Below are 136,059 nucleotides of genomic sequence, written 5' to 3'. Positions count from 1 at the left end.
TGGGGCTGCAAGAATCGGGGATCCTCAGTTCCAGGCCAGTTGTCTGTAGGCACGACTTCAGTCTGAGCTTGGGGACACAGCTGGCTCCGCTCTGTGCATACAGGCACCTGCACATGCTGCATGCTCACCCAGGCGCCAACTCCCCCCTTTCCTTGATGGTGCAGCAGGGCACAGGAGACGTTCAATCTGCTTCTCCCCGGGCGTGAACCAGAGATACAACATGTGCCCTCACGCTGGCTGACCCATCACCCCCCAGCCCAGCCCACCACATGCCCTCCTTGTCTCCAGAGGCAACTCCATCACCACACCCAATCTCACCCTTTCCCCGACGGGGCAGAGCCCCATGGTTACAGCAAGTCTGGAGAAGAGCAATCGCCGTAGGTGCAGCACCTAGGACCAGATGGATGACACCCAGAGCTGGGGCCAGCTCCCGTGCTCACTCACACGCCAGGCTCATGCCCCATGCCTTCTCCCTGCCGCTTTCTGTCATAAGCTATACAAAGATTCACGTGGCTTTAAAAGGGGTTAAGATTTTAGATGGCACCCATCGACCTCAAAGGACATTTTGTATTACAGAAGGGGAAACTGAGGCTACCTTGCCCATATCACACCGTAGGTCAGCAGCATCTCCGTGTCCCAGGTAAGCCCCATAGCCCCTGCACCACACAGCCTCTCACAGGAAAATAAAAGCAGTTAAACGTAAGCCCCTAAATCTGTGTGCTGCCGAGCTGAAGGAACTTGTCTTTGGAAAGCTCCAACTGGGAGCCACCCTGAACCCGCTTGGTAGGTGCCCACTTCACAGCCAAACAACCCTCAGCAAGCGGGACGTGTGCAGGGCAAGCAGCAGGAACGGGACCAGCACAGGTGACTCACCACTTAAAGACCAGGTTGAGCCAGTCCCCGATCACAGCCACCCAGATCAGCTTGATGCCCACGGCCTCGCAGAGGTGGAACCAGATAGGGAAGAGGATGAAGAAGGTGTTTCTGAGGTCGGCAGCGAAGGAGATGAAGAGGAACCAGTCCTGGGAGCCCTGGTAATGCTCCTGCAGGTAGCGAGTCGCCTGGATCCCCATGTCATGCAGGACGTTCATGCCGGCCTCCATTCTCCTTTTCTCTCAACACTTCAGTCTCAGCTGAGAGTGCCGCGTGATTTCGGTCTCTGATGAGACTGCACTGCTCTGGGCTGCTCACTGCCTGGCTTTATACCCTGCCAGGCTCCTGTTTGCAGCCTGTAAGTTGCTGGCTCCCACACTGATCTTTGGACCCAAAACACTTTTGCCAAAACCCCCATTGATCAAAGGTGCATCACCGGGGGGGTTGATCCAAACATGTTTAGAGCAATTTACGTAAAAGAGGCTGACAAAACAGCCTGCTGTTTGCCATCCACTGACCTGAGGGCACCGTTAACCCTTTGCAGCACCAGGCTACTGGCCACGGTACAAAAATACCCTAGGAAAAATCACTCGGGTTTGTTTTAAACTGAACCCAGCCTGTGCTGTGCACAATTCCTGCTGCCTCCTGATGGTCGCTTGCAAACCACAATAGTACCGTTCATTTTTTAAATTACTAGTGTCAAGAACACTATTTGAACAGAGCCCGAAGGACTGATAGTCTTGCGGGTGGCACAACGCACAGCGCGTTCAGAGCTCCAGTGGGGTCACTTTGGCATTTACTGGAGTGTAGCGGGGTCACGCAGGCCCTTGGTTGGGCTCCGCACTTTGGAGAGAGGTGTCACCGTAGCGTGGGCTTGATTCTCAGCCGCATTTGTGGGAGCAGGATGAAAGCCAAGAGCTGGGTAAGGATAGATGGGCACCTTTAGGGCATTTGCACTACCCTGTAATTTAACTGGGAACTGAGCCAGACTCTGCTTACTGGGCCAGTATCCCCCTAAACTCCAGAAGGACCTGCCAATGGTGCTAGACAGTCAGGCTTCCCCAGTGATTGGCCTGCGGTCGTGCTTTTCTAGAGACACTTTGCTGGGCTTTCTGTGACCTCAAAGGAACTTCGGCGTCCAGCTACCCTAGACCCCAGACACTCTTGGCTCAGTAAGTCCCTCGCTTCCCGCTTGCCCAGCGCACAACGGAGGAGGAGGAGGACACAGGGCTGCACTCGCACAGGAGGGTGCGCCTTGCGTAGGGCCCGATCCTGCTCCCACTGCAGGCGGTGGTAAAACTCCCATGCGCCGCTGTGGGGTCGCCCTTGCTGACACCAGCTCTGAATCTGGCCTCACTCTCTAGCTTGCTACATTCAGAGCTGAACTTCCCAGGGTACAAGAGACGCCCAGAGAAACAACCAATTCAATTCTACTCCTAATCACAAATCCCATGCCGCCAGCTCTGCATCTGCCCTGGGCCTTGGCATCCTGCAAAAACGCCCGGTCTGCCCCACTTGATGCAGCGACAAAGAATATGAGACATGCAGCCCTTGAAATGGGTCTCAGGCAAAGGTGGAACCTGTTTATACTAGAAAATAAAACCCTGAGGGATCATTGGGATCTGAAGCAAAGGGAATATACTCAATTCTTGACACCTTTGTCCCTAAGTTTGGCCTCTCCTCCCCTGCAGCCATGCTGCCCCCGCGCTGTCAAGGAAGGGCAGCCCTGCCCGATAGCATTATCAGCACCTCTCCTGATAAGCATGAATTATGGATTTGGTATCTGCCTGGCGTGCCAGCCACCTGGAACCACATGCCATTAGCATGCACAGGACTCAACCGCGTGGCTTCGCTGTCACGTAATGAAGAAGAAGAGCCTGCTTTTCTATCTGGTGACGCGGGTCCCTTCTGACTCTCAGGAGCAGAAATCAGAACGTGTGCCAACACCGGGGCAGCTTGTGCGCTCGCTGAGATTCCCGGCTTTTAACGGCAGCGTGGGGTGCACGAGGCTGCACACAGATGATCATGCGTGGCTCACACAGGCTGTGGGGCAGGATCCTCTCTTTAGCGGGAAGGCAGGGGGGTGGCTGGGCCCCTGGGTCTGGGACGCAGCCATTACGGGGGGCAGAGGCGCAGGCAGGAGCCGAGCGATGGAGAGCCTGGAAGCCAAGGACCCGACCTGATGCACAGAGCAATGGGAAGCTGATGGCCCTTCGAAAGGGGGGTGCTGGGTCAGAGCCAGGAGGGGGGGAAACCATTTCAACAGCAGCATTTCAGCGGGGTGGGGGGCATGAAGAACAGCGCGACGGGGGCTGAGCACTCAAGGCAGGAGATGATTAGGGAGCTGAGCTGTAGTGTGTGTGTGTCCCCACAGCACAGAGAGCAATGGGGCTATTGTTAGGGCGGGTCTGGCCCCAGGAGGGGAGGGAGAGATGGCCCCTGGGCTCTGGGTTTCAGGCGGAAGAGGCTCTGGGAAGTAGGGCAGTGGCTCAGTGTTAACCATCCTGGGGTGACTGGCGCCACGGGGACAGTGAGAACTGCAGGGCTGCAGCCAGGGGACAGGCCCCGGGTGGAAGCAGTTGTCACAGGCATCAGCCCCACTGCACAAGACACAGCGTTGCCCAGCATCTCTGCTCTGTGCCTGTAACGCAGAGCTCGCACGGATGCCTCCCGTCCACCTGCCTGCAGGCTCCAGCCGGCTATCGCCGCTGTTGAAACTGAGTGGGGAGATGCTAACCAAACAGCTGTGACGTTAGCTAACCAAACAGCAGGCAGGCAAACTCCTCTGCACCAAAACACGCTGGCGTACGCAAGTAGGGGAAACAGCGCGAGGGTTTCATGTTTGCCAGCCAGTGAAACGCAGCCCTTATCTCCGCTCAGTGAGAAAGTTCAGGTCAAGAGCCTTGAACCACGCAGCTGTGAGCAGCTTGTCCCAGGCTGGGGTCACATCCCCAAGAGCTGGGCCCTGCTGATAAATAATGGACACTGTGCGGCTGGACACCCGCTAAACCTCTCAATTCACCATCAGCTAAACCCCACCCACCCTGCTCCCAGCGGCTGGCTGCTTGTGTGAGCTGTGGTACCGACTCTTGCAATAGTTGGGGATTTTCTTAAAGCCCCAGCTCCTGGAGTCAGAGGATCATGAGAGAATCTCAGCTTTTGTTAAAATATAATGCAAGGTTCTAGGCCTCCTGGTTACAGAGAAAAGCCGGGAAACGTGATCCCCAAAGGCAAAGTGTCAAAAGGAGTTATTTAAAAAAACCAAAATCTCATCATTTGTAAGCCAGGCTCATGATTTGGGGTCCTGGCTCGGGATATTTTAACAGGCGAATTCTGTGGCTCACAAGGGAATAATGCAAGCAGGAGCACCGTTTACAGTTCCCCTCTCCCCGACTTTGATTTGCCCCCCTGACTTTCCATAGGTCAACTTGCTCCACTTTTGCCCTCCTCCCACCGTTGCAGGAGATACCTACATGGTTCTAGAGGCTAACACTCGGCTTTCTCCCCACATCTTTTCTGCAATGGTGCCGAGAACAGAAGGATTCCCGCAGCAGCTTCTCCTCAGCTACCAGGTGCTGGGGGCAGGGCCCCCATGGACAGAGAGGAGATTTGCAGAGCACTTTGAAGGGATGTTTGGAAAAATAAATCATCCCGTGGTATTGGTCAGGGGAACAGGCCCCAGAGCTCAGCGCAGGGCAGCCATGAGGAGCCATAACTGAACCCCTGCTCCACGAACGCAGCCCAGCCCAGCCCAGCCCACAGCCGAGCATGGATCCAGCACAGCCGCAGGGCCTCTCCAAGCCACGTCAGGGTCTGAATGAGCCTGTGCCTGGCCCTAGAAACCCGGACTGCCAAGGTGATGGAAAGCCGCCCACAATCCCAGGCCCTCCGCACAGACCAGCCAGACCCGAGATTAGCGCCTGTGTTTGTAAAGCTTGTACTGTGACGATCCTAGGGGCCGAGGCCTCTTGTTCTCCAGTAACTGCCACTTTTCAAACCCCTCCTCATGTTAACTACGGAATGCAGAGAACACACGTGTGTCCTGTGTCCCTCCCCGTGCTCACCACGGAATGCAGAGAACATGCATCTGTCCCGTGTGCCTCCCCGTGCTCACCACGGAATGCAGAGAACACACGTGTGTCCTGTGTCCCTCCCCGTGCTCACCACAGAATGCAGAGAACACATGTGTGTCCCTCCTCCTGCTCACCACAGAACACGTGTGTCCCATGTCCCTCCAACTAGCACAAGAGCCCACCCGTTGCGCAGACGGAGGAATCCCAGCTCCACCATGGTGCTCTCTGGCCACCCATGGCTCCGCACACAGAGGGAGTGCAGGGACATCGTGCGGGTGGGTCTGACAGGGCAATTTTGGCTTCCACATTCCCATCAGACAGTTTTAAGTCCCAGAGCCCATGGGCCTGTGCAACTCCTGTGATCCTGCCACACCTTGAGCCTCAGGCCGACCGGGCCAGAAACAATGGGAGCAGAGCTGGGGTGGCCGCCTGGTTTGAATGGGGATGCTGAGCCCGGGGGCCCTGTCTGAATGCATTTACACGGGGCTGTTTGTCCCTATTCTGTCGCCATTTCCAGAGTGTCCCCCACAGCCTGGGGCCCCGCTGCACCCCTGCATCGGGTCTGTTCGCAGGGCTCCTCGATAACCCCGCACCAGGACCATGTGTCAAACAGCCGCTCCCACGTCTCAGGCTCCGCTTTATTAACAGGGAGCCCAAATGAAACCCAGGCGTCTTGCACCCCAGACGGGCACGGCCCTTGCTCCCCAAGGTCCACCTGGCTTCCAGCTTCCGCACAGCTCTGCTCAGCCTCTCCCCTCAGCCCAGCCTCGCCTGGGCTCCGTCTGGTCACTCCAGTCCCAGGCCTGCTCTGTCTCCGCAGGAACTCCCAGGCCTTTCTACCTGCCGCCGGCCTCCCAGCCCTCAGCCCATTTCAGCCACCCAGGCCTGGCTCTCCCACTCATCCCCATTCCTCTTCAGGAGCACCAGCCCCAGGGCAGGCTGCCTCCCCGGAGCCAGCTCCACTCCTGCCGCTGCCCTTTCTCACCCCCAGGCCCGTCTCCCCTGTCAAAGTTGCCTTCCTCTATTTATTAGTCCCAGCTGCTGCCCTGCCCTCTTCATCAGCTCAACCGGGGATGCACCTGTGCAGGCCGAGGGGAGCTGGGCCTGCTTCAGTTAAAGGGACCGGCCACGCTGTGACAGTCCCCCGGGAACGATGGGCCCTGGGGCGCCTCATGGCCAGCAGCCCCACAGCAGTCAGAATGTGAAACTGACGGCCTGAGAGGAGAAGCAGACCCCGTCCTCCAGCTGTACCCAACATCTCCCCCCTTCACTGCAGAGAACAGCTTCTGAGCTCCTTGGGTCACGACAGTCTCTGTGCGGTGACTGGCGCTGATCCGTCTTGCGTCTCAAGCCGCTAGCCCAGCACAAAGCCAAAATAATCCGCAGCATCGGCCTGGCGAGGAGCCTTTGAGGATGCAGATGCTTTCCTCCGCCCAGGCCCCTCGCTCTCTGGCCCTGCGTTCAGAGCCCCGGCTTGCTGCCTGCTCCCACCGAGGAGCAGAGTTTGAGGGGCGTCCTGGCCTTGGGGCCTTGTGAGAGCTGCTCCAAAGGGGAATGAACATGTGCACAGAAACGGGGCTTAGGAAACGACTTTGCTAAACACTCCTGGTCCAGAGTCCCTTGTGCGAGAGCCTTTCTGGACCACGCCAGGGAATCTGGCTTCAGCTTCAAAAATGTCTTTTCTTGGAAACGTCCCAGTAAGAGTTCTGCCCTGGGAAGTTTCCACATGGAAAACAGGAGGGGGAAGGGAGGCCCTGAGAGTCACTGGGCAGCAGCTTCTTCCAGTCTTATTGAAGAGACCTCCCCAGATGTCCTTCCCGGCCAAGCTGCAGGAGGTGGGGGGGTGCGGTGTGGTGGGGGCGCTCCTCTCTCCTCCGAGAAATTCTGATCAGAAAACAACCAACTGCTGCCAGGAAAAGGAGCTGATGTCCAGAAATGCCTCCTGCTCTCCCCGCAGCCAGTCCCCAAAGCGCCTCTCCCACTCCACCACCACGCCGCCCTGTCCCCATCCCCAGCTGGCACCACCACACCACCCAAGGCACCAGCTTTGCCCATACACCCCAGCCACTGAGCACCCAGCATGGTACCCCCCCAGAATGTCTGTCTACTTCCCAGCCCTGAGCCCGGCCTCTAGCTTCCTACCCCTCTCAGACCCATACGGCCTGGCCTGGATCCGTTGGGCACAGCGGGGGGAAGCGAGTGACTAGGGAACCGACCCAGTGATGGACGGGGCCTGGGTTTCATCCAAAGAAAATGACCCGTTGGAACTTTTCGTTCTGCTCAAACACCCCCATGATGGAGAGTGCGCTGTGCCCAGGCCTTCCTTCGGCCCGGCCATGGGGCGTGGCTCTGCCCACGTCCCCAGGAGCCTGGCGTGTGTGCCAGAGGGCTGCAATGTCTGTACGTGCAGCTGCTCCACGGTCACGACCCAGCACTGCGAGGGCCAAGGGAGAAAAGCCAGAGATCCTGAAATCCAGCAGGTGCTTCGCCACTGCCCTGTGTAAGGTGTTCAGATTCCCCGCGTGTCCTCCAGCTGCATCCTGACGGCATGCAGACCCTTCCCTCCAGGAAGCCCCTGCCCAGAGGGGGTCACCAATCACCCCGGGGTCACTCTGATCCCAACACAGCTCCCCCCAAAGAACCCCTGTCTCCCTGGTGGCTGAGTCCAAGCCCCACACAGACCCGCAGGGCGAAATGCTGCATTTCCGGGGTTGTCTGTTCAGAGTGAGGAGCATCGTCTGGCCCCACCCACAGCGCTGGCAACCCCCATGCCCCACCCTGCGGGGCACCCATGGGCAGAGCAGCACCCCGCCTGGGAGGCAATGCCACGCTCTGGCCTAGCCCTGTCCCCCTCAGCAGGTATGGGACAGGCGCCTCCTCCAGAGGAGAGATGGAGTCTGTGCCACGTGGGCCCAGAGCCGACGCCCAGGCCCCACGTCCTGCTGGGAGCTCGAGTGGAGTTTCTCGGCATTGAGGAACATTTGTCTGGGGCTAGGAACAGCTGCAACCCATCCAGCCTCTGAGAGAGCAACACAGCTTCTTGCCAGGATAACACAAGATTCCTCCTGGCCCTCCAGGGTGCTGTAATATCTGCCAAATCCGGCCTGGTCTTGGTCCAAGTTTCCTTCTGAGATAGCGCTTTGGGAGTGGACTGCCTGGGATTCCTTGTGTGCTACAGATCACCCCTCACAGCCTGCCAGAGCCGAATTCCTCCTTCACATGCCTGCAGAGATCCCCTGGCCTTCCCGTCGCTGGCCTGAGTCGTTTGAGCATTGGTCTGCTAAACCCAGGGTTGTGAGTTCAATCCTTGAGGGGGCCACTTAGGGATCTGGGGCAAAATCAGTACTTGGTCCTGCTAGTGAAGGCAGGGGGCTGGACTCAATGACCTTTCAGGGTCCCTTCCAGTTCTAGGAGATATTTATATCTCCATATATTTATATTTTTAACCTATGGCACGCGTGCCGAAGGTGGCATGCAAGCTGCTTCTGAGTGGCACTCACACTGCCCGGGTACTGGCCAACGGCCCGGGGGGGCTCTGCATTTTAATTTAATTTTAAATAAAGCTTTTTAAACATTTTAAAAACCTTATTTACTTTACATACAATAGTTTAGTTATATATTACAGACTTATAGAGAGAGACCTTCTAAAAACGTTAAAATGTATGACTGGCCTTACGTTAGAGTGACTAAATGAAGACTCGGCCCAGCACTGCTGAAAGGTTGCCGACCCCTGGGCTAGCCCCCCTCTCTCCATTGTGGCTGGTTATGTTGTGTGCCCTGCCCAGGAGTCAGACGCTATATTGCAGCAGGTTATGGGCCTCATCGTCTTTCATGAGACAAGGTGGCTGACAAACGTTGGCGCACTCATCGCAGGCAAACGCTGCCCCTGGGCCACTGACCCCAAACCTCCCAGCACCCAATGCGAAATCATCACAGGGAGAAAATCCCTTGCTCCTCGTCACTACGACTGTTCTCCGGGGGGTTCAAACTCGGCCTTTCAGAGGTTCCAGGAGCAGGGGAGCTTTGGGTGAGTCACATCCCTGAGCGATGCTTCAGTGTCACCCTCTGTGCAGTGGGAGTGACGCTAGACCTTCCTTTGCAAGGTGCTCTGCGATCCGACGGACGTGTTCTGGGGCCAGGACCCCCCGTCTTTCTGAACCAGGGCAGGGCCCCTTCTGCTGGATGTTTCACAGGAGCTGCATTCCCAGTCCCAGTTTTGTTTCCTCTGTCCTGAGTGGATTCTCCAGACATGAGAGATCCTGGAGGGGCAGCGGCAGCACAAGTTTCTTCTCCCCGTCCGCTCCTCGCTCCACCAACTGGCCTCATCCTTGACCTGGAGCAAGACAGGCCCCGTGGCCGGTTCAACCTGTCGCCTCTCTGCTGAGGCTGCCACTGGTGCGCGTGGTTTTACTGGTGTGGACGCCTCTCCAGTAGGAACTGGGCTGAGACCCTTCCCCTCAGTTCACACAGGCCCAGCATACACTAGGCCATGGCTGGAGGGGGTGCACTCTAGGGGGTGAGGGCAGAGCAGGATCTGGAGAAGTTTCGCCTGGGTTAGCTCTGCGCTCCCAGCTGCTGGGAGCTCCTCTCTCCTTGCACCTAAGGAAACTGGTCTTGGCTCAATGGTATTGCAAGTCTGGCCCATGCCCCCGAGGCAGGAAAGGACACGGTAGGAATCAGCCCAGGGCTCTGGGGAAGGAGCAGGGGCTTTCATGCTTTGTTTTACCATCTGAGGAGTGAACGTGAACTTCCACCTGCCCCAGGTTCTTCTCTGCGTGCTGGGCACCATGGCTGGGACGCAGCCCAGACCTGAACTCCACAGCCGCTGGGCTGCTGGGGGGGAGAGGGGGCTTCCCCTAACATGCAGAAGGGAGTCAGGAGAGGCCACAGGGTGGGGACCACTCTTCAGGTAAGCACAGCAACAGGAAGGAAGGGGGCATCTGTGTGGCCATGTTTGATGCACCTTAACTTCTGCAAGCTGGGCCGTGCAGGTCCCTACGTGAGGAAGCTTGCAGTACCTCTGTGTGTGTAGCACTGGAGAAAGAGGAGACGTGTCCCCGGCTGTAGACTCCTTTGGTGTGGGATGGATGTGCATCGGGGTGAGATTGATTTCATCAGTACTAAACTACCACTGGTGGGTGGGCGCTGCCTTGTCCCAGCTCTGAGCATCTCCAGTGATGCCGGGTCCTCAGCGTCTGGCTCCATCCTCAGCAGCTCTACAGTGTTTATAGGCCGCTGCGCAGGGCTCGTGGGCCAAGGAGCGATGGCTGCAGGAGGCTGTGATGCAGCCTTCGGGCGGCGGATGCAGACGTAGGCCAGGAAAGCAGGACTAACCTTCAGTCTATTTATAAAGCACCCACAGTTCCCAATCCATGCCATCTGAAACAATAATAAACAGGGAGAAAAAAAACCAACCACATCAGAACCGCCAGCTCCTCTTGATCCCGAGAGTTTCAATACGTAACAAGTTACGACAAAACCTCAGTGCAGCCCCAGTGCCTCTCGCCAACCTTTGATCCACTAAGCACAACAGCCGGATCGCTGGCTTTGGGACAGCGTGTTCCCTGAGATTCCCAGGGCTCTGGTTAGCGTCCAGTCACACAATCAGCGATGTGGGCTCTGGGAAACGCTCCCAGCTTCTGCACTTCCTGCAACATCCCCTCCGTCAGAGAGCCTGTCCGTGTCCTCTGGGCAAATATTTAATCTAAAGTGCTCCCGGCCAGCCAGGAACTTTTGGGGGACTAAGTCCTGGGGAGCGAGGAGCTAGTCTTGGCTGGCAGCAGTTAGCGCGGTGCCCTCCCAGCCTTCACCTGCGTCAGCGCAGCGAGCAGAGTCCAGGCAGGTCAATCCGGTAAACACACTGGGCAGACAGTGATGGATTTCTGAGAACTTGGCCTCCCCAGGGACTGGCTCGCCGTGTGCGGAAGGCAGGGAACATTCAGAGAATAGCATCCCATTTATGGCTGTCACTGACCCCTCCATACCTCTGCTTTCCCAGCTCATGGGGCCTGATTCTGTTTTCGCCTGATCTGGCATAAATCCAGAGGGACCTGCACCGTCACAGATGGTGTGAAGATGGTGGCAGCATGAGAGACAAGGCCCATGGACATGAAGGTCAGAATGGACCATTGTGCCACGCTTGCCCCACCCAGGGACCCTTGTAGTAGAGGCAACTATACTTCCCTCCTGTGGGACATGACTGAGCCCAGTAACCGGTGGTCCAACCAGAGCACAGCTGTTAGAGCAACCCCCTCTTGCTCTAAAGACTCCCAGGGGCTCGTGAGTTCAGTACTTCCCCTGGCAACAGGACCTCAGGGACGAGGATGGGGGCAGGAGGGAGAGCGCAATGTTTGTAAAGCCCGTTGAGATTCTCAGAGGGCAGAGATGGGGCAAAGGATGCTGCTGCTAATGCCCCCCATGTGTGAGCGGTGTACAACAGCCGAACCACAGACACAGGAGATGGAAAAGCCATAACCAGCTAGTCCACCACCTACCCTGGGGTCGGAGGCAGGATCGTTCCCTCCTGTGCAGGGAGAAGCCAAACAGCAAGGACTTTTCTAACACGTCTCCTCCACTCCCAGGCAGGTATTTTCCACCCCTTCCGTTTGCCGTTGTCTGGGCAGCTACTCTGGCCCACTCATCTCCTGGGCATTGGCCCTTACGTGGGAACCAATTCCTGGACTGTCCACCTGGATAATCTCTGCAGACCCACTGTCAGCTGGCAAAGCGCCGGGAGGAAGTGGCGTCTCTCCCAGCCAGTTGGGAGTCTGCAAAGTAAACTGCTTTCCATACGGCTTTCCGTCTGTTCTTCTATTAAAAGAGGAACCATCCTAATACATTGAGGTTTCTGGGGAGCCCTCCGACAGGGCATAGACTGGGGATAGACTCTTGCCACTGAAATGCAACCACCTCTGGGGTGGGACGTAGGAGCAAGCAGCATGACACCGTCCTGAGCCTAGAGCTTGGGGAGACCCAGGTAACGTCGCCGAGGGGCACTTTGGCCAGGAGAACTGACCAGACCTTGCTGCTCCTGGGGAAAGGGAATCCTGCCTGGGCCGTCAGGGCTTTGGGGTTGAAGTAGCCCCCAGGAGAGAGGAGTCGATACTAGAGCAGGAAGGAGCAGCCCTTGTGGTAAAGCAAAGAGCACAGAACCCTGCATGTGTCCCTGAGCGAGCACAAAGGAGCCTGAGAGAGGAGCCCATCACTGCGGGCCCCGTGCGCCAGGCCTGGCCCAGGCAGGGATCCCCTGAATGCAGCAGCCATAAAACATCTCTCAGCCAAGAGCAGGCAGCTCCCAGGGCTCGTTTTTATAGAAAGCCTCCAGCTCTGATCCCACAAAACCCACCTCACAAACGCCGCTGTCAGCCCAGGGACAGGGACATCACGGCCTCCAGCAGCTGGAGATGCTCTGCGGCTCAGTGGGCTCTGTTCTTGTTCAGCCCACAGCACCATACACCCTCCTACCAATCCTGACCTTCGACATCTGTGATCAGTCCCATCACCGCGTCCCTTCCTGCCCTGGGCACCAAACTGCCCCGACCCAGCCCCTGGGTTCCATGACATACACTCACACGGCCACTGTGCTGCGCACACATACCGGTGCTCCACCGGCCCGTCACACCAGCCCCCCAGAGTCCAGTGCTGCCGTTTGACAGATGGGGAAAGCTTCGCAGCTCCTTATGCAGACCACCAGGTCTCAAGCCAGGCCTGCTGCCCCAGCGAATGTCCCAGCCCCTGAGAGGTCAAGGCAGGTGCTGCATGAGGCAGACTCCCCTGCTTCTCCCATGGGACTGCCCAACCTAAGGTGCATGTGCGGTTTGACCAATGTCTCGAAAGCAAGGCCAAGCCCTGACCTTGGTAAAGCGTCTGTGCCTTGGGGCAGACATGGGCCTTCCCCACCCTCAGACACACAAACCCACCGGACTCTGGGGCCTCGCCTTCCAGTTTGGTGCATGTTCCCTGGGACAAGCCCCACTACGAAGAAGCGGGCGCCGGGGCACATGGGACTTGCTCAGATGTTCTGTGCCCCCGGGCGGCGCTGGGCTGCGCGAGCGCTGAGGCCCTGCAAGTGTCTGGCGGGGCTGTGGGGCCATTGGACAAGGGTCCGGGTCTCTGATTCAGAGCTAGGAGGATTGCTCTCCACAAGAGCCAAGGCCGAGGCTGATTAATCCCTGCTTGGTACAATTGTTACACATTAACTCACTTGTTTGTCCCTTATTTTCCAACTAGTGCTTTGCTGTCAATGGACTGGGTCCACAGAGCATTCCCAGCACGCGTCGTGTGCGTGGAACGGTAGCAAAGGTATTGCACAGCTAGGGAACACCTGGAGAACTCCTGCCGCTGGAACCCTGGCAGTGCTGCTCCCAGAGTCCTTCCACGTGCCCCTTGCCCTGTGTACGACTGGGCTCCTTACAAATCACAATCAACGATTGAACGAATATTCCTCAGGGAACAACAGGCAACCCAAGGGCGGGGGAGCTGAGCCTCCCACAGGCTGCCCCACAGCGCTCTAGCCCTGCGCCGGAGAGCTCAGAAGCGGCGGGGTTGTCACCTGCTGGGAAAGGGGTGAAAGCAGGAGAGCAGAGGTGGCATCCTCACGCTGGGAGCTAAGCCAGCCCCACTTCTCGGTCAGCCGTGAGTCTCCTCCCCCTCCTCCTCGGCTGCTGGGTTCTCCCGCGCCTGGACACCACGCCAGCAGTGCCATGCACAATGGCCGCTTCCGCCTCTGTTAGTGATGTCACGACTGGTTAGTGTGGTGACAGCTGTGATGTCACAAGCAAATAGGGCCTGGAAGAAGCAGCCAGAGTAAGGGAATTTCGAAGGTGGCTGATGACCTGTTCTCAGGCCAACCCCCTCCCTGACCCCAGAGCCCCGGAGAGTGGGGCAGAGGAACACGGAGAGTTCCCTTCATTAAAGGGAAGGCACCACTCTTCCTTGGGCCTGTGCTGCTCTCAGACCCTCTCCCCATCCTGCACCAAGGGCCCCCTCCCCCCAGCCCTGCGGTTGCCGGCAAGAAAAGCCGTCATCACAACAACCCGCAATAGCTGGCACTTAGCTCCCCCGCTCCTGAGTGCAGGGGCCTGTTCCTTTGTGCAGTGCCCAGCACAACTCTCAGCAGTACGCTCCAGCCCCAATGCCGCAGCACGTCCCGCCCCAAGCCAGCTGCTCTGCCTGGCCCTCAGCCTCTGACCCCTCGTGCCAGGACTGTTTGTGCTAGAGAGACAATGAAGCAGCCCACAAGTGTCCTAAGGGAGTGAAACTTTCTCATCACAGACAGAGGGGATCTGAGAACCAAGAGCAGAACCTAGCATTTATTTCCTGTCACTGCGCTGAATGCTGCAAAGAGAATCTTGCAACCCCCGCACAGCAGGCCAGGCCAGGCCAGGCCTTTCCTCCACCTCCCCGCCTTCCAGTGTGTTGCAATGCCCTTGTAATGACAATCAGCGTCTCTGAGCCCCCATCTCCCACAACCAGCCAGCACTGCAGCACCCCTGACAGGCTCCAGAGTCAGAACTGATGGCCAGGGCCTGGGGAGGGGGGGGAGGGAGGAGAAATGAAGGCCAACTTACAGGAGCACGTCTTCCCACTGCCCCCCAGATCATCATGTCCTATTCCTAGCAAACAGGCAGCACAATCCCCATGTGTTAGGAGTTGGAGTCAGGGAGTAAAGTTTAGGCCCGAATCAGAACTTTCCCAGAGTGTTTGGAACTGGGGTTCTGGTTCCAGCCCGTCTCTAGGAAATGGATCACACACAAGTCTGGGTTTGAAAAGCACTTGAGTGCTAGTGTATTAGGCAGGGAATGCCATTTCGAGCACCAGCTCCCTTGACCCAACAGAGACTGCAAATCCCCGAGCCCCCTCAGCAAATGCCTCCTGACCAGCTAGCAGACAGATGCAAAACCAACCCCAAGAGCCTGGAGAAAGGGTTACCAACGTTGTATTTCAAAAATAAGGGACTGTTTTCTTAGCACCCCTGCCCTTTCTCTCCTCTGATATTATTGTTATAATTAATTATTAACAGGACTCACCTCCATTCACTATCACCAGGGGTGTTTCTTGCTGCTTTTTGCAGCACTCAGCAACTCCCAGTCTTGTTGTACCAAGATGAAAAAATAAGGGACTGTTATCAGCCCTTATTGCATGGATCCACCTAGCAAAGGTCTGCTGCCACCCAAGGCCGCCGGGGGGGGACGACAAGTGGGGCAATTTGCCCCAGGCCCCACAGGGGCCCCCATGAGAATATAGTATTTTATAGTATTGCAACTTTTTTTTATGGAAGAGGCTCCCACAATTGCTTTGCCCCGGGTCCCCTGAATCCTCTGGGTGGTCCTGCTGCCACCCTGTTCTGGTGGGGAGAGACCCCTATGTCCCCTTAAGCAACGGGAATGCAGAAATTCAGCTTTTAAACAAACACCCAAAGCCTGAGCGAACAAGACACCCTGTGTCAAACACAGCTTCCTGGTCACTGGGACCCCTTCCCCGGCCAGCCTTGACAGCTGCAGGGTCACACAACCGTCCTGTAAACCCAGACTTGAGGCCTGGCCACAGTTACTCAAACCATCCAGGCTGTTCTCCCACGAGCTGTGCAGTGAAATAACAAGGGGCATTATGGGCAATTCCATGCAAATGAGCATGCCAGCCAATGCCCTACCATCTCCCCAACTCTCCATGGAACTGGCAGTCCCCAAACTGCACCAGCCCTGGAGGCCCATCTTGAACATCCGTCCGCCATCCGCAGTCTGCTGCAACATATCCTGAGCTTTCTGATAGTCTGCCAGGTGCATTCCCGCCTCCTGCCCCGTCCTACACCCTCCTGATGAGTCTCTGCAGAAATCCTTCCGGGTCTGTTTCAGCCCTGCCTCCCTCCAGTGGGAGCACTCATCACCTTCATCCACTGAGCTCAAAGCATTTTACAACACAGAGTCATTCGTGCCCCTTTTACAGCTGAGAAAACCATGGCACCAGGAGGTCAAGTGACATCTCCCAGGTTACACACACTGAATCATAAGCAGAATTGGGAACAGGACCCATATCTTCTGCCTCCCACCCAGTGCCCTGGAACTTCCACCCAACGGTGCCTTCGCTCCCTTACAGCAGTGGTTCACAACCAGGGGTACACCCCCCCCGGGGATACACACAGGTCTTCAAGGGGGTACATCAACTCAACTAGCTATTTGCCTAGTTTTAGCACAGACGACATAACAAGCACTAGCAAAGTCAATACAAACTAAACTATCATCAGCCAATGACTTGTTTATACTGCTCTATATGCTAGCCACTGAAACGTCTAAGTACAATATTTATATTCCAATTGATCTGGTTTATAATTGTACGGTAAAAATGAGAAAGTCAGCCGTTTGTCAGGACTAGTGTGCTGGGACACTTTTGTACTTTTATGTCTGATTTTGTAAGCAAGTAGTTTTTAAGTGAGGTGAAACTTGGGGTACCTAAGACAAATCAGACTCCTGAATGGGGTACAGTCGTCTGGAAAGGTGGAGAGCCCCTGTCTTACAGCAACAGAAAACGGGAGACAAAAGCAGGACATTTCTAAAGCCATTCGCACTTTTAAAAACCAGGCTTTTCCAAATGACACTGCTGTCACTTACCTTTTATTAGGTTCAGTATTAATAGCACATCTTTTCCTGTGTTTTATAACGTGACATATGTGTAACTATTGAATACACCTCAACCCCGATACAACACGAATTCGGATAGAATACGGTAAAGCAGGGCTCCCAGGGGGGCGGGGCTGCGCACTCCGGTGGGTCAAAGCAAGTTCGATATAACGCAGTTTCACCTATAATGCGGTAAGATTTTTTGGCTCCCGAGGACAGCGGTCTATTGAGGTAGAGGTGTAGATGTGAATGTACTAACAGCTGTAATATTTTGACTGACATACATCTAAGCCAATGAGGATTCAGAGCTTGTGGCAATACAGAAATGTTACAGGAAATAAAAATTGGTCTTGAATGCACATCCACCCTGAGCTCCTTGGTAGGCCTGTGAGAAGACGACAGACGCTTGCTAGTGAATGTTTTACTTGAAGCTACGTCAGGTCACGTCTAGTGAGTGTGCAGAGCTTCTGTGTCTAATTTTCTTATATACACTCTTAGATAAACTGCAACTCTGCACCAGGTCACTAGGTATCTGCTGAATCAAAAGGGACCTGGGAAAACTTTAATTAAACATGAGGTATTTCAAACTTTGTCCAATTGAGGGCCCTGCTGACAACACGCCAGGAACCTGACCGATGCACCTACTTGGCATTCAATGGAGCAGACTGCAGCCACCTCTCCTCTTTCATACAGAGGTACAACTTGTTTTGCTGACAGATTCCAGCGTGCACTGCGCCATCTCAATCCCCGTGGCCTTAGAGATGAGACCAGCCATGTGCCGCCCTGCACAATTCTGTGGGCTGCATTATACAGGATTTGCAGCAGCTTCAGTCACCTGCATGTTGAGAAATCCCAGGCTGCCATCTAGCTAGAATCACTTTGCAGAACTGCACTTGAAGGGCCAAATTCTCAAAGGAATTCAGCTCCCACCTACAAAACTTCTGACTGGCCCATTTAAGTGCCTAAATTGGAGCTGAGCTCCTTTGAAAATCCAGCCCGAAATGTACTTAGTGACCAGGGGATCACAGGAAAAAAGGGAGGCGAAATAAGACATGCTGCAGGGGTCTCATCTATTCAGCGCTGGGTAGTGCAAGATTTCTCCTTGTCTGATCTCAGTGCTTTGCCTAGGACTTGCGCATTTTTTTGATTTCAGTCCAGCACCAGAGTACACCAATGATGTTTGATCAGAGAGAGAGCACCCTCTTTCACTGTAAGCAGTGTGACTGTTCAGCTAAATATAAACCCAGGGCCGTCCCTAGCCATTTGGGTGCCCTACATAGCCACCCCGCAGAGGGTGGGGGGGACTGTGTGGGGCCCCAGGCCTCCCCCCCCCACCAGAGTCTGGGAGGCAGGAGCTGTGGGGGGCCACTTTTGGGGGCCCCACAGGCCCAGAGTGGTCCGGGGGATTAGCAGGGGGCTGGGAGCAGCCCGGTCCGCTTCCCTCGTCTTGGCCCCAGCCGTGTCGCTTGAGGGAGGGGGCTTGGGAGAAGGGATCCCCCCACTCACCAGCAGCGGCGGGAAGTGGAGCGCCGCGGCTGGGAGCTGGTGGAGTAGAGCGGGCTGGGGCCAGTGAGTGCGGGGTCGCTGGGCGAAGAGGTGGAATGGGGGCGTGCCCGGAGCAGGGGGAAGGGTAAGAGGCAGGGCAGAGGGAGTTGTCGGGGCCCCACACCCGCCTAGGGACGGCCCTGCCCCTTGCAGGGGGTCCGGCCGAGGGACAGGGCTGGTCACCAGGGCTAGTGCTGTCGCGTATGCAGCACCCAGCTGCCGAAGGCACCATGAAATTTGGGGCAATTTGGTGCCCCACATTCCCTGGTGCCCTAGGCAGCCGCGTATGCTGCGTATGGCTAAGGATGGCCCTGTATAAACCATCTACAGGGATCGGTGAGCCAGGGCTGACGGCTGCGTTCGATGGACACCTGAGCACGTGGCCCAACGAACAGTCGATCACCAGCACGCTTACAAGGCCCTGCAGTCAGCGGCTCAGGGACCTGTCTGGTTCTGGAAGCCGTTGTAGGTGAATGGGGGGAGGGATGGTGAGCACGAGGCGGTCTTTGACAGGCAGGCAATATGGTTCACTTCACACATGCTGGGGTCCTGGTCACTTCTGAAATAGATGCCGTCAGGTGAGTGAACAGAGGGGTCTTCATCGAAATAGTTGTAGGGTCTCAGGAAAAAGCCGACTCCGTTCCCCACAGTCACTGTGTTAGGAATATCCTCAGTATGCGGGATGTGCAGGAAGCCAACAGAAATCCAGGCAACCAGGTCCTGGAAGAGGAAGAGACGCGTCATTGGGCTATTTCAGGAGAACACACCTGGGGCAGACCCTCTGTAAACACCACTGAGCACTGACCATTGGTCCAGCAGACACTTCAACACACACAGGGAATGAGGGAATACCCTGCTGGCTGTGACATGACCTGTTCTAGCCAGCACTGTGTCTGCCCACCCGGGGGTTAGACTCCCCATCTGCTTGCTGTGTGTGTCTGTCTGACTGTCCTGCACACTCCCATGGAAGGCGCTGCAGCCCTCAGTGGAAGGAGAACCCAGCACACCTCATTTACGATGGTCTCATTGTCTATGAAGTCAGCGAAGGCCACGGTGGGCGTCCAGGGGTCGTTCTGGTTGTAGATGCTGGTGCTGGTCGGCTCCTCCTCTTTCCGTTTGGTGACGGCCAGTTTGTACCTAACGAGCAGAGAGAAGAGATTGATTTGCTCTCCCCATGCAGACTGAGCCTGAGTGACAACATCCGTGCTGGGAGCCTGGACTCCTGGGTTCTCTTCCCTGCTGCGTGAGCCTGGGCAAGTCACTTCTCCTCTCTGTCCCTGTTTCCCCAGCGGCAGAATGGCAATAATAATCCCTGCTCCGAGAGCGTGTGACGATTAGAGAGTGGGTGTTTGTTGTGCATTTGTCGGGGCGGCGTGGTAGCGGCACACCCTCTCTGCAAATCAGCAGCGCTCACACAGCCTCTGTCAATGGGGAGCGCCCCGGGAGAGGACCCACCCACACTTGCAAATGCTGACAAGGGGCAGGGGAGAGGATATGAAACGGAAGGGCCATGAAACTATCAGCACCACATGGTCAGACAGATGCGTCCTGTCCCCACACAGGCTGTGTGGTGGAGAGATAGTCTGGGACATGACAGCAAGGGCTGGAGAGATTACCCTAGAGCTCCGGCTACAGGGACCTTGTGAGCCCCCAGTTGCTCCCTCGCAGTGGGCATCATAATACAGTTAAAGGGACACTGCTCAAGATGACAAGACTCAACATGTAGGTGGTGTTAAATAACAATCTAGATTCACATAGAGACAGGGGGGGCCATAATATCTTTTATTGGACCTCACCCACCTTGTCTCCCTAATATCCTGGGACCAACACTGCATACAACAATCGAGATTCACAGCATTTCAGGCCAGAAGGGACCATAAGATAGGGTTACCATATTTTGTGCCTCCAAATGGAGGACACCCCCAGGGACCCCGCCCCCGCCCCCAGCCCCGCCCATGCCCCCGCCCCAACTCCGCCCCCTCCCAAAGTCTCCGCCCCCTCCCCTGCTTCCCGCGAACATTTGAGTCGCGGGAAGCCTGTAGCAGGTAAGGGGCGGTGTGGGGGGAGGAGGCGCGGCCCAGGCTAGCCCCCCCGGCGGCTCCAGCCTGGGTCGGCTCGGGCCCTGGGGTGCCGGCCCCGGCCCACCACCCCTGGCCCGCCCAGCACTGCCGGCCCCGCGGCCCCCCCGGCTCGCGGCCCAGCGGCCCCCCCGGCCCCTCCGGCTCGCGGCCCCGCGGACCCCTCCGGCTCCTGGCCCCGCGGCCCAGCGGCCCCCCCGGCCCAGCGGACCCCACGGCCCCTCCGGCTCGCGGCCCCGCGGCCCCTCCGGCTCGCGGCCCCGCGGACCTCCCGGCCCAGCGGACCCCGCGGCCCAGCGGACCCCCCCGGCTCCTGGCCCCGCGGCCCAGCGGACCCCCCCGGCTCGCGGCCCAGCGGACCCGCCGGCCCAGCGGACCCCCCGGCTCCTGGCCCCGCGGACCTCCCGGCCCAGCGGACCCCCCCGGCTCGCGGCCCAGCGGACCCGCCGGCCCAGCGGACCCCGCGGACCCCCCGGCTTGCGGACCTCGCGGCCCAGCGGACCCCGCGGCCCAGCGGACCCCCCGGCTCCCGGCCCAGCGGACACCCCGGCTCGCAGCCCCGCAGACCCCGCGGACCCCCCGGCCCTCGCGGCCCCGCAGACCCCGCGGACCCCGCGGCTCCCCGCCTGGCCCCGCACCCACCCCGGACCGGCACTGCGACCCCGGCCCGGCACCGCGCGCCCGGCCGGGCTCGGCACCATGCCCCCGGCCCCGCGGCCCCGGCCAAAGAGCCCTCCTGATTTTCCCGGACATGCCCGGCTTTGGGGGATTTCCCCCCGGACGGGGATTTGAGCCCCCAAAAGCCGGACATGTCCGGGAAAATCCGGACGTATGGTAACCCTACCATAAGATCTATCATATCCCTCCTGTATATGATAGGTAGGCCGTTAAATTTCACCCTGTTACTCTTGTATTGAGCCCCAGAACTTCAGAAATGGACCCAGGCCTGATCTGAAGACATCACGAGACAGAGAACCAACACTTACCCTGGGACTTCATTCTAATGGCTAATCGCCCTCACTGCAGAAAACTGGGGCCTAATTTCTGATTTGAATTTGTCTGGCTCCAGTTTCTAGTCAATGAACGACTGTGGAGAGAAGCAATTCTGCCCCTTTTCTCTTGCATTTTAAAGGCCAAGAACATTTATTTTAATTGTTTAACCTGTCCCCTGTAGGGCAGGAAGCTCCAGCCCCCAGCCCAGGGCTATGGCATGACCCTTTCTGATTTCCCTCTCCAAACAGAGCAAGGACAAAGTTAACAAAGAGCCATGGCCCAGGGGAAAGAGAATTGGGGTTTGAAATACTTTGGGGTTTGTGTCATCAGCAAAATAGCGTGGAGCATCTCTGGGGCTGAGCCCACGGTGAGTTCCCCTCCTCCCCCCAGACAGGGGCCCCCCATCTCTGGGGCTGAGCCCACGGTGAGTTCCCCTCCTTCCCCCAGACAGGGGCCCCCCATCTCTGGGGCTGAGCCCACGGTGAGTTCCCCTCCTTCCCCCAGACAGGGGCCCCCCATCTCTGGGGCTGAGCCCACAGTGAGTCCCCCCCCCCCTCAGACAGGGGCCCCTATCTCTGGGGCTGAGCCCACGGTGAGTCCCCCCCTCAGACAGGGGCCCCCATCTCTGGGGCTGAGCCCACGGTGACCATGGGAGCTGTGCCTGGATGCTTTTAAAATCTATTTTTATCTTCACTCACAGCTCCCCAGACTCCAGCAGCTGGGCAGGAGGAGCGAGCGCCTCCGTACTCCCGGCCACTTTCCCTCCACTTTGTCCCAGCCCTGGATGCTATTTCAGTGCAGGGATTTTACATCATTTCCCCTGTGTGTGGGGGGGGGGCTCGCTAGCAGTGATGGGGCCCCCAGAGCCTGAGCAATGGCAGAGAGGGAAAGCGCATCTGCAGAGCTTGCACCAGGTCAGTTTCTGCTTTGGATCCATCTCTCCGGGTCTCACATCCCTGCTGCCCCAGAGTGACCCCAGCAGGACAGGGTGGGAGAGCCGGGGTCAGAGGCATAACCCAGCCGGTATATCAATCCGAACACAGCATTACTGCTGCTCCCAAGCAAGGCTGGATGGAAACAGGCCAGCATTGAATTCCCTCCTTGATCTTGGCATCAGACTGGAGAGTCCATCCAAGCCAGTGTCCCGTTTCTGAAAGGTTCCACCATTTCAGAGGAAGGTGCAAGGAACCCCATAGGGGGACTTGTGGAATAACTGGTTCCCGTAGTGCCAGGCAAGCAGTGCTTGGCTCAGGCCCTGAAGCAGGAGGCTGTTGGCCCATTGCTGTACCATTGGGGGCTGCTCCCCACAGCCCCGGTTTTGCAGCCACTGGTCCCAGCATGGCACCAACCCAGAGAGGGATGGCAATTCTTTAAGCGCAAGCAGGAATTGCTTAATTTCTAAATGTAAACACTTACCTCCCCCAGCTGATGGACCGCTCCATGGAACTGGCTTCTGGCAGATGGTCCCCAGCAAAGCTGACTATCTGGATCCTGTAGCCACGCTGGTGGCCCCACCTATTTTCAGCATTGGTGGTGAAGTGGATGTATCTGGGAATCTTGGAGTGAAGTGGGAACACGGCCTTGTCCTCAGTGCCCAGGACTTTCCTGGTGAGCCGTGGCCTCTGTATCTGGTGCTCTGGACTCCAAGGAGCCTGCACGGTATCGAATGTCATGTCATGAGCCACCAGAGAATTCTTTGTTCCTACAAGGCAAAGAGAAAACCTCTGAGAAATTGCACCCTTGACCTCCTGGGGTTCCTGACAGGTTGTAAGAGTCGGGCCTTGGCTCATTCCAAGCTGCAGGCTACAGAGGCAGGCCCTGCAGCTCACTCAGGAGGACGAAGAACTGTGTGAAAGCTCTTGAACAGAACCAATCTATTGCAGAGGAAACACCATGCCCTCCAAAAGGAGCAGCTGACAATACTACAGAACAAGGAACTTCCTACTCACTTAGCATGTTGGGACATGAAAAATTCTAGCGTTCTCTGCGGGATCGACTCATCAGAGTGAGGATCCCCAGCCCACCCTGCTGTGCACCCGAACTACTTGTGTCCTCTTGGAAACTCCTCCTTGCTCCACTGCTTTCCATTCTTCAGCCATGTGGGAAATGGGGAAAGGTCATTTCCCCCCATAACTCCTGGGAAAAAGGGTGTTCTCCTCTCTCAACACTTAGAGCTGGCATGGGGAACTGAGATTTATTGCACAGGGCTTACTATACAGTGCATGTGTTTCAAAATCACCTGCTATATTTCTATGATGTCTCTTCAGGCAGCTCCACCACTAAACGATGTATCTGCCACCCTCTGTCTGTGACAGGAGTATAGAGGTAGTTCTTTAATAGGTGCATCTTTTTTCATAGGTATCACCAGTCCATATTTAGATCGTTCAGCCATCTAACTCCTTGAGGGTAGCAAGATGTCCTCTAATTGTGCAACCTTCAATAGTCTGTCGTCCAGTCTTCTAAGAGGTGCTGGTCCCATGGGACTCATGACCTGGGTGGATTAGGGGCAAGGCCCAGCCCATCTTTGTTGAGAGGACTAATGTTTAATTTTAGTTATAAAATACCTTGTGCTTGGCTCAAGAGAGTTTAAAAGTCCAGAAGGGGGAAGAAAATGAACAGCTGAATATAGCGAGGAGCTAGAGCTCTGCGCCTGCAGCTCTCCAGGAGGACGCCAAGTGCTTTCAGCCAACGCAACACAAGTTAGAAGCATTATAGCATCACAAGAGAGTCTTGCTGGCTGATGATGCCAAGAGGGCAGAAACGGTCCCCAAAAGCTTCCAACAGCTGCTGCCTTTTCACAAGTTAACTCTTCCGTGGGTGTGAAACTAGTCACAGGAGTCACATGACACAGGGGTATTTGCCGTTGAACCCTTCCTGCCCCAGGTCATGCCATGGCAGTCAGGAAGGAACTGAAGTTTCAGCTTCTTGCCAGCTGTCCTGCGTGTCTGACACTCCTTGTGGCGGCTGTCCCATGTGTGCTGAGAATGCCTCTGGGACGGGACTTGCTCAGTGGATGCTCCACTGCTCAGGCTCACACCTATTGGGATGCTGATAATCACCACCTAGTGGTTAATTGGACGCTTTACTGGTATGTGGCTAAGGTATGGTTGGTATTTTGTCACGTGACACTGTTCATGCAGAAAGTCACTAGCAAGAGTAATCTGTTTTCCATGCTATATCCTAGTCTAATAGCTGGGTTTGATTCCTGCAAGCATCCCCTTTGGGGCTAAGTAGGTCTGTTACATAAAGTGGCCTCTTACCTGTGCAGAATGAATGCATGCCCCCACAGGTGGATTGGAGTGAATTCGTCCTAGCTTCTTATTCCCACGGGCAGTTAAGTTATACTCTTCCATGTTCAATGCTGAATCCTTTCTTCTCCCCCCATGGAGGCGGTTGCATCCAAGATCTATGGCATGCAGTCAGCAAAGTTTGTGTCTACAGTTCCTAAACCTGCCAAATTTGATGTTTTTCCTATGGAAGTTGATCCAGAAAGTTTTCTCATTTAATCTGGCTGCTCCACTTTATCCGCTGCTCTGGTGAGTTTCTGTGCCACTTTTAGTTACACTGGTCTCCGGCTCGCTTCATGGGGAGGGGACCTGCCAGCTCCCGGAATGGCAACCTATAGAATGCAGAGCTTATATCTGGTGGCCCCAATTCTTGCTGCATTCCTGCCCCTTTACATCATTTCAGAACAGGGCAGATCCCAGAGCAAGCCAGGGCTGGTGTAATGACACCCCGACACACTCAGCTCCTGGCAGGGGAGTGAGCCAGGGGGTGGGGAAGGATGCGGCTGCCTCATCCCTTTGGGTTGCAGCTGTTCTGGGCTGTGGGAATCTGCCTTCAATTAGGTTCTAATTTACACTGGGGGATGGGCAGGCCCTGGCCAAGCCCAGAACGCAGAAGCCCCCTTTGCGCCACCTTGGGCTGCTCTTCCCAGAATGTGGTTCCCCATAGCTACAAAGAGCATCGCAGTGCTGGGTGTCCTTCACAATGCACAGGCACGAGAGAGAGAGAAAACACATGCAAAGAGACCTACCTCCAACATCCAAGTCCACTTTATAATTGATGAGATGGTTGTGCATTGTCCCTAGGGTGTGTTCCCCAACCCGATTGCCATGTTCGGTGCCTGTGCCATAGCGAAAGGACGAGCTAATATAGCCAGTGGCGTGGATTTTTACTTCAATAGCTCCGTTCTGGTAGAAGATGAAGTCCCAGACGTAGTCATAGTTTATGAGAGTTGAAATGGCCCTAAGAACAAGGGCATATTTAGTCAGCCCGCCATAGTACAGGGACTGCAAGTTGGAGTAATGGCGCCTCAGTGGGACTGAAGTGTCCTGCTCGAAAATACATAAGGAGTTTTTATTAACTTTAGGGGTCTCTGATTCAGCTAGATAGTGTCTATCCACATAGGTGGCTGTGTAGGGGCAATCAACACCTCTGACCAGCTCAAAAGCAAACTTGCCGATGCCAAAGCTCCCATCCATATATCTAGTCACCATCCCGCCGGGACAATTAGAGCCGTAGACAGCAAGGGCTTCTTGGAGACTCAGCTCATAGACAATCCTCTCTCCATTGAACTTGATGTCAAAGAGACGTGGTCCTGTGTTCACATCCATCCCAAAGGCGAAACTCCAGGACTGGAAGATGACGTGATTGTTTTGGATGCTGTAGCGGGGCTCACAGGCCTCATATTGCAAAGGGCCTGGTGCCATGTGGGCTGCTCTGGGCCTCATGGAGCCAAATTCCTCGTCAGGTCGGACTTTCTTAACTTTTACATCTTCCACGCGGCCTTGTATGAACTCGGTCTCCAGCTGCTCCATGTCTCCATAGTACTGGCCATTATAGAACACTTGGCTTATCCTCCACTGGGAGACGTTCAGGCTGCTGTGATTAACCAGCACCTCCAGCCCCACTGGGTGCAGATAGTAGCCGCTGCCATGCACGTTCTGGAACAGAACAAACCAGGTGGCACGATCTCCTGACTGGAACCCCCGAGGAACTGTGGTGAGGGTAGCAAAATTGGTCTCATCATAATCACAGCACTCTCTGAGCAAGCTGGGTGCTTTGGCGAACTCCTGGTAGACAAAGCGGTCAATATCCTTGTATTCCTTCTCAGTCACCGGTCTGCGGTGATACGGCAGCTTCCCTCCGTACTTCCGCACTGTGACATCCCTGTGAGTCGTCGGCTTGGGCAGGGGACCCACCACGTACTCCGTGACATTCGGATCTGGTTGGTTTCCAAAATACACCACAGCCAGCGCCTGCCGTAGGGGTCGCCTGCCCCCACGATCCAAGAACCCCAGCACCTCTGCCTTGGTGGGGAGCTGCACATCAATGTAATAAATGCAGTTATCAGAAGGGTTTGCTTGAGAGGCATCTACCAATGGCACCCCAAGGTTTTCCTGAAGATACATCACCACTTGCTTCATTTCTTCCGGCGTCAGATCAGCGAAGACCAGGCTCTGATCACTGTGCTTTCCCCCCTGGCTGCTCAGGGGCTGCGGCTCACAGCTGGCTGGTTTCACTCCTCTCGTCAGCAACACACAAACCAAAGCGAAGATCGTGGCTAGCGCCAGGACTAGGAGGATGAGGACAGTTCTCAGGTTCATGTTGCTGCCGCTGCAGAGCTGGCTCCTGAAGCCTCACAGAATGGGGGCGCCTGCTGCAGTCAGTTTGCTGCTGGACGCGTTATTCCAGGAGAGCTGGGTCTGTTTGTGGGGAGGTGCAGGGCTAGAGGAGGGAGATGTGGTGGGAAGACGCTTGAGGTTTGCCATCAACCATAAAAGGCTTCTTCTCCGTCTCCAGACCATTCACAGGCTCCGCTTCTTAAGCGGCGCTTTAGGTCTCCACACAGCACTCACTTCCTGGCCAGCTCTTCGGGAGGCGGGTTACAGAGGCTGCTCCCAGCTCCATGGTCCTTGGGGCTTTGGAGTGGTTTTAGAAAACACAAGCATAGACTCCAAACAACAGGGAAAGCAAAATGCTCTGGACAACAAAGCAGAGACGTTGCAGACGAGAGATGGTCTGCTAGGGGCTTCTTGCCAGATGCTGTAACCCAATCCCTCCCTGGCTACAGTCCACTTCTCTGCTGCCGTGTCCCAGACGTCCCCCCTTCGGGCTTCCCACGATTCCCCTGCATGGTGATTTACTTGGTTACATCCCAAGAGCTGTTGTTTGGGCTGATCAGTCTGGATTTGTCTCTCACACCTGCTTTGCTGACTCCTTCATTCAGTGTTTGACGGCTCTGGTGCTGGGTCCCCAAAGCTATTCCCTATTCCAGCCTCTCAACACAGCAGGGAGTTCCCCCACTGGGTGTGTGGCACCCTACTGTGCGAAAAGCCCTCTTGGAATGAACTCCTCACTGGTGGTACAACCCAGCGGGAAGAAGACTGGGCCCATGGGGGCTAGGGACTCTGTCTTTGCTCGTTTGTTTGTCAAGCACCATGCTGAGGCGATCTGCAATAAACAGGGGCTGCTGGGAGGGGCATGGGGCCGCAGGAGGCCTTTAGAAATAGGGTTTATATCCTGTAGCGGCACCCAGGTGACGGGCACTGAACAAACATACATGGAGAGACAGCGCTTTCCCTCCAGAGCTCACGCATGTTCTGAAATGAGCCCAGAGCAAATCAGCAAATCCCACTCCCCTTCACCACATTCTGAGGGTTGGATGCACCAGTCACAGATGTGCTGTAGGCAGGTTCTGATGATGGCCAGACCGGGTCAGAGACCAACAGTGTCTCATCCCCTCAAAAACCTCCTTCCCCCGGGCATACCCCTCCGCCCGGGGTCTGAGCTGGATTTGGTGCAGAAAGATAGGGAAGCCCAGGCTTCTCTGACTCCACTCACAGGCTCAGGTGCAAACCCAAGCTCAGCTAAAAGAACAGGAGTACTTGTGGCACCTTAGAGACTAAACACATTTATTTGGGCATAAGCTTTCGTGGGCTACATCCCACTTCATCAGATGCATAGAATGGAACACACAGACAGAAGATATTGATACATACGGAGAACTTGGAAAGGTGGGAGTAGCCAGACCAACGGTAAGAGGCCAATCACTTGAGATGAGCTGCCATCAGCAGGAGAAAAAAAACCTTTGACGTGATAATCGAGATGACCCATAGACGGTGTGAGGATATTTTAACATGGGGAAATAGATTCAATTAGTGTAATGACCCAACCATTCCCAGTCTCTGTTTAATTGTATCTAATGTGCATATTAATTCGAGTTCAGCCGTCTCTCTTTGGAGTCTGTTTTTTGGTTGCAAAATTGCCACCTTCCAGTCTGTCACTGAGTGGTTAGAGAGGTTGAAGTGTCCGGCTCAGCTGTCACTCAGTTTGCCTTGTTAGCAAATTGTCCTTTTCCAGCCCTAACTCCCACGCTCAGCCAATGCCACATCTCCCTCAGGCCTCTGCTCCCATCCCCACATTTCCAGCCCTCCTCTGCTGCCTTCTCTCCTGCTGTTTAGGACATTAGGTGTTTTCCCCTCTTCCCATCCCCCGTCCCTTCCTCTTTTAAGGTCCTAAGTTCCTTTCACCAAACGCTCGGGGAGCCTCCAGCTCTCGCTGTGTTACATGCTTTGCTTTTGTAACAGCCGGGCAGGGCTGGCTCCAGGCTGGCTTCAGGATTTATGGTCTTTCTGAAACCGGCATGTTGCCAAAACCAAAGCGTTTCCTGCACACTCCACCCCACGAGCAGAGCTGACCCGGGTGACTATCTCTGGCCTCATCCCGAGGGCTGCTGCCCCTTCATACCAGGAACAGGGGAGAATCTGGGCTCTGCATGGGGGTGGGGGCTACACCCCTGATTGGTTAAGACCCCATGGCCTGTCCTGTACCCCCAGTTTGGCAGAAATGGCAAGCTCCGCTCCAGCATTTTGGAATTGTCTCCTTGGGCGTTGGGCAGGGAGGGGGCTTAGACCAACCCTTCCTATGATGGAGGAGAGGTCTGAGCTGCCAGCTCTGCCCCTTTCCTTCCCAGGAGCCCCGTTCCCAACCCCGAATCATTTTCAAATTCATCCTTCCAGTGGAGCAGGGCAGCGTCCCAGCAGATAAAATGCCTATCTCCTCTCGCGGCCAGATCAGTGGCCCACTGGGTTCTTTTGGGGCAACATGTCCCTAACTCTGGCCTGTGGACCATCCCTCTGCCCGGGGGCATGGCCCTCCTTGTGACTTGACCCAAACCTGCACGCAGAGCCCCGTCCCCTCGGCAGGCAGCGGGGACAGGCCCTGGCTGGGGATGCTTGTTGCAAGGTGGGCATCAGAGGGGGCCCCAGGGCACAGGGGGCTGGGATTGGACAGGCTGGAACCCCCCAGGAGTGAGATGGATAAGGCAGTGCCATTGGCTGTCTGTGGGGAGCAGGGCTGCCCGGCCCCTGGCACTCGCCTGGGGTGCTCACACCAGCAGCACCCGCCATGTCTCAGCTGCGCTCTCATGACGGGCACTGGCCTGCAGCGCCTCCTTCTGGCCCCGGGCTGATGTGCCAACTGCCTCTGCCTCCCGTCTCGCTGCCCCAGGCTCCAGCCCAGAGTGGCAGAGACTCAAGGTGAGGGGGAGCCCCAACTCCAGCCCCACAGCCACTGCCGCTGGCTTCCCAATCAGCCCAGCACCCCAGGCCTGCACCCCCCCCCCCAGCCCAGCTTGTGAGGACTCAGGTGCTCCAACACGGGAGTCACAGCCTTGTGCCCCATCTACGCTTCTGCTGCTCTTCAGCCATCTTGCTTTTACATCCAGTGTTTACCAGAGATCGCTGTCCCCAAAGCTGCTCACTTAGGGAGCAGATGCTCAGGAGCCACTTGTCAAATCTTCATCCCTTATTCCGTTCCTATTGCTGAACTACCCGAAAGGTCTGGAAAGCCAAGTGAGTAGGAGTGACTCAGCTCACAGCCTTCTGCACAGGGCCGGCTCCAGGGTTTTGGCTGCCCCAAGCAGACAAAAAAAAATGCCGCGATCGCGATCTGCGGCGGCAATTCGGCGGGAGGGCCTTTGCTCCCAGCGGGAGTGAGGGACCGTCCGCCGAATTGCCGCCGAATAGCTGGATGTGCCGCCCCTCTCCGGAGCGGCCGCCCCAAGCACCTGCTTGCCAGGCTAGTGCCTGGAGCCGGCCCTGCTTCTGCAGGGCGCCAGACTCTCATGGCAGCCAGATCAGACCCTCAGGAGAGGCCTCAGGCTACAGGGCTTTATATATCTGATGCTCTTGAAAGGCACTAGCCCATGAGGAGGACTGGCTAACCTCGGTGAGATCTCTCAGCTGCTGTATGGCTTGTGCTTTCTCAAGGCTGGGATTTAGGCAAAGCTTCAGGCCAGAGCTTGTTTTAAAGGTTGACTTATCAGTGTAGGCAGCGCACACTCCCCCTGTGGAATTCGTTTCCAGGGGATGTTGTGAAGGCCAAAACTATAACAGGGTTCAAAAAAGAACTAGAGAAGTTCACGGAGGACAGGTCCATCAATGGCTATTAGCCAAGATGGACAGGGACGCAACCCCATGCTCTGGGTGTCCCTAAACCTCTCACTGCCAGAAACAACAGGGGATGGATCACTCACTGATTGCCCTGCTCTGTTCATTCCCTCTGAACGGCCACTGTTGGAAAACAGGATACGGAACTAGATGGACCATTGGTCTGACCCGATACGGCTATTCACACGTGCTTACGCTAAGACTCTTAGCCCCTTCAGCCTTCGTAGACACAGGCAATGCAACACTTTAAGAATAAGGCATTTGAGATAACTTTGGACCAGCATCAAGCTTCATTATTTTCACCTGAGCCAGTTACTACTCAGTATTTATTATTGTGATCAGAGGAACAGAATTGGCTCTCCTTCTACCTGCCTCCTTCCATGCGACAGGCTGGATTTAAACATGTTATTCTAAAAAGACTAATGCAAATTGTAACCTGGCAGTGCACTGAGCATGTTATGTTTCCCTTTAAAGATACAGCCCCTTGTAATAGTGAAGTTACTATATAAAAAGCTACACAACATCATTGACAGAGGGACTTGAAGACAGATTTCCACTATTAAAATAGATTTTTTTCAGCAGAGGAGTCACTCTGGTGCATCATATTCATTTCTCCTACCACACAAAGACCCTGCAGCCCACAGCTCTTACAGTCTCGTCAGATTTTGGAAGCCGTCATAGGTGAACGGAGGGAGGATTGGTAAACATGAGGCACTTTTGGACAGGCAGGCAATGTGGTTGACTTCACATGCACTCGAGTCCTGCTCCCTGCTGAAAAAGACGCCATCAGGTGAGTGTATGGACGGGTCTATGTCATAATAATTGTACGGTCTCAGGAAAATGCTGACTCCATTTCCCACAGTCACGGTGTTGGGAATGTCCTCGGCATGTGGGATGTGAAGGAAACCGGTTGTTATCCAGGCAACCAAGTCCTGGGGAAGGGAGACAGTGTCACATAATTTGGTTATTTCAGGAGAACATCCATTGGGGAGCACATACTGTCCGAGGACAGAACCTGCGAATGCCACCTGCCGGGCTCCCTCTTTAGGACAGTGGCTTGGGCAATGGAAACATTTTCCTGACCTTTTTTCCCCATTTGTTGGGATTTCAGATTTTTCAGACTGTCCTGACCAGCTCTGCTCATTCACTCTACACACGACTCAGTCGCAGGGACTTCACAAGGGCAAAGAATGAACAGGTGCCAGCTCGGAAGAGGGGAAACATGGAGTGCAGTGAGTTATTTCTCCTTCCCCAAGGTTTTCCTTTTGTCCCACAGAAACCAAAAGTCCTGTTAGCAATGTCTGTCTGAGCCCTGAGCAAAAGAACGGGGTTTGTCTGCGTGGGTCCTGGGCTGTGGATAGCTCTAAGACTGAGCATAATACTCGGCACACTGTAATATATGCCCCCAGCACAAAGAGAACCCAACTCACCTCGTTTACGATGGTCTCATTGTCTATGAAGTCAGCAAAGGCCACGGTGGGCGTCCAGGGGTCGTTCTGGTTGTAGATGCTGCTACTGGTTGGTTCCTCCTCTTTCCGTTTGGTGACAGCCAGTTTGTACCTAACGAGAGGCAGCCACACAGGACAGGGACATTTAAAACCAGATTGGGAGAAATATACTACAGGAAACGCTCTGCCCTGACCCCACCTGGCAGGGTGGACGGGGCATGGGCTACATAATGTAATGGGTCTTTTCCATCTCAAGCTTCTATGATCCCAATGTATACCTCACAAAACAATTACCACAACATTCAGCCCAGCCGGCCGGATCTACAAAGGAAACACCAGAGACTGGTATAGCAGGGTGCCAGTGAGGTGCATCAGCAGAAGGGGAATAGGTGTGACCTGGACAGACTGGAATAGCAGGTCATGACTGAGATGCACTGACTGAGCTGTGGCCAAGGGGTGAGGCAGGACTGGGAAAACAGAGGGGGCTTCAGGCCACAGTTAAGGTGCACTGGAAGAAGTGAGTGGCAGCAGGGTACAAAATGAACCAATGAAGTAGAGAATTCAATCAAGGTTGCAACAGAGGTTTGGCTTTAAACTCCAAGGAGTGGGCAAACAGCTGATAGGGCATAACTAAGGCTACGTTTATGTCATGGAATTAGTTACTTCCAGAGACCTCGGTGACATTTGCTGCTTCAGCCCCAGGGGATGCAGGACTCTAGAGCTGACAGCCAGTGACAGACTCCTGAGAGGGCCCTCCTCAGGGTTCCAGTGGCCGTGCAGGAGGTGGGGGGTGTCCTGTTTTCTCTTTGGGAAATATGGTCACCCTGCATTTCCCAGCTGCTGTGGGTGGAGGGGAAACTCCACAGTTCCCAGCCACCAGGGAGCCGCAGCAGCAAAAGTCACAGACGGGTCACAGATTCCGTGAATTTTTGTTTATTGCCCATGACCTGTCCATGACTTTTACTAAAAATAACCATGACAAAATTGTAGCCTTAGGCATAACTCCCAGTGATCACGTCATACCCTTTCATTAGAGCGTACAAGAGCCTTTGCCCACGTCCATTCTATGGGTACCTGAACCATGCAGCCACTGGACACCTAGACACCCACAGGTGACTTATGCATCATCATAAACTACGTGGTAACATCTAGATGAAAGCTGCCTACCTCCCCCAGCTGATAGCTCGCTCCATCAAACTGACTTCTGGCAGATGTTCCCCGGTGAAGCTAACAATCTGGATCCTGTAGCCACGCTGGTGGCCCCACTTATTTTCACTGTTGGCTGCAAAATAGATGTATCTGGGCATGTTTGAATGGAGCCGGAACGCAGCCTTGTCCTCTGTGTCCAGGACTGCTTTGGTGAGCCGTGGGCGCTGTATCTGGTGCTCTGGACTCCAAGGAGCCTGCAGAAACTCGAATGCCATGTCATGGGCCACCAGAGTATTATTCACCCCTAAAAGACAAAGAAAAACACCACTGAGAAATCACTTCCTGTACTTCCTAGACAGCATATGCATTCTCACCATCACCCCGTCCCAGAGACTCTGAATGACGTGGATTCTGCATGGGGCCCATCCACGTCTGCAGCTCTATGCCCAACAAGCAGTCTAACGCCAAACATGCGGCTAAATCCTTCTCAGCAACGACTGCAGTTGTGATGAGTGGCTGAGATGCAATGAGATGTGACCAACCCCATCATCTGGCTCCTGTAATCACCTAAGGTGAAATTCACCCTGTGCAGAGAGTTAAGTGGAGCCTAAGAGGTGCATTACCCTTGTGCTAGCCCCTGCACTCTCCCCAGATGACAACGCAGCTACTGTAATTAACAAATGTTACATATACAATAGATCGGTGGTTTTCAACCCTTTTTCATTTGCAGACCTCTAAACAATTTCCAATGGAGGTGCAGACCCCATAGTCTGTGGACCTCCAGGTGTCCGCACACCACACCATATGTGAATTCCAGGGATTTATAGAGTGGCATTATGATATTTTCTATTGTATTATCCGTCCCTTTCCTAATGGTGCTAACCTTCTCTTCACTTTTTTGACTGTTGCTACACACAGAGCAAATGTTTTCAGGGAACTATCAACGATGACTCCAAGATCTTTCTTGAGCGGTAATAGCTAATTTAGACCCCATCATTTTATATGTATAGCTGGGATCATATTTTCCAATGTCCATTATTTTGCACTTACCAGCATTGAATTTCATCTGCCATTTTGTTGCCCAGTTGCCTAGTTTTGAGAGATCCCTTTGTAACTCTTCCCAGTCAGCTTTGGACTTAACTATCTTGAGTAATTTTGTATTGTCTGCAAATTTTGCCACCTCACTGTTCACCCTATTTTTCCAGATAATTTATGAATATGTTGAACAGCACAAGTCCCAGTACAGATACCTGGGGGACACCCCTATTTACCTCTCTCCATTCTGAAAACTGACCATTTATTCCTACCCTTTGTTTCCTATCTTTTAACCAGCTACCAATGCATGAGAGGATCTTCCCTCTTATCCCATGACTGCTTACTTTACTTAAAAGCCTTTGGTGAGTGACCTTATCAAAGGCTTTCTGAAAATCTAAGTACACTATGTCCACATGCTTGTTGACTCCCTCAAAGAATTCTAGTAGATTGGTGAGGCCTGATTTCCCTTTACAAAAGCCGTGTTGACTCTTCCCCAACAAATCACGTTCATCTGATAATTCTGTTCCTTACTATAATTTCAAACAATGTTCTGGTATTGCAGTTAAGCCACCACCCTGTAATTGCCAGGATTGCCTCGGAAGCCTTTTTTAAAGTAGGCATTACGTTAGTTGCCCTCCAGTCATCTGGTCCAGAGGCTGATTTGAGCAATAGGTTACATACCAGTTAGTAGTTCCACAATTTCATACTGGAGTTCCTCCAGAACTCTTGGGTGAATACCACCTGGTCCTGGTCACTTAATACTATTTAATTTATCAATTTGCTCAACATCCATCTCTATTGACACCTCAGTTTGGAACAGTTTCTCAGCTTTGTCACCTAAAAAGAATGGCTGGGGTGGGGCGTTCTCCTCCACAACTAGAGCCCTGCGTAGCCATGGATATCCGCTTTAGATCTGCAGATAGTCGCATCCACAGACCATTTTTGCGGCTCGGACACAGATACAGATTTTGTATCTGCACAGGGCTCTACCCATATCCTTTGGGGGGAGGGATAGCTCAGTGATTTGAGCATTGGCCTGCTAAACCCAGGGTTGTGAGTTCAATCCTTGAGGGGGATCTGGGGCAAAAATCAGTACTTGGTCCTGCTAGTGAAGGCAGGGGGCTGGACTCAATGATCTTTCAAGGTCCCTTCCAGTTCTAGGAGATGGGATATCTCCATTAAAAAAAAAAAAAAAGACTCTGCAAAGCATTCATTTAGTGTTTCTGCAATGGCTTATCTTCCTTGAGTTCTCCTTTTGCACCTCACTCACTCAGTGGACTGGTTGGCATCGTTCCTGCTTCTGATGTACTGTAAAAAAAAATTAAGTAAAAGTGGCTTATTCCACTACTAGGAGACCTCAGTGAACTTCCAAAAAAATGGATAGGCCAACACCCAGGCTTCAGGACTAGCAGATGTTTGGACTGAAAGCGGAGTTCTTGGCCCAAACTCAACAGAAAAAGCTGTGAATCGTAAGTCATATTCCGGGACGATACTGGCACAAACTGCCATTTCGAGCACTGTAGTGCCTGCTTCTTCCACAACTACTGGACTTTATAGCAAAGCACGATCAAGATCTCAAAGAGCATATTGTCAAAGCCGATCGGTCACATTCTTATGGCAAACTCGTATCAGTTCATACTTCACAATACTTTCAGAAAATCTCACCTCTACATTTTTGACCAGCAAAGGGGAGGGGTGGGGGTGAACCTCAGGTTTTGATGTCAGTACACGAAAATGGTGGCCTTACTGGTCTTGTTCAACCATGCACAGAGAGAAGGAAATTGAGAGGTGCAGCTCTTCACCTTCAAATGTGAATTCGAATACTGCCATTCTTCATGAGCTGTGACCACACAGACTGCAAGGCAGGGGTGCTACCTACAATGCAGAAATACATCAGCTACCAGCTGAAGTGGTCAAAGAGTTCCAGCAAGGAGACTGTGTGGTCAAGAGATCACGTCAAAAGTTCAACCAAGTGGACCCTGATCAGAGCCAGGAGCGGCTTACTGGGGTAGGGAAGAAAGGACTGTAGGCATCACCAAGACTTGCTCAGTCCTCAGCAGATGGGCCTTGTCTTACAACCTGAGAGCCCATATCACAGCAGACAGTAGAACCATGATCCATGTTGGCTTGGATGGCAACTTGTTCAAGGAAGCAACGTGACAATGAAGATGAGGATTCATTCTTATGAACACTTCAGAGGTGCGAGGTGTTCTCTGGGGATGAACCGCCAACTTCATTGCAAAATATCGCAACAAAAGATCTAGCTGCTGAAGCCATACAGGGCCCACTGCTGAATGCAAAGAGCCTAGGAAAAGTGCAACTGGACAGCTGTGTTGAGAAACAGCTGATGACACAAGAGAGGGATCCTGGTCACGTACGTATTCATCATCCACTGCCAAAAAATAATGCTCCAACTTTTTCCAAGCTCTCTGAGGTGGGGGAAGAAGTCAAAGGAAAGGCTTCAACTATGAAGATGGACAGAAATATTCTTCAGCAACTAATCACAGCCTATGAAGCCAGCAGGACTGTGAATTTGCAACAGATTTTGACACGAGTTAATGCCAATCCCTTTGGCATTAGCACAGGCAAATGACAGTCTAAGAACAGGCACAAAAGCAATATTGGGTGATGTACTGACAGACGATGTCCACTGCCCACCAACAGTTAACCCTGCTGGGAGGAGCTGTCTTGTGATAGATGCATAAGATTTGGTACAAGCCATAGGAAAGCCCTCCAGGGCCAAAACATTTGGAGACCTTGTAGACACATTTGTAAGAACAGGCCTGGAGCAGACTTTCACAGAATAGACATGCATTTGGCAGTTACTGCGAAGAATATATTAAGTGTTGTACAAGGCAAAAATGCTCAAGAAGTACTAGACCCATCTGAAGAAAGGTGGAAGGCAGATACGTGCCTCTCCCAAGTAACTGGATGAATTTCATTGCACTGCCAGAAAATCAGGAGGCTCCTGCAATATTTTTATTTGAGTAACTAAAACTAGTCTACTAACAAATTCAGTGCATGGACATGAGATTGGTACGGGCCCGTGGGAATAAGATCATCAAGATGTTCACGAGAAGGAGTCCCAGGAACTTTCCAAACTCTGGGAGCAGGAAAAGGTGGTTATAGTCTCTGGTTCTCAGTTTGAGTTGCTCTGGCTTCTTCTGCTTAGGCAAAGTGAGTTTACTTGAGGCTTTCCTTGAAAATAATTTCAGCGCACCTACAGCAGGTCTGGGCTTATCTGCCTCTACTTGCCCTCGGGAGGGCAGAATGCCAGAAATCAAGCCCACAGCTCTATCCAGGTTGGATTGTTTATTTGTATCTTTTAATTTTAGGAAAGAAACACGTTGTCCTCCTCCAGTAAGGCTGGGGTTGTTTGCTCCTCCCACGGACAGCAGCTTTTGTATAAAAATCATCCATGTGGCTTTTGTCACAAATGAAAATAACGCCAAGAAAATCCCCATCAGCGCCCAGCAGCTGCAGCCCAGCAGGGCTAGTGCAGAGTGACTTGCAGTCTCACACCCCAGCCTGTGCGGGGGTGGCAGGTGCCGTCTGTGCCATACCCTGCAAAGTGCATAGCGCAAGTTCAAGCCAGATGCAGCAGAGCTGCCTTTGTTATTCAGGGACAGGGCCGGCTCCAGGTACCAGCAAAGGAAGCAGGTGCTTGGGGCGGCCAATGGAAAGGGGCGGCATGTCCGGGTCTTCGGCAGCGGGTCCCTCGGTCCCTCTCAGAGCGAAGGACTCGCTGCCGAATTGCCGCTAAAGAATGAAGCAGGGCGGTAGAGCTGCCGCCGAAGTGCCGCCAACCACGGCATTATCTTTTCTTTTCTTTTTTTTTTTCCCGCTTCGCTGCTTGGGGCGGCAAAAAAGCTGGAGCCGGCCCTGTTCAGGGATCACAGCTGTCAGCTGGACCTGAGAGATGGAATCCAAAGCTCGGGGTCAGAGGATGAGAGGAGGCAGAGATGCATGCTCGCAATACTGTGTGTCACAGGGATGGGGCAAAACACAGCCCTTGCCTTAACGATGCTGCCAGAACACTGGCTGTGGTCAGCTGGACACAGAGAAGGCCTGTTACTGCAGAACATTCCCAGGTGATTGAGTTGCTGGACTGATTGCGGGAGGCCTGGTGGGTCACCACCTTAGACCTGACCAAAGCTCCTGGCAAATTTCCACTCCTTTTGGCATCTTGGGAAGAAATGGCTCTTCCCCCATAGGGCTCATCCTGTTTCTGAATCCTGCTCCTTGGATTACACAGTGCTGCCTGCAAGCCTGGACCTGGATCCTTCAGCATTGTGGCCAGCACGCTTACGTGTGCCAGCAAGTTAAAGAAGTATGGGTTGGATGAATGGACTGTAAGGTGGATAGAAAGCTGGCTAGATTGTCGGGCTCAATGGGTAGTGATCAACGGCTCCATGTCTAGTTGGCAGCCGGTATCAAGTGGAGTGTCCCAAGGGTCGGTCCTGGGGGCGGTTTTGTTCAATATCTTCATTAATGATCTGGAGGATGGCGTGGACTGCACTCTCAGCAAGTTTGCAGATGACACTAAACTGGGAGGAGTGGTAGATACGCTGGAGGGTAGGGATAGGATACAGAGGGACCTAGACAAATTAGAAGATTGGGCCAAAAGAAATCTGATGAGGTTCAACAAGGACAAGTGCAGAGTCCTGCACTTAGGACGGAAGAATCCCATTCACTGCTACAGACTAGGGATTGAATGGCTAGGCAGCAGTTCTGCAGAAAAGGACCTAGCGGTTACAGTGGACGAGAAGCTGGATATGAGTCGACAGTGTGCTCTTCTTGCCAAGAAGGCTAACGGCATTTTGGGCTGTATAAGTAGGGGCATTGCCAGCAGATCGAGGGATGTGATCATTCCCATCTATTCGGCATTGGTGAGGCCTCATCTGGAATACTATGTCCAGTTTTGGGCCCCACACTACAAGAAGGATGTGGAAAAATTGGAAAGAGTCCAGCGGAGGGCAACAAAAACGATTAGGGGTCTGGAGCACATGACTTATGAGGAGAGGCTGGGGGAACTGGGATTGTTTAATATGCAGAAGAGAAGAACGAGGGGGGATTTGATAGCTGCTTTCAACTACCTGAAAGGGGGTTCCAAAGAGGATGGATCTAGACTGTTCTCAGTGGTGGCAGATGACAGAACAAGGAGCAATGGTCTCAAGTTGCAGTGGGGGAGGTCCAGGTTGGATATTAGGAAACACTATTTCACTAGGAGGGTGGTGAAGCACTGGACTGGGTTCCCTAGGGAGGTGGTGGAATCTCCATCCTTAGAAGTTTTTAAGACCCGGCTTGACAAAGCCCTGGCTGGGATGATTTAGTTGGGAATTGGTCCTGCTTTAAGCAGGGGGTTGGACTAGATACCTCCTGAGGTCCCTTCCAACCCTGATCTTCTATGATTCTAACTACTGCTCCAGGGATTTATCCCAGCTCCTGAAACCAGCCACCCCTAATGCCAGCCACCCCTCTGCATTGGCTGTTTTTTTTCTAGCTAGAGAAGATAAAGCCAGTGAAGAGCATTATTTACTTCCATCCTGAGGCTCTTCCCTTGCTTCCCCACATCTGCTCGGCCAGGCACCTGGTGAGTGACATTTGTTTGCATGAATCTTTCCTTATTAGGGACAGCAACGCTCTGGGTCACACGGCTATTGCCCCTGGAGAAAGCCTACGGACCAAAACCCCACTGGGCAAGCAGCAGAGACGGCGTCTCACCAGAAGGGCACCAATCTTCAAAAGGTGATGTTTGGCCTGAGGTAACAGACACTGGGCATGTAGATGAACCTGGGCTGAGAAATGCAACAGAAATAATAATAATATGGAGATATCCTATCTCCTAGAACTGGAAGGGACCCTGAAAGGTCATCGAGTCCAGCCCCCTGCCTTCACTAGCAGGACCAAGGACTGATTTTGCCCCAGATCCCTAAGTGTCCCCCTCAAGGACTGAACTCACAACCCCGGGTTTAGCAGGCCAATGCTCAAACCACTGAGCTATCCCTTAAGACAGACTCCTAATGGGGAAGCTCCCTCTCCCTGTTTCCCACCAGAAATCTTATCATGCCATGTTGGACAAGGGCCATTTCTTTGTGAAAGGACAGTTGGCTCCCACTTCCAATAGTATTTTAATTTGTCCAGTGGAATTTCCAGCTGGAGGGTTAATGGTCCCCTGTTGACCCAACAGCGACCAATGGAAGGACCTTGATGGAGTCTAGTGCAAGTCAGCATGGGTCAGCACCCTGGGCACTGCGGCAGGAAGCAGCAGACCTGGATTCTGTCTTACTTCAGTTACTCTCTGAGCTTGGTATTCTTGTCCCCTCAGTTTCCCCATTTAAGTGAGAACAATACGGTTGACCCAGCTCTGCGAAGCAATTCAAGAGCTAGGACTGAAGGTCTGATGTACGTGCGATACATGCTCACTACGGCAGTTTGCACTAGAGCAGTGGTTCCCAAACTGGGGTTTGCTAGAAAAATGTCACTAAGGGCGGACAGAGGACCCCGGGCATTGGAGACAGCAGGTGGGACCCGGTTGCAGGGCAGACAGCCCGAGCCCCGGGGAGAGCGGGGCCGGGCAGTTGGGGCTGGCAGCCCGAGTCCCGGCGGTCAGCGGGGGAGCCGGCTGCCCGAACCCCAGTCAGAGCGGGGGCCGGGCAGCTGGGGCATCCATCACACTGAGGAAATTTAAACTTAAATCCCTGAAAATACTCGTTTTTAGGAGGGGGTTCGTGAGATTTCACAATTTAGCGAAAGGGGTTCGCGGGCTGTTAAAGTTTGGGAACCACTGCACTAGAGTATTTCCCATCTGCCGCTTCTTGTCAATCACTCTCCTCATCTCCCCACGCCAGGAGCTCTCTGCCTTTCTGTCCCTGGCGAGTGGCTGGGATTCAGCAGGCTGGCTTTTCCCTGCAGAACCCCCAAACTCCAGTTCGTTTGGCGCTGAGAAGGGGGCAGGGGCTGCTGTTACCAGAATTCAGGCCAGAGCCTATTGCCGAACGCAGCTGGTAGGGCAGACTTCTCACCTATTCATGTGATGGACAGTTGCAAGTCACATGCAGAGCATAGACAGACAAGGGTGGATGATGCAGGCCTCTTAAACAACCCGCCCCAGACCCACCACGCCTGAGCTTGCTACGGCTGCTTCAACCCTCGGCAAAATCCCAGAGGGCTTGTGAGACACGGGTGAAACGTAAGAGGTTATTTAAAATGGGTTTGTGCATGTCCTGTGCCTCTCCCCGAGCCTGGGAGCTGCACACAGCAGTCTCAGCGCTAGAAGGTGAGCACCAATGTCCCAGCCCCAGGAGTCGGGTGAGGTGCCTGTGACTGCTAGAAACGGATCTGCCAGCATCTCGTCTCCTGTAGGATTCACATTGGTTGGGTGCTCTAATGCTGCTCTCTGCTGGCCGAGCGTTGTGCTGCCGGGCTGAACCAGACAGTCGGCCAGTTACACTCATGTCACTGCCAAAGCTTATGCTCAAATAAATTTGTTAGTCTCTAAGGTGCCACAAGTAATCCCTGTTCTTCATGCCACTGCCCTGACTTCAGCGAGTCAGCCACAGGTACCCGAGAGCAAACGCAGGCTGCTGTAGCCGAGGTGGCCGCATCCCTCTCCCAGCGTTCGGGGATGGTGGGTATTAGAGTGCAGGTGTCTGGGGAGGGAGCTGCACAGCCTGTTAACATGGGCGAGGGGTCTTGGAGCAGCAGACAAAGATCTGAGCACCGTCTTTCAGCACTCCCGGGGGGAGGGGAGGAATGGCCTGAGCTACTGCGGGCAGCCCCTGGGCACGAGGAGAATTCTAACGGTGACCCAGTAGCTGTTGGGCTCTGTACCCCCTAAGGCTCTGGGACTAGCTTGCACCTGCCGTTAAGATTCTTCACATAAAAGCCTCTTGGATTCCCATGCACGCTCCCGGCTGGAACATACAGTGGATGAGGGTCCAGGAACGTGACCTCCCATTTCATCCAGAAAGGGAGGGGTTGTTGCCTTTATACCTGCGCCCACCCACCCCACGTTCAGTCTCGGGCTGTGCAACTTTTCCGGCAGCCCACGGGACTGACCTGGCTCGCTGGCAGCCCACGGTGTCGATCCACACCCTACGGCGTCTATCATGGGGGGCGTTGGCACTTTGGCCAGATATGTTCAAAAGGCCCTGTGGAGACTAGAGCTAAAGAGGAGATCAGAGCGAGAGATTTTACTCTGGAGAAAGGAGGAGGGTAGATGAGACACCTCCGCTACAAACAAATATATAAACTACACACACACACACACACTCCTGTCTTCCCTTTCCTAACACTACTCTTGGGATAGCCTAGGATTGGAACGTGGGCCTGGGCACTGTGTGTCAAACACAACACAAAGAGGGAAAACAGAGGGATGATTAGAAACAGAGAGTTCTGCAGTACCAGCCCTAAGACAGAAAGAAACAAAAGACCCGCAGCTGGGAGATAAAGACACCTGGGTCTTATCTAAATGAGTCCCAAGCAGGCGATGTTGGTTACCTACATCTTAGGGGATAAACAGCCTTTCCCTGTAACCCTTCAGCCTAGGTGGCCAATTCCCCCAAGCAGAAGGAGTGACAGAGAGCGGAGAGCAGACATATCCATCGAGGAAGCTAATACACAAACAGCAGTAATGAGACCAGAGCAATTCTGGGATGTCCCTTATTGATTTACAACTGAAACATGCTCAGTGGTTGTCTTGAGAACTCTTCACTGTTTATCAGGTTTCAGATTTTGACGAATAGAGATTCCTTAACTTCATTTCCTTCAACCGTGGAAATCGGTAAAATGACCAGTGTTCCCCAGCCTGGCCTTTGCTTTTCATGCCAGCTCAGGGCTCCGTTCTCTCACTTTGCTATGAATCAGAGAGGTTACCCAGCAGCCTCCCAGCTATTAAGGAGTCCGATCAGCAGCAAAGCAAGTTAACACTTCCTCGCCATAACCAGAGTGAGGACACAAAAGGGGGCAGAGATAGAGAAACACTATTGATGGGGCACACGCCAGGCAGGTTCCTCTCATGCCAGAGAGAGGAGAAAAGCAGCACTCCCAAGTCCAAGAGAAACCTTATTTTGCAAATCTAAATGTACCTGGGAGGTGCTGAGACACTAAAAGGATGGGCACAAAATTAGAAAGAAAAGTTACACAGAAACCTACCTCCAACGTCCAAGTCCACTTTATAATTGATGGAATGAGTGTGTACCGTCCCCAGGGTGTGATCCCCAACCCTATTGCCATAGTCCAGACCGTCACCATACAGAAAGGATGAAGTCATGTAGCCTGTGGCTTGGACTTTGGCCTCGATCGCGCCGTTCTGGTAGAAGATGAAGTCCCAGACGTAGTCATAGTTGCCCAGAGTGGCAATTGACCGAAGGACCAGAGCAGAGTTGGTCAGACCCCCATAGTACAGGGACTGCAAGTTGGAGTAATGACGCCTCAGAGGAGACCCGGTGTTCTGCTCAAAAATGCAGATGGAGTTCTTATGCTTTTCAGGTGTGTCTGTTTCAACTAAGTAGTGTGTGTCTACGTAGGTGGCTGAATAGGGGCAATCAACCCCCTGGACTAACGAGTACGTCAATCTCCCGATGCCAAAGCTCCCATCCATGTACCTGGTTGACATCCCTCCAGGACAGTTGGACCCATAGACAGATGTAGCATCCTGGACACTGATTTCATAGACAATCCTCTCCCCCTTAAATCTGATGTCGAAGAGACGCATCCCCGTGTTCACGTTCACCCCAAAGGCAAAGCTCCAGGCCTGCGAGACGACTTGGTTGTTTCGGACACTGTAGCGGGGCCCATGCGGCTCGTACTGCAGAGGGAACGGAGCCCTGGGGGCTGCTCGGGGCTGCATGGAAGAGAATCCCCCGTCAGGTGGGGCTCTCGTAACTGAGTGCACTTTGACACGGCCCTGCTTGAACTCGCTCTCCAGCTGCACCAAGTCCCCGTAGTACTGGCCGTTATAGAACACTTTTCTCACCCGCCAGTGGGAGACGTCCAGGCTGCTGTGATCAACCAGCACCTCCAGCCCCACTGGGTGCAGGAAGTAGCCGCTCACGTTGTGGAACAGAGCAAACCAGGTGCTGCGGTCTCCGGACTGGAACCCCCGGGGGGCTGAGGTTAGTGATACAAAACTGGTCCCATCATAATTAAATACCTGATGCAGGAAGGTAGGGGCTGTTGAGAGCGCCTTCTTCCGTAAGAAGGTTTCAATCTGCTCATACTCCTTACCCAGCACCGGTCTGCGGTGATACGGCAGCTTCCCTCCGTACTTCCGCACCGTGATGTCCTGGTGAGTCGTCGGCTTGGGCAGGGGACCCACCACGTACTCCGTGACATTCGGATCTGGTTGGTTTCCAAAATACACCACAGCCAGCGCCTGCCGCGGGGGTCGCCTGCCCCCACGATCCAAGAACCCCAGCACCTCTGCCTTGGTGGGGAGCTGCACATCGATGTAGTAAATGCAGTTATCGGAGGGGTTTGCATTATAGGCGTCTACCAATGGCACCCCAAGGCTGCGCTGCAGGTACCTCACCACTTGCCCCATTTCTTCTGGCGTCAGATCAGCGAAGACCAGGCTCTGATCACTGTGCTTTCCCCCCTGGCTGCTCAGGGGCTGCGGCTCACAGCTGGCTGGTTTCACTCCTCTCGTCAGCAACACACAAACCAAAGCGAAGATCGTGACTAGTGCCAGGACTAGGAGGATGAGGACAGTTTTCAGGTTCATGTTGCTGCAGCCAGGAAGGCAGAGGAGACTGTGAGGCTTCAGGAGCCACTTCCAGAGTGGTGTTCCCAGCTACAGGCAGCCCGTTTAAGATGCAGCTGAAGGGGTTAAGTACAGGAAACATGAGATGTGGAGGCGAGGTGGGAGGAGGAGATATGAAGTTTGTGGGGACCAGAAAGGGCAGGTCTTCACTATGAGCCCGTCCAGCACGCTCTGTTACAGCGTAACCGATCTACAGACGGCCAGTTACAGAACAGACGCCATTACTTGTTTGTTCAGACCAACTTCCAGAGGCTGCCTGTAGAAGTTGTGATCTAAGCACTCAGCATCAGTAGGGGGTGAAACCAAATCTTCAAAAGGCTGGAGATTTTTTGCTATAGTGCAGAATTTCATCCCTTCCCGACTCACTGAACTTGGACTGCTCCTGGGGTTCCTTTCTCATGAACTCTCTCCACGGCGGCTAGGTTCTGGGTCTCAGTCGGATTTGCTCTTGCATTTCCTTGGTAAGCAGGGTGGTTGTATTGTTCTCTCTGATAAGGGTTTCATCTTGACTGCGGCTCTGGATTCACCAACGCTCGTTTGGGACAAAGACTAGGGCCTAGGGACACAGCAAATGTGGCGGAAGGAGCGAGGTGCTAGGTGATGATTTGGATGTTAATGCGCACTCAGGCCTTGCCTACACCAGGGCCGGCTCCAGGCACCAGCCCACCAAGCTTGTGCTTGGGGCAGCACCTGGAGGGGGGCAGCGCGGTGCTCCGGCTCCGGTCGCCGGGGTGAGCGGGGCCACGGCCGGGCTCGCCGCCCTCCTCCCAGGGCTCCGGCGCCCTCCCCCCAGCCGCCGGGGAGAGCGGAGCCCCAACCGGGCACTCCGCCCTCCTCCCAGGGCTCCGGCCGTCCCCCCCCGCGCCCTCCCCTGCCGCGTGGGGAGGGAGGGGGTGGGCGGCAAAAAAGCCAGAGCCGGCCCTGGCCTACACAAAGGGAATCGACAGAGGTGCAGTCCTCTAACGGAGCCATGAAGCACAGCTGACGTCAGCGGCCTCTGCTGGGGTTTGCATTGGGGTAACATCTCTAACAGACAAGGCCTCCCTTCCCCCCACCCACGCCCCCGCCACAATTGCAGGAGTCAGCATGTCTGAGTTGCTAACATGAAGCAGGTCTTTGTGGGATGGAGGGGAGGCAGGGGATCCAGCTCCTACCGGTGCCATATCTGGCTGGGGGGGCGGTGCAAAGTGTCTCTTTTTTACGGTTCCCTTTTTGCAGAAGACGTTTTAATTTAAAGACTCTCCCCCCCCCCAATGCTGCTGCTCCCCTGGTACTTCCCCAGAGTCCCTGCTGAACTGACGCCTTGCTGAGTTGCAGCCGGACAGACAGCCTGACCTTCCGACAAGAAAACTGCGACCTGGTCTCTTAGCTTCATTGAGACGAATGGGGCTACAGTGCATAGACACTTAGACGACACCAATTGTTTCAGCCAGCAGATGGCGCGCGCAGTCGCACCAAACCACCCTGGCGTGTAGGACATTATATAAAACTCTCAAATAACCCCCCAGGTGAACTGCCGCTGGAAAACATGCCTGGCTGTGTCACAGCACGAGGAATTCAGCAGCCGCAAGGAGGCCAGTTTGGGGTCCGAGTCTTGGGCCCTGAACCACAAACGTTCCCAGAGATCAGTACATGCTTAGCACGGCACAAGCTAATCAGCTAATCCACAGTCGCTGGTATCCCTGCTTTACACTGGGGAAACTGAGGCACGCTGGGGAACGGTGACAACCCCAAGGTCACAGGGAGAGGCAGCGGTTAGAACTAGCAAGACCCTGGCTCCCACCCTATGCCTGGCAACTGACGGGTGTAAGAAAAATACACACATTTCCAAACTGCTACCTTGCACGGTTTCCCTGGAGCAGCTGCCACTTGCTGGGATTCGCATGGCTGCTGGGGTTTGTGACGTTCCCTGACTCTTCATTTGAATAAGTCAATAAATAATGTTGCAAAGAGCTCTAAGGGTAAGAAAGTGAGCAAGGATGATGCTGCTGCTGGCCATCTGCAAGAGTTCTGCATCTTGGGGCAGCCCCCACTCCTGCAGTTCGACAGAATACAGGCAGTCCTCGACTTTATCACCTTCGACTTACGATGAACGGCACTTACGTTTCTGAATGGACACCCTGATTCGACTTACGACAATTAGTTTCAACTTTAGGATGCTCGGTCCCGCAATAGAGTGGATTGCGGTTCCGAGTTAGGACGTTTCGACTTACGACGCAATTTTCAGGAATCAATTTTGTGTCGTAAGTCCGAGGACTGCCTGTAGCACGTAATAAGTGAGAGGCACAGGAGAGAGAGAAAGAAACATCACCAAGAGACCTACCTCCAACGTCCAAGTCCACTTTATAATTGATGGAATGGGTGTGTACCGTCCCCAGGGTGTGATCCCCAACCCTATTGCCATAGTCCAGACCGTCACCATACAGAAAGGACGAACTCATGTAGCCTGTGGCTTGGACTTTGGCCTCGATCGCGCCGTTCTGGTAGAAGATGAAGTCCCAGACGTAGTCATAGTTGCCCAGAGTGGCAACTGACCGAAGGACCAGAGCAGAGTTGGTCAGACCCCCGTAGTACAGGGACTGCAAGTTGGAGTAATGGCGCCTCAGAGGAGACCCGGTGTTCTGCTCAAAAATGCAGATGGAGTTTTTATTAATTCTAGGGTTTGGGGATTGAGCTAAGTAGTGTGTGTCTACGTAAGTGGCTGAATAGGGGCAATCAACCCCCCGGACTAACGGGTACGTCAATCTCCCGATGCCAAAGCTCCCATCCATGTACCTGGTTGACATCCCTCCAGGACAGTTGGACCCATAGACAGATGTAGCATCCTGGACACTGATTTCATAGACAATCCTCTCCCCCTTAAATCTGATGTCAAAGAGACGCATCCCCGTGTTCACGTTCACCCCAAAGGCAAAGCTCCAGGCCTGCGAGACGACTTGGTTGTTACGGACACTGTAGCGGGGCCCATGCGGCTCGTACTGCAGAGGGAACGGAGCCCTGGGGGCTGCTCGGGGCTGCATGGAAGAGAATCCCCCGTCGGGTGGGGCTCTCGTAACTGGGTGCACTTTGACACGGCCCTGCTTGAACTCGCTCTCCAGCTGCACCAAGTCCCTGTAGTACTGGCCGTTATAGAACACTTTTCTCACCCGCCAGTGGGAGACGTCCAGGCTGCTGTGATCAACCAGCACCTCCAGCCCCACCGGGTGCAGGAAGTAGCCGCTCACGTTGTGGAACAGAACAAACCAGGTGCTGCGGTCTCCGGACTGGAACCCCCGGGGGGCTGTGGTCATAGCTGCTAAATTAGTTCCATCATAATCAAGTACTTGATTCAGGAAGGTTCGAGCTGTGGGAAATGCCGTCCTCCGTAAATAGCCAGCAATCAGCTTGTACTCAGCATCCAGCACCGGTCTGCGGTGATACGGCAGCTTCCCTCCGTACTTCCGCACCGTGATGTCCTGGTGAGTCGTCGGCTTGGGCAGGGGACCCACCACGTACTCCGTGACATTCGGATCTGGTTGGTTTCCAAAATACACCACAGCCAGCGCCTGCCGCGGGGGTCGCCTGCCCCCATGATCCAAGAACCCCAGCACCTCTGCCTTGGTGGGGAGCTGCACATCGATGTAGTAAATGCAGTTATCGGAGGGGTTTGCATTATAGGCGTCTACCAATGGCACCCCAAGGCTGCGCTGCAGGTACCTCACCACTTGCCCCATTTCTTCTGGCGTCAGATCAGCGAAGACCAGGCTCTGATCACTGTGCTTTCCCCCCTGGCTGCTCAGGGGCTGCGGCTCACAGCTGGCTGGTTTCACTCCTCTCGTCAGCAACACACAAACCAAAGCGAAGATCGTGACTAGTGCCAGGACTAGGAGGATGAGGACAGTTCTCAGGTTCATGTTGCTGCAACCACGAAGGCAGAGGAGACTCCTGGAGCTTTACAGCAGCTCCCAGAGAAGCTGCCGTCAGCCTGTTTGGACTGTGGCTGGATGGTTAGTACAGGAAACATGAAAGGTGGAGAGAGGCTGGGGGAGATCTGAAATTTGTGGGGACTAGAAAGGGAAGGTCTTTGCTCCCAGCCCATCCAGCACGCTCGGTGGGCCTCCAAGCGCACTGCATTAGGAAAACTACTGGAGCCGCAGGGCCAGTGACTCATAAGACAAATTTCACATCATTATGTCGCTTTTTTTAGTTTGGCCAGTTTGCTTAGGTTCCCATGAGGGCTGGGATGGTGTTGTCAGCATCAGGTTAGGGAATGGAGGGGGGCACATTACCAGCCTGTGAGAGTGGAGATTTCACCACCACAGCTTAGAATTTCACCTCTTTGCATTTCACTGAGTTTCCCTAATGTCCCAGGCTCTTTCCTTCCACACACACACGCCCGGGCGGTGTGGTTTTGGGTCCCAGTTTGACCTCCAGCAGCAGGTCCTGTGTGGAGGAACGTGCCCAGCTATGGAATAGCCAAAGGGATGGGGCAGCCCCGGCCAGGTCATTTAGGGCCTTAGTCTCAGCACCCAAATCACAATTACTAATTAGCCCCAGCATCATGCCCCTGCACAGCCTGTCATTAGCCAATCTTGGTCACACTCCCATGAGACACCTCAGGGTCATTATTAGCCCTGCTCCGTGGAGCGAGAGGAGATGACTTCCTGCAGGGCACCGGGAGAGGCAGAGCCAGGGTTAGCACACAGGAGTCCCTGGATTCGACCATCTGCTCATCCCTCTCCCCAGGCTGCCTGGCCACACACTGGTGACCAGCTTGGTACCGGATGGGCGGGTTCAGGGAAAATAGAAGGCACATTTTCCCTGGACGGAGCATGGCGCTGGCAGCCTCCTGCTGGAACTCCCACTGGTTAGCATGACTTTTCCAGCCTCACTTTAATAAGTGACTGTTTTCCTTGGTCTCCCTGAACCTCCAGAAAGGCGCAGGTGTCCCAATGTGCTGGTGAGACAGACACAGGAGCCTGAGACTGTTCTGCAGAGAGCAGAGATCTGGGGTGCACAAGCCCTGCCGGATCTCCAGCCTGTGCCAAACACACAAGGAAACCAAGAGTCAAAGCAAGTTTCCATTCCTGCTGCCAGCCTCGCCTCACCCCTGCCTCCCCTCCCTCCCTTCTCCTGCAGGCAACACTCACTCTTTCCTGCTGGGGGCAGGTTGCTTCCTCCTCAGGCAGTTCCACCTTTACTTCTTCCATTGCAGCTTCCCTCACCTTGGGTTTGGACCCACCCCCCTACCCTATGGAGAAGCATTTAGCCAGCGCTGCTCTTGACAAAGTACCTATATCATCCCAGCAGCCTTCTCTGGCCTCGTCTGCAGCTGCGAAGACAGACACCAGCGGACTCATGTCATTTCTGAGTCCTTGGCAGCTAGTCTAGCGCTGTGGCGAGGGCAGGAGCCGCTGCGGTCACCATTCACAAGGCCTGTTGGCAGGAGAACTGGACACATGGCTACCCCAGAAACATGCATCTTCCGTTCTGTCAGACTCGCTAGTATCACCCCTGCAGACAACATGAACCCAGGGAGGAGACAATCCAGGAGTGGCACGTACAGCAGCCGGCTAAGAGTGATGCAATGACAGTTTACATCTCCTCTAAGCGGTCTAAAGCCAGCACAGGCTGCAAACACAGCGCTTTTCTCAGTGACAGCGAGGGCTTAAAGAAAGGTGGAGAAGCCCTACAGCCGCCTGGATCCAGCGCGGAGGGAGCTTCAGGATGGCCTTTTGTTCGGTGTGTTTCAATATTGATCTAAGCTCACTAGTTACCCCACAGTAAAAACCAACCAACCCACGCTAATGAGCGGCCTATTTGTGGGGAAGGATACAGCCAACGTGGAGGGAATTTGCTCTTCTCTGCTACTGCTCCCACGAGTTTCGAGCCTGTGTATATGCCCGAGGATGTCCCAGTGCAGCGCAGTCTAAACGTGCAGTACTTGATACCGTCTACTTCTGTGGCACTTTTCCAGCTGCGGGATCTGAAAGCATTTGATGAAGTTCTCCAGAAGGACAGCAGCCCCCCACTGCAGGCCATTTTCAGAGTAAGTGGAGAACAAACCTGAATCCATTTCAAACGGCCAGGGAAATTTCAGGAAGCAAATGAAATGAGCTGAACAGCAGCACAGCCGGGACACCTGTGCAAACACTCCGACTCTTACGAAAAGTGAGCTGGCTTCTTTAAGAAGCACGAGTGCTAAAGGCCTTGGTTTTGTCTCAACTAAGAACACCTCCAGCAGCTAGCTAACTCGGCACGTAGAAAGTATCAAGTCTTCTTACTAGCAGCAACACAACTTTATTCCGTTTCAGAGCGTGTACCCCGTTCTACACGTCCTATCCAGCCGCAGTACGGAACTTCTCGCAGCCCTGCCCCAGAGAATTCACTTCCTGCTGAGGTTTATTTTAGCTAAATTCCTTTTTGGAACCACCTATTGCTACATCCTGGGTTTGGTAAATTGCCCACCTCTTCCTGCCCCCCCTGAAGGAGTGAGAAGGGAAGAGTTTTGTGTTGTTCTGAGGAGAGCAGACTGTGCAGCTCATACAAGAACAGCTGCACAATCCATCTCTGCGACATATCGGAACCAAACCCAAAGCCAGCCAGCGGCAGCAGCAGAATGCCAGCCACCTGGGCAGGGAGCACATTACTCGACTCCCCAGGGGCTGGCTGGGTCTGTCTACTTGCAGACAGAACTCCGGCTGCAGGGAGGTTTACGTTCCTTGCTCCCATTTTCTCCTGGCCGCGAGTTACATCATTTTAAATGTCAAAGTAAGTTTGCTTGATGCTCATTCACCCTCATTATATTGTCTGCAGGGACGGGGCAGTTGGCTGCTGTGTCTTGTTGCCCTTTGATGGGCACTCACCTAGGTAACCTGGGATATTTTCCCCCCACACTCATCAGTTCAGGCCCTTTCTTTCGGTGGTAGTGAAGAGCGGGTGCTTTTCACAGTGCCACGGCAGGTTCTTTCGGCGTCAGCCCACGCTGACCCCCAGCTCCAGCGGCCTCACAACAAACAAGGGAATTTTATTTTAAGCCAGTCCTTTGCTCCTGTTGCGAAGGGGGCCTGGCCTGAGTAGGCCTTTGGCATTTCCCACACCACAGGGAGCAGAGTCCTGGAAGGGGCCTCATGGGCAGCAGGAAACTCAGACTCTCTCCAGAAGCCGTTTCTCACATTCCTCAGTGGTTCCTAAGATTTGTGCTGAGATCCAGTGTGCTCGCATAGGCGCCAGCTGCTCAGGGCCGGGCGCACCACTGTTCGGTGGCTGGAGCAAGAGCAGCATCTAGTGGCCGTTGGCTCCAGACGGGGAACCCCTCCGTGTGTTCGAGAGGATGGCTTCTGTACAGAACAGACTCCGGCTCAGATCAAGCAGCCTTAACTACCTCAGATCCTCAGCGTCAACTGTCTACGTCCCCCCTTCACCCAGTCCAGGGGGCTACATGGACTGCAAATACCTGACACCACCCAGAAGTGGAGTGTGCGGCAGGTTCCTTTCACCAAGGGGGGAGCCCAGCTCTAGGGCACTAAGGTCTCAAGAGACAGCATTAAGGGGGAGATTTCAATCCTCCCTCAGAGCTCAAGCTCATGGGAGAGGCAGCCTGGAAAGCATCGGTTGCCGTTGGAGAGCGTGGTGGAGGTAGGAGGGAGCATGCATGCAGACTAACACAGAGGAGCAGGTCTCTAGCCCCAGGATGGGGCTGCTAGCTAGAAATGCCAGACAAGGGATGACAGGAAAAGGAAAGGTCAGGATCCTGACACCACAGTCGCTTGGAACTCGGAGCAGGAAGTGGAATGACAGACACTGCTGCTGAGCTTTGCAACTGGCCCGCATCTTTCCTCCCGTGTCTCCAGCCTAGTGGAAGGGGCCAGGTGAGAGCCCTGGAGTATGCTCTCTAGCCCTACACCAGCAGGCAGCCACGGTGAAGCTTCTCCCACAAGCAGGGCCTAGTCAATCCAGCCCTCACCACTGAGGCGGACAACCCTGACGTGGGAGACACGCACTGCACACAGCTGCAGCCATGGCCCAAGGAAGATGCTCCAGGCACCAGCTGCCTAGAGTTGGAGGCTCCCTTATCCCAGTCCCTGGTCCCCAGTGGCCCATTTTATTCCAAATGATTCTAGCAATTCCCAATCGCCCCACACAGAAGTGAGTAATGGCAGTGTAAGGACATGGGGCCTTGGTACTAGGAACCTCCGGGCTCCACACAGCAGCAGACTGTCTGGAGAAATGGGGAAGGAAAAGGAGAGGATATAGTTCAAGGGTGGAGCGAGTGGAGGTGAGAGAGGCAGGGCCAGACTGGGACAGAGGCGAGGCCTAGCCACTGACAGAGCATGTCTGACAACGCAGCATCACACAAGGGTCCCACGTAAGAATTCAAAGTACCTGTATTTTAATTTCTTGACATGGTAAAAGTTTTACATACGTTCATCTGGCAAGGAAAGTTGAACAGTCCAACAAATAAAAAGGAATCAGTACAAAGAAACACACAGTGAAGGTGCTGCTCCCAGGCAGCAGCTAAGACGCAGTTGGTTTGTTACTGAATATTTATTAACGGGAAGACGAAGATTGGACTTACTACAAACAACAACGAAGGAGTCTATCGAAAGGGCAGGGGGCCCTCCACGCTCAGAGCAACCCCTGGGAAACCAGCAAGAGACAACGGGGCTCTTCAGCATAGAAGAAGAAACAAAAGCAACAGAACGCAAGAGGGAAGGAGAGGACGTTCATTCCATTTCTCACGACTAACAACTCTAAGGCTACTGCACAAGAAGTTACAGGTGTGACAGTGAGACCCATGGAAGCTACAGGGGTCCAAGACCAACTGACCCAGCTTTCCCCTGAAGGAGGGTGTGAAGTAAAAATACCATAAATAAGAAAACGTAGAAGGAACCTGCAGCGTCATGAGCCCGTTTCCCACACATACAAAAACTGACCATGCAACCGACCGTTTCCCATGGGGTTTGCAATGGGCCTGGGAGGAGCGCCTGGGCACAGGAGAAGGAATCGAGGTACCTTTCACGGGGTGCTGAGGTTTTGATACTGATCTGCTGTGGCTGCTTTTGGCCGTCCTCATTCCAAAAGATCAGCCATCGCAGCCAGCCTGCCCAACCCTGCCCCCCAATACACTCGGCAGGCGACTGTGCGTCACAACCTGCTAATTCCTTCGCATCAGTGGAGACTACGAGGACTTCAAAATTTGAGCTCAGGCCTCTCCCTAACTTCATTCTGGACAGAAATGCCTCACGCCGAAGGAGACGTGTGAGAGATTAACATCGGTTTTAACCAAGAAAACTGCTTTTGTAGAGCCAAGAGGAAAGCTATGCACAGGAGCGAAAGCCACCCGGGCTCTGAACCTGCCAGCCCAGCGGGACGTGACTGGGTGACAGGTGCTCCACATAGCCCTCTGCACGGATCTAGCTGCATTTCACAAGGGAGAAGGACAAACTGGGTGGGATCTAACGTAAGATAGCTCTTTCCTGGCTTGTTCGAACCTAAAAATCTCTCCATGGCACTTTGCTGAGTGTGGCTGCAGCCTGGGCTAGGGGAGCCGCCTGCTCCAAAGGGGCACGTCCTCCCAGCCTTGCAGTTAACACGCATAAGACAACTAGCAGCAGAGGGGTCACTCAGATGGCACTGAGAAGCAGCTGGCTTCTCGCAGGCAGCACACACTCTGTGGACTCAGTCTAGTGCTGAAGACACTGCATCTCCTCCATTCCCAGGGACCCCAAGGAAACCCTGCAGCTGACAGATGGGGGGCGAGGGGGAGAACCCCAGGGCTCGGTCTCTCATCCAATTCCCACCTAGCTAGGAAGAAAGGCTTGAAGAAGCATTCCCATCCCATGGCAGTGGCCCGCTCAATACCAATTACTACATTAGGGAGAGTTCCTGAGACCTGAACAAAACTAATCACAGAACTAGGCGAGGGTTTCTTTAGAGTTTAACTAAGAGTGCAATACTATTTCCAGCCAGTTTCCCATCTCGATAGTCACGTAACAAACCAAGGCAATGACGGTCTTTGAGTTGACTGAACAGTTCTCAAGTTCAAACGTTGACACTTAGTAGAGAGTCTCAGCGTTGCTGCTCCGAGGCCTCTTGATCTTCTCAATGTTTTTAAGGATCATATCATGCAAAGTGACCTGGAAGGAGGAGGAGAAAGACCATGGATGCACGTCAGGAGTGGGACGTCCACGATTTGACTTAACTCCACTCTCACCGTAAGCACTGGCCTAACCTGAGTAATGGCTGCTCTTAGTTACAGCCCCTTGGCCCTTCCCCACCTCACCAGCCCTTGCCCTCAAGCAGCAGGTCATGTCTCATGTCAGGCAGTAAGCACCTTAGGCAAGGCCTCGCCTGTCTGCACTCTGAAGAGACCAGCATGTTTTAGCCACTGCAAGCCCCACCGACGAGAGTGAGTTAGTTAACGGCGCCCAGGACTGGCCTACGCCACCTGGAGAGGTTGGGACGGAAGGTTCCAGCAAAGAGCGCAATGAACTGCATGCCCCAGCACTCAGCCCAGAGGCGGGAAATACCAGACTCTCCAGGGCAGCGAGTCGCTGCTCTCTCTGCTTGCTAAGAGCAAAGGGAAAGCAGAGGCCCAGGCCAGCTTCCTCTCAGGGCTCTGAGGTGGGATGGATCCCAAGGGTGCTTCTCCACAGGGGAACGCAGAGCTGGGGGCCCAACTCTCACTCACATATTGATTCCTCAGCTCGGAGATGATTAAGCGCAGACTAATGTATTCCTTCTCATCAATTTCTGTCACCGTGCGGCGATAATCCTCCTACACAGAGAAGGGAGAACGTGGCTGTGAATAGCTTAAACGCCAGGCTGCCCCTCCCTCTACAGACATCAAGGGGGCTCTCTCCTGTTCAATCTCATGCATTCAAGGGCACGAGGGGACCGTTGTGATCACGTAGTCGGGCCCCCTGTATAGCACAGGCCAGAGACCTGCCCCAAATAATTCCTACAGCTGAGAGTTTAGGAAAACCTCCAATCTTGAGTTAAAAATTGACAGTGATGTAAAATCCACCACGACCCTCGGGAAACTGTTCCAGTGGTTAGTTACTCCCACGGTTAACACCACACACCTTATTTCCGGTCTGGATTTGTCTGGCTTCAGCTTCCAGCCAATGGATCGTGTTAGACCTTCCTCCGCCAGACTGAAGAGCCCAGTATCAAATATTGGTCCCCCCGGTAGCTACTTCTAGACTGTGATCAAGTCACCCCTAAACCTGCTCTTTGACTAAATAGATTGAGCTCTTTGAGTCTCTCACCATAAGGCAGGTTTTCTAATCTTTTAATCATTCTCGCGGCTCTGCTCGGAGCCCTCTCCAATTTATCAACCTCCTTCTTGAATTGTGGACACCCCACAACTAGAGACAGGATTCTGGTAACAGCTACACCAGTGCCAACACAGAGTTAAAATCACCTCTCTGCTCCTACTCAAAATTCCCCCGTTTATGCATCCTAGGATCACATTAGCTCTTTTAGCCACAGCATCACACCGGGATCCACCATGACCCCTAGATCTTTTTCTGAGTCACTGCTTCCCTACATTCTTTGTTCCCAGATGTACATTTATCCATATTAAAACAGATATGGTTTGCTTGCACCCAGTTTACCAAGCAATCGAAATCGCTCTGAATCTGTGACCTGTCCTCTTCATTATTTACCACTCCCAATTTTTGTCAACTGCAAACTTTATTACTGATGATTTTGTGTTTTCTTCCAGGTCATTGATAAAGATGTTAAATAGCATAGGGCCAAGAACTGATCCCTTCAGGATTCCACTGGAAACAGACTCGTTCAATGACGATTCCCCATTTACAATTACATTTTGAGACCTATCAGTTAGCTGTTTTTTAATCCATTTAATGTGGGCCATGTTCATTTTATCTCATTCTAGTTTTTTAATCAAAATGTTGTGTGGTACCAAGTCAAACGCCTTACAGAAGTCTAAATATATTACATCAACACTATCACATTTATTAACCAAACTTGTAATTTTATAAAAAAATGTATCAAGTTAGTTTGAAAGAATCTGTTTTCCATAAAACCATGTTGATATGCATCAGTTACATTGTCTTCCTTAGTTCTTTAGTAATCAAACCCCATATCAGACACTCATTGTCTTGCCTGGGATTGCTGTCGGGCCTATTATTACCCAGGTACTCCCATTCACCCTGTATATACTGGCACAACATTAGCTGTCTTCCAGTCTTCTGGAACTTCCTCAGTGCTCCAAGACTTATTGAAAAAAAAAAAATCAACATTAACAGTCCAGCGAGCTCCTCAGTCAGCTCTTTTAAAACTCCTGGATGCAAGTTATCTGGACCCGCTGATTTCAAAACGTTTCACTTTAGTAACAGCTGCTTAACATCCTCCAGAGATACTAGTATAGTGGAAATAGTGTTATCACCATAGGCTGAGACTGTATTGTCTGTTTTTCCCCCCCAAATGTAGAACAGAATTATTTAGTGACCATTTTCACCTTTTCTGCATTATTATTGGTAATTCTACCATCTCCATCTAGTAATGGACCAATACCATTGGCGGGTTCTTTTTGTTCCTCATATATTTTAAAACTCTCCCTTAATGCCCTTTACTCTACTGGCCATAGATTTCTCCTTGTGTCTCTTTGCATCCCTTATCGATTTTCTACAATTCCTAACTTCTGATTTATATTTATTATTATGAGTTTTCTTTTCCCTTGAGAGAAGCCAGATCCTTCCAGCCCTGCAGGCTCCCCTCCCAGGGCTCCTACCCACCACAGGGTCCCTCCGCCAACCCTCCAGGCCACACAGGACTCTGGCAGCTGCTGCTTAAGGGAGTCAGTGATAGAAACAGCCAGTCGAGGGCTATCCACAGAAACAGAAAAACAATTAATTCTCTCCAACCCCACCAAACGCTCAGCAAAAAGATACTCCACTTACCACATGAGGATATTTTGCTATTTTGGAAACCAGCTTTGCCCTTGTGATATAGTATCTGGAAGGGAAGAGGGTAGATTTAATAGTCAGAAAATAGCAAAGCAGTGTTCTCAGACCTTGCCTTAGCCACGGGGCTCAAGTCCTTACCCAAAAGCACTCAGCCTCCCCAGAGAGGGACCCAGCGAAGATTGCTCATAGCCACCCCTTCCCCACCTACCTAGAAATCTGGTCCAGATACGAAGCTGCCTCGCTCTCCACAGTCCGCAGCTCAGCCACCGTCTCCTCCTGCAAGGGAGCCACAGACACAGAGTGAGCTTCACAGCAGAAGCAAGAAACTCCAACCCCACTCACGTGTGCAGCCACCCAGGGTCCAGCAGCTCAGTCTCTGGCCACCTTTAAAGTTGCAACAGCTACTCGTCAGGGTAGAATCAGACACAGGTCTCAAGCCTCAGTCAGTTAGCGAAGGTTACAGGAACATAGGAGCCAGCAGGAACCAGCAGTTCCTGGCCATAATGACCCCCTGCACCAGCCCCACACAGCCCTACAAATTAAGGCTGCTGATCCTCTGAGCAAGGCAGACAAGTTCCTGGGAGATTCAGGGAAGAAAGCAATGCAAATAGCTTCACACAACCACCCTGATCCTGCCAGGTTAGGGTGCTGGGTGGAGCACACAGCCTTCCTCAAACATGGGTCAGCTTTACTGGGTCTTGCAAAACTATGGCACGGCTCCCAGGCCTCTGAGCAAAGTGAGGCTTTTAGGCCCTCTCTGCCCCTCCCTCTTAGATGCCAGGGAAGGATTCAGGTTTCAACGACCCCTCGAAGAGCCCTTTGGAGGCAGAGCCAGGTGGATCTAATGAAAGGCTCCTCAGAAGCCCAAGATGCCCTGGCGTCTGGGGCACTGGCATATAAAGGAGCCATGTGGCCACGGGTCACTTACCTGAATAGAAACGCCAAAGTTGTTTCCATCTTCTATCCTGGGGATCAGAAGCTGCACCCACATTTTGACCTGGAGGGATGCAAAATGACCCTGTGACTGACTGAGTGCAGACAGCACTGGAGGGACCTGCCTTTAAATCAGGACCTCTTATTGGGGGCCCTCGGAAACTCTCGCTCGAGCAGCTCATCCCAAGACCGTCTCAGGGCCTGGCTCATGCGGGGACTGGGGACAAGGCCTGATGCCTTGACCTCTCCTGGGAACCCAGGACATCCACCCAAGCATTAAGGGAAGATTCTGTCCCTCGATTTTACTGAAGCCCCACTCAGCAAGTATCCGCCACAGGCGTGCCTGGTGCTGTACAACGTCACAGAGACGCAAGCCCTTCCAAGCAAAGGACTGGCAGGAGGGAGCTAGCTGAGGGCTGCAGTGACTTCAGGCACTGGAGTCAGGGCAGCTCCAAGCACATTTGGGAAATGCACCTGCCCCTTTGGGCAGCATCCTCTTCAGAGACCACGAGAAGCGGGGGAGAGGCGGAGTCCTACATTGCCTTATCCTAGAGGTAGGATGGAGGCCCAGTCCACTCTTTATGGATCCCTGAGAAGCCCTGATGCTATGGGGAAGGAATTTCGACAGCTGGGTCTGGGGGCTGATTGCCGTACTGCCCCATGCCCAGGCCCACACCCACCGTGTTGCACTTCTCAATCAGCAGCCTGATCTCCGGTTTCACTTTCTCAATGATGTCCACTAGCTGCTGGTTACTCTTCAGCATCCCATTGGGCATCACAAACACTTTGGTACCTAGCGCCAGAGGGGAAAGGTCAGTTATTCACAGCATCTCACCTCAGAGACCGCCAGCTCTGCACGTGTGCTAACCACGCTGGATCGCCATGGGGACAGGGATATTTAACAGGCTATTACAAAGACTACCACACGGGAAGGGGAAGAGAGACAAGACCCGGGAAGAAACCCAAACTGGAGAAACAGGGTGCAAAGGGAGCTCCCTGAGGCACAAGTAGGAGCTGCCTCTGTTTCAATGCAGCATGAGGCCTGGCAGCTCCCTCCTTCCACAAAGGGGTCATGCGGCTCTAAGTCTGCTCCCTCCAGCAGCATGCCAGCTCTCATGAGCCCTACTCCAGTCTCTTGGGAGAGGCCAAGCTCTGCTCAGCAGAACCACTAGTGGGCTCCTCCGTGACTCAGTCACACGCCCCAGCTTGTAAGAGGAAAGACGGACAGGCCTGGGTAGGGCAGTGGCAGTCGGGAGAGGGCAGGTGGAGCTTGTGCAGTTTCATACCCCTAGGCACGGAGCGCTGGCTCAGCGGGCAGGCAGCAGCACAGAGACTTGGGGACTCTTACCCTGGAAGGTCTCTTCACAGTCTTCCAGCTTCCTCTTTTTCATATTTGGCTAAAATACATACAACAAAACGTTTTACTCCCCAACCACCCGGGACTTAGCGCGACAGCAGCGAGGAAATTTCTTACAGAACATCTTCAAGGGTCCTGATTTCAGAGCAGCCTTCCCCCTCCAACCGGGGGTGGGTTACAGAGCAAACACAGCACCACCTCCAGCTAGGATCCACGGGCTGAAGAGACCAGTTCTCACATGCTCACGGGTGGCTGTGGCCTGTCGTTAACAGGGAACAGCCTAACCGAATGCACAGCAGGCCATGCAGGTTTAATTAATGTAGCCAAGGGAGGAATCTTACCCCGTCCAGTGCATCATGGCTGTTAGTGAGAAGGATCGGGTCAGGGACAGGAAGGTTCATGTCTGAGTGGATCTGGGTGAGATCATGAATATTCAGGATGGACTCCTGGAAAACAACAAGAAGTCACATACAAATCTAACAACTTTTGTCATGTTAATCGCCAGGAAATGGGAAATTCCAGACCTCAGGTTTCATCCAGCCACCAGGCAAGCGAGAACAGAGGCAGGTAGGAAGATGGGACTGAGAGGACTAGGAAAATGGATTGTAAGTTTGGGACTGAACCCGTTAGGTTTCTATCCAGTGCCCAGCTGATGGGATCCATACACTATCACAGTCCGTAAGAGACACTAGGCTGAGTGTCATGGGCTAATGGCATTCAAATGGGTATAAAGCAAGTTTGGGACACTGCTTTTCAGCGTTTTATCCTGTTTTACTCTCTGCTCTGACTAAAGACAACCCCTCCCCAGGGTCAGGATTGCATGCTGGACACTGAAGTGAATGGGGAAGCAGGCAACAGCACATATCTTACCTTAAGGAACCCATCAAGTTCTAACAACTTCTTTGGGAAAAAATTCGCCACCAAATCTTCAGCCTGAATGAGAAAGAGCAGCAGATGGTTACACGAGTGCAGTGCCCCAGGCTGCCCTCACCTCTGCACTTAGCCAGCACGCAAGGACACTGTGGAAACCAAGGCTACTACAAAAGGCCAAGCGTACAGCTCTGTTCAAAGCCGGGGGGGGGAGGGGGGGGAGAGAAGGAGAGGAGAGGAAGGAGCCTCAGAGGGAGTCAAACTCTCCCACCTGAAGGCGGAGGAGTCTTGGCAGCCCTCCACTCTGCCAAGGCTTTGGAGAACAACAGGGCTGCAGACTCTCCACACTCAGGGAGTGACTGAAGTGCCGACTGCCAGCAAGGAGCCTGCAAAGAAAGGTTCTGCTGCACCTCAGAGATCATAGCAGAATCCAACAGAAAGCTAGATCCCAACATGGCATTCACTCTGCCCCCAGGTTCCATTCTGAGGAGATGGGTGAGGACACTTACCTCACTTGTGATCCGCTCCCTGAAAGAGTCAACCTAGAAAAGAGGAAAACAACAGCTCAGAATAACTGCTCCCAAACAGCACAGTTCACAGACAGCCTTAGTTCTTCCTGATCTAGCAGCCCAGGTGTGCCAGGCACTGGGCCAGAGGCAAAGCCCTACATATTCCACAGCTACAGAACTCATCCCCTGCCTCGGAGCTGGACCCCAAATTCCAGCTCTCTTAGAGGTATACATTGTTCCATTCCTGAGGGCTAGCCTGAAAACCAGAACGAGAGGTAACTGACCCAGGGTCATTTGCCTGTCTGCAGACAGCCTCAAACAATAGCGGAGAGGAGTGAGCTGACCTACTCATCTTCATGGGCTTGCATGGAAGCAGGAAGGGGACTGTGTGAGAACTGGAAATGCAAGGCCTGCATTAAAAACGGAACTCTAGCCTAAAATTAAGCAGTGGGGCCACTCCCTGATCATCCTAGCCATGGCATATTGAATCCAATAAGAAACCCTGTTTTCAGAATGTATCTGAAGCTCCCAGAGTCTCCTAAGTGCCCAGAATTTGGGGCCCTTGATGCAGAATTTAGGTCCAGTTTGCCCTGCAGCACACAGGGCCTCAGCATCGGGTAAATGGCCCCTTTACAATGGAGGCCCAGGGTGAGAATGATACTGTAGAGGGGCAGGTGGCCACACAGCAGCCTCTCCAACACCTTCCCCACCAGGCCAACGAGAAAGATGACAGAGCTTTATAGGATGTCAGTATTACCAACTGCTGAAAGGCCTCCAGACTCGATATTCCAGGCAGAAGCGGTTACTCCAGGACAGGCTCAGACTCAGCAACCTCAGTAAACAGAGCCCACGCTGGCAGTGCAGGGACAGGTCTAACATTCCCCATCCCAGTGCTGCCACCATTGGGGATGGAGAACACAGCAAGCTGCCGTGCAGGCGAAGCACAACCAGAGGCTGAAGGTGCTGCTGTTAGATCGACAAGGCAAAAAGTGCACTCCAGAAGGTCCCCATGAAGCCTCAGAAACATGCACATTATGCTAGTGAGATCTGTGGAGCACTCCTGGACTGGAACTGAGGCCACCACCAGCCGAACTTCTCAGGGCCACCCTAAATACTCATTGTCAAGTGCTACGGCTAATTATGCCGAGCCCTTCTCCTTTATCTGGCTGTTAAGCTGACTTGGTCAAATGCCTAACGCCTGGCTTGATTGATCATAAAGCAGAAATGCAGTGGAAGAACAGAGGAATTGCACCACCTCACAGGCATGCACATTGCAAGACGTATTCCTTTTGCTTAGCTTTAGGCCAAGTGGGTTTTTATTCTTACTCCGGACACTTCTTTTGCTCCTGAGGTCTGAAGGATAGTGAGAGCTCTCACTGTTCACTGAGGGGGTGGAGGGGCTGGTAATAACTGATAACTTGCATAAGAAGCCCATGGTTGCCATAGCAGTAAACGCTATCAGTTACTGAAATGTTTTGCCCTTGTTCTCACCTCACGTAAGGGTCCCATCAATTCAGTCCCTTTCTCTGGGGAGAGAGGTGGGCATGCTCCCCAACAGTGAGAGGATTTGTTGGTTGCCATCAAAAAACCGGAAACTCAACATTCCCTGGCTCAAAACCACAGGACTGCAGAGTAACAGCGAGGGCAAGAATCTGCAGACAGGTGCAGTCTGGTTATTGAAAGGGGCATCGCCAACCTGAAGGCTAGTCAATTTAAAATACAAGTAGTTTGGGGTCCTACACATGAACTTCAGCCCCTTGCCAATTTGGGGGTTGACGACCACTTTTCTTATTTCTTTAAAAAACATTTTACTTTCATGTTGCTACATGACTGACCCACACACAGGGAACCTCAATATTTCCATTTTTATAAACTATGGGGTTGCTCTGACAATAGAAGGTGCAATACATTGCAGTCAGAGGGAAATCTGAATTTGACAGTGCCCTTACGAGTATTTCAGAGAACAATCTAAAGCCTCTCTGAACGCAGGGCCGGCTCCAGACACCAGCTCAGCAAGCAGGTGCTTGGGGCAGCACGTCCGGCTCTGAAGAATGAAGCAGCGGCGGTAGTGCCGCAGATCGCGACTTTTTTTTGCGCTGCTTGGGGCGGCAAAACCCTGGAGCCGGCCCTGGCTGAAGGGGGTGACTTGGAGCAGGCAAAGGGTTTTCCAGACTCGGACCTATTCTAGAGCAGACTGTGCAGCATGAGAGCCCAAATCTACCATCTGAGAGGTGCAATAAACAATAACTGCGTCGTTCATCTGGCCCCACAGACCTGACTGTTAATTACAACAAAAGTGACCCCAGTGACAACCCCCCCCACAACATTCTCCCCCAATCCCCAGGCTTAGGCAAGTGTTCCCACACTGTAGACATCTCACCTAACAGGCTGCTCCTCAGAGGAGTGAATTCCTTGACAAAGCAGCAAGACATTTAACACCTGCTGTCATTATCTACTACGCAAAAACGAAAAGTAGCAAGCGAAGGCACATGGCCACCCAGCCTGAGCAACAGGGCAGCGGGATATTCAAGGTCTATCTACGCTGCAGCCCTGCCACCATAACATTGTAGTGTGGACACTTTCTACTTTGACTGAAAGAGTTTTTCTGTTGATGTTGTTAATCCAGCTCTCGGAGAGGCGGTAAATAGCTAGGTTGATGCTGCATCTACACCGAGGGTTAGATCGACCTAACTACGGCACTCAGTGCACAAAATTTCACAGCCTAGTTTTTAAGCGTAGACCCCTCCGGGACCTGTAGCTGCAGGGAAAGCGGGACCCAAGCTCGGTGCGACTCTGGCAGGTGCAGCAGGCTGGAAATTCTCAGGCAGAGTCACGACACGTAAGATGAAGGTCAGCACTGAATGAGATGCAGCCACTGAATCAGCCCCTCCCCCAGGGTTAGTCATTTGGCCACCAACTAAGCTGTATCTTACGGCCGTGTAGGCGGCAGGTGCCTGCATCCAGCGGTGCTGGGGACAGAGGTGGTGCTAGCCCATTGGGGACCCTCAGCAGGAATATTTTGTGCCCCCCCAACATATGCTAGAAAAAGCAAATGGGGGCCCCCCTGAGCTGCTCAGGGCCCTATGGAATTGCTTAGTCTGCTCATGCTGGGGCCAGCGAGGACACTGCCAAGTATCAGGGTACAGGAGAGGTTGCCGCCCCCCCCCCGCAGGCGGGCTGGGATTTGCAGGTCGGGGGGGGGGGGTGCTGCGGTGACTGGGGGCACTCGAGGAAAGGAGCAGGTTTGACCTGTCATCGTTAGGCTTCAGCGTCAACGACGCCACCGCCCCCCCCCCCGCCCGATCCCTCCACCGCTCCTCGGGCGGCGAAGAGGGGCACGGGGGGGGGGGGTCGGGGCAGCCGCATGAGGGGACCCGGGCGGACACGTGGGGGGGGGGATCCGGGCCGGACGGGGCGGGAGGGGCCCGTGGGCGGGATCCGGGCCGGACGGGGCGGGAGGGGCCCGTGGGCGGGATCCGGGCCGGGCGGACACGTGGGCGGGATCCGGGCCGGGCGGACACGTGGGCGGGATCCGGGCCGGACGGGGGGGGAGGGGCCCGTGGGGGGGGAACCGGGCCGGAGGGTACGGGGGGGGAGGGGCCCCGGGGCATCGCTACCTTTAGCTTCACTTCCGGGTCCACCTTGAGCAACGAGGCCATGGCGGGGGGGCTGGGCCGGGCGCCCCCTTGTCTCGCGCTCGCTCGGGGTCTCACTCGCGCCCGTCTGAACCACCGGCTTCGCCGCCGCCGCCGGAACTGACCTCACAATAGCCGCCGCCAATCCGTGAGCTCGCCTTCCCCACGTGACCATTCTTCCCGGCGCGCATGCGCCGCACGCGGAGCCGGGCCCCAGAGCAGCAGCGAGGGAGCGAATAAAAATGGCCGCCTCAGCCTTTCCCCCGCCCGCCCGACTTCCGGCCCCCGCATGACGTCATGGCGCCGGCGCGAGACTGGAAGCCGTAGGTCCTGGTTGGTTAGCGGAGCAGGCGCTTTGTGTTTTATCTTCCAGGACCCGCAAGGGGACTGCCTCCGCCCTGGTCCCCGGCAGCAACAGCCAGGAACGGGGGACCCGTCGGGGGGGGCCCAGAGGGGGCCAGGGAGACCCCCGGGGGATGGGGCGGCCCTAGAGTTACCCATGGTGGTTGGACGCATTCCTGGAGATTTCATCACATGACGTCATCTTTAATACAAGAGGGATCTTTAGTTCCTGGCGGGTCCAGGCCAATCCTGGAGGGTTGGCAACCTACGGGCCAGGGAGATGGTTGCCCTGGTGACCGTGGCATGGGTGCGCTGAGCGCCCCACCCCCTCGCCCTGACACTGCCTGTGCACCTCCCCCCACAGCGCCACAGGCCTCTGCTTAGGGCACTAGCCCGTGGCCGTTGGTGCCACTCCCGGTGATGGGCCCCTCACGGGACCAGTCGAGCAGTGAGCGACCCGCCCTGGGTGCAGCCCCGACAGCAAAGCACGTGCGGGGCAGGGAGGGTGACCAGATTCCCCATTGTATACGGATGTCCCGATTTTTGGGTCTTTTCCTTACATAGGCTCCCACTACCCCCCACCCCGTCCCGATTTTTCCCATTTGCTGTCTGGTCCCCCTACCCCCGCCACGCTGCCCCCTCGCCTGCTGGCGCCTGCCCCTCCTGCTGGTTTCCCCAGCCTGCTCCCCGGCCCCGCTGCCGTCCCCCCGCGGCCCCCATTAGTCCCCCTTCCCGCTAGGGGCGCTGCAGGCCGTGCAGGGGACAGTGCGGCACGCGCGGCGAGGCGGGCCCGGAAGTGACGCGGTTCGGGTTCGGGTCCGGGTCCGGGTCCGGGCTCGGCCGGGAGCTCGTTCCCACGCTAGGAGTCGGGGCGCGCCCCGCCCCGCCCCGCCCGGGCATGGAGGGCTCCAAGTCATCGGCCTGCACCATGCAGGTGAGCTTCGTGTGCCAGCGCTGCAGCCAGCCGCTCAAGCTGGACACCTCCTTCAAGATCCTCGACCGGGTCACCATCCAGGAGCTGACAGGTACGGGGGGGCGCGGGGGTCCCTGTCCCAGCGCTGGGGGCGGGGGTGACCGGGAAAGGACCTGGGGGGGGCGCCGGGCTGATAGCGGGGGAAGCACAGAAGGTTTGGTGATTCCATAACACTCGGCTGATCGGGGGGTTAGGGGGTTTAGGGAGGCAGAGAGGGGCTGTCTGGCACGGCAGTAGGACAGGGATTAACACAACCCTTGGTGGAAGAAAATGGCTGGGATGACCACAAGTGGGGGCTTGACGATACAGCCCAATTCATTCCGAAACCTGCAGCTCCGGGAAATGGTGTCATTGTTCATCGTGCACGAGTTCTTCAGTCCCCTAGTAATTGTTGTTCTTTGTTTAGCTCCCTTACTTACCACCGCTCCAGCGAAACCAGGAGACGTTCATGAAGAAGAGACCAATTTAACAGAGGTAAAAGGTTTGCATTGAATATCTCTTCATTCCTTTATCCAAGGCCCTGTGATAAAGCTAGTTTGTCTCTTGGAGGCTACAAGTTAGCCTGAGCTTTAATTTGTCTTGTGAGGAGGATAATCTCTTTTGAGAGAGAATCAAAAAGGAAGCTGATTCTACATTTCTATGTCATGAGTGGCATTTGATAGGCTGATGGTGTATTGCCTTAATTTCCAGGAAGCCTTCACAGAAAACCGTCAGGATGGTGTATCCAGGAGATTCATTCCTCCAGCCAGGTATCCCTTGTGTTTGCAGTAAATTTTCTGAAACATTGTGGGGGGGTCTCCTGCTTCTACATGGATTCATCTCTATAAGAGCTGCCACGATGGAACACATTGTGTCTGCCGGCTTCATTTCAGAATAAATCTTACTCAGTCTTTATTTATCACACACTCCACTGTAGTATATGAAAGCCAAAAGAACTCCCATCTGGGGAAGGATAAGTGTAACTTTCATGCTTTGGGTGTGGGTGGTTGACCACAGAAGTCATGCATTAAGCATAGATTCTCCCTTGCTGCGGTGAACCTCACCTAGGCTTATGCTGAGATCCTCAGCTTCCTTGGGCACTTGGTTATTCACTGTATCCAGTAGGGTCCCAAAAGCTTTCTTAATCCATTCCATTCAGGACCTTGCTATTCCCATCCCCCCTTTCATGTAGCAGCTGTAACTCCTGCATTTGTGGTGTTCTTGGGACATTATTTACCACCTAAGGGATGGCACAGAACTAATACCTGTGCACTGCCACCTAAGACTGCAAATCTCCCACTGACCTTCATGTTCCAAAATCAAAGCGAAAGGACTGCACAAGACCTCAGAATTAAAGGCACAGTGGAGGAAGCTTCTCTGTGAGGAAGCTTTGGGACATAATAGCCCAGTGAGAGAACTTCAGTGATGTTCTGACATTCTTCATCAGTTCACAACAATAAAATCCCTTTCTCTTCAAGAATGATGTCAACAGAAAGTGCCAACAGTTTTACTCTGATTGGAGAGGCTTCTGATGGGGGCACCATGGAAAATCTCAGCAGAAGACTGAAGGCAAGTCTCATGCTGACTGACAAAGTGTAAGTTCTTTGGGGGAGTTTGCAAGTTGGAGTTGTAACTCATATTTCTGGACTTCAAATATTTGTGTAGAATAAAGGTAAAAGTTTAAAATCTGTTCAGTTTATCAAGCTTGGGCTGTGAAAAATGGCACATTGCTGTTCTCTTAGTGGGCACAAGTCTGTCCATTGAAGACTTGGTTTTTCATTTAATATTGAGCAGAACCTGGAGCTGATTCTAAATTTTCTGTACTAAGAGTGAACTCTTTCTCTAGGTTACTGGTGACCTCTTTGACATTATGTCAGGACAGACGGATGTGGACCATCCTCTATGTGAGGAATGCACAGACACCCTTCTAGACCAGTTAGACACACAACTCAATATCACAGAGAATGAATGCCAGAACTACAAGTGAGTGATTTATTATTGAACTGTTGGAGCACTCCCATCATCACTTCCAGTAGCCTTAGTCTGAAAAGCAGGGAAAGAATATAGATATAAAGAAGTCCCTGAATGGAGCATTTGGCTGTTCTCCAAATCTCATCCTTTGAGAATTGCCTTAAGTATCCTTTTGTAACCACCTACCGTCTCCTGTAGACGATGTCTGGAGATCTTGGAACAAATGAATGAGGACGATAAGGAGAAGCTGCAGATGGAGCTGAAAGAACTTGCTTTGGAAGAGGAGAGATTGATCCAGGAACTGGAGGAAGTAGAGAAGAACCGCAAGATGGTAGCAGAAAACTTTGAGAAAGTCAGGGCAGAAGCAGAGAGACTGGATCAGGAGGAAGCACAGTGAGTCTTAGCCAAAGGCTGTTTGTGGGAGTGACAAATATTGACAAGTGGGTGTATCAGACTGGGTTGTGGGTAAACATGTACTGTACTTCTAATCACTCACAAATACTGTCTGGGTACAAGTGGCTTCCTCTATTACAAAACTGGGGATCTGGTACCTACTTGGTTAGAGTGACTTGGGTCTCTCTCCACAGACAGGGTCTGACTGGGATAGTGGTGCATGTAGGAGTTGGTCTCTTGCTGTCTTGTTCTGTTGGTAGCTTTCTCATTGTTGCTGTTTGAAGGTATCAGAAGGAGTACAGTGAATTCAAGAGGCAGCAACTGGAGCTGGACGACGAACTGAAAAGTGTTGATAACCAGATGCGCTATGCCCAGATCCAGTTGGATAAACTGAGGAAAACCAATGTGTTCAATGCAACTTTCCATATCTGGTAATGTAGGCTCTGGGCTAGAGGGGCAGAGCTGCTGAAGCTTTCGTGATTCTGCATTACAGCATCATTGGCAAGACAGCAGCTTGGTTTCTGGCAACTTAGGTGCTAAGCAGGGCTGAAATCTACTTCTTAGTTGAGAGCTAGGCGATCAGATCTCCTCATGGTGGCAGCTGAAAGGGCAGGAAAGGAAATGTGCTCTACCCAGGCTGTGTGAGGAGATTTGCAAATGTGAGAGCAGCTGGCAGGTGCTATCTCTAGGCTGTCAAACCTGGGACCACGTGGAGCCCAGAGCTGAGCCCTAACTGAACAACTCTGCATGAGCTTTTGCACTTGCCATGTTGAATCCTGAACTTTACAGAGATAATATAAGCTGCTCCATTGTCTTTGAGCTCCATAAAGAGACTTGATGGCTTGCAGGGTTATTACCTTGCATTACAGCAGCAATGGGGATTAGGTGCCCTAGAGACCATCCTTGCCCCAAAGAGCTTACTTACAACTTCTCCTCGTAACACAGGCACAGTGGGCAATTTGGCACAATTAATAACTTCAGACTTGGCCGCCTCCCCAGCGTCCCTGTAGAATGGAATGAGATCAATGCAGCTTGGGGGCAGACTGTGTTACTGCTTCATGCCCTTGCTAACAAGATGGGCCTGAAATTTCAAAGGTAAGAACAGTTCTTTATATACATTGTACTGGCTATCGTGCCATGGGAAAAGGCACTCACAGACTTATCTGCCTTTTCTTTCAGATACCGTCTCGTTCCCTATGGAAACCATTCATATTTAGAGTCCCTCACAGACAAATCGAAGGTAAGAAAGTCCAAAAATAATCTGCCTGGAATGCTAAATTCCCTCTATTCCTGCTAATACGAGTGAGCAGAAAATGTAAATCCTGTCATTCACAATTAGATCTTATTACAGGCTTAATACAATTGCTGCTCTAACTGCCTTACCTCTAATAATCGTAGAACTGGAAGGGACCTCAAGAGGTCATCTAGTCCAGTCCCCTGCACTCAAGGCAGGACTAAGTATTATGCTTCGTGCTCCCCTGGGGGGGTAGGGATGCAAAGAAGCAGAGGAGGTGCCCTGCTTTATTTAAAAGTCATTCTTCTGCCCAGTTGAGGTGTCAACGGGCTCAAAAGTCCTGTCCAGGTGGTGAATGGTGACTGGGATGAGTGGAACGCAATGTGGCTTGGCTCTTGAAGGCAGAGGAATCCCTAGGGCCATCTCCTGCGCCTGTGGTGAGAGTTTCTAAACTGGAGTCTCTCTCGGCTGCCTAGAATTAACTTCTCTCTTTTAGGAGTTGCCCTTGTATTGTTCTGGAGGTTTAAGGTTCTTTTGGGACAATAAATTTGATCATGCAATGGTGGCATTCCTGGACTGTGTGCAGCAATTCAAAGAGGAGGTGGAGAAAGGCGAAACTCGCTTTTGTTTGCCTTACAGGTAAATGTCTCTATCTGAATTGCTTCTGTAACATAGTGCATGTTAGCCCATGCTGCTCTGCCAGTGCCCCTCTATCCTGAGCCACAGCATTCTTTGCTATTCCAGGCTTGTCTTACTTTCAGCCAAATCATCTGATGATTCTGTGCTTGAGTGGAGAGTGGCACAGAACCATTTCCTGGGCTCTGTCTCTTTTGACCTATATGGGATTTAAAGCTAGTTACTCAGCAATGAAAGGCCACTGCATAGTTTTTTTAAAAGCTGGTTATTACCTTTGTTAAAATAGGGGATCAGACCATGTCTTAGACAAAATGTTCAGCCCTCATGTAAGATTCATAATTCTGAGATTAAAGGGTCTGCAAATACAGTACTTGGATACTTCAGATGTCAAACCCAACTACAGAAATAACTGCTCCAAAATCAGTGGAATCAAGCTAGCTTAAATGAAGTTACACAGAGGAGATTACACAGCATTAGCGGCTTATCAGAGGTGACTATTTATGTTGAAATGTAAATGTGTTAATAAACCTCTGTTTATATGATACAGAATGGATGTGGAGAAAGGCAAGATCGAAGATACAGGTGGCAGTGGTGGCTCTTACTCTATTAAAACACAGTTTAACTCTGAAGAGCAATGGACAAAAGCACTCAAATTCATGTTAACTAACCTGAAATGGGGTCTTGCCTGGGTTTCATCCCAATTTTATAACAAATAACTGAATGTGTGTGAAGAACTTGTCCTGAGGGCTAGAGAGTATCTGCTTTTTTTTTTCTCGAGAATGTCATAAATTGTCACTTAATATTAACCAATACAACATGTTTACAAGACCAAAAATCCACAAGACACTTTAAAATTTAATTTGACAAGTAGTGCATAGAAAAGCAATATGTAAAATTGTACTGTTGAGCAGAACTGAATATAATTCAGCTCTTTATGAAATAGCTAGTTAGCAAATATCTGGGAGTTTTATAGACAAGTCAGAAACTTGCTGAACAGCACCAGTAGGTATCTGATATAATCTCATTACAATTTAACAGAGAGCGCAGTTAGAAAGATGAAATATTAGTGACACAGTGAGAACTGTGTTGTGGGCAAAGCCTGATCACCCTAAATGTTGACTAATGCTTGAAACTTAGTATCTTCTCTTTAAATCAGAACTGATGAGCACTTAACTTGGTGCCATTGAACTTTATGGGGGGTTTGATATTGTTTAAAACATTGCCAGCTATTTAACTATTTGTAACAAATATTTCCTGCAGCCTGTTACTGCACAAAGGTGCACTAAATAACACTGTAATAAAATACTTTGTATTCTGGACAAATTGAGTGCTTCCATTCCACATATACTTAACTACAGCATGGCATTCTGTGTACTGGTATGTAGATTCTGAATAGTTTTCCATCCAAGTAAGATTTAAATCAAGCTTTCAAAGCAGCTGGTGCTTGATTTGACTTGCATTTCCGTGTTAACACTGGCAGACTACCTAACTGAATTTCTTTTTGAGCTGTGGGGAAACTAGATCTGGGGGGAAGAAGGAAAGGAATATAGGAAGGAACAACCTTGAGATTGTAAACTGTTCAAGACAGTCACTGCTTCTGCACAACAGCCACTGTGTGAAGAAAGCCTGGCCCGGCTTGTAGCACTTGTACACAGTAAAACGGTTTGTAGACTTATTGCTGCCATTTCTATAACCATTTTTCCGAAAGCAAAACACTTCACAATGGCAGAGTTTTACTCCGATGTCACTACTTCAGTATAGGAGATAGTTTTCAAAGGCCAATTTTAACAGTTTTAAATGCCATATTTGACAGCTACTACATAGCAATTAAACAAAAGTTCATCCTACATGAGTTACAAATCAAAACCACCTGCATCTATTACAGAAGGTTAGTGGCTGGAACATGGCTTTGAGGACACCGATACATGGGAAAGGTTGCAGTAGAAAAGCCAAGTTTATTTTGTAGGAGGTACAACATAGTTCTCTGAAGATCTAGTTCCTTTGTTCTTCCTTGGATTAGTGGTGCCAACACTGTGCTTCAGTATTGCATATGAAAACTCTAAAATGCTTTGTGTGGTAATACCAGTGATGCAGTTTAAATGCTCCACAACCTTAAAAAAAAAATCTTCCTTATTTTGGGCAACAGAGCAGTAATTCTAGATCTTAAATCTTTGAGTATTTGTAAACGAAAAAAACATGATTGTAGTCCACTCTGTGGCTCCAATACTGTGCTATCTAGCTGCTATGGGAATACAAATACTTAAAAAAACCACTAGCCCTCTGTAATTAGCCAGTTGAGGATCCTGTTAGTGGAATCTTTCTCCCTTACAGGGGAGGAATTTTTTTTTTTTTTTTTTTTTAAGCAACTAACTGCTTCTGCTGTGAGAGGACAATTTTAAATAGGACCTCTCTTTTATATTATAAAACACATGCTGGCTGTTGGGGAGAGATTGGTGCCTTGTGGGGTTACTCTCCCCGCCCCCCCCTTCTGCCAATGGAAGCCTTTGGATACAGCATGTTCTAGGAGTAAGAAAGCTGCAGGCTTCTCAGAATAGGTTTGCAAAGTAATGAGACACTTGTGTTAAATTCCCAACCTCCCCTTGCCCTGCAGTACTAATATATTAAAGGACTCCACCTTTAATATACTCCCAGTGCAACACACCTGTCTCCCTGTACTCCATAAACAGTAAAAGATGCAAAAAAATATTTAGTTTATGTAAGCCTAAGAACTGCACTGTGTATTTCTTGTCTAGCAGTACCTGATTCCAGTATTCAGGATTTAGTATGAAACCGCTTGTGCTGATGACGCCAACTGCCAAGAGCATGAAATCTTCCTTTACTGGCAAAAATTTTGCTCTGTATAATTAAAACAGTAATATCTGGTTTAAAATGAAGCTGTTCTGTATTTCAGTAGCTAAGTGTTGTAGTATTGATACTGTGTAGTTGGAGGTAAACAATTTTAGTGGCATTTTAATGTACAAAACACACGTACAAATTAACACTTTTTTAAAAGCCACTTCGGGCTGATACTAATATCTTCAACTTAAAGTCCAATCTCCCACTACTTAACTGATTTGTTTGGCTACGTTTTCTTAAAGATAAGAGAGATCCTCTCAGTCTGCCTATTCTACAGCAAAGTTGCTGAAGCATTTTGACTTATCACTATTCTGCAGATGGAGAAAGATGCAGTGCACCCAGGATGACAAACAGTCTCTGTCAGAGCTGGGATCAAAACTTGGCAAATTAAGTTAGTCTTACTTAGAACCGATTATTCCCAAATACTAACTACTTACTATGGACACTTTGTATACTACTTGACATTTTATAGAATTAGCAACTTAAATCCAGAAACCTCAGTCCCAGATTCTTAGTTCACAAAGAATGGTCTGTTGAGTTATATTGCAAATAACTGTGACTTGTATTTTCTCAGTACACTAAGCACTTTTTCTAATCTGTATCTGCTGTATCATAATGTGTCAAATAGACAACTATGAAACTGCAACAGATGGATGGTAAAGGCACAAGAATATGTGACCCTCACAAGCTTTTTCCCTCCCCTCTGAGCATAAAATCAATACTAGTTCAAATGTGTCCCGGGGCATAGGTGGTACTTACATCTGGAGTTCATTTGGTGTTGAATTCTCAATAGAAATCTTCAGTAAAGTATCATAGATGATGTTCCGCATGAGATAAGTTAAATCCAGTAGGTGCATGCACATCTTATGCAACTGTTTCATAGGAAGTAAGCAGCCATTATGTCCTAAAGTGGAGATTATACACGGTCAGCTATATATTTTCTGATCCATAAAACTAATTATGAAAAATATTAGCCATTATGACCAAGGCAGTTTTGTGTATTGAGTTGTTTATGGCTAAGATTTTCAGTAGTGACCACTTTAAGGTGCGGTACCCAAAACTTGAGACTCCATAAAAGGGTCTGACTTTACTCAGCAATTTCTATCAATCAGGCCCCTTTAAAGGATCTCAAGTAGGACACCCAAAAAAAATCACAATTCACTTTGGAAAAATTGTGGCCTTATATAACTATTTTTAATAGAAATATTAGTCTTATAACTTTTGTCTTGCCAAACAGCCAAAAGACCAGTTCCCCAGATGCATTTCTTCTTGGACGCTAACTGCTGGGCTCCTCGCTTGGTGATGTGTAAAGCTTCTTGCTTGTGTCAGTCAATGGTGGAAGGCTCTTGTGCAGATTTCTATCATTTGACTGGTAAAATGAGACCCAGGACTCACCCTAGGAAACACCCCAGAGTAGGGAGAACACTTTGAAGCTTTGGGCTTTCCATTAATAATAACAACCACATGGGCGAGTTTCTCTCTGTCACTTCATGCTTGATTTTACCTCTACAACAAAACATTAATCTGAGATTGTTTGTTTCAGAGTCTAGTGGTAACTGCATTTAGTCTTTTTTAATTTCTACACAGCTTCTTATTATTAATACTCTTACCTAACACCTCCAGAAGCAACTCAACATAGGCAAAAGGAGTTGGCACATTGATCTGGAAGCGTAGAGCCTTCAGAATGGCAAGTTCTGATTCCAGCAAGTTCTGTTTTGTGTATGAATAGTCTAAGGACTGCAGAAATTTCAGAACTGTGTTATTGTTAATTATCTGGAAAAAACAGTGATGGGTTATTTTTAAAACTGCTGCTGTGAGTAAGAGGTGTTCTCTCAAGAACCCAGAAGTTCACCTGCATGATAATATGCTGTTAATAGTTTCTTTGAGCTGAGAACTAATAGAATTTTTGTTTAACTTGCCTTCTAAGCTAAAAATGGAAAATGCAAGCTGAAATTATTACCCTTTGCCAGGTAGTAGCACATATTGGGGTTTTACAGGGCTGTGCTCCATTGGAGCAGAAAGCAGGGATGCTGAGTTTGGGTATTTGATCAGTATAACTTTTTTTATTTACACAATATACACATGTCGTGGAACAGAAGTGGTCACACATGGCAGAAAGGCAAAGCCCTCCCCCTGCAATATCAGCCCTAACACTATTGCCCACTTCCCAGGAAGTATATTTGTCCCAAGGGTCAACTCCAATTAGAGAGATTAAGGCAGAGAGAAAACTCTTGCTTTCAATATTTTCCTCAAAAATAAAATACATCACAATACTAACAACAACACAGCATTTCTTCAAACTGAATAGGGCATCATACACTGAGAAAATTAACTTGCAAAGCTATGTAACAGCATCAGCTGGCGACTCCCTCCAAAACAATCCTGGGTTTTGATATTGTGGTGTGCTTAACAACCAAATGGTACAGGTCATGGTTACTCTAAATAATAAAATTATGTTAACGTCTTTCATTGTGAAGGTGCAGTGTACGATTTCCAGAGGCATAACAGTTACTGTGCCTGAGTGCAAGAGGATCTCCCATGCCCAAATTATCCTGGATTACATAGTCACTGCTGTCCTTTGAAACAGTAACTCCTTTGGTGCGGAGTTGAGATAAGACCAAAATCTAAGTAAGAAAGAATATACTGTGGTACTACAAATCTGGTGTAAGAAAGTGGTTAGTTTGCTCACATTGTAGTGAAAAGAAAGTTTGCTTGCAAGCTGAATGCAAGAGACAAGCCGCAGCACAAATGTGTCACACATCTGTGCTTTCCAAGTGCCCCAGATGTTGCCCTCTCCTTGTTCATTGTTTGTCCTTGACTTTTTGGTAGAGTTATAGCTCTCTTCTACATGCTTAATCATAAACCTGCAAGAAAAAAAAAGCTAACTATGTTAGGAATCATTAGGAAAAGGATAGATAATAAGACAGTAAATATAATGGCATTATATAAATCCATGGTATACCCACACCTTGAATATTGCATGCAGTTCTGGTCACCTCATCTCAAAGAAGCTATATTAGAATTGGAAACAGAACAGAAAAGGGCAACAAAAAGAATTAGTGGTATAGAATAGCTTCCATACAAGGAGAGATTAAAAAGACCGCGTCTGTTCAGCTTAGAAAAGAGAAGAGTACAGATACATCAGAGGTCTATAAAAATCATGAATGTTGTGGAGAATGTGAATAGGGAAGTGCTATTTACCCCTTCACATAACACAAGAACCAGGGTCACCTGATTAAACCTGTTGCCTATTAATTTAAAACAAACAAAAGGAAGTACTTCTTCATATAATGCTGTGGAACTCGTTGCCAGAGAATGCTGTGAAGGCCAAAACTATAACTGGGTTCAAAAAAGGATCTGTAAGTTCATAGAGGATAGGTCCATCATTTGCCATGATGGTCAGGGACACAACCCCATGCTCTGGATGTCCCTAAACCTCCAACTGCCAGAAGCCTGGGCGGGACAATAGGGGATGGATCACCCGATACTTGCCCTGTTCTGTTCATTCCCTCTGAACGATCTGGCACTGGCCACCGTCAGAGACAGGGTATTGGGCTAGATGGACCACTGGGCTTGCTCAGCAGGACCATTCTTATGTAAAAGATCGGCTCTCCAAAAAGTTGCCTTTTGCTAACAAAAAGAAAAGTACCTTCTAACTTGTATTCAGAATACTTTACTCTCAATATACATACCAATTATACTTGTAATTAAATGACAGGAAAGACAAAGCTGCAGCTATAAAGATACTCCATATCTTCTGCCTGAGCAGTGCAGAAGACATACAATATAACTGTACTACAGATATAAGAATTGCGTGTTGTCTTTGCTTGGGAAGTTACCTTTCAAATATTTCAACTGCTTGATATCGTGCAGATTGGTCCAAGAACCATTTTTCACACAGAAGAAATACAAATTCTGCAAAAAAGTGCAATTAATCATAACTGGAACTGATGGATAAGATGGACACACTTTATCACAAAATAAAAGTAACTAAGCGAGACGATAAGGAATCAGACATGAAAACTGAGTCACTCTTTGTAAAGAGGCCACTAATGGGAGTTTATGTAGAGGATAAACAACGAGGAGTCCTTGTGGCACCTTAGGGACTAACAAATTTATTTGGGCATAAGCTTTGTTAGTCTCTATGGTGCCACAAGGTGCACACAAATGCACACATCAGGCATTCATGGCATGTGGACACAGACACACAAACATACACAGGCTGACAAAGATCTGCATCTCTCACCCACTATCTGGGTCTCTTTGAAGCATCCTGCTTGATCCGACAGCTCATTCAGATATTGTTCATTTTCTGTAGCTAAACAAATTAAAGTATCTTCAATGATCTCAGGAGCAACAACTCCAAAGACTGGCTCCGGGGTGCGAAACCTGGACACTGCCTGTGCCTCTAAGCTCATCTCAGCACTTCTGGCCAGTTCTCAAACAATAAAATAATAACAGTGTTATTTTTATAGCGCTGCAGCTGTACCCACTACAGTAATTATCAGAGAGGGCACCAGGTAGTGCACGGAACAAGTATAATCCGAAACTTTGCTATGGAAAAATGACACCTCCGTACTCTGGATGTGCTCCCTGGGCGTGTTCGGAATCACGCTGGAGTTAACACGTATGCTTGTACAAGTGCTCGCTCGTGTCAGTGCTGCAGGGGCCATCGCCGGCACAGGCGGGAGAACGGGATTTCAATCCCCCCTGGTGCTCCCTCAACAGGTGTTAGCTACATGCCAAGCCCAGGGCAGGGCCACCAGCTGCCCCCCGGCACCACGCGTGACCCACGCCCCACAGGGCTTTATGGAAGGAACACACGACCACCGACTACCAGAGATGCCGCTTGGGGCGTCGCTGATGAGCGGACGATAAAACGAACTCGCTGGTTATCCCGCTAGCGCCCGCCAAGGGGACGTGGCCCATAGCGGAGGCAGGGCTGCCTGTCCCTCTGAGGAAGCTGGCGGCTCGCTGCTGGCTACCCCGCTAGCGCCCGCCAAGGGGACGTGGCCCATAGCGGAGGCAGGGCTGCCTGTCCCCCTGAGGAAGCTGGGGGCTCGCTGCTGGCTACCCCGCTAGCACCCACCAAGGGGACGTGGCCCATAGCGGAGGCAGGGCTGCCTGTCCCCCTGAGGAAGCTGGCGGCTCGCTGCTGGCTACCCGTGCCCCCCCCGTCAGCGCGGGGGCACACGCGGGCACTGCTGCGGCCGGGGCGTTCCCCCAGAGCGGAGTCAAGGGGCGCGTTGGGGAACCCGCTGGCCTAGGGTTACCATTCGTCTGGATTTACCCGGACATGTCCTCCTTTTTGTGCTAAAAATAGCGTCCGGGGGGAATTTGTAAAGCACTCACAATGTCCGGGATTTCCCCCTCCCCTGGCAGAGCAGAGCGAGCGGCTGGGAGGGCTGCAGGAAAGTCCCGGGCTGGACCCCGGAGCAGCTTCCTCCTCCCACCCCCCCTGCATTCTGAGCCGGCCGGCAGCTCCTCCTCCTGCAGCCCGCTCCGGCAGCCCTGTGCAGGGCCAGGGACCGGGTTTTGTGTTGTGCTGGGGAGCTCAGCCATGTGTCCGGCTGGCACAGAGCCCAACACCCTGTTCTGAGCAGCAGGGTAAGGGGGGGCAGGAGAAGGGACAGGGAGGTTCTGGATGGGGCAGTCAAGAAACGGGTGGGGGCTTTTGGAGGGGAGTGGAGAAAGTTTTGGGCAGTCAGGGTACAGGTAGGGGGTAGGGTCCTGGGGGGGTCTTAGGAGGGGGCAGTTAGGGGACAAGGAACAGGGAGTCTTAGGTAGGGGGTGGGGTTCTGGAGGGCAGTTAGGAGCAGGGGTCCCAGGAGGGGGCAGTCAGGGGACAAGGAGCAGGGGGGTGGGGAGCTGGGAGTTCTGGGGGGGGGGGCTGTCAGGGGGCAGGAGTGGGGAGAGGGATCGGAGCAGTCAGGGGACAGGGAGCAGAGGGGTTTAGATGGGTTGGGAGTTCTGGGGGGGGGCTGTCAGGGGGCAGGAGTGGGGAGAGGGATCGGAGCAGTCAGGGGACAGGGAGCAGAGGGGTTTAGATGGGTTGGGAGTTCTGGGGGGGAGCTGTCAGGGGGCAGGAGTGGGGAGAGGGATCGGAGCAGTCAGGGGACAGGGAGCAGAGGGGTTTAGATGGGTTGGGAGTTCTGGGGGGGGGCTGTCAGGGGGCAGGAGTGGGGAGAGGGATCGGAGCAGTCAGGGGACAGGGAGCAGAGGGGTTTAGATGGGTTGGGAGTTCTGGGGGGGGGCTGTCAGGGGGCAGGAGTGGGGAGAGGGATCGGAGCAGTCAGGGGACAGGGAGCAGAGGGGTTTAGATGGGTTGGGAGTTCTGGGGGGGGGGCTGTCAGGGGGCAGGAGTGGGGAGAGGGATCGGAGCAGTCAGGGGACAGGGAGCAGAGGGGTTTAGATGGGTCGGGAGTTCTGGGGGGGCTGTCGGGGGGCAGGAGTGGGGAGAGGGATCGGAGCAGTCGGGACAGGGAGCAGAGGGGTTTAGATGGGTTGGGAGTTCTGGGGGGGGCTGTCAGGGGGTGGGGAGTGGTTGGATGGGGCGTGGGAGTCCCAGGGGTCTGTCTGGAGGTGGGGGTGTGGATAAGGGTTGGGGCAGTCAGGGGACAAGAGGCAGGGAGGCTTAGGTAGGGGGTGGGGTTCTGGGGGGCAGTTAGGGGCAGGGGTCCCAGGAGGGGGCAGTCAGGGGACAAGGAACGGGGGGAGGGTTGGGGGTTCTGGGGGGGCGGGAAGTGGGAGGGGCAGGGGCGGGGCTAGGGCAGGACGGGGGCGGGGCTCCTCCCGTCCTCTTTTTTGCTTGTTGAAATATGGTAACCCTACGCTGGCCCGGGTCTGAGCCTGGGCAGGGCCTGGGGGGGTTGGAAGGGAGGTGTCAGGGGTCCCAGCCCGGGGGGGGGTCGAGGCCCCCCCCAGGCCGATGGTGGGAGCTGGAGGCCTCGGTTGCTCTGGGATATTTTTTCCCTCCTCCTCACCTCATCTCACATGCCGTCTCTCAGCCAATCACACGACGCCGTAGCCCGTTGCCACGTGGTCACGTGGCATTCTCCCACTCGCTCGAGACGCCTCACTTAGTCACTTCTTCCCGCCTAAAAGCTCTCCGGATCACGTGACGTCACTGACCACCAATCGCAAGAGACGCTCAGTGTCACGTGGCCCGGGTAACCAATCGGGCGGGAGCACCTGGTCCCCTAGCGGTGATTGGCCAGAATCAGAACGTCCCTCGCTCTCGCGGATGGGTACTTTGCCCTCATCGAACATGGCGTCACGCGCGTCACGCAGGCGGCGTCACGCCGACGCTGCCGGGGTCGCGCGTTTGCCCGAAGCGGATAGGCCGGCCGCCTGCGCGCGCGGCCCGTCAGTCACGCGGGCGGTGGGCGCGGCTCCGCGGGGAAGATGGCGGCGCCGCGGGAGCCGGGCCGGGACTCGGAGGCCGCGTTCGCGAAGCGGATTGACCCGGCGCGGGAGCCGGAGCTGAGCGCGGAGCAGCGGCGCGTCACGCAGCGCGCGGAGGAGGCGCTGCGCCAGCGGGCCCTGCAGCGCCGGCTCCGGGGCCGCAACGTGCTGACGGGGCTGGGCATCGGCGCGGTGGTGCTGGGCATCTGTATCCGCCGGGCCGGGCCGCGGGGGGGCGGTGGGAGGAGCGTGGGGACCCCCCCCGGAGGAGGAGGGGGTGGGGGGTGGGAGGAGCGTGGGGACCCCCCCGGAGGAGGAGGGGGTGGGGGGTGGGAGGAGCGTGGGGACCCCCCCGGAGGAGGAGGGGGTGGGGGGTGGGAGGAGCGTGGGGACCCCCCCCGGAGGAGGAGGGGGTGGGGGTGGGAGGAGCGTGGGAGCCCCCCCGGAGGAGGAGGGGGTGGGGGTGGAAGGAGCGTGGGGACCCCCCCAGAGGAGGAGGGGGTGGGGGTGGGAAGAGTGTGGGGACCCCCCGGAGGAGGTGGAGTGGGAGGAGCGTGGGGACCCCCCCCGGAGGAGGAGGGGTGGGGGTGGGAGGAGCGTGGGGACCCCCCCGGAGGAGGAGGGGTGGGGGTGGGAGGAGTGTGGGGACCCCCCCCGGAGGGGGTGGGGGTGGGAAGAGTGTGGGGACCCCCCCAGAGGAGGAGGGGCTGGAGGGATTCTGGGGGGGGGGATCAGCCCTGTGGAGCAGGGAAGGGCCACTGGGGGAGGTTTGGGGGTGTCTCTGATTTCCCCCCCATGTTTTCCTGAGCAGCTCTATCCCAGATGGTTACACCTTCTACAAGATCTCCCAGGAGCGATTCCTGGACGAGCTGGAGCAGGAGGTCAAGGCTGCCAGGACCCCAGTGAACTGAGCCCCTGAGCAGGCTGGGGGTGCTCCCCGCTTGGGATGGATCCAGCTGGAACTGAAGCCTGTGCCAGGGACCCTCAGCAGCCCGATGCCTCTTGGGTTGCATCTGCCTTTGACATGCCAGGCACTCCCTATGGTGGGCTGAGTCCCCCTCGGTGGAAGGGGGGGTCCCCTCTCCCCTGTGCCCAGTGGGGACCAGGCTCCTGTTAACTTCAGTTAAACCTTCTGGCTGCAATTGGAGACTGTGGTGCAACAGCACCAGGTTTGTTTCCTGACACGCTCATCTGCTATTCACCCCCTGCAGCAGGTGGGTCAGGGCCTCAATAAATCTGTCTAAATGATTCACCAGAGTGGGTGTGTGAAATGCCAGCCCTGGGCCTCCCAAGTGGGGCCTGCTGGGGGGCACTTGGGATGGGGGTTGGAAGGATAAGTTGGGGTAAGTGCAACATCCCTGTAATATCTTCTTGGTGGTGAAAATACACACAGGGGAAGCTTAAATGCTCTCTCCCAGGTTGGTCCCAGCAGCCCCTGGGGCGGTTTGTAGCTATTTAAGAGCAAATGGGGAAAGGTGGTAGAAGACTAGGACCAAGTTTGTTGGCTGCAGGTGCGGTGCCAGCGTTTCTTGGGCTGAACACGGCTGCCTTGGCCCTGCATCATGAATTCCTTGTTTCCTGGTTGTGAGAGGAAGCCAGGGGCGGTACCTGGCCTGGGGGTGCCACCCAGCGTGTTTACCACCGGCAGGAAGAGGAGGATGCACCAGGGAGTGATTCTGGCCAGTTATCCACTGATCTCAGCACATGCCCTGGTGTGGGGGGAAGAGTAGAGCCCTGGGAGAGGCTGATACATGGAAAGGTGCCTCCTTGGCCTCAGGGGAGAGAGATTTGAGTCCTGCAGGTACAGGACTTGCTCAGCCTTTCTAAGCTAGTACAGGGCTGCAGAGCTCCCTGGAGTGAGTTGTGCTTCACCTCTGGCAGAGCAATGCTCTCTCCCTTCAATCTACAGCCTGGAATGGCTAATCTGCATTGCACCACTGTAGCCAGCACCCAGCCCTGGGGGGGAAGCCCGGGATTGCCCAAGCCATGGTCCCTGGGCTGCCCTCATTTCCACTGGTCAGGGTGTTTGAGGCATTGACCTTACTGGGCCTTTGGGGGGTGGCATTAGACCTGGAAGTCAGTGACTCATTTTTTTAAAAGGTGATGCAACTTTGAGGATATGAATAAAGCCAACTTTGTGGTGAGCTGCTTGCGTGACCTTCGGCTAATGATGCCTGTGTGCCTGCTCGGATACTCCAGGGAGAGGAAAAACCCTGCAAGTGATGTGGGGAAGGTGCCTGCAGGCTGCCTCCATGACCCACTGAATTAGATACAAAGGTGACGTACTGCCCTCTGAGGGAAGAAGGCACAAACTGCCCTCTCCCAGGAAGGACTCCCCCAGAAAGGGTGGTTCTTAATGCCCCTGGCCCAGCCTGGATGGGAAACCCTCCTTCCTTTGCCCCTGTGAAGGGCAGAACTCCAGTGCCTGAGTTATCGTTGCCTTTGTCGTGTTCCAATAAATGCCTCTGGAAATTGTGCTTCCAAGTAGATTATTAAGGCAGCTGGTGGCAGGCGGCCAGCTCAGTGCCTCAAGGACTGTTCCATGAAGCACACATTTACCTAAGAGGCTAAAGAGGGCGTGGGGGGGGGGGGGGGTGAGGTGAGAGAATGAGACTTCCCAGCTCATTGGATTAAGTCCTGAATTCACAGGAGGAGAGGGGACAGCAGCTGTATTACCTGGTGGCCACCTTCCCACACCCACCCCGCCATAGACACCGCAGGGTTTCTTCTCAAACAGTTTACAAGAAAAGCCTCCCCCCCACATCTGTCCTACAGGAAGAATCGATTTGGTTACAAGATGCTCCAGCTGCTGTAATCACACCCCACCGGCACTGTGCAGTCAGCCATCCCCATGTGATTTGTTTTATTCACAACCACTGTACAGAGTCTCTAAAAAGCCTTTTACGACAAGGTCAGTCTGTCCTATGGCAAGGCAGGGCAAGGGCAGCGCTCCTCGCTGACGCTATGGGGCCAGAGCGGAAGCCGAGCTCCAAGGCCCAGCAAGTACAAGCCTGATGCCTGTTGCCCAGGAGAATGGCTTGGCACGAGGGTGTAAAAGCACTTGGCCCGATGCTGCTGGTTTATGGTTCTAGGGCAGAGGCACTGAGAACTCAGCCCCTGCGCAGGGGGCAGCACCCCCCCTCCCTGCAATGGGGCTGGCGGCTCCTGGCGAGGAGTAAAGCACAGAGGTGAGTTGCCATAAAGGGGAGGGACAGGGTCTGCACGTGCATTTCCTATAACCCAGGCCCTGCCTTCAGCAAACATGACCCCAGGGGCCTAGCTCAGGGTGTCGGGGTGAAGTGCTCTCCACCCAGGGCATGAGTCCAGGCAGAGGCAAGATCAGCCCCGCCCCAGGCAGCCTGGGCCTGCGTCCCTGGCACTCCCCCTGGGGGGGGGGGCTGGTGCTTTCTGGGAGTGTCTGAAGAGTGGGGAGGTGGGGTTCAGTGAAGGGCTGGGACCCAGCTAAGCAGGAAGTGTTTCTCAGCTGACACTAGAGGTGCTCTGAAGCAAGGCTCCCCATGGGGTAGGGCGTTACCCTGCCCCACTCAGGCTCCTTCCCAGCTGCAGCCCGTGTGGGGAGCAGGTGAACCAGGCTAGGCAGGACCCTAGTGCTGCCACCATCAGACTTCACAGGGGCCCGTGAGGGGTAATGCAGATCCTCCCCGGGGCTGTCGGACAAAGCCAGGAGTCTCTGGCGACCACGCTCCAAGCGGTGGCACCCGCAGCAGATACCGTGGGGCCGGCTCCGCAGGGACAAAGCTGGGAGGGGCACACAAGGGCAGGAGTTGCCAGTGCTGTCTCCACACCCGGAAGAGCCCGTGGGGCAGGTGCTGGCTGGTCAGCTCACAGCAGGGCCTCTCACCACCCCTCCAGGGCAGCTGGCGCATGGCTGAGGTAGTCCATGAAAATCGGTGCTGGCAGGCCGGTTACTGCGGAGAGAGAGAGAGAAGGGGGCTAAGCCGGCGCTGGTCCCAGCAGGGGGCACTCACCGAGGGGTCTATGGACAGGAGCCAGCCGTGCGCACACTTGGGGGCTCAGAGCCGCGTGCCCGGCCCCTGTCGCTGTGGGGTGTGCAGTGCCTCCGTAGCACATGCTCCAACACAACCCCTTCTGTGGCAGAGGGAGTGTGGCCCATGGGGAGGTGCCACCCCTGGGGTTCGGTGGGATGGGACGCTACAGCCCAGGAGGCCCCCCAGCAACCCCCCGTCCCCGCACTCACCGTTCGGCTGAGGTCTCCGGCGAACGTCACCCCTCTGCTCGGCCGCTGCTCCTGTGACCCGGTACTGCTGCCACTCAGTGAGTTCCTGCGCATGATCCCTGCTGGGAGCCAGACAGGGTCAGTGGCCAGGGGGCCACCGGGCTGGGGGCCCTGAACTGCCCCCCAAGTGCCTGCTGCACAGCCTGGCATGTGGGGACATCTCCCCTGCCATGGGGCATGCAGGTTAATGCCACCTCCCCCAGGGCAGAGACCTGAGGATCCTCCATGCAGCCCAGGCTGTGGCCACCAGAGAGCTCCCCACAGCACATGCCCCTGGGCACTAAAGCCACATGGGGGTCCCAGACAGAACGAGGACAGCAGGGGGACGGGATCAAGTGCCAGCAGGGAGCAGCCAAGGACGGCGGCGGAGGGGAGGTCAGGTGCCAGCGGGCCAGGTACCTGCGGGCTGCAAGAGGACAGTGTGTGTGGGGGGATGTCTGCGGGGTCAGGTGCCAGCAGGGAGCAGCGGGTCGGGTACCTGGGGTCTGGGAGAGGACAGTGTGTGTGGGGGGGTGTCTGCGGGGTCAGGTGCCAGCAGGGAGCAGCGGGTCGGGTACCTGGGGTCTGCGAGAGGACAGTGTGTGTGGGGGGGTGTCTGCGGGGTCAGGTGCCAGCAGGGAGCAGCGGGTCAGGTACCTGGGGTCTGCGAGAGGACAGTGTGTGGGGGGGGTGTCTGCGGGGTCAGGTGCCAGCAGGGAGCAGCGGGTCGGGTACCTGGGGTCTGCGAGAGGACAGTGTGTGGGGGGGGTGTCTGCGGGGTCAGGTGCCAGCAGGGAGCAGCAGGCCGGGTACCTGGGGTCTGCGAGAGGACAGTGTGTGGGGGGGTGTCTGCGGGGTCAGGTGCCAGCAGGGAGCAGCGGGTCGGGTACCTGGGGTCTGGGAGAGGACAGTGTGTGTGGGGGGGTGTCTGCGGGGTCAGGTGCCAGCAGGGAGCAGCGGGTCGGGTACCTGGGGTCTGCGAGAGGACAGTGTGTGTGGGCAGGGTGTCTGCGGGGTCAGGTGCCAGCAGGGAGCAGCGGGTCGGGTACCTGGGGTCTGCGAGAGGACAGTGTGTGTGGGCAGGGTGTCTGCGGGGTCAGGTGCCAGCAGGGAGCAGCGGGTCGGGTACCTGGGGTCTGCGAGAGGACAGTGTGTGTGGGGGCGGGTGTCTGCGGGGTCAGGTGCCAGCAGGGAGCAGCGGGTCGGGTACCTGGGGTCTGCGAGAGGACAGTGTGTGTGGGGGCGGGTGTCTGCGGGGTCAGGTGCCAGCAGGGAGCAGCGGGTCGGGTACCTGGGGTCTGCGAGAGGACAGTGTGTGTGGGGGGGTGTCTGCGGGGTCAGGTGCCAGCAGGGAGCAGCGGGTCGGGTACCTGGGGTCTGGGAGAGGACAGTGTGTGTGGGCAGGGTGTCTGCGGGGTCAGGTGCCAGCAGGGAGCAGCAGGCCGGGTACCTGGGGTCTGCGAGAGCTCCAGGCGCTGGAGGCTGTTGCGCCGGGACGGGTTGAAGCTGCCCTTGGAGAGGCGTCTCTGGCGGCTGGAGAGCATGGCAGCTGGGGAGACGATGCCTGGGGGGGCCTGCTTCCCCATCCGGCAGTAGAGCTCCTCAATCTCCCTCTTCTGCACGGCCTGCAGGGTCTGCACTTCAGAGAGGTGCCTGGGGACAGCAGGGCCGTCAAGGCAGAGCAGGGTGCTGACGCCTGTTTCTAGCCTAGCTGCCCGTAGGGAGGAGACTGGCAAGAAGCTACCTTACCCCGCCCCAGCACTGGCCAGCAGCCCCCCGAGAGCTCCCTGGAGCCAGGGGCGCTTGCACAGGGCCCCGCTTGCTTCCCTGCCGCCCCCCGAGCAGAGCAGCACGTGGGAAAGGCCGAGCCGGGTCCCCCACTCACTTCTGGCGCAGGCTCTGCAGCTCCTCCCAGATCTCCTCGTCCTCGCTCTCCGTGTCGTCGCTGCTCAGATAGGACAAGCTGCGCGGGTAGCTCATCCACACTTGGCTCACCACGGCCTGCTGAGGGCTCTCGGCACCGCCCTCCCCGGGCCCCTCCTGGTCGCTCTCCGCCAGCGCCACCGGCGTCCCCTCCTCGGCCAGCTGCTCGTCCGGGTCCTGAACCGGGGTGTCGGGGACAGAGTCCGAGTCGGGGCTCGTGCTGCCCTCCGTGGCGGAGGAGCTGGGCACCGAGGGCTGGGAGGAGGCGCCAGCCGCCCCCTCCCAGGGCTCCAGGCCGCTCTGCTCACTGTCACTCTGTGTCAGGGGGCTGTTGGCTGGGTCCTTGGACGTGGTCACCTGGAACCGGCCCAGAATCTGGGGCTTGGCCTCTGGGAACGAACGGGGAAAGGCGGGTTAGCAGGGAGCCGGCTCAGCGTGGGCCATGGCAGGTGTGAGCGCTGGGCGTGGCTCTCCGTGCACTGGTGGGAGAGCTGGCACCAGGCACTCTGCGATGCCAGCCCTGTTCCCACCACAGTTCAGCCAGCAGCTGCCACCCTGAACGCTGCTTGGACAGGCCTTTACCTTCGTTGATGGGGGACAGCCGGGCCTTGGCCGTGCCAGGAGCGGGCGACTCGGAGACGATCAGGTGGCTGCTGGGTTTCGGGGAGCAGGGCGATACCTAGGAGAGAAGCCGGTGAGCCAGGTCAGGGAGCACCAAGCCGCCCCCATGCAGGGTCCTGGCCCCGGCAACATCCACGGCCGTCTAATCCCCGGCAGCAGATGGGCCGGGATTGAGCTGCAGCTCCTTGGCTCAGGCCCAAGCCTCGGGATTAACAGGCTGCTCCAGGCCTCGCGCCGAGCCAGCGGCTCGTTCCCCGGAGTAACACCAGCCCCAGGGCTGCTGTAACTGGTCCCAGCATCACCCGCCCCCTGGGGCCATTCCACCGCAGCAGAGGGCCTGGCCTGCAGCCAGCCCCTTCCCACCAGCCCTACACCGAGAGCTGGGGTCTCGCGCCACCTGGGGGCTCCCCTGGGGGCATGTCCTGGCTGTGCCCCCACATTCCTGGGGCCTTCTGGCAGCTGTTTGACCCACCTCAGGCTGCAGCGCCCAGGCCCCTTCTGGGGGTGCTTACCGAGCCGCTGTCCAGCGCCCCCACAGCAGGAGCTCTCACTGATGATGACAGACTCTCCCCAGTGCCGCTTCTTCCCAGGCCCTGAGGGGCAAGAGCTGGCCCCCAGTCCTCCGTGACGCGGGTGCTGGTGAGCTCCTGGGTCCCATTGCAGCGTGGCGCTGGCTCCACCAGGCCTGCGGGGCCAGGGGAGGTGGAGTGCGCCGGCCCCAGGTACAGCGACTGCGGGCGAGGTATCGGTGCAGGGGCCAGGGGCCCACCTGGTGGGGGGGCAGCCAAGGAGACGGACGGCAGCAGCGTCTGGGCCATGCTCATCATTGCCAGGGTGAACATCTCAGCCAGCGAGAACAAGGGGGAGGTGGCAGGAGACCAGTGGGGTACAGTGGGGGCCGTGCTGTTCATGGGTGGGCTCAGGGGGCCCAGGCCTCCCCTGGGTGGCGTGGTGGGCAGCAGGGAGCCCCCAGCCTGGGGCCCAGGCCCGGCCGTCTGTGGGAAAGACTGGGACGTCGGCGGCTGGTACGGGGCCAGGCCAGGCGCCATCAAGAAGGAGGGCCAGCTCCAGGCAGCTGCACTGGGGGAACCTGCGGAGGAGAAAGGGATGAGCATGGGGCGGGGGGGTGTGTGTGTGTTAACCATGTCCCCACTCGATGGCTGGGTGCTCCCCCTCCCTCTCACCTAGGGTCCCCACATCCCTGCCCCCACCCCCCTGCAGCTAGCTGCTCCCTCGGTGGGGCTGCAGTGTGGGCATTCCAGCTCGGCGGGGGGCCGTGGCCGGGCCTGGGGAAGGTGAGGAGGCCGGTGTTGGAGCCGTTACCTGGCGGTTCTGCTGGGAGCAGAGGCTGCAGCCCAACGGGCTGGGTCCCTGGCGGGGTGTCTGCGAGGCTGAAGACGTCGTTTTCAGAGGGGGAGCCACTGAGCGAGGGCTGGACCGGAGCCAGCTCCGACTGGCCTGGGCTACTGCAGCCCAGGTCTGGGACAGAGACAGGGAGTCAGTCCCCGCACCGTGCAGCCCCGACACCCCCGAGCAGCAGCCCTCCCCCCACTGCAGCTGCCAGACAGGGGGCGGCGCAGGCCTCTCCCCGCATAGGGCAATGCCACCTGGCTACCACTGCCCGGGCTGCAGGCACCCAACCGGCCGCAGGGACCGCCCTTCACGGCAGACATGCTTCCATCACAAGCCAGCGGGCAGCACAGGGCCACCTGGCCCAGCCCCCCAGAGAGGGGGTCTCGCAGGCCCAGGGCTGGGGCGCCCTATTGGAGGGGGGCAGGGGGTGGCAGGCACGTACCGCTGAGCAAGGACGAGGCCGAGATGGAGCGCGAGAGATCCTGCAGCTGCAGCTCCGCCTGCCAATGAGAGACAGGGCCTGTGATGGGCCAGGCCGGGGCTGCGGCAGGCTCTGGCCCGCCCCCGCCCCCCGGGACCCCCCCGGCACAGCCCGGGAAGCTGGAACGTGCTCTCTGGAGCAATGCATGGAGGGGGGGGGGCCTCTCACCGGGAAGGCTGCTCACCGAGAGCGAGGAGGCCACTCACCAGGCGGCCGGAGGGGCGGGGGGGGGGATTGCTCAACGGGGGGCCGGGGGGTACTCACAGAGGAGTGGAGAGGCACTCACCGGGGAGGGGGCGGGCTGCTCACTGGGGAACGAGGGGGAGGGGAAGGACGGGGGGGGTGCGGCTCACCGGGGGACGAGGGGGAGGACGGGGGGGGGCACTGCTCACCAGGGGACGAGGGGGAGGACGGGGAGGCGCGGCTCACTGGGGGACGAGGGGGCTCACCGGGAGGCCGTTGCTGGTGGCAGAGGGCGACAGGCTCTCAGACTGTGGGCTGCCAGCCGCCCCGGTGGCACCATGCCCGTCCTTGCGCAGCAGGGTCTCCACACGCTGGATGATGTCCTGGATCCGATGGATAAAGCTGTCCTGCTCCGACTGGAGGATGAACTCGTTATTGACCTGTGGGGCCGAGCAGGGGGTCAGTGCTGGGCGTGGGCCCCCCAAACCCTGCCGAGCCCGGCCAAGCCCTGCACTCACCATGACGGCCGCAATCTCCTCCGGGTTGTCCCCGTCCAGGTCGAACTTGAAGGTCACCATCTTGTTGTTGTAGGTCTGCAGCTGGCACTCCACCACCCGGTCGCTCTTGTCCGAGATCTGTGGGGCAGGGGCAGCTCACAGGCAGCTGCAGAGACCCCCCCACCCCACCCCCCGCCGGGAGCCAGGTAACGCACAGGGAGGGGCCAGCGCTTGCGGTACCAGGCCTGTGCCAGCCCCGCTTCTCAGCCTGTGCAGATGGGTGGGTTTGGGGGGCCCATTTCCCCCTTTAATGGAAACGTGAAGGGCCGATCGGCGCTTCTGCCCCCCACGTTGTTCCCTGTGAACTGCATGTCCACACAGGGCAGGAGAGCGGGACCCGGGGCGCTGGAGCAGCCACCGCGGTGCTCCCATGGGGCCAGGGCCAGCTAGGAACCATGGAGATAGGCCCCCTATTCCCTGCCACCCTGACCTCCCCGCGACAGCCCCCGCCCCACACTCCCGTTCACAGCGAACTTCCGCCCCTCGGAGCCTGCGGGCGAAGGCAGGGCAGGCGCCGGTGGCGCTTACGTTGGTGATGCGCAGCCTCGACCTGGCTCGGCGCCGCAACAGCTTCCCCGAGGCCCGCTTGGCCGGCAGCTTGGCGTTCTGCTCGCTGGCCGAGAGCCCTTCGCAGCCGTCGCTCAGGCCGGACGCCACGTCAGACGCGTAGCTGGGGGGAGGCCATAGCACCACAGCACGGGGGCAAGAGTTACTAATGGCCGATCCCACCTGCCCCAGCCCAATATCCTCCATAACCCACCCTGATCCCCATCTCAGCGACCAGTCCCAGCCCCTTCCAGCCAACCCCTCCCAGGGGGGCAATAGCTGACTCCTCCTCCAAGGGGCTGGGGCACGGCGCTGACGGAGCAGGGCCTAGATGTACCTGTCCACTGGGGAAGAGAACTCACTGGCCGGGGCAGACGGCAGGTGCTCCATGGGTGAGCTCACAGCGATGCTCTGTGGGGAGAAGCCGGAGTGAGGGGGCATCATGGCACCCCCAGCAGCCCCCCAAAGGGGAGCGCCAGGTGCCCCGTGGCAGCGCGAGGCACCACTCACCACGGGGAAGCAGCTCTCTGATTGGGCAGCTGGTGGGCTGGAAGGGTCCCCGGTGGAGAAGGTGCCTGAGTGGCAGAGGGACAGGTCGGGCGAGTCCACGAACCCAGAGGAGCTCAGGTACCCGTCCGTCTCGCAGTCAGCTGGGGAGCAGAGAGCAGGGTGAGTGGCCAGCCCAGGGACCCAGCCCCCCAAATCCTGGCTGCCAGCTGCCCATGCGGGAGGGCCAGGGCAGGCTCCCCCCAGGAGCTGCCGTTTCTCGCCCCCCTTCCCTGGGAGAACGGAAGAGAAACAGGAGCAGCTGCACCAGGGCACCACGTTCCAGGCTCCCAACAATGCCAGCCGCAGATGCCAAGGAGAGGCTGGGAGCTGCTCTCTCTGCACCCCAGGGAGACGCAGGCCAATGCCAGCCACACCCCTCCCCCCGCCCCGCAGTGCCCGCGCACTGGCTACGTACAGGTGGTGGAGGAGTAGCTGGTATGCCGGTATGGGAAGAGCTGGTGCTGATCTGCCTCGGGCTCCTCGGGCTCCGGGGGGAAGGTGCCCCCAAAGACAGAGTCCCCGGAGCCAGGCGTGGCCGGCGAGGCCTGGGGGGTGGCAGGCACCGGGGGGCACTTCAGCTCCTCCAGCAGGGGCAGGACGCCCGGCTGCTTCTCCTGCTCCTGGCGCCGCAGCTCATCCTGCGCCCGCTTCACCTTCTCCCGCTTGCGCTTGATGGTGACCACGCGGTCCCGCACCGCCTTGGCCACCAGCTTGTAGTCCGCCTCGCACACAAAGCCCAGGGTCACCTGCAGGAGGTGTGGGGGGGCGCGTCAGGCCCTGCCCCGGCCCAGCCTGGCAGAGCGATCCGGGCACAGGCGAGGTCAGGGCACCAAGGGAGAGGGGGACGGAGGGATGGGGCTCGGTTGCGCCGGGGCAGCCCAGGCAGAGGGTAAGACGATCGCTGCCCCAGAACGGACCCTGCCCCCTGCACAAGGCAGCAGCGCCCGCTACAGGCAGCGGCAAGCCAGCGGCTTCCCCTGCGCCAGAGCTGTGGGCAGCGTGGGTCCGCGGAGGGGACCGGGCCTGGCCCAGATCATTGTCTCCCCATCCCAGGCGGGGGCAAGGCTGCTCCCCCTCCCCCCGCGGGCACCTACCATCTCCTGGGCCACCTCCTCGGCCACGTCCTTGTGCAGCTCGAAGAGGAACTCGAGGGCGTTGTTGTCCTTGTACTTGCCGTGCAGTTTCTTGGTGTCGTCCATGCGCAGCCAGAGCTTGAGGCCGGACTTGACGCCGTCGTCCTCCTCGGCCAGCTCCACGTGCACCCCCGTGTCCTCCTGGAAGAAGGAATGCTCCAGCAGGTCCTGGATGGTGTACCTGGCGGACAGGTCGGGGTCAGCGCAGCCTGGGCACCCTGGGGGGCCGCTGCCCAGCGGGGGAACCCATACGGCACAGGGACCCCATCCAGCACAACTGGCACCACGGGACAGAGCCCAGCACATGGACTGAGCCGGCACCAGGGCGCCCTAGCTCATCTGGAACCTGGGCCGCCAGCCCAATCCGGCCAGCCCCCACTACCCCAGAGGCCTCCAGCCCCACAGCCCTGCGCCCCGCAAGCCCTATGGCCCCACACTCCTGCCCTGCCGCGCCCACCTCTCAGCCTTGTTCATGCGAATGCAGCCCTCAATGATTTCCTTCAGCTCTGGCACCTTCACCTTGTAGAAGCTGTTGGGTTTCATGCCCTGCAGGGAGACATCCCGACAGTCAGGCAGGTCCCAGGCACCCTCCGCAGCGCTGCGAGCAGACGTCCCTGAACATGCAGGGGGCCGGACTGAGGTGAGACTGGCCCTGTGAGCAAGTGACCTCTGGGGCTGCCCTCTGGCTCCGGGGACCTGACTCCCAGTACCCACAAGTTGAGCTTGGAAGGGACCCCGCAGGGAGGGGCTGGGAGGAAACACCCCTCACCCCGGGGACAGAGCCCCGATTCAGGCAGGCGAGAGCCAGTGGCTCAGAGTGAGAAGAACCACCCAGCACCAGTCCCTGGCCAGGCCCCTCCCTGGCCTGAACGAGGGGGCAGAGCAGTTCGGGGGGACGGCAGGTCATGGAGCAAACCGGCACCATGCTGGATCTGGCCGGCTCAGGGTCGTTAAGGCTGCAGGCTGGCCCAGGGCAGCGGAGCGGACCAGGTTCACAAACAGCTTCCTGGTTCCGCCCCATTAACGCTGGAGGCTGTTGCTCCCAGGTCCCGGCATGCCAGGGAGCAACGCGCGGCCTCCACCAGACAGAAACCTGCAGCGGGGAGCAGAGCAGGGGGCAGCGGGGAGGCACAGCTCTGGGGCAATGGGGCCCGCCTCAAGGGCAGCCGGGAGAGCCGCTCGGCTCCCCCTTCTGTCCCCAGCCAAGGGACCCAAGAGCTCGGCCATGGCTAGCGGCTGTCCTGGGCATCTCTGCCCAAGCGTCTGGGCATGGAGCTGCTCCCAGGGCAGCCTCAGGAAGGAGGGAACGTCTTAGCTAAGGACTAGGCTGGGCTGAGCGGCTCGGGGGGGGGAGGGTCCCCGGCCCCCCAAAGTGGCTCCGGCAGGGAAGGGGTTTCCCTGGCAGAGCGGTGCCGGCTGGGGGTCCCCGCATCGAGGTGCAGACGCAGCCACTCACCGAGGTGACCTTGCGGTAGATCTGGGCGGCGTTCTGGCACTCCGAGTAGGGGTACTCCGAGGTGGCCATCTCCAGCATGCACATGCCGAAGGCATACACATCCACCGCCTCGTCGTACTTCTCTTCATACATCTCGGGGGCCATGAACTCCGGGGTGCCTGGGGGCGCGGGGGACAACTCAGCACCAAGCTGCTCCGTGGGGCTGGCTAGCCACACCCTGCCGGCCTGGGGGCAGGGGAGGGGGGCTGGCTGCAGGGGAGGCCGCGCTCAGCAGAGCCAGGCTGGCGTTGGCCCCCCCCAGAGGTCCCATGGCGCAGGGCGCCCCCCGGACCGTGAGTGGCCCCTCAGCCAGGCTATCCCGGGGAACCTGCCCCAGGGGCCCGGCCGCTCGCACGCCCAGCACCCCGGTACCTATGACGCTCTTGGCAAAGGAGGCCCGCTTGAGCGTGGCCAGGCCCAGGTCCCCGATCTTGACGGAGCCGGTGGGGCCGGTGATGAAGATGTTGTCACACTTGAGGTCGCGATGGATGATGGGGGGCGAGCGCGTGTGCAGGAAGTGCAGCCCCTTGAGGATCTGCCGGCTCCAGCGCTGCAGGACCTTCAGCTTCATCTCCTTGAAGCGTTTCAGGTAGCTGCGAGGGCGACACGGGCGGCATGAGGGGGCGACTCCAGCTGCTCCCCCCGGCCAGGCGCTGCCCGAGCTGCAGGAACTGGGCAGCAGGGTCCCGGCGCAGGCTGCATGGAGACTTCTCACCCAGGCAGCACACACAGCGGGCTCCGCAGGGGCCAAGGGCCAAGCATGGCCTAGCAACGGCGAGCAGCCAGAGCTGCCTGGTGCAGCGCAGCACGGCGAGAGAAGGGCGCCCGGGATGCACTGACAGCTGTTCCTGAGCCGGCGGGCGACACGCTGTGCAGTGGGGGGTCGGGGGTCGCAGAGCGCCTGGCAGGCCCAGGGCTTTGCCCCAGCACCCCACCAGTTCTCAGGCCCACCCCGGTATGCGGCTGCCGAGAGGCGCTGCGAGCTCTGCCCGGATCCTGCCCCGGCCCCTTCACGCCAGGAATGCAACTGGCCCACATGCCGGCCAAGCTCGCTGTGCCAGCAACCACAGCCGTCACACGCAGGCCAGACAGGCTCCCCCACCACCGGCTAGGACCCTACCCCCTCTCCCCACAGGCCCCAGTGCCCCCTCTCCGCCTGCCACACAGCGCCACCCAGCCAGAACCCGGAGCCCTCCCCCCTGCCAGCCCAGCCCCGCTCACGTTTTCAGGGTGCCCGAGGTCATGAGCTCAGTGACCAGGACGATGCAGATCTGGCCCTTGATGGCCGACTTCCAGGAGTCGTAGAAGCGGACAATATTGGGATGCTGCAGGCCCTTCAGCATCTCCACCTCCTCACTGAAGCGCTGCCGTTCAGCCTTCGACAGCTTCCGAGTCTGCAAGGAACCCACAGGGGAGGCATGAGTGGCCACTGGGGGGCGCCCTCTGGTACAAGGGACCGGTCCTGGCCTGAGCCAGCCCCATACCCCTGCCACGGAGCCCCCCCCCCGCGCTCCCCCATACCCCTGCCACGGAGCCCCCCCCCTCGCTCCCCCATACCCCTGCCACAGAGCCTCCCCCCGCGCTCCCCCATACCCCTGCCACGGAGCCTCCACTCGCTTCCCCTTACCCCTGCCACGGAGCCCCCCCGCGCTCCCCCATACCCTTGCCACGGAGCCCCCCCGCGCTCCCCCATACCCCTGCCACGGAGCCCCCACTCATTTCCCCTTACCCCTGCCACAGAGCCCCCCCGCACTCCCCCATACCCCTGCCACAGAGCCCCCCCCTCGCTCCCCCATACCCCTGCCACGGAGCCCCCCCGCGCTCCCCCATACCCTTGCCACGGAGCCTCCACTCGCTTCCCCTTACCCCTGCCACGGAGCCCCCCCGCGCTCCCCCATACCCTTGCCACGGAGCTCCCCCGCGCTCCCCCATACCCCTGCCACGGAGCCCCCCCGCGCTCCCCCATACCCCTACCACGGAGCTCCTCAAAACAACCCAGCCACTAAGAGCCTCCATGCTCCCACCCAGAGATGGAGCCCCTATTGTTTCCCCTATCCATCCTCCCGACTCTCTTTGCCAGCCACATACACGGCAGCAAGGCCACGCCAAGCTCCCAGTACAGAGCCCAGACTGGCTGTGTGGGCACCGGTGCCCCGCACAGACAGCAGCCATGGCCTGTCCCAGCAGCCCCGGGAGTGGTGCTGGCGCTGCCCAGGGCAGCGGCATTACTCACGTAGCAGAGACGAGCAGAGCCAGGCACCACGGCACCAGCAAGGCCACGCAGAGCATCCTCCCCCCCCCCCCCACGCCCTGGAGCCAGCGCAGGGCTGGGGAGCTGGCAGCCGCTAATCGCGCCGGCTGGACGCACTGTGCAGCCAAGCTGCCAGACTCCCCCAGAACGCCCCGGCCCAGCTTATCAGCACCAGAGACAGCCCGTATCTGGGTCAGGATGGACATGGAGTGTCGGGGGAGGACAGAGCAGCCCGGGGCTGCGGGCACAAGAGCGGAAATTCACTCACCTCCCAGCCCCAGAGAGCAAGCAGGGACAGCAGGACCCTTTGCCCAGCAAACAGCCGGGCTCTGCACAGAGAGAGCCGGGGCCAAGCCAAGCCCCCCGTGTGCCAGCCCCCGCAGGGGAAGGACGCGTCTCCCCCGCCCCTTCCAGGGAGCGGAGGGGCTCGCCAGGGACAGGGCAGGGGTGAGACTTTTTGGCTTACTTGGATTTGCAGCTCCCCTGTTAAGCCACATGCTGGATGGAGGGAGGGGCTGGGCCAGCATTTCAGCGGCTGGCTGAAGGGGGCACGGTGCCCGCGCAGCACGCTGGGGCGTTAGTGAGTGTGACGAACTGGGCCTGTTCTCACGGTGGTCTGTGAATGCTGACAGGGGAGTGTGCTGGGATAGTCTGCATTGCAGGAGGGGATCTGCCCGAGGGCGCATACCTGAGTGTGTAACATGAGAACCCAGGAAGGGGTTGAAGGCGAGGCGACTCCTTAGCCCGGGGAAACTGAACAAAGGCTGTGGGAGGGGTCGCTAAAGGAGAGTGCTGGAAGGAGGCAGGGAGAGAGGGCTGGGGGGCAGAGATGGCTCTGACCTCCCAAGGGGGGCTGGGCTGGGATGCCCGGGGACCCCAAGATGGACCTGAGGGGGTCCCTGTTGTCTGTGCCTGCAAGACCTATCTTGGACTGTATTCCTGTCATCCAAATAAACCTTCTGCTTTACTGGCTGGCTGAGAGTCATGGTGAATCGCAGGAAGCCGGGGGTGCAGGGCCCTGAGTCCCCCAATACTCCGTGACAACTGGTGGCAGCGGTGGGATCTACTGCACCCCGTGGACGGCGCTTCCTGCAGTAAGTGACTGGGGAGCAGTAAAACGAAGGGGGATTGACGGGGACCAGGCCTGCTGAAGAGTGGGAGAGAGACGGTTATTACCCCTGGGAGTGTGTGACCAGCGAGAAGGACTTTTGCAGTAACAGGGTCCCCCGGGGGGATCGCAGCGAGTGGTCCCAGGGGCGGAGGAGTCTGCAGCTCGACCCTGGCAGAGAGGTGGTGACCTCGAGAAGGGCTGGCACACTAGGGGGCCCCCTGGGAACTGTGGGGAGCGGTGAGCACACAGGCCGGCGAGTGGCCAGCAGGAAGATGTATGCCAAGCGGCTTAAGAGCGACCTGGTGGAGCTGTGCAAGCAGAGGCGGCTGCGCATTGGGAGGCTCACCAAAGAACAGCTCATTGCCCAGCTGGAGGCAGAAGATCGCGCGAATGAACTGATCCCTGTGTCTCAGGGAAGCAGCCTGGCAAATGCAGCGCAGGCACCAGTGTCTGTCCCAGCTGGGAGTGGTCAGCCGGCTGCTGAGGGCTTCCCGAGACCCCTCCTTCCTATGCCTAGGGGAAGGGTGGGGAGGAGCCCAGCAAATACCGAAGGCGCCGTGGCCCCCCCGGCCAGCAGGGGGTCCCCCCGGCGAAGCTCGCCGGCCAGCAGAGGATCCTCCCGGCGACGTTCGGCATCCGGGGAGCGGAATTGGCTGGAATGGGAGAAAGAGCTAAAACTGAGAGAGCTGGAGGATCGTGAACAACAGAGACAGCATGAACGGGAGGAGAAAGAGAGACAGAGACAGCATGAACGGGAGGAGAAAGAGAGACAGCATCAGCATGAACGGGAGGAGAATGAGAGACAGAGACAGGAGAATGAGAGACAGCGTCAGCATGACCTGGAACTGGCGAGATTGAAGGGCAGCGAACCCCCGGCTGCGGTGAGTGAGGGGGGACCCAGGACTGCACGGAGCTTTGATAAGTGCATCATGGCCCCATACAAGGAGGGGGAGGACATGGATGACTTCCTGGAGGCCTTTGAGACGGCCTGCGAGCTGCACCGGGTGGATCCCGCGGACAGACTCCGGGTCCTTACCCCCTTACTGGACCCCAAATCCGTGGCATTGTACCGCCAACTGGGAGAGGCAGAGAAAGGGGACTACGAACTATTCAAAAAGGCCCTGCTACGAGAGTTTGGGCTGACTCCTGAGATGTACCGGGAAAGGTTCCGGAGTCAGGATAAAACCCCTGAGATCTCATATCTGCAACTAGCCGCCCGCATGGAAAGATACGCCAGCAAGTGGGCTGATGGGGCCCAGACGAAGGAGGACCTGATTAAACTGCTGGTACTGGAGCAACTGTATGAACGGTGCCCATCCGACCTGAGGCTGTGGTTGGTGGACAGAAAGCCAGAGACCCCGCGACAGGCAGGCCGGCTGGCCGATGAGTTTGTAAAGAGCCGGTCAGGAGATAAAAGGGAGGAGTCCCAAAGGAACAGTCCCACCACAACGCAGAGAGAGAGTCACCATGGGACCTCCCCGTGGGAAAATACAGAAAAACCCCATCAGAGGGGAACATCCGGCCTCAGGACCATCCGACCCACTCAAGGGGACCCATGGGACATGGGCTGCTACCACCGTGGCCAAAAGGGCCACATACGGGCCCAGTGCCCCAGGCTCAGGGACAGACTGAGCAGGCCGAACCCACAGAGGGTTGACTGGGTAGAGACCCAGCCCGGCGAGAGGCAGCATTCCCAGGGAAGGGGGGCTGGCAGAGTACCACCTGCTAAGGAGGGAGGAGAGCCCCAGGCCAGCTTCTCTGGGGGGCCAGATGCTCCGGATTCAAAGTTCTCCGTTTACAGGGTTGGCGCGGGGCTGTCCCTGCGGAGCGAGTGCCTTGTTCCCCTGGAGGTGGATGGGAAGGAAGTTTATGGTTACTGGGACACGGGCGCAGAGGTGACACTGGCCCGGCCCGAGGTGGTGGCCCCAGATCGGGTGGTGCCCAACACCTTCCTGACCCTGACCGGGGTGGGCGGGACCCCATTCAAGGTTCCCGTAGCGAGGGTACACCTGAAATGGGGGGCCAAGGAGGGCCCCAAGGACGTGGGAGTGCACCACCATTTGCCCACTGAGGTGTTGATGGGGGGGGACCTAGAGGACTGGCCCAGCAGCCCCCAGACCGCCTTAGTTGTGACCCGCGGTCAGAGCCGGCGAGGGGCACTGCGCCCTGGCCTTGGGGGGGGTGCCTTGCCTGAGGCACGGGACCCTAACCTGGTGGGGAGGGAACGCCCAGGGACGCGGCTCAGGGAGGCTGCAGCTTCGGACCCAGCGGGCGAGAAAGAGCAGGTGGCCATCCCCGTCCCAGCTGCTGAGTTCCAGGCCGAGTTGCAGAGAGATCCCTCCTTGCGGAAGATAAGGGACCTGGCCGACCTCAATGCGGTACAGACCATGGGACGAGGTGGCCGGAAAGGATTCCTGTGGGAGAAGGGGTTCCTGTACCGAGAATGGGCTCCCCCAGGGAAAATGGAGTCAGGGGGGATCAGGAGGCAGCTGGTGGTACCCCAGAAGTATCGCTGCCAGCTGCTGTGCCGGGCCCATGACATTCCCCTCTCAGGGCACCAGGGAACCTGGCGTACCCAGCAGAGGCTGCTACGGAGCTTTTACTGGCCTGGGGTCTTTGCTACTGTCCGACAGTACTGCCGATCCTGTGACCCCTGTCAGAGGGGGAGGAAGGCCTGGGACAAGGGGAAAACAGCTTTAGGACCCTTGCCCAGCATAGAGGAGCCTTTTCGGAGGGTGGCCAAGGTAAAAAGGGCGGCTCTAAACCAAGAGAGCCCAAAGCACAGACCTCCAGACTGGAGCGCTGGGAGAAGACCACAGCCCAGTTGGAGCCCCAGAGGTATGGGGGTGGGAAAAGGGCGCAGGCCGCATAAACCTTCCCACATGCGAACTGCGAGTGCCATCAAGCAACCCCAACCTAAGGGGGAGCGTGAAACTGGAGGGGCCTGGTGTAATTCTCACCAAGGAATGGGAGGGATGCGGGGGCATCCATGGGAACGGGGGTAGGTTCGAACTTCCCCGGGTCACTGGCTAAAGTGACCCTGCTCAGTTCGGTCTCGAAGGGGGGAGAGATGTGACGAACTGGGCCTGTTCTCACGGTGGTCTGTGAATGCTGACAGGGGAGTGTGCTGGGATAGTCTGCATTGCAGGAGGGGATCTGCCCGAGGGCGCATACCTGAGTGTGTAACATGAGAACCCAGGAAGGGGTTGAAGGCGAGGCGACTCCTTAGCCCGGGAAACTGAACAAAGGCTGTGGGAGGGGTCGCTAAAGGAGAGTGCTGGAAGGAGGCAGGGAGAGAGGGCTGGGGGGCAGAGATGGCTCTGACCTCCCAAGGGGGGCTGGGCTGGGATGCCCGGGGACCCCAAGATGGACCTAACTGAGGGGGTCCCTGTTGTCTGTGCCTGCAAGACCTATCTTGGACTGTATTCCTGTCATCCAAATAAACCTTCTGCTTTACTGGCTGGCTGAGAGTCATGGTGAATCGCAGGAAGCCGGGGGTGCAGGGCCCTGAGTCCCCCAATACTCCGTGACAGTGAGACAGAAGCCGCCCCCAGCCCAGCACTGAGATTCTCCGAGGACGCAGGTCACTGGCTGGTGAGGCAGCGCAGGGCCCCTCTCCCTCCTGTGCCCAGCCAGAGAAGGCTGCCCACTCGCACGGCGCTGGGCATGCGCCCACGTGGACACGGAGTGACACCCACAAAGCCACCAGTGTCTGCACCTCCTGCTGCAGCTGTGGGCCGTGCAGGGCCGGAGATCGGCGCCAACTTTTATCCCAGGGGGGGCAAACCCGACTCCCCCCAGCAGCCCACCCAGCCTGCCTTTGTGCCCCAGCTCAGGGCACGCACCTGCGTTCACGCGGGGAGCGGGGCAGGAGCGCGGGGGCTCGTTTCCACTGGGGATTTCGCCCCAGCATAGCAGTCCTGGGGCATCAGTCACCAGCCCCTGCACAAGGGGGGGCCGAGGCCTGGTGACCCCCAGGTGCTAAGCACCCCCCACCCCGCAGCTCAGCAAGGCCCAGGTAGTTGGGTCCCAATTTGCAGCCCGAGAACTCGTGACAAGAGACAGGAGGGAGCGCTCAGCGCCCAGCACAGCTCCTGCCAGCCACTGCCCTGGCCAAGAGAGAACTTGTGTGCACAGGGGCAGCCTGCCCTGGGCTGCCCCCTCCACCTGGCATAGCCCCGCCAGTGTCTCCCGCCCAGCCAGCACGGCCCCTCGGGCCAGCCTTGCACCCGTACACAAGGAACAATTCGGGCTGCCTCCTCGGAGAGCGGGCGGGCGGCTGGCGAGTGCAGACACAGGGCACCTTTATGGCAGGGGGCCACACGAGCCTCAATGCCGCCTTTGTTGGCAGCACAGGCGCGTCAGGCTCTGGGCCCGGTTTTTCCATGTTCCTCCTGCTCAAGTTAATTAAAGTGGCAGCAGAAGTGGAGCTTTGACAGAGGCTTAAAGCACTGTGACTAGGAGCCCAGCCCCAAGGTCAGCAGGGAGGGCACAGGCACCTGCCCCCTGGAGCTCAGCCTGGCAGCTCCATCCCCTCACCAGGGCTGCTGGCGCCAGCCAGGACAGCTTCCCTTCCACCCACAGGCCAGGCAAACGCCCATGAGTCCTGCTCAGCACACACACAACCCCTTCCTCCGCCCCCTCTCCCATTGCCTCCCCCACGCTCCCCCCTCCAGCCCCCACCCCACAGCGCTCCCCGTGTGCTGTCCAGGCTCTGGAGTCCCCATGCATTCCTGTCATGTGCTCCACAAACCAAACCCTCCCCAGGAGCCGTGCCTGGCCGCTGACATGCTGGTAACTGTGCCCAAGGCCCTGCTCCCTCCCTCACAGAACCCAGCAATGTCCGGAGAAACTGGCACAAGTGGAGGGCTGATCCCCCTGCCCCAGCGCCAGCCACTGCCCGGCCTGTGGCACCCTCTCCCTAGCCAGGGGCCAGAGCTCCTGTTCCCCCACCCGCAAGGCGCTATGGGGCCACAGCTCTCTCCTTGGCCCTGGCCAGTGATAACACTGGGGAGCCGGGCCTGGCGTGGAGGCGATACCCCAGCAGTCGCTGCGAGCCCAGTTTGCCTTGGCGTATCTTTAAGGCAGGCACATGAAATGACACGAGCCTGGAGCAGCAAGAACTGACTCCATCCACGGCCCCCGGTCGATTCCTGGCCTGCGCTCGAAATGCCGAACGTGCCACGCAGGCCCTGCCTGCTGGGAGCGGGAACACTGCCCCTGGGGGGCTGCAGCCCTACATCCGACAGCAAGCACCCCCCTCTGCCCCTCCCTGATGAGAGCAGGGCCCATGGGAGCCTGTCGAGGGCTGACCCCCCCTGCCCCAGCGCCAGGCAGCGAGCAGGCAGAGCGCAGGCAGGATCCGGAGCTGCCCGGCTGGGACAGCTCTCCACATCCCTGCCCTGACAGCCAAAGAAACCAACGGCTCGCGGCTGCCGCGTTCCTAAACACTGGAAGCGGCAGGCTCCAGGGAGCCGTGCGCTCAGCCCCTTGGCTCGCAGGAGCCATAAATCAGCCCGGGAATCTTTCGTAATGTTTTCGTTGCATCATAACTGGCCCCGTGGTTGGGTTGCAGCTGCCCAGTGCCCCACATGGGGCTGTGCACAATCCCCTCCTTTCACACCCACGTTCGGGGCCCTGACCCCGCCCAGCCCAGAGCAGGGAACCCGCCGAGACCAATGAATGGCACCTTTTAGATCCAGGGCAAGTGAACTGATCTCCAAGCCCCTGCTCTGCCCGTCCTGACCCATAGCAGCCGAGGAGGAGACCACCATTCCAGCTCCCAAACTGAAATACCAACCGACACATCCAGTGGCACCAGCCTGAGACCCAGCAAACTCGCCAGGGACCAGCTGAGCCTCAGTTCATTACAATCAGCAGCCGGAAGCACTTGGGGAGTCGCCCGAGAGCATCCCAGCCCTAGACAGTCCCCGGGCAGCTCCCCACCTCCAGCTTCCAGACCCAGAGGGGGGAGGGGAGGGGGTCTGGCCTGGCACAGGGCTGGGCTCCGGGAAGCCACACGTCTCCCAAGGTGCTCACAAGGAACCAGATCCAGGAACTCCGGAATCTGTTGCCCAAGCCTGCGAGCTGCTGCTGCCCCCCACCCCAGGGGCTCACCGTGCCTGGACAAAGCATACGGGCTCCCCCAGATGGAGTGCTAGAATGCAGGGGGGGGATCGCGCCACCCCCAGAGCTGCGAGGGCACAGCCTGCCCTCCAGTCCTGTGCCCCCCATGCCCGGAGGGCAATAACCAAGCTGGCACATGCTGCTTAGCATTCTTGATACATTACCATTGAGATGTGGGGGCTACGACTGGGCGAGGGAGGGGCTAGGAGCCAGGATGCCTGGGTTCTGTCCTGACACCCTTTCGGCAGCGCTATGTTTGGTGAAAGTTCACCTTGTGGGCCAGGTGCCCCAGCAGCTCCACACAGGCCAAGATGGCCTGTGCCCAACGGACAAGCCCCAGGAGGGCGCTGCCAAGCAATGCCAGCAGCAACCCCCGCCCCCCGGCTCCACTCACTGAGAAGGGCCCCTAAGGCGTCTGCTCAGGATATGCACCGGCAGGTGATGCACCCCCCAGCTCCAGCAGCCTCGCTCAGCCTGGAGGGCAGGGACACAATGTACCTCGCTAATAGCCGCCTCGTGCACAGCAGTACGACGCTCTGGGTCGCAGACGCTGGAGCCGGCTAACAAGCTGGGATGGAAGCCCCCCCCCCCCCCCCCCCCCGGCTTGCCAAGGCAGGGCTGGCCTCCTCCGGGCGAGGCTGAACCAAGGGAGTTCTGGCCAGTCCCTGTGGGCAGGGGGACTGGGACCAGGAGAAAAGCTGCAGTAAGTGTGTGTCCTGCACATGAGGAGAGGACCCGGGGCAAGCAACGAGCACTTGGAATTAAAGCCCAAAGCCGGGGATTCGCCGTGTGTTGGAGAAGCGCCACTGAGCTCCCCGAGGGCTCTGCAGACACCGTCTGCCTCCCGCCCCAACTCCCAGCTGAGGGGTCCCAGCAGTTCAGCCACCCAGAGCCACCGAGTCCCAAGTGCCAGAGCCGGCCGGGCTCTCACTGCTAGGTCCCGCTGCCAGCCCGGGCGCCCCGCTGCTCTCATTGGCCCCTGCCGAGGTGGAGCTGGGGGAGGCGGTGTGGTATTTTTACACGTTTCTTCCTCTCCGAAGGTGTTTATGAGGCTCTGGCTACAGACCCAGCTCTGTGATGCCCTGGGCAGCAGGGCCGAGCAGCAGCCTCTGAAAGCCCCATTGTGCAGGGCCCAGCCTCCTGGAGAGGGGACCAATTGACATAATTATGGTGCATTTATAGCTAAAAGCCTCTGCAGGCCACCATAGCGAGTGCAGCCTAGCCCTGAAATAGCACCCGGCCATAAATCCCCACCTGGGAGGGCCCCACAGACCTCTCCAGCTGGAGCCAGCTTGCTGCTGCCCCCGAGAAACAGCAACCCGGGAAAGAGCGTGGCTGGCACCGAACTGCCGCCTGGAGAAGAGATCAACGGAGCCTCCCTGCTTGCTGTGGTCTCCTCCCAGGCTGGGAGCAGAGGCCCAGCCTCCATGTGTACCGCGATTCTGTGTCCCTCACCCCTCGCATCCCACAGCAGCTTGAAAACAACTCAGCTCTTCCATTCACTTCCTGACGGGCACCCACGGTCAGAGCACCCCTGGGCGCGAGGAGCCGAACCCTCCCACGGCTGCTCAGCTAGTGGGGTGTAGGGGGCAGACCGTTTTCCTAGGTCCCGTGAAACTCAACAGCCCCAACATGTACCAGGAACCACCAGGCCTGGAACAAGCGGCTCCCAGATCAGTCTGGTGGGGGCAGAAACCCACCAACCCAACCACAGCCAGGCAGAAAGGGGCTCCCAGCGCAGCACCACGGCTGCTTCATCAGCGGGCAGCCAAGGAGCAACACCTGGCACCTCCTTACACACCCAGCCCTGCCCCGAGGGTCAGGCAAGTACTGACAGCCCTGCTAGAGCCAAGACTTCAAGGGAGGTCTGTCCCCCAGGAGAGGGAATGGTACTGCCTGCACCAGGGAATGGGGTGTTCCCACAGATCAACAGGTCCCCCAGCGGTGCCCACACCACGCAGAGTAACCGGGGAGTACAGGACCTCTCGTGCCAGGCCGTGACCAGAGCACCTGGGCAGCACTGTCCCAGCATGCGCCAGTCTGAGGCGCAAAACAAGAGCCCAGCCTACAGACCACAGCCCCAGTCCGCCCTGCCTGGGCAGCCAGCGTGGGGTCTCCCCCACTGTATTGCTACCCATGGGGAGGCCGGCTCAGGGCTCTGCCACCCAGAAGCTGCATGGACTCACACCCAGAATGACCGGGGGGGGGGGCTGCCCTGGGGCCAGTGGAGCAGTAACCAGAGGAGATGTTACCCACCTGCCCTGAACCTAAGGGCCACTAGGACAGCCTGGAGCTGCATTCCCAGCTGGGCATGTGGGCGCAGAGGCTGCCCCCAGCACCTGAAACGCACCAGGAGCCCCTGGCCCCCTCCCTGGGGTGTAACGCGACCCCCAGCAGTGCAGCGCCAGTAAAGAGAAGCCTGTAAGCACAAGACAAGTTCAGGCTAAGGGTTCTGGGTCACCCCCGGACACTCTCCGCGTGCCGTCCCCGCCCAGGCCCCCCCGGAGCAAGGCCTGTCCTGCCAGTGTTTGGGATGCGCCCAGCACTACCACAGACACTGTAAAACAGCAACCCCAGAGGCCTCTGCCCCCTTGAAGGGCTCATGTCCACCTGGGGGGGCCCAGCTTGGGTTCACCAGCCCCCCTTCCTCAGCTCTGCTCCGCCCACAGCAGCACGGGCTCTGGGGAAGGGACAAGCACTCGGTGCATAAGGAGAGAGCGTGCAGACACGCCCTGGCCAGTTCAGGCAACTCCAGCTCTTGGCTCTGCGCCACTGCCCACGGCGGCGGGGGGGGGGGAGCGGGGGGGGGTCCTGCAGGAAACCGCTCATGATAAACAAATATTTACCAGTTGGACCCACTTTGGGCCTCTGGTTTCCCCAGCCCCTCCCAGCATCCCCCAGGCATCAGTCAATAAAAACACTGCTTTAAACCTGATTTCAGAAACCAGAAATATGTCAGGCCAAGACTATTATGTGTGGGGAGCCCAGGGCTGGGGTAGCAGGGGGCTCCGGGCCAGGACTGATGGGCACCGGCAGAGCTGGGGTGGGGTGGGGGCAGGGCTGGGATAGCAGGGGCTGCGGGTCAGGACTGAGGGGCACCAGCAAAGCTGGGGGGGAGTAGGGCTGGGGTAGCAGGGGCTGAGGGTCGGGAGTGAGGGGCACCGGCAGGGCTGGGGTAGCAGGGAGCTCTGGGCCAGGACTATGGGGCACCGGCAGAGCTGGGGGGGGCAGGGCTGGGCTGGGCTGGCAGGGGCTGCGGGTCGGGAGTGAGGGGCACCGGCAGGGCTGGGGGGGGCAGGGCTGGGCTGGGCTGGCAGGGGCTGCGGGTCGGGAGTGAGGGGCACCGGCAGGGCTGGGGTAGCAGGGAGCTCTGGGCCAGGACTATGGGGCACCGGCAGGGCTGGGGGGGCAGGGCTGGGGTAGCAGGGAGCTCTGGGCCAGGACTATGGGGCACCGGCAGAGCTGGGGGGGGGGGCAGGGCTGGGCTGGGCTGGCAGGGGCTGCGGGTCGGGAGTGAGGGGCACCGGCAGGGCTGGGGTAGCAGGGAGCTCTGGGCCAGGACTATGGGGCATCGGCAGAGCTGGGGGGGGCAGGGCTGGGCTGGGCTGGCAGGGGCTGCGGGTCGGGAGTGAGGGGCACCGGCAGGGCTGGGGTAGCAGGGAGCTCTGGGCCAGGACTATGGGGCACCGGCAGGGCTGGGGGGGGCAGGGCTGGGGTAGCAGGGAGCTCTGGGCCAGGACTATGGGGCACCGGCAGAGCTGGGGGGGGGGGCAGGGCTGGGCTGGCAGGGGCTGCGGGTCGGGAGTGAGGGGCACCGGCAGGGCAGCTGGGTGAGAAGCTCAGGACTGGAATAGCGGGTCAGGGCTGAGGTCAAGTGACCGTTTATATTTTAAAAGCAATAAATGACAACAGTGTGACAAATGCAGGACAAAGCTATTTCTGAAAGGGCACAACCACAACCACTTTTATTTGTGGTACAAACTCCTATATTTGTACCACAGCGGCTGATTCTCTGCAGGATTAGGGCTCAAAAACAGGCTTGTTAAGTCTGCTCACATGCTCCTTGGCTCTGCATGGCACAGGGGGCTTGGGACAAGAGATGCTGAATGAGGAAATCCTAACCGAGGGGCACTGGCAGAGCTCGGGGGGGGGGGGGAGGTAGCAGGGGGGCCGTAGGTCAGGGCTGAGGGGACTGGCACAGCTCTGTGGGGGGGGGTAGCAGGGGAGCCGTGGGTCAGGGCTGAGGGGACTGGCAGAGCTCTGTGGGTGGGGGGAGGTAGCAGAGGGCCATGGGTCGGGGCTGAGGGGACTGGCACAGCGCTCGGGAGGGAAGAGGTAGCAGGGGGGCCGTGGGTCGGGGCTGAGGGGACTGGCAAAGCTCGGGGGGGGGGAAGAGGTAGCAGGGGGGCCGTGGGTTAGGGCTGAGGGGACTGGGAGAGCTCTCGGGTGGAGTTAGCAGGGGGGTCGGGGCTGAGGGGACTGGCACAGCGCTCGGGGGGCAGATCAGGATCGAGGGGTATCAGCAGAGCTGGAGGAGGCAGCCGAACCAGGGCTGGCGCAGAAGCTCGGACCAGGCGGCAGGGGATGGAGCGCTCAGTGACCGTCTGTTCTGGTCATTCCCTCGGCAGCACCTGGCACTGCCGGCTGGTGGCAGAGAGGACACTGGGCTAGACGGACCCTTGCTCTGACCCACGTGGCTGTTCTTGTGCTTTCCTGGGACTCAAGGGGAGCAGGAACTTTGTATCCCCCTGCCTCCTCCTGGGAAGGTGCAGCCTGCCAGAGCCCACACGGAGCGGCAGGCACTGCTCAGCACTGATGCCTGCAGACAGGCCCCCCACTCGGTGGCCCCCCAAATCAGCATCACTTTGTAAGCACACCAGAAAGCCGTCTGGCACCATCCCCACGACAGCCGGCCTGGCCGCGCCAAACACTGCCAGCCACGCTAAGAGACCAACACAAACGGCCCCCTCCCCCCGCCCCAGCAGGGCTGCAGGACGTCTGCTGGGTACCTCAGATCCAGCCTCGCAAACGGCCCGTGCTCCGGGCGCCCTCTGATGTGGCCTGTGGAGAGAGACTGGGATCCGCCTGGCAACTCAATCTGGAGCAGCAACACTGGGGCAGGGTTGAGAACCAACCTGGGGCCAAGACAGGTGGCCAGATGCCCCCCAGGCTGCACGCGCGGAGAACGGGCCAGGGACACGCATGCCTGGCACGGCCCAAATACAGGATACAGCACGTGACAAACCCACAGAGAGACACACAAATTCCACACCCAGGAAAAGCCAGGCACGGTGGGGCTGACTGCGGAGAGCGTGACTGTGACCTCTGGGCAAAGGACCTCAATGCCTGACCCCGGGAAGCGTCACCACTAATACCAAGGGGCTTCCGCCTTGTGTGCAAGGTGGGAAGCTTCGGGAGAAAACTCCGGCAGACCGAGCAGAGCGCCAGTGGGCAGACACGAAGGGCCAGCCTGCTGCTCAGGGCACAATGCCCCTTCCTCCCAGAACCACCCGCTGCCATGCAGGAGTTCCTCCGCCCACCCGGAGACGCAGCCATCGGCGAGCTCACACAGCGACGCCCCACGCTGCTTTTAGGGGCAGGAGACAAACTCGCAAGACACGTTTTTCTGTGTAAACAAGGACTTGGAACTCGCAGCTGCACCAGCCGCCCCAAGGACGAGGGTGGTCAGAGATTCTGGACTGCAGCCGAAGCCCATCCCAAGGGGTTATGTGGAGACGTGGGGTCCTCCAGAAGGGATAGTCCCCATACAGCCCTGCTGCTGGTTGCAGCAGGAAGGAGGATGGGGGCTAGAGAAACCAGCCCCCTCTCAGCACTAACTCCCCAGTCCCAGCAGAGGGAGGCTGGGGTTGGAGGAGGAAGGGATGGGAGAGCTGGCAGGAGACCAGAAAGTGCCAGGTCCGGGTGTGTTAAAGCAGCTCCTGCATCCAGCCCCTAAGGGCACCACAGAGCTTCTGAAAGCGTCACACAGACCGGCCACGGGTGCCCACCAACAAATCTCTGTTGATTACGCCCCTGGCACCACACTAGCCTCTGTCAGGAGAACCGGAGAGGAACCATACCCCCCATCTACACTCCAGAGGCACCTCCAACACCTGCCAGCAGTGCCCCGAAACCAGAACCCTAAGGGGCTAGTTCTGTAGAACACGGCACAGAGCTGGCAAGGGGGGCAAGGCTGGCGTTTGAAGCAGCCCCTCTGATGGGCGGGGCAGTGCATGCAGAAAAGGAAGCCCAGAACCTGGCACTTAAGGTCTGATACACAACTACAACCTCTATGGGGCCGGGATTGGCATGCACGGCACTAGCATGCTGGCTGCGGGCGCTGCCATCACCATGTGATGAGAATGAGCCATGCAGGAAGCTGCAACTGATGCAGAACTGAGCTGTGAGGAGCCCAGAGCGGCTGGGCAGCGAGATGCTGGGAGCATTTCACACCAGGGCCCAACATGCCGGAAGCTGGGAATGGGCGGCAGGGGATGGATCACTTGACGATTCCCTGTTCTGTTCATCCCCTCTGGGGCACCTGGCACTGGCCACTATTGGAAGGCAGGATACTGGGCTAGATGGACCTTTGGTCTGACCCCGTCTGGCACAGCACCAAGATCCCAGCACATGGGCACCTACGGATCTGAGCCACGCTGGAGGTGGGCAAGGGCATGCGTTGCTGGGTTGCTGCCGTCCATCTGCAGAAATGGCACCAATGGGAATAGCCGTGAATGACGGTAATTCAGTATCTGTGGCTGCTGCTGCCAGCTCTCCTACGTAAGAGAAATCACAGGTCCAGCGTGCCAGCCACGGGAGGCCACTACTAATGGAAAGGAGAGACCTGGGGCTGCAGGAGCCAGAGATAACGGAGAAATGACCAGATGTGGCCCCAATCCCCCCACACACCTTCTCGGAGCTCCTTCTTCCCCAGTCTGCCGCAGTATCACAAGGATCTCTGGGGAGTGGGAGGCCCAAGGAATAAGAAAGAGGCTGAAGCCGAAGGAGGGGGCAGGGACCTGGGGGAAGCAACCCGCACATGCCCCCACCTGAAGTCTGAGACGTGTCTTGAACTCAGCTTTGGGGGTCCGGGAGAGCCCAACCCGACCCACGGCTCAGTCACAGGGCCGTCAAAGGGGCACTTGAGCCAGTCACAAACCCCAGACTTTCTTAAACCCCTCTGGGGAAAGGAGCCACTGACCTGGCACCTGCAGAAAAGCTGGCCCAGCCGAACGGCCTGCCCTCGCCCTGCCAACACCACAGGCAGAGTCAAAGCACTGAGCCAGGGCCCAGGCCCATCCTGCTGATCAATCCCTCCTCACTCCAACCTGCCTAGCTCAGCAATCCAGGGCCAGGGCTGGGGAAACTCCCACACAGCCCTCACCCCCCACCCACCCCTGGAGCCTGAGTGCCAAGGGGCGGCCTTGTGCCCCAGCGCAGCGTCGGATTAACCTGAAGTAGAGCCCCATTGATCTGGGAACCTTGGGGGAGCAGGGGGCAGCCCCAGAGTGGGGCAGCCAAACAGGGGCTTGGTACGCTGGGTCCTGAGCAGGGGCCTTGCAGCCTGCTGGGCTGGCAGGCCGGACCGAGGTGCCCCAGCCCTGCAGTCGCTGTGACCCCGTGCTGGGGAGCTGCTCCACTAGCCCCTGGAGCGTGGGGGAAGGATCCCGAACAGAATCGCCCCAATTTGTCAGACATCAGGGTCCAACCAGCTCCCCACTCTCAGGCACCCTGGCCCCTGACCCTGCAGAACATTACCCCCTCCCCAAGGGACTGCGCCTTGCCCAGCCAGCCACCGCCGGGAGCCGCGGCACCCACTTCCCCGCTCAACACTCAGGCGGCCCCATTCTCCCCCACCCCCCGCCACAGGCCAGCCAGGTGCCAAGGGACTGGGGGCTCCTGGCTCTGCAGCACCCCGCCCTCCGACAGGTGTGCAGCAAAGTGACCCCTGGCGAGCAGCCGCCCCGGGGACCCCCCAGCCCACCTGAGGGCGTAGGCGCTGGAACGGGGGGCGCTGGGGGCGCTTTCCATCATGTCCAGTGTCTCTCAGCCCTCCCCACGCCCCTGCCTGAGGGCGCCTGGCCCCGATACCCCCCGCCCCCGTTGAGGGCTCCCGGCCCGGGCCCACACCCACCTGCAACTCGCACCAGGCCACCTCCACGGTGGTCTCGGTGTCCAGCCCTTTGTAGACCGTCTTGAAGGAGCCGCGGCCGATCTCGATGTCGAACTTGAGGAACCGGCCGTCCGGGGAGGTGGCCACGGCGCGGGTCTCGATCTCCTCGTTCTCCTCCTGTGCCCGGCGGCTCTCGTCCGGGGGGGCGCCGCGCGGGGAGACCCGGCCGGGGGGCGGCGGCGGCGAGGGCGTCTGGCCGCCGCTCTCGCTGCCCGAGCCGGAGCGCGCCGCGGGCTCTGCGCCTTGGAGAGCCCGGGGGTCCCCGCGCGTCTCCTGCGCCCCGGCCGGGCCGGACCCCGGGGGCCCCTCGTACCCCAGCCGCTCCAGCTCGGCCGAGCTCCGCCGGCTGAACCTGGAGGAGCCGCGGCGGCTCTCGCGCCCCCGGCTGCGGAGCGGGGCTGCCCGGCCGGGGGTCCCCGGCTCCAGGGCGATGCCGCAGCCAGACAGATCCACCTCGGTCTGGGACATGGCTCCGGCCGCGGGGGGCCCGGCCACGTGGAGCATCAGCATGGGGGTGCGGGGGGTCCGCGCCCGGGGCTAGGCGGGCTCCCCGCTTCGCACCTGGAGGCGCAGCAGCCACCGAGCCCGGACTGGGAGCCGCTGTGCGGCGCCGACCCTGGGCTGCCCGGAGCCGAGCTCCGCCTGCCTGGCGCCTCCCCCTCCCCGGGCGCAGCGCACGCCCCCGGTCCGCCCCGCCCCCGCCGGCAGGAGAGCGGGGTGAGCGGCAGGCTCGGCGCCTGCCCGGGCTGGGAGCGGCGGGGGGCCAGGCCCGCCCGGGGCTCCCCACTCACCCCCCAGCTCTGCTCCCGACCCTCAGGAGGACGCAGGTGTTGGTGAGGCTGGGACAGTTCAGAGCCTCCCCCCCCCCCCGCTCTCCGGGGGGGCAGCTCCGGGAGCGACCCTACAATAACAGCGCCACCGAGACAGAACAAGCAGCCCGAGGAGGAGCCTGGCCAGCCGGACCCTCTGCGTCCCACTCCAATCCTCACACCCACGTCCCTAGCCTGCTGTTCCGGGCCTCGAGCCGGCTGTGGTGGCCACGCAATAGGTGCTGCCCCTTGTCCCCGGCCTTCTGTCCAAACCTGCACGGGGACAGGGCCTGCCTTTGTTCTTTGTACAGCCCCTAGCACAGCAGGGCCTTGGTCCCAAGAGGGCTCCGTGGCACTGCTCTGACAGAAGGAAAACCCCAAATATTGGGATGGCAAAGCCCAAAGAGACGGATCCTCCTTGCAGAAAGACCGACACTGGGATGGGAGCACTTGGGCACAAAGACCTCTCCGGTTACTGTGGGCTAATGAGCCCTGTGGGCCAGTTGCCTTCTGCCCCCAGCTAAAGGACAGACCCACATCACGGGGTGACATCAGACCAGGGCGCACAACTAATGACCAAGTCCTTTCCTCCCACAGGTGCAGCATTAATGTCTGGGAGAGGCAGGAGACTGGCTGGCGTTCCGTTCTTGACTCTGCCACTGACCTTTGGCAAATCACTGCTTCTCGCTGGGCCTCAGTTTCCCTGTCTGTCCTATGGGGGTGATGTTGCTGACCTCCTTCGTAAAGTGTTTTGAGATCTGTGGATGACAAGTGCTGTTGTTATTCTCAAAGATGGCGCACTGGACTGCCCTGCTCTGGCATGAGTTCCTTCCTATATGCAGCACAGAGCCATTTGCTAGACTGGGGTCCTTCCTCGGCTGTCTATTCTGCAGTTCCTGCTGGAGGAGACGCTTGATCCACAAACCCAGACACCTCCACACCAAGGAAGCGCCTCCTAAAATGCTGATGCTGCATGGAAACAGGAGAATTAACCTGTGTGAGTCCCCACTGGTCACCTCTTCCTCACTTGGCTGCATGTTATTCTGCTGAGGCTGTAACTCTCCAGTGCTCAGTGAGGGGAGTAGGGAGAGCCAGCCATGCGCTGTCACAGCGCAGTGATCAGAACCAGGGCCGGATTTAGGTGCAGGCGACCGCATGGGGTGCTGGGCTTGGGGGGGCTGTTTTTGTTGTTAGTGACAAAAGGGAAAATAGAACGTTTGAAGTAAAATGTTCCAGGTATTCCGTGTGTGGATTCATTTTTCACTAACCTCCTAGAATGTTCTGGACTTCTGTAGAATCTCGTGGAACCTTCCAAACTTTCTGAGAACTACATTTTCCTCGAACCTCCAAGAACGTTGTCAGCCCAGCCCTCCCGGGGACTTAAGGGGCGTGGCGTCGCCAGTCAGTCAGTGAGATACAAGAATGAAGTGACAGCCCAGCCGCGATATAGTGAACCTTGCTTTATTGTGTAACTGTGAAAGTGTATTTGTTTTAAGTCTTGAAGAGTATAAGTAGCGCCTAATAAAGGACATATTTAATGAGACACCAGAGATATCTATTGAATCCCTATCTATGCAGCAATATAAAAGAAATAGTTACTTCTTTTGCTATGCTTAACACGTACTGTTTGATGACGTTCTAAGGGCTTGTCTATACTTACGCGCTGGTTCGGCGGCTGGCAATCGAACTTCTGGGTTCGATTTATCGCGTCTTGTCTGGACGCGATAAATCGAACCCAGAAGTGCTCCCCGTCGACTCCGGTAATCCTGCTCGCCGCGAGGAGTACGTGGAGTCAATGGGGGAGCCTGCCTGCCGCACCTGGACCTCGGTAAGTTCGAACTAAGGTACGTCGACTTCAGCTACGTTATTCACGTAGCTGAAGTTGCGTACCTTAGTTCAAATTGGGGGATTAGTGTAGACCAGGCCCAAGACTGCAGAACATGGACTTTTGCTCTCCCTAATACTGTCTGTTTTCCCCCGTAGGAAATAAAAGATGCCCCGGAAGAAGCCTTCAGGAGCTCAGTATAGGAAGTGAAAAGCACAATTGCATCTAGTTTTCAGCAAGGGGCAAATTTGATGGGAAAATATATGAAACAGAACAACACAGACAGGGCTGTAGGCAGTAGCCATTGTCCCAATGCAGAAGAAATTGAGGAGCGAAGCGTAAATGGCAGAACTCCTGTTAGTAAGGAATTAGCAGATTTACTTGAAGATAAGGAATGGAAATGTGAGGAAAGTGATGGAGAATTGTCCAGGTTTCCTGGCGGCGTGCAGGAGAGTGAGGCTCACACGACAAGTGGAGAATAGAGAAAAATCTGGTTTACGTGGAAAAGGAGAGAAAGGATAAGGAAGAATCAGCCTCGCGTGATGACAGAAACAGCTCTGGCTGCCATTCCCTCAACCTAGTTGTGTCAGACGCAGCGTCATCTTCTTTAGATTCAATCTCTTTCTCCGGACTACTGCAAAGGATATATGCCCTGTTTTCAGCATCAGCAATCAGGTGGAAGAGTCTCACGGACAATGTTACAAATCTAACCCTGAAACTGCTAAGTGACACTCGCTGGGAGAGCTGCATAGGCAGCATAAGGCCAGTGAGGTACCAAGTGACTGAGGTTTATGACACCCTGGTGGAACCGGCGCAGTTGAGTAAAGCCAAGGCCAGAATCCGACATGAGGCACAAAGCCTGGCAAACCAGATCACTCACTTGTGGTTTGGCCCATATCCTGTTCCAAGAAAATGTTGTAAGCAAGGCATTACAAACTCCGACATCGCGACCTTGATGAGAAGCTGCCTTGATTTCATTGTGGCCTACAGAGACAACAGATTTGAAGATGCCATCACTAGTGCCAAAGAAATGGTGGGAAAACTGAGGACTTGAGCCTGTCTTCAAGGAAACTTGTATTCATCAGAAGAAGAGACAGTTTGGTTACGAGGGCAGAGATGAGGTGATGGGAAGCTTGGGAGAAAAATTCACGAGGGAGTTTTTTTGCTTGCTCATTGACACTGCATGAGTGTCCATTGAAGAAAGGTTCAGACAAATGAAGCACCATGAAAAGAAGGTGGGGCGGGGGGGGAGAAAGGGTTGTATGACCTTAGTAAGCTGCCAGGGGACAGGAAAAGACTCTTGAACAATTCACTGGACCTTCACTGGACGCTGACACATGGGGAGTGTTCGGACATCAATGCTAAAGACCTCTATGTCGAATTGGACAACAGCCATCCCATTCTGCCACACGGGAAGCACTTTCCACTCCAAGTTCTCCAATTCATGCATGATGCAGAGCTGGAGGACACTTTTCCTAATGTGTGGATAGCTTTGAGGATTCTGCTCACGCTGCCAGTGACAGTCACGGGTGGTGAGTGCAGCTTTTCAAAGCTCGGGCTCATTAAAACATATCTTCGATGGATGATGGCTAATGAGAGGCTGACACCGCTTGCTATTTCAGCGCTTGAAAGTGCCATTGGCCTGTCTTTGGATCTGACGCTGTGAGGGCAAAGGCGAGAAAAGCGACCTTGGGCACTAAAGGACCAGGTTTCAAAGTAGCAGCCGTGTTAGTCTGTATCCGCCAAAAGAACAGGACGAGGGTTAACATTCTAAGGCTGTCACCTACTAGAACACTACTTAATACTGGTTTGCCAGAAGCTGGGAATGGGCGGCAGGGGATGGATCACTTGATGATTCCCTGTTCTGTTCATTCCCTCTGGGGCACCTGGCATTGGCCACTGTCGGAAGGCAGGATACTGGGCTAGATGGACCTTTGGTCTGACCCAGTCTGGCCGCTCTTATATTATTATGTCCACCCAATGTTGGTGCACAGTTCAATTTCTTGCTGTTAGTACATTTCAGTTACTCTTCAAATTAAAAAGTTTCTATCCATTTAAAGGAAACAAATTATTTTTATTTGTTTACATATGGCATGAATAAATAGATTTACAGATCCTAGCGTGCAAATTTATCGTCTTACGTGACAGGGATAAATCATGCATCTAACTCATGAAATGGGCTACAAATGCAATAAAAAATAAGGTATTCAAAAGTTTAACAAAGAGGCTCCTCGCCTAGGGCGCCATTTGGTCTAGGGCTGGCCCTGTTCAGACCAGATCCTTTATAGGGAGCTTAATTTATGCCTCTCCTTTCCTCTCCTTCTAGAGCTGGGAAAGTCAGACTGGGTCCCAGATCGCCCCTGGCCCTCCCAGGCTTGCTCCCTGCAGTCCATGCTCCATTCCGGTGTGAAATGACTCAGGCAGCGGGGTGACGCAGGTGTAATTGAGCTGTGGCAAAGTGCTTGTTCTAGTCATTTACTTACCGCTTTTAACCTGAGGCTTCAGAGCATCATGTTTACTGGAAAGCAGCAGCTGCCTCTCTCTTGCAAGTTGCCGGAACCGCCTCCTGCTCCGTGCAGCTGTGATTCAAGGTATCGGGCCCTTGGGTCTGTCTGCAGCCTCAGCATGGCACCCAGCTCTGCTTTCGCTGCTGGTGAAAAGAGCAAAGTGAGTGTGTAATAAAGACATTAAGCTATGAGCTATTAATGAGTGTATGGCCGGGACCTGCAGCCCTTATCTCGCATATGGACAAGCACCTGTTGCCGTTACGGGGGTGCTCTCCATTCGTTTCACAGCTCTGTGGAGCCATTGACACAAAATCCAAAGCAATTGTAGCTCAGATTAATTTATTTCCCCTAAAGTCAGATTGTTTCTACTAAACGATTTCAGCCCAGCAGTGTCCTCCACCCAGATTAAAGCCACTAAACCCCATTTCCAGGACAATATACACAGATCCTTGGAGCAGCGGCTAAAGTTCACAACCCAGCACTAGTCAATGTGCAGCACTGCAAATCCCCTTAACTGGGGGGGGAGGGGTCGAGAAACATTTAATGAAACATTGTTTCTGCAGAAGCCCTGGATAGGTCCGGGATCAAACTGCAAATCCCCTGAACGCTGGCGGGTTCCCGAAAGCGTCACCTCCCCCCTGCTCAGTGACCAAGCGGATTGGGCACGACTTCTCCCGCCAGCACCCCCTTTGCTGAGACCCGCTCTCTCGCCTTGCTTGAAAATTGCTAATGTGTAGCTTGGGTGTGCGAGCTAGGAGAAGAAATCACCCCACCCCTCTGCTCCGCTGGAGCATGTGCTGCTGGGAGAACAGGCACAGGCCACTTGCAGAAACGTGTGTGGAATAACTCCCCCCTCAGCAATGCCAGGTCAGGGGAGGAAGGGGTCGCTGCATTCTGAAGCCAGAGCCAGGGTGCCAGATGGACCAACGGTCGGATGCAGTGCAGCAAACACTGTTCTTATGGCAGAGAGGGGACCTCGTGGTGACAGACCACACACCTCGGTGCTCAGCGCTGCAGAATGATGTTCCCTCCCGGGCAGAGGAAGCACACACGAGGTGCCATTTTTCTTGAGATCCACCACAAGGGGGTAGGTTATCCCTGCCCCTCACACAGCTCCCTCTCGTAAGCAGATACGCATTGGCCCGGCTTCCCTTCCCAGCGAATTCACTTGCCCAATACCCCCGTTTGGGCACAACGCCACGCGGAAGCAGCATGCCCGGTGCAAGCTTTGCCTTCCCTCCAGGACCGGGCAGAGCTGCGGGAATGAACTCCTGCAGTGTATGGCAGGTTTGTGAAGTTCCCTGCCCAGGAAGGCCAGGAATTGCTTTCCCTCTTCTCCTGTCCTGGCAGTGGCTTTTAGCAAAGCCAGGGATCCTCGGCCTGATGTACACAGGTCGGGTGGGGGAGCCCCTGGGTGGCTTTTTCTGCAGCTGTCCTGTGAGAATCATCTGCAGCTCAGAGACAGGGACACTAGAACATGCGGCTCAGGGCTGGGGCAGGGAGAGGAGGATATTGATCTTGGCACCAACTGGTGCAAACCCATTGCTTCCAAAATCACACAGGGAAAGAACTGTCTCCCCTGCGCGAGAAACCCTGCGCGTCAGGACTGCTGCCACCTCCCAATGGCGCAGGTGCAGCAGGGCCAGTTGTGCTGCTCACCCTGCTGCACAACCAGTTCTGCCACAGACAGGTGTCCGACGCCCCCGGCAGAGGAAAAGCAGGTTCCCTCTCCTCTCTCCCTTCTCAGCACTGACCCCACCACCGAGCACGGGGTGAATGTTGTTAGATAAGCTCTGGGGCTTGGCCCAGTGCATGGAAATGGGACCAAATCCAGAGCGGGTCTAGAAGGCTGTACAGAGCCCAGGCTTGATGACCAGGTGGAAAAGTGGGAGCTCACCTGGCATTTGAGCTCCTGGGATACATGGTGAGCTCCAGAGCTAACAGTGTTAACGCTGCAGGGAAGGGCTAGCACAGGGGCACCAGGCCTCTTTGCCTCCAGGTCACTGGGACGTATCCAGAGCTGGCTGGGAGCCACCCCAGCTGCCAGGCCTCAGGGGTCTGTGTGCACTGAATCGGGTGGGGACCTCAGCTCAGCTTCCGGCAGCCAGGTGTCCCCATCACAAAAGCCACTTCTGGGATCAGGCCTCTTGCCAGCAGCCTCAGCAGAGGGGCCAAGCCCTGATGAGCATGGAGAATGAACACCCCTCTTCCACCCACAGAGGTCGCAGCGGGTGAGGGGGAATCATGCTGGCAGAGGGACAGGGCAAAGGGAGCTTGACTTGGCATTGTCCCATCATGCCACCTCTGGGGATGCCCCAAGGCGTTCAGACTCCAGCCCCAAACTCGCCACAGCTGAAAGGGGTGTGGCTGCTGCACGGTGGCAGGAACAATACAGCCAGAGACAGGCACCTTCCAGCCACCTCCTCTTGACCTAACCCTGGGGCACCACATGGAGCCTGACGTGGGCTGAGAATGGAAACTCCCAGCCCTTAATCGAGAGCTGGTCCCTAGAGCTCAGGGATTGTACACAACACTCGGTGTCTTATCAGGGTGACATTTCCATGGCCCCTGGTGCCCGTGCCGGTGCCGGTGCCAGCCCTGCTCTTTGAAGGCCCGCTCTAATCAAGCAACGTAACCTACTTTCCTATGTGTTCGGCTGCCAGCTGGGCCGTCGCTCTCCTGGGGGATTAGGTCACTAATCAAAGGGAACGCTGCTCTGCTGAGCGCTCCACTGTCTTGCTTATTAGCTCCCATGCTGCCAGAATCCATCTCCTGTGAGCTCGGAGTTCATGGCAGGGAGACAGAGGGGCTGCGATGGGGCTGAGCAGGGAGGAGGTCTGAGTGCCCACTGAACTCAGCGCCTCTCAGCATCTGGTCATGGTCTCCAGGGCTCCCCTGCACAAGACTGGGACGCACATTTCAATCAACTACACGCTCTGGGGAACCACATATCTGGCTGGGCTGGCACTGGCGGGGTAGCGTCCTGGGCTCGCTCCAGCCTCTGCACATATGGGGAAGGCTTTGGCCCTGCCGTGTGTATCTTGGAGGTGGACAGATCCCATTAGAGACTCAAAATTAACAACACTGCTGAGAAGGGCCTCGAAGTTCAGGGCTCATCTGAACCCTTTCGCAAGGCTGACGGAGCAGAATGGCACAAGACTGGATGTCAGGAGAACTGTGTGTGATCAGAAAAATTCAAGCAGGTCCCAGCTGCACAGCACGTCCCCAGCAGTGTCACTCGCCTACCCAGGCAACATGCAGTGTCATGCTTTCCCCACACTGCTGCTTCCTGGCAGGGTGTGCTCCCTGCTCTGCGTGCGCTGGGGGCTTGGCGATGCCACCCCCCGCGAGAGAGGAATCCCTGAGCTCCTGACGAGGATAGTGACTAGGGAACCATGTGCTTCCTGGGGTGTGGTTGGGGGAGTTCTCAGCTTCCCATTCTCAGTTCCTGGGTGTGACACGGGTCACTTTCCTCCTGGAGCTCCAGCCCTGATCTTATGTTCGATCAGTCGCCTAAAGCACCTACCCAGGGAGGTCCCTCAACTCCAGCCAGGTAACTCTTCTCCTGACTTCCTTAGCCTGGTGTTAGAGACAGACACATCATTCCAGCCCTGAACACGGCTCTGGGGCCAGTGCAGACTCAGGGCTCCCCAGAGACAAGGGGTCAGAATTGGTCAAACTGAAACGACACTCGATCAGAACCGATGGCATTTAAAAAAAAGCCCCAAGCCCGTGAGCAGGTCTGAGCTGGGTGTGCATGGCCGGATAGTGCCCTGATCTCAGCCCAGGGCCCCTTACGCTCCACCTTCCCCTGGCCAGATAGCCTGTAATCAGTGTGACCAGCTGCAGCTGGGATCTCAGAGCTGCAGGGCACCTGATCAACCCAGAGAGACCCGCCTAACCCCAGCCCCTGGTGCAGCAGCAGACCCTCCACTGGAAGCTGACAAGCCGCTGCCCTGGGAGTGTCCAAAGGGCCAGCCTGGGCTCACTGCCCCACAGTGTGAACAGGGAGGTTCCAAACAGGCTCCACACTGCTGAGTCTGAGTGTGGGGCCCCCATCCCCCATCGGGAGCCCAGTCTCTTGTGTCATTACAGTGGGAACGGGTGAAACCTGATCCTACTGCTGCTTCTCCCTGGCAGCCAATCCCCACAGCCACCCGGCAGGCTCTGCACAGCTGGGCTTTGCCAGCTCCCTGCCTGGATGCCAGCAGCTGAACCCCTGTCCGGGCAGAATACCCTCCTGCCACGGACCACGGAGAGGTATCCTCGCCATCGTTCCAACTACTACTGAGGGTAGATTTCCGCAGCCGAGCTGTTGGAACTGGCTGCCTGTTATCTGCCCGCTCCTGGTTCGCTCTTCTCGCCCAAGGAAGCAGAAGCCCCTTTGGGCAACTTTCTGACACTTCTGTGGCAAAGCCCAACGTGAAGGCGCTGTGATTCTTCAAGCTTTGCTCTTTTCCTCTTCCCTGGCCGTTTGCCAGCACTCCCCCCACTTGGGCTTTAGTCCCAGCCCTGGCCTGCAGCGCGCACACTGCAGTTCTCCTCCTCCCAGCTCAGGGGCCGAGGTTGTACTCGCCCTGTGCACCAATTCGTTTGCTTTACTTACAGGAGATCATTGGAGTTCTTCCTCGGCTGTGAAGAAATATAAAGGGAAGGGAGTGGAGTCTTGTAGTTAAGAGCCAGCCCGGCGTGTCAGGACGCCTGGGTTCTGTTCCCTCCCGCATGACCATGGGCTAGTCTCTGCTCTCCAGGCCTTACCTGGAAATGACAATAATGATGTTTTCCACAGATGTTAAGGCTAGAGGGGACCATCTAGTCTCACCTCCTGTGTAACCCAGGCCAGAGAACAACCCACGGCAATCCAGCCGGGGGGTGTAGTACAGCTTGCAGTCTAGGTGTCAGACACAGCACAGCAGGGGGAGAAAACAGGCAGCCGGGGAAGCCAAACGCCTGGTCTCACCCCTGGCTTGGCTGAGTAGCTCATTTGCTGTTTGTGGAGACCTCCTGGCACTTGTACGAGATCTCCTCCAGCTCCACGCAGCACCGGGGGGCTCCCAAAGCAACTCCAACCCACGCAAGCCAAAGCAACTCCAACCCACGCAAGCCAGGCTGCTTCTAACGTCACTGCCAAGTCAAGCACGCTACACAGATAAGGATGCCAAACAATCAATGTCAGATGACAATAAAAAGCCTGGTTATTATCCCTCCCACCGCCGGCTCTGTTTGCATTGCCACGGCTAGCAGTCGCTCCGCTGGGATCCTGCAAGGGCAGGCAGTGGCCAGCAAGGCTCTTTGGGCTCCGGGGGACATGGCGATACCAGCTGGCCGCAGCAGTGAGTCACAGGACTGCACCGTGCACAGTGCTGCTCTACCTGGCCCCTTCAGACAGTCCAGTCCTTCCTCCACGGGACGGGCAGCTGGTCGGGCCCTTGGTCAGAGAATACAGACAGTCCCTGCCCCAAGGAACTCGCCATCCAGGTTAGAGCTGACTGGATGTGATGGGGGGGACGAGCAGGGCAGGAAGGGGTGTCAGAGCGCTCTGGACAAAAGGGAGTACAGCGTGCTGGCTACAGGGTTATCTAAAGCCACATCAGCTCTTTCCTGAGGCAGCAGCTTGTTTAATTAAGATCACAGACTCAGTCATGGAGAGCAAGGGTACATACAGGGAAGGTAGCTCTAGCAGGAATGCAAGGCCCGGAGCAGGTCTGAGCCACGTGAACAGGAAAGACACACAAACACCCTGGGCCTGTTCGGTAAAGACTCTCGGCTCAGGGTCACAGACAAGAAGGTTTGTAACCCTGCTGGTACCATCCCCGCTACAGGCATGTGGGGAAGCCGGGGCTGTCCGGGCACAGAGCCACCAAGGAAGAGACTCTTTGCTGCAGTGTGTGGAAGGGTGGAAGGGCAGAGAGAGGAGGGCACAGGGGCTGGAGAGGGGAAGGGTACAGGAACTACAGGGTTAGCTGTGAGGACAGAGAGGGCAAACAGCAGAGACTGGCAGGAGCCTGGATGTGAGGGGAGAACAGAGAGGAACCAAAGCCGACCCCGAAGTAGAGATCTTCACTAGCACCCATCTGGTCTGCAGACAGCTTGGGGGAGGGCTGGAAGCCAATGAGAAACATGTTTAACCAAAGAATAGTGAGCGGGGCACTGTCCTAGGGCAGTGCGGGGCTGGCAGCGGGTTCTGCAGGGAGTGCACTGGCTCCCTCTGCTGGGCAAAACAAACCAGACTTGTTGAATTGATGCTGGGGAGCACAACCACCCACCCACTGCGGCTCTGTCCAGACGGGAGCCAGAGACGCCAACCCAGGGCGCCCGTCGGCCCCCAGCACAGTGACTCTCGGCTGCGGATCACAGACGACGGTGGGCTCGGCTCTGTTTTCCTTACCCACTCATTACCAGGCTCCGGCTGAAGGGTGACTATTTTTGCTCAGTACTTGCATCAGCTGCGGGGAGATGGAAACTGTGAGCACTTAGGGAAACAGACCAAGAAGTTTCCTAGTCTTAGCTGCCTCGCTCTGAGTTTCAGGGGAGATGTGATGGGGTGGGTGGCAAGTCACATGAGAGCCCCATGCCCACACATCAGTGCCTTAAATAAGGAGTCACAACCCACTTCGTCAAAACAGCCGTCAAAATCCACCACCTGAGAGGGGAACAACGAGGCAGCACTGGGAAGCAAAGGGTTAAGATTACGGCTAATAAAACCAGTTGTTTAAGGCTTTAATTGTCCAAGAAACAAGCCATCCTGGCTTCTGGGGCAGGGGAATGCAAGGGCACCCTGCTATCCTGCTGTTTATTCACAGCCCAGGAAAGTCCTTGCGGAGAGATGATCAGGACTGGAGACCGCATTAGCCCTGTGTAAACCACCTGCCTTGGTGCAGAGGAATGAGGCCAGAGCTATTCCCTCTGAGCCTAGGTTGCAGGAGCCAGGCCTCCTTGTCAGTAGCTACCAGTGTGGTGCTCTGCTCTTGTTCGATGACGACAACAGTCGGCTGTGTGCGTGTCCCCTCTGTGCGGATCGCTGACACAGCAGACCCCGAGAGAACCCCCAAAGACCACAGACTTTAGTAAGGTACGAAGGAACCCGCCCCAGGTTTATTGTTAAATGGAGCACAGTAATAGTTTCCCGTAGACTTTACAAGACATACTATGAATTTGTGCCCCCTGGCAATGGACCAGCTCAGTCAGTGGCGGGACTTTTCACTGCCCCCTAGGCCAGACAAAGATGCGCACTCCGGGACCTACTTTTATACAGTTACAGGACAGATTACTTATCCCTACTGACGTATTAGGGTGCTGCTCCTCCATTGATCATGTTGTTTTAAACAGATCTATCCATCATGCTGTCCTTTTGACCCTGTCTTTAAGATGCACTTGCCTGTTCCTTGTTATCTCTGTGGAGTGTTCTGATGCCATTTTGGCACAAGTTCCTCTTATTAGCACTTATGTGTGGATGCACCTGCTTCTAGCAGCCCTCTTCTTGCCAACTTCTGTGAGTGGGGCCTGCCTCTGGCTCACAGCCCAGCTTTTGCTTAGCAATGTCTGGAAGTGCTTTGGTTCAGGCTTCAGGCCTCAGACTGGGCCTCTGCCACAAGAGTTTATGTTTTAGGGCCTCATCTTACTACACCTCCTACCAGCAAAGCAGCACTCAGGGCAGCAGTAAGAGATGGCCCCAGAACTGAGGTGTCACACCAAAGCCCCCAGGTGCAGGTTGACACAGACGCACCTGTGCGAAAGACAGCACGTGAGCCGAGGGCATGTGTACCACTGACTCCAAGTCACATGAGTTCCCATTACAAGGCAGAAGGGTTTTCTCTCCACCAGCCCCTCAGGCCGGGCTCTAGCACCTTGTCAGCACTGAAAATTACCTGCTGTTGACAAGGGGTGTCAGCGAGGGCTGCAGCTGAACCAGTGCCGAACGCTGCTTAGACAAGGGCAGGGAAGGGCAAACTGTCCTGTGCTGCCCCAGAAAACACAGCTAAGACTTGTCCAGCAGAATTGAGCTGAGCTCTTGCTGTTTCACCCATCGTCACCAGGGCAGAGGGTCTGAACACCAAAGTGTCCCCTCCCACTACCCATCACTGCTACAGAGCAGCCCTGTCACACCTGCTCCATCTCTCTAGCCACAGGCAGGAGTGCCCAGGTGACGCTGCACACCCTAGGACACAGGCTGGAAAGAGCCCAGACTGTCTGTGGGGCTGGCAGTTAGAAAAGGCATCTTTTCACTCACAAAGACAGACCACTGGATTTGGAATCAGCGAGAGAGACTCGCTGGGAACCCTTCCCCTCTCCCCAGTAGGCTGCCATCTTCACAGCCTTTTCAACGCAGATTTGCAATGTAAGGCCACTAATCTGACAGAAAAGCAACCCTCAGTTTCATTACCAATGAAGCAAAAAAACCACCCAGTGCTGCTCTATAAATACACCTTCTTTTAATTATGCCAAATGAATTCCCAGGCACCTCCCCGGTTCCGTCTGCTTCACAGTGACGCCTCTTGTTCTCCTGCTGACATATTTTATAACTCAAAAGCTGTCACCGGTTCGGTGGTTCTGCTCGTCACACTCTGCGACCGGAACGGGGCGAGAGATCTGCCCTTTGAAAGCCAAACTCAACTAACCAGCCTCTAGCTGAAGAGCCATGTGATTGGCTTGCCAGTGCCTGCTCTTCAGCTACTTTCACGGGAACTAGGGTCAATAACTGGAGTGGTTCCGCATCATTCCTGGAGCGGTTCCTCTTGAATCTACCTAGAGCAGCTTTAACCCCTCAGATAAACAGAATCAACAGGGAGTAGAGAACGACAGAAGATCTCTAAGAAAAAGTCATGTCTTCGGAAGGCTTCACAGCTTCTCCTTGCCCCAAGAAAGCCAGAATACGCAGCTGCTTCCAGTCACTGCTCGATTCCAGGCCTGAAGACTGAGCCTTTCAAGCTAGAAATACTTTAGCAGTCAGAGGAGATGGAAAAGGAGGGGTGCCTATTGAAAGAACTTGACGCCTCGGCCGTCGTCGAGTGTGATAATTTCAGCCCTGTGCTCTTGCTGTAAGGCTTGCAGGGCACGAAGCAACATGGACTCTTCCAAGCCATGGAACTCTAGGGAAGGATGAAACACCCTCAGTCAATAGAAACCATAAGAATCACACCTCAAAACCAACACAACGCACAGCAGTCTGCGACTAAGGATGGCAAACTAGGAGGTGCCTTACAGAGCACCTTTCATAGACCCCAAGAGTGTAACAAAGAGCCCAATGAATCCAAGCCACCGCTGCCACCACATCCGAAAGAGATAAGCTGGGTGCTGTTAAACAGAGAAGGAACAGACAATGCAGCTTTCAGCACAGATCTGAAAGCTGCAAGGGAGCCAGGCAGATCTCACAAGGAAGAAAACTCAACCCCCCTGGAGCCAGAGGAACAAGAGGACAGAGCTTTGGTGTGGTGAAGGGAGAGAGGCTCGGTGACAGGCAGGGAAAACACACTAATGATACGGAGATCTCAGGGTGGGTAGCGAATAAAGCGTACAGCCCCGCTTCTCAGTGGTGATCAATGTGAGCCCCAAAATACAGAGAGAGCATGCAGCAACTACAAGCAACTGTAAAGAATTTCACCATTAAAATTGTCACCTGGTAGTACAAATTATTTGTTCTTACAGTACTGTTGTGCTCTGGAAAGCAGCCCCAGAACACACAAGAAGTGATGTTACCTTCATTCTCTGTGTCATCTCCATTGGACAGCTCGTAGAGTGTGAATACAGAGTTGGTCAGGCCGTTCTTAGACACCTGGAAAAACAAGAGCAATGTAGAGAATTTCACTTTTGTGTCTTACAACCAATTAAGATTCCCAGCAGAGATCAGTGCTGGATCTTCATTTCAATGGAGTGGAACCCAGTCAGTATTTACTGGCAAACAAACTAACTCCTCAGACAAGGAGATTTGACTGTGGAGAAAGCAGTTCAACCCCTGTCGCTGTCTCGCCATTCTTTACTCCTTCTCTCCAACTCTGACAACGACTTTTACAACGAGAACTCGTGTCATGGAGGGGAGTGCAACAGCAGCTTTGTGCTCACTACTGAACTCTCAACCACACTCACGGGGAGATGGGTGTCAACAGTGTATTCACTTGCCTATCACAGCTTTTTACACAATGTAAGGTGTGCACCACTGCGAGAGCCCTACACCTCCCTGCAGCAGAGGGGAATGGGACCCCCAAAGGTAAAGGCAGTGGGGGATCAGGGCACCAACATTTGACAGTTGCATTTTTCACAGATCACAAGCCAGACCATTTGTCAGTGTCCATCCGCCTGTGGGACCGGAGGTTAGAAAGGGCTGGTTGCGGGTGAGATGTCAAATCAGCAATTTGGTTCAGACCCTTTTGCAGCGAGTCTGAAATGAGAGCTGCCCCCCGCACCCCCAAATACACAGAAATGGACCATGGGCTGTACAGTATCAAAGCTTCTGTGACCTCACCCACTGATAGATGAGCTTTCCCCATTCTTCTGGTCTCCGCCACATGATCAGGAAACTGGATTTGTTCTTGTCTAACCATTCTAGGTTCCCTGAAACGCAATGGAAAGGGTGTATTTACCACAGGGCCCCAAGTCAAGAATGACACCGCATTACAGGTGGACGCTATGTCTGTTTGTAGCTCCATCTCTACCTCATCCTGTCACTCACACCTGCTTCCTACCCACCCCCACATTCAAATCAAAAATCTCTCCTGTCTTTGGGCCCGACTCTCCCTCTCCCAGTGCAGCAGATTGCAATGCATAAGGAAAGGGACAAGGAACTCTGAAAACACAGACAACACTGAAAAACAACCAGAACTCAGGGAGAGTCCAATAGGAGTGGTACATCCATGCCCAGACTGTTTTGGGACAGTCGCACAGCCAGACTCTCAGCACTAGGAGGGAAATTAGACACAGGTCTTGCTGACACACCCAGCACAGGCAACATGAACAGTCACAGACAATTTGGCAGAGATTTTCACCCACCTTTTTTCCTGAGTTCTTCTAACACAACTTGTATGGATTCCATGGGGAGTTTCCCTGGTTCTGGGTTAAGGAAACATTCAGTGCGATTTAGCAGCACAGGCAAAGCTCAAAGGATGATGTTAGATGTGTGACCATCTCTAACACTGCTCACAGCAGAAACTGGCTGGGGGAAGGAACCGAACGCAAGGCATGCCCTGACAGAGTCCTGAATAACGGAAATAAGCAAAGCTCTAAAATAATAAATCCATGTAACGTTTCCAGGCACCTTTCATCACTGAGGATTCCATCGCGCCTCACAAATCGCGTACAAACCAAAAACCACATTCCCATCAAAATGCAGCCACCTCTGGGGTGGATGGCAGCACATGACAAATACAGAACAAGCTGGATGAAAGTGGGGGAAGGGGGCAGGGCCAGCCTCAGGGGTGGGCAAAGGAGGACATCACCCAGGGCGCCATGCTCAGCGGGGCACCCTGCACAGCACAGAGGTGCACTGCGTGGTATCTCTCACCTGACCTGCTGAGAGCCAGCTGGGTTTATGGAGGCAGCCAGGCAGGTGAGCGGCAGCATCGAGAGAGGGCAGACTGACAACCTGAGCTGCAGGGGGGCAGCTGGACCAGCCAAGTAACTGCTCTGGAACAGGGGAGCCCCTCCTCCCCCTTCCTGCTCCACTGCCATCTGCAGACTCTGCTCCTCCCCACCCTTGTAGCCATCTCTGGCCAAGCTGCTCGGAATCAAGAGCCTGCCTCCTGTCTTCTGCATAGAGCACTGATGTCGGGAGTCTCCCCACCCGTGTACCCGGCTCCAATGAGTTGGGGTGGGGGGACAAGGGAACCCTGTCTGTGCTGCTGCCTCTGGGCCAGGAATGGCTGTTGCTGTGTGAACAAGCGTTCAGGTTGGTGAGTGCTCTGCTTAAAGAGACAGCACACTGACACACACTCTCTCTCACACACACAGACACACTCTCTCTCACACACACACGCACACTCTCTCTCTCTCTCTCACACACACACACACACACACACTCTCTCTCTCTCTATTTCAGAGTAGCAGCCGTGTTATGTGGGCTGTAGTCCACGAAAGCTTATGCTCTAATACATTTGTTAGTCTCTAAGGTGCCACAAGTACACCTGTTCTTTTTACACATTCTATTATTATTGTTGTTACTTCCCGGTACTTCCCGTCAAAATGCACAATGCACATATATTCTCTGTCATTTTATTCTTTCAAAGTTCGTTAAAGATTACTGTGCTGTTATTTTAGTTTTTTGACTGGTCTGTGTATTTCATAATTTTCTTTTTCTTATGCTTAAATTTAATTCTTTGAGTAGCGAGTTCTAAAATGCTTAACCTGTCCTGGCTGGAGTAATTATTATTTCTTTTATTAGCATATTGTGCTTTGTCATTCATTATTTACAGTGGTACTATCAAATAACAGTATCCTTCTAGAATGTAAATGTTGCTTTTACTCACCTTAGCAGTGCCAGTTTAAAAAAAATTAGCTAAACACATAACTTCAGACACTGTGCAGATGCAAGTCGCTTATTTTCAAATTGTATTTTTAGTTATATCTGTAAAATAACTTAATATTTGTACGAAAATAAATGTGGTTCCAAGTCTGATACTAATAGTCATGATGGAGTCAAATGTTAGTAAGTCACATACGTGACTGTGATCGGTAAATATAAATGCCAGAATAATTAGAAAAATAAATTCCCGTTCTTAATAAAATCCACAATCACGTTTGTTAAAATTAAGTAAATATGTTTTTAGTGGAGTGAAAAACAATTGACTGAAACAGTAGATAATGGCAGTAACACAGAGTTTGTCTGTTAGAGAAAGTAAGCAAATTTTAAGCAGATTTTATGTATTTTTTATTTCTCTCTACTAAAGATAGTGCACAAAGTATCAAACTTGTGTTTCTGGTATCTGTGTTAAAGCTCCAGAACTAGGGTGACCAGACAGCAAATGTGAAAAATCGGGACAGGGGTGGGGGGTAATAGGAGCCTATATAAGAAAAAGATCCAAAAATCGGGACTGTCCCTATAAAATCGGGACATCTGGTCACCCTATCCAGAACTGATACGTCTAGGTTAGGGATTGGGAATACCTCGCTGTATTATCTCCTGATTGTTCTAAACTTAAAATATGGCTTTAATTGGTGTTTGTATATTTTTTTCTTTCTTTTTATAGGAATTAGATCGAAATTAGCTGACAGAGCACTGTTATTATCTGGGGGGGGGGGGGAACAAAACCTAGAGTTTTAAGGTGCCTAAGTAGGCCCTGGAATCACGGTTAAAGTTGCCCCTCCCACCAAAATCTGTTGGTGAGCCAGGAGTGGCCAGAAGGCTGCAGGATGGCTGTGGGCTCCAGCAAGATGCAGCCCCTATGTGATAGTGCGAAGCCCACCTTGAGTCGCAGGCTGACTGCTAGGCGCCACAAGCCACAGCAGCAGTGCAGAAGTAAGGGCGGCAACACACCATACACCAGGTCACCCTTACTTCTGCCTTACTGCTGACAGTGGGGTTGCCTTCAGAGCTGGGCACCCAGCCAGCAGCTGCTGCTCTCTGGCCACTTAGCTAGCGCTTACCTCTTTCAAAACAAATTAAGCACTGGGGAGAGGCTACGGGGCCCGGAGGTGAGAGCCCAGGAGTGATGGGGCACACATGGGGGCCAGAGCAATGGAGGGGGGCGCCCATGGGCGCCAGGGACTCCAAAATTCAAGTCCACCCAGGGCGCCATTTTCCCTAAAGCTGGGCCTGGAAGGGGGAATTTTGGCCAATGACACTTAGAAAAATCCCTCTTTTTACATGGAGTCCTTGTGAAGTTTAATGTCCATGCAGACAGCAGCACATAGACACGACTCCTCAAAGGAGGATTACAAGGCAGAACACCCTGCCCCTGACGATACAATGTTATTTACTGCCTAACACTGCAGGAATGAGCCTGCTGGTCTGGGGCCAAGGAGCAGAACTGTTGACCTGGAAGAATGTGTATCTTGCGAACAGTTCTGCTCTGTAACTGCCAGAAGTAACTGAGAGTCCCTGCGCTGTATTTATGGCGTCCTGGACAAAGCAGCCATCTACTACTGTAGGGACCTGTGCCACTCAGCACACCCTGGTCCCAACCCGAACGGTTCTCCAGGATTCCCTCCCGTGGTTACCGATTGCTTTACAGAGACAGTAAAATCCACCTCAAAGTATTGCTTTGGATTAGGGCTGTCAAGTGATTAAAAAAATTAATTGTGATTAATCGCATTGTTAAACAGTAATAGAATGCCATTTATTGAAATATTTTGGATGTTTTCTACATTTTCAAATACATTGATTTCAATTACAACACAGAATACAAAGTGTACAGTGCTCACTTTATTCTATTTTATTTTGATTACAAAGTATTCGCACTGTAAAAAACAGAAATAGTATTTTTCAATTCACCTAATACAAGTACTGTAGTGCAATCTCTTTGTCATGAAAGTTGGACTTACAAATGTAGAATGATGTACAAAAAAAACTGCATTCAAAAATAAAACAGTGTAAAATTTTAGAGCCTGCAAGTCCACTCAGTCCTACTTCTTGTTCAGCCAATTGCTTAAACAACTTTGGTTACATTTGCAGGAGATAATGCTGCCCACTTCTTGTTTACAATGTCACCTGAAAGTGAGAACAGGCATTCTTGAGGCACTGTTGTAGCCAGCGTTGCAAAATATTTATGTGCCAGACGCACTAAAGATTCATATGTCCCTTCATGCTTCAACAACCATTCCAGGGGTCATGCATCCATGCTGATGACAGGTTCTGCTCGATAAAACGCCAAAGCAGTGTGGACTGACGCATGTTCATTTTCATTATCTGAGTCAGATGCCACCAGCAGAAGGTTGATTTTCCTTTTTGGTGGTTCGGGTTCTGTAGTTTCTGCATCAGAGTGTTGCTCTTTTAAGACTTCTGAAAGCATTCTCCACACCTCGTCCCTCTCAGATTTTGGAAGGCACTTCAGATCTTAAACCTTGGGTCAAGTGCTGTAGCTATTTTTAGAAATCTCACATCGGTACCTTCTTTGTGTTTTGTGAAATCTGCAGTGAAAGTGTTCTTAAAATGAACAACATGTGCTAAGTCATCATCCGAGACTGCTATAACATGAAATATATGCAGAATGTGTGTAAAACAGAGCAGGGGACATATAATTCTCCCAAAGGAGTTCAGTCACAAATTTAATTAATGCATTATTTTTTTAACGAGCGTCATCAGCATGGAAGCATGTCCTCTGGAATGGTGGCTGACGCATGAAGGGGCATACGAATGTTTAGCATATCTGGCATGTAAATACCTTGCAATGCTGGCTACAAAAGTGCCATGCGAACGCCTGTTCTCACTTTCAGGTGACATTGTAAATAAGAAGAGGGCAGCATTATCTCCTGCAAATGTAAACAGACTTGTTTGTCTTAGCGATTGGCTGAACAAGACTGAGTGGACTTGTAGGCTCTGAAGTTTTACATTGCTTTGGTTTTGAGTGCAGTTATGTAACCAAAAAAAATCTACATTTGTAAGTTTCACTTTCACAATAAAGAGACTGCACTACAGTACTTGTGTGAGGTGAATTGAAAAATACTATTTATTCTGTTTATCATTTTTACAGTGCAAATATTTGTAATAAAAAATTATATACACTTGGATTTCAATTACAACACAGAATACAATATATATGAACATGTAGAAAAAATCCAAAACATTTAATAAATTTCAATTGGTATTCCATTGTTTAACAGTGTGATTAAGACTGTGATTAATCCCAATTCATTTTTTTAATCACGATTAATTTTTGTGAGTGAATCGCGTGAGTTAACTGTGATTAATTGACAGCCCTAGTTTGGATTAAAGCCACCACAGCAACCTGGGCAATGAAACAGCGTGGGTGTGAAGGATACGCTGTAGCTTCCTGTTGTGGAAAAGTGGGCTTTCTTGGGCCTCCATGACCGTCATCGTGTACTGCTTGTTCAGGCGACAGTACGACAGCACCAAGGAGCACCAGGCTGTCATCTGCTTCTGCCGGGTGTCCACATTGGGCTGCAACCTAGAAACAAACACAGAGGTGCTGCTGATCAACATCTGGTTCCAGGCACAGCAGGATCTGGGCTTAAAGAGGTTTAAGGGGGTGACAAACGCAGTCAGACAAGCCACTCCTCCATGCAAACCTCACCATAATGTCAGTGGAACCTGAAGCTTCAACAAACAGCGGCTACATCAACAGATGAATCCCGAGGCAAACCTCCAGCAGTGCTCCTGACACCTGCCCTCACTCCAGTTGCCACCTGGGTGGAATACCAGGACGGGCCATCGAAGAGGACACCATGCGCAGGGTTTGGATTCCCACCTGACCTGGTGAGGGCCAGCTGGGCTGACAAAGGTGGCAGGCAGGCAAGCAGCTGCACTGGAGAGGGGGCAGACACCGGAGCTGCAGGGGGCAGTTGGACAACCGGACAACCAGCCATCAAAGCCAGGTGACTCCTCTGGAGCAGGGGTTCCCCCCTCCACGTGTGCAGCCGCTGCTGTTCCTGTCCCCCACCTCCTCCCCAGAGCCACCCCTGGCCACTCCAGACTGGGAGCAGTGTCCTGTCTGCTAGCGGGGTGTGCTGATGTCAGGGTGTCCCCCTCACCCATGCACCTGATTTCCACTGATCTGGAGTGACGGGACAGGGGGAATCTGTGTATGCTGTTGCCTGTATGGGTCCTGAGGCTGCTTGTGTCTGAACACAAGCCTTAATAATAATTATTATAATAATTTATGGAGATATCCTATCTCCTAGAGTTGGAAGGGACCCTGAAAGGTCATTGAGTCCAGCCCCAGATCCCTAAGTGGCCCCCTCAAGGACTGAACTCACAACCCTGGGTTTAGCAGGCCAATGCGCAAACCACTGAGCTATCCCTCCCTCCTGACCCTGAGTGCTTTCTTAAAGAGACAGCGCAATCATACACTCAGGCACACACACATTCCCCTCAACACAATACACACTGTTTCACACACACAACACCAGGGCTTCTTGCATTCAGGTCACTTCCCCACCTGGGCTGTGCTGAGACATCAGCAGCTGCTGCTCTCCTGCCCTCTCCGTATGCAGCCCAGGGGGTGCCCGGGGCAGAGGAGCAGCAGTGCCAGGTGGGTCAGTTTCCCCAGGTGGGTGCAGGAGGGGAATGCAGGGGTTAGGGGCTCAGGAGAGGGGTGCAGGGGTAGGAGTGACAGGGGCACAGTGCAGGGGCTGGGGTGCAGGAGGGAGGGGAAGGGGTTGGGGGGACGGGAGGCTGGAGAGCCCATGGGCAATGCAAGTTCGGCTGGGGTCCATGCAGACGCCAGAGTGCGGGGCCCCGGCACGGGGGGCCTTGGGGTGACAGGAAGAAGGGGGCGCGGCGGGGGGGCTCAAAGGGTGGGAGGGGCCTGCCCAGAGCGGGGCTGGCAGGGGAGATTCAGGGGGACCCCCGTCAGCGCGGGGGGGCTCCTGTGAGACGGGGGCGGTTCCGAGGGGGCGGGGGGGCTCTGTGGGGGCGGGGCGGTTCCGAGGGGGCGGGGGGGCTCCTGTGGGGGCGGGGCGGTTCCGAGGGGGCGGGGGGGGCTCTGTGGGGGCGGTTCCGAGGGGGCGGGGGGCTCCTGTGGGGGCGGGGGCGGTTCCGAGGGGGCTCTGTGGGGGCGGGGGCGGTTCCGAGGGGGCGGGGGGGGCTCTGTGGGGCCGGGGCGGTTCCGAGGGGGCGGGGGGAGCTCTGTGGGGGCGGTTCCGAGGGGGGCTCTGTGGGGGCGGGGGGAGCTCCTGTGGGGCCGGGGCGGTTCCGAGGGGGCTCTGTGGGCCCGGTCCGGCGGCCGGCCCGGGGACTCACGTGAAGAACGGGGGGAAGCGGTACTGCCAGGGCCACTCAAAGCTCATCTCCGCCACCCAGCGAACCCGGAACCGCCGCCACACCGACTTCCGGTCCTCCGCACTGACTTCCGGTCCGCTTCATCGGTTTCCGTCCCGCCCTCAGCCTGGAAGGAAGGTTCCGGGCAGGATCCGTTCCGCCCCGTCTGCCTGGGGAGGCCGCGGGGAGCGTGAGCTGTGGCTGCAGGAGGTGGGTGGCACGGTCAGTACAAAGCTATATTTAGTTGTGGTGAACGTCCCAGCCTGCTAGCCAGGGCGTCAGGGGTCTCTGCCATGCTCTGTGATCTTGGGCACGTCCCATTGCCTCTCGCTGCCTCAGTTTCCCTGGCTGTACAGCGCAGACAGGACTGACTGCTCGGGGGCAGTGTGAGATACACGAATGTTTGTGCAGAGCATTAAGATCCGCTCCTAAAGCTGCCCTGGAAAGGCCATAAAGTGGCTCAGCCTTGGGGGCACTTGGACATGTGCCTCAGGCTTCAGAGCAGCCAGGGTACTCCAGAGCTGCAGGCAGGAGAGGGGCCCTAGCTGTGTGCATGGGGGGTGACTGTGCCAAGCATCGGTCTCATAACTTGGGAGAGGCAACTGGATCCCGGCACGTGGGCCTCGGCCTGGCAGATCAATGAACCGACGAGTATCTTGGGGTTAGAAACCAGCTGGTGAATTACCTGGGAAGAGGGTTTCTCATCAGGTTTCAGTTTTTTCTCTCGTCCTGGCCAGGTTGGAAATGCAGCTGCAGCAGCTCCCAGCCCCATCCCAGAGGCCTGTCTGCAGGGGCAGGGCTGGGGCCTATGTGCCCAGCTGCACAGCAATCCCATTCCTGGGCCACTGGCAGACCGGTCTCTATTGGGTGTTTACTGTCTCTCTGTCTAACTGCCCTATCCCATGTGATGGGACAGCTGCCATCCTGGGGAGGAGGAATGGCAGGGTCACGGGTGGGCACTTTTCAAACTGATCCCGCCAGTTCTGCCCACACCCATCCAGGTGACCTTGAGCCCCTTGCCTGTTCGCTGGTCCTTCCCAGCCTTCTTCTCGTGAAGCCACGGCTGCTTTGTTCCCTCTCAAAGAGTCCCCTGGTGCTCTGCGGGAGGGGCACCCGCTGCTCTCAGCGACTGGCATTGGGAGGCCAGTCCAGGTGCTTGGAATGGGGCAAGTCCCCACACTCCCTGCGCCATCCCAGCGTGGCCTCATCCCTGACCGGGTGCCCCAAAGGCTGCTGCGCAGACCTAGGATTCCCCTGGGTGGTTGCAGAGTCACCCTG

At 55.7% G+C, this 136,059-nt stretch overlaps 10 protein-coding genes and 1 long non-coding RNA gene across 12 annotated transcripts in view; 3 read left to right on the top strand and 8 right to left on the bottom strand.

Annotated features, from left to right (window-relative positions):
* LOC128828999 (glucose-6-phosphatase catalytic subunit 1-like) overlaps window positions 1-1,183 on the bottom strand; it is an 8,919-nt gene extending 7,736 nt beyond the window's left edge. Inside the window, exon 1 of the mRNA XM_054014082.1 lies at window positions 874-1,183. Coding sequence (XP_053870057.1) covers window positions 874-1,103 — 230 coding nt within the window. The 5' untranslated portion in view covers window positions 1,104-1,183. The remainder of the gene's footprint in view (window positions 1-873) is intronic.
* Window positions 1,184-16,539: 15,356 nt separating this feature from the next.
* AOC3 (amine oxidase copper containing 3) lies at window positions 16,540-27,184 on the bottom strand. The gene is made up of 4 exons (XM_054014063.1): window positions 25,214-27,184; window positions 22,594-22,879; window positions 19,114-19,243; window positions 16,540-18,826 (listed from the first exon to the last, which is right to left on the bottom strand). Exons 1-4 carry the CDS (start codon window positions 26,784-26,786, stop codon window positions 18,542-18,544), a joined length of 2,274 nt encoding a protein of 757 aa, XP_053870038.1. The 5' UTR covers window positions 26,787-27,184; the 3' UTR covers window positions 16,540-18,541.
* A 4,000-nt stretch (window positions 27,185-31,184) lies between these two features.
* Window positions 31,185-45,133, bottom strand: LOC128828991 (membrane primary amine oxidase-like). Its single transcript, XM_054014064.1, has 4 exons — window positions 43,421-45,133; window positions 33,248-33,533; window positions 32,063-32,192; window positions 31,185-31,564 (listed from the first exon to the last, which is right to left on the bottom strand). Exons 1-4 carry the CDS (start codon window positions 44,988-44,990, stop codon window positions 31,280-31,282), a joined length of 2,271 nt encoding a protein of 756 aa, XP_053870039.1. The 5' UTR covers window positions 44,991-45,133; the 3' UTR covers window positions 31,185-31,279.
* Window positions 45,134-46,521: 1,388 nt separating this feature from the next.
* On the bottom strand, window positions 46,522-48,962 carry LOC128829354 (membrane primary amine oxidase-like). The gene is made up of 3 exons (XM_054014738.1): window positions 47,353-48,962; window positions 47,133-47,289; window positions 46,522-46,630 (listed from the first exon to the last, which is right to left on the bottom strand). Exons 1-3 carry the CDS (start codon window positions 48,920-48,922, stop codon window positions 46,522-46,524), a joined length of 1,836 nt encoding a protein of 611 aa, XP_053870713.1. The 5' UTR covers window positions 48,923-48,962.
* A 4,415-nt stretch (window positions 48,963-53,377) lies between these two features.
* PSME3 (proteasome activator subunit 3) lies at window positions 53,378-65,381 on the bottom strand. Its single transcript, XM_054014098.1, has 11 exons — window positions 65,233-65,381; window positions 61,616-61,648; window positions 61,107-61,169; window positions 60,578-60,682; window positions 60,228-60,276; window positions 59,560-59,672; window positions 58,875-58,943; window positions 58,155-58,222; window positions 57,941-57,995; window positions 55,702-55,788; window positions 53,378-55,147 (listed from the first exon to the last, which is right to left on the bottom strand). The coding sequence occupies exons 1-11, from the start codon at window positions 65,272-65,274 to the stop codon at window positions 55,067-55,069; spliced, it is 765 nt and encodes a 254-aa protein (XP_053870073.1). The 5' UTR covers window positions 65,275-65,381; the 3' UTR covers window positions 53,378-55,066.
* A 998-nt stretch (window positions 65,382-66,379) lies between these two features.
* Window positions 66,380-72,101, top strand: BECN1 (beclin 1). The gene is made up of 11 exons (XM_054014075.1): window positions 66,380-66,617; window positions 66,972-67,039; window positions 67,256-67,314; window positions 68,023-68,113; window positions 68,391-68,527; window positions 68,714-68,908; window positions 69,193-69,339; window positions 69,854-70,003; window positions 70,088-70,148; window positions 70,639-70,781; window positions 71,326-72,101. Exons 1-11 carry the CDS (start codon window positions 66,491-66,493, stop codon window positions 71,492-71,494), a joined length of 1,347 nt encoding a protein of 448 aa, XP_053870050.1. The 5' UTR covers window positions 66,380-66,490; the 3' UTR covers window positions 71,495-72,101.
* Window positions 72,102-72,194: 93 nt separating this feature from the next.
* CNTD1 (cyclin N-terminal domain containing 1) lies at window positions 72,195-80,683 on the bottom strand. Its single transcript, XM_054014086.1, has 8 exons — window positions 80,618-80,683; window positions 77,881-78,072; window positions 77,474-77,549; window positions 76,324-76,498; window positions 75,245-75,407; window positions 74,394-74,538; window positions 73,538-73,634; window positions 72,195-72,889 (listed from the first exon to the last, which is right to left on the bottom strand). The coding sequence occupies exons 2-8, from the start codon at window positions 78,050-78,052 to the stop codon at window positions 72,734-72,736; spliced, it is 984 nt and encodes a 327-aa protein (XP_053870061.1). The 5' UTR covers window positions 78,053-78,072; window positions 80,618-80,683; the 3' UTR covers window positions 72,195-72,733.
* On the top strand, window positions 80,628-82,286 carry LOC128829353 (cytochrome c oxidase assembly factor 3 homolog, mitochondrial). The gene is made up of 3 exons (XM_054014736.1): window positions 80,628-80,657; window positions 80,976-81,246; window positions 81,861-82,286. Exons 1-3 carry the CDS (start codon window positions 80,628-80,630, stop codon window positions 81,947-81,949), a joined length of 390 nt encoding a protein of 129 aa, XP_053870711.1. The 3' UTR covers window positions 81,950-82,286.
* A 1,598-nt stretch (window positions 82,287-83,884) lies between these two features.
* WNK4 (WNK lysine deficient protein kinase 4) lies at window positions 83,885-112,372 on the bottom strand. Of its 2 annotated transcripts, none has more exons than XM_054014057.1 (20): window positions 111,739-112,372; window positions 95,338-95,510; window positions 94,489-94,709; window positions 94,078-94,235; window positions 93,079-93,167; window positions 92,583-92,802; window positions 91,904-92,234; window positions 91,450-91,589; window positions 91,277-91,350; window positions 90,922-91,063; window positions 90,355-90,471; window positions 90,103-90,276; window positions 89,615-89,672; window positions 89,143-89,298; window positions 88,332-88,909; window positions 87,781-87,877; window positions 87,161-87,587; window positions 86,726-86,928; window positions 85,258-85,358; window positions 83,885-84,967 (listed from the first exon to the last, which is right to left on the bottom strand). In XM_054014057.1, the coding sequence occupies exons 1-20, from the start codon at window positions 112,285-112,287 to the stop codon at window positions 84,965-84,967; spliced, it is 4,011 nt and encodes a 1,336-aa protein (XP_053870032.1). In that variant the 5' UTR covers window positions 112,288-112,372; the 3' UTR covers window positions 83,885-84,964. The 2 variants fall into 2 exon arrangements, with proteins under 2 accessions (XP_053870032.1, XP_053870033.1); XM_054014058.1 differs by having other exon boundaries at window positions 85,258-85,355.
* Window positions 112,373-112,500: 128 nt separating this feature from the next.
* LOC128829015 (uncharacterized) lies at window positions 112,501-114,129 on the top strand. Its single transcript, XR_008443273.1, has 2 exons — window positions 112,501-112,825; window positions 113,184-114,129. It is a non-coding gene; the product is annotated as an uncharacterized LOC128829015 (long non-coding RNA).
* Window positions 114,130-125,328: 11,199 nt separating this feature from the next.
* Window positions 125,329-134,872, bottom strand: VPS25 (vacuolar protein sorting 25 homolog). Its single transcript, XM_054014536.1, has 6 exons — window positions 134,764-134,872; window positions 132,825-132,970; window positions 127,902-127,955; window positions 127,378-127,466; window positions 126,615-126,690; window positions 125,329-126,007 (listed from the first exon to the last, which is right to left on the bottom strand). Exons 1-6 carry the CDS (start codon window positions 134,808-134,810, stop codon window positions 125,892-125,894), a joined length of 528 nt encoding a protein of 175 aa, XP_053870511.1. The 5' UTR covers window positions 134,811-134,872; the 3' UTR covers window positions 125,329-125,891.
* Between the last annotated feature and the right edge of the window lie 1,187 nt (window positions 134,873-136,059).

Source organism: Malaclemys terrapin, chromosome 25 (genome assembly GCF_027887155.1).
Source record: "Malaclemys terrapin pileata isolate rMalTer1 chromosome 25, rMalTer1.hap1, whole genome shotgun sequence".
In the NCBI taxonomy this organism is placed as follows: domain Eukaryota; kingdom Metazoa; phylum Chordata; order Testudines; family Emydidae; genus Malaclemys; species Malaclemys terrapin.
Note: the sequence above shows the minus strand (reverse complement) of the source record. Positions and strands in the feature narration are given on the sequence as shown.

What these genes read in the sequence shown, in the direction of transcription:
- AOC3 (XM_054014063.1), bottom strand. Translation starts at nt 26,786, where the DNA reads ATGAACCTGAGAACTGTCCTCATCCTCCTAGTCCTGGCGCTAGCCACG. An exon ending in CGGTCCATCAGCTGGGGGAG is followed by an intron (nt 19,244 to 22,593) that starts GTAAGTGTTTAC and finishes TCTGCTCGTTAG; the next exon opens with GTACAAACTGGCCGTCACCA. An exon ending in ATGAGACCATCGTAAATGAG is followed by an intron (nt 18,827 to 19,113) that starts GTGTGCTGGGTT and finishes TTCCTCTTCCAG; the next exon opens with GACCTGGTTGCCTGGATTTC.
- LOC128828991 (XM_054014064.1), bottom strand. Translation starts at nt 44,990, where the DNA reads ATGAACCTGAAAACTGTCCTCATCCTCCTAGTCCTGGCACTAGTCACG. An exon ending in CGAGCTATCAGCTGGGGGAG is followed by an intron (nt 32,193 to 33,247) that starts GTAGGCAGCTTT and finishes GCCTCTCGTTAG; the next exon opens with GTACAAACTGGCTGTCACCA. An exon ending in ATGAGACCATCGTAAACGAG is followed by an intron (nt 31,565 to 32,062) that starts GTGAGTTGGGTT and finishes TCCCTTCCCCAG; the next exon opens with GACTTGGTTGCCTGGATAAC.
- LOC128829354 (XM_054014738.1), bottom strand. Translation starts at nt 48,922, where the DNA reads ATGAACCTGAGAACTGTCCTCATCCTCCTAGTCCTGGCACTAGTCACG. An exon ending in AGTGGACTTGGACGTTGGAG is followed by an intron (nt 47,290 to 47,352) that starts GTAGGTCTCTTG and finishes TACGTGCTACAG; the next exon opens with GCAGTCCTCGGACTTACGAC. An exon ending in CAGGGTGTCCATTCAGAAAC is followed by an intron (nt 46,631 to 47,132) that starts GTAAGTGCCGTT and finishes TTTGTGGTTCAG; the next exon opens with GGCCCAAGACTCGGACCCCA.
- PSME3 (XM_054014098.1), bottom strand. Translation starts at nt 65,274, where the DNA reads ATGGCCTCGTTGCTCAAGGTGGACCCGGAAGTGAAGCTAAAG. An exon ending in GGGAGCGGATCACAAGTGAG is followed by an intron (nt 61,170 to 61,615) that starts GTAAGTGTCCTC and finishes TTTCTCATTCAG; the next exon opens with GCTGAAGATTTGGTGGCGAA. An exon ending in AACTTGATGGGTTCCTTAAG is followed by an intron (nt 60,683 to 61,106) that starts GTAAGATATGTG and finishes GTTGTTTTCCAG; the next exon opens with GAGTCCATCCTGAATATTCA.
- BECN1 (XM_054014075.1), top strand. Translation starts at nt 66,491, where the DNA reads ATGGAGGGCTCCAAGTCATCGGCCTGCACCATGCAGGTGAGCTTCGTG. An exon ending in AATGCAACTTTCCATATCTG is followed by an intron (nt 69,340 to 69,853) that starts GTAATGTAGGCT and finishes CTCGTAACACAG; the next exon opens with GCACAGTGGGCAATTTGGCA. An exon ending in ATGGGCCTGAAATTTCAAAG is followed by an intron (nt 70,004 to 70,087) that starts GTAAGAACAGTT and finishes CTTTTCTTTCAG; the next exon opens with ATACCGTCTCGTTCCCTATG.
- CNTD1 (XM_054014086.1), bottom strand. Translation starts at nt 78,052, where the DNA reads ATGAGCTTAGAGGCACAGGCAGTGTCCAGGTTTCGCACCCCGGAGCCA. An exon ending in AACTTTCTTTTCACTACAAT is followed by an intron (nt 75,408 to 76,323) that starts GTGAGCAAACTA and finishes TGTTTTTTCCAG; the next exon opens with ATAATTAACAATAACACAGT. An exon ending in ATCCTGAATACTGGAATCAG is followed by an intron (nt 72,890 to 73,537) that starts GTACTGCTAGAC and finishes TTTTTTTTTAAG; the next exon opens with GTTGTGGAGCATTTAAACTG.
- LOC128829353 (XM_054014736.1), top strand. Translation starts at nt 80,628, where the DNA reads ATGCCGTCTCTCAGCCAATCACACGACGCC. An exon ending in TCAGCCAATCACACGACGCC is followed by an intron (nt 80,658 to 80,975) that starts GTAGCCCGTTGC and finishes CGAAGCGGATAG; the next exon opens with GCCGGCCGCCTGCGCGCGCG. An exon ending in CGCGGTGGTGCTGGGCATCT is followed by an intron (nt 81,247 to 81,860) that starts GTATCCGCCGGG and finishes GCTCTATCCCAG; the next exon opens with ATGGTTACACCTTCTACAAG.
- WNK4 (XM_054014057.1), bottom strand. Translation starts at nt 112,287, where the DNA reads ATGCTGATGCTCCACGTGGCCGGGCCCCCCGCGGCCGGAGCCATGTCC. An exon ending in CAGCTACTCCTCCACCACCT is followed by an intron (nt 91,590 to 91,903) that starts GTACGTAGCCAG and finishes TCTGCTCCCCAG; the next exon opens with CTGACTGCGAGACGGACGGG. An exon ending in GGGCGCTGGACAGCGGCTCG is followed by an intron (nt 87,878 to 88,331) that starts GTAAGCACCCCC and finishes CTTCTCTCCTAG; the next exon opens with GTATCGCCCTGCTCCCCGAA.
- VPS25 (XM_054014536.1), bottom strand. Translation starts at nt 134,810, where the DNA reads ATGAGCTTTGAGTGGCCCTGGCAGTACCGCTTCCCCCCGTTCTTCAC. An exon ending in AGAAGAACTCAGGAAAAAAG is followed by an intron (nt 127,467 to 127,901) that starts GTGGGTGAAAAT and finishes ATTGCGTTTCAG; the next exon opens with GGAACCTAGAATGGTTAGAC. An exon ending in AGATGACACAGAGAATGAAG is followed by an intron (nt 126,008 to 126,614) that starts GTAACATCACTT and finishes ATCCTTCCCTAG; the next exon opens with AGTTCCATGGCTTGGAAGAG.